Source organism: Triticum urartu, chromosome 2A (assembly GCF_056163025.1).
Source record: "Triticum urartu cultivar PI428250 chromosome 2A, HENAU_Tu73, whole genome shotgun sequence".
Lineage (NCBI taxonomy): Eukaryota > Viridiplantae > Streptophyta > Magnoliopsida > Poales > Poaceae > Triticum > Triticum urartu.
This window is the reverse complement of record NC_141874.1, coordinates 356,394,689-356,538,867: the sequence shown is the minus strand read 5'-3', so window position 1 is coordinate 356,538,867 and position 144,179 is coordinate 356,394,689. Positions and strand designations below refer to the sequence as shown.

General features: G+C 45.8%; 2 protein-coding genes across 2 annotated transcripts; one reads left to right on the top strand and one right to left on the bottom strand.

The window, feature by feature from the left end:
- Positions 1–43,216: 43,216 nt before the first annotated feature.
- Positions 43,217–55,417, top strand: LOC147985098 (uncharacterized). Its single transcript, XM_087541404.1, has 4 exons — positions 43,217–43,811; positions 45,490–46,047; positions 48,610–48,651; positions 55,311–55,417. Exons 1-4 carry the CDS (start codon positions 43,217–43,219, stop codon positions 55,415–55,417), a joined length of 1,302 nt encoding a protein of 433 aa, XP_087397530.1.
- Positions 55,418–57,869: 2,452 nt separating this feature from the next.
- On the bottom strand, positions 57,870–62,927 carry LOC147985097 (uncharacterized). The gene is made up of 2 exons (XM_087541403.1): positions 61,969–62,927; positions 57,870–58,317 (listed from the first exon to the last, which is right to left on the bottom strand). Exons 1-2 carry the CDS (start codon positions 62,925–62,927, stop codon positions 57,870–57,872), a joined length of 1,407 nt encoding a protein of 468 aa, XP_087397529.1.
- Between the last annotated feature and the right edge of the window lie 81,252 nt (positions 62,928–144,179).

The window sequence follows — 144,179 nt, the reverse complement described above, 5'->3', positions numbered from 1 at the left end:
GGGAAAGACAATCCATGGGATCCCAAGTCATCATTGCTCTCTAGAGCTCGTTTTGTCAACTCGTGGAATTGCGAGGTTGACAAGAATTCATGGGTACCTACAGGAAAGAGACACAAACCAAAGAAATTGTGCGCGTGGTAAATGTACACGTCATCCATCATCATGTGTATTTGCACGTGGAAGTTAGCACAAGATAAGCATCGCTCAAACAAATTTGATGCATGGTATAAGAACATGTCATCCATCATGAAAGAATAGTTATTGTGTATGACACGATGGGGATGCAAATTGAGCATACAAGTATAAGGATCATGCAATGGGTGGGAGTGATCACAATCTCCTAAAATGTATGAGGAAACTATGGGGTCTCCTCATGTGCAATATTTGAAACATCATATGGAGAAAATGGGCAACACCCAAAACAATGCATATCCGAAGCAGGATGGTTATGGCATGGCATATGAGATAAATGATGCAAAGGTAGCAAGTCAATATCATCACAAGAGAAACAAATGCCAATAACCATAGGCTTGTCACCTATGCCATACGTGCAAATTGGGTTTATTTTAATAGCATATGCATAGTCACTTTGAAGAGATTGCAAATATGCCATATGATTGATCTCATGCATAGCATATGACAAGTCAAGCGGATTGGCAAACGTGATGTGACCGAGAGAATTAGCACAAGAAATCCTATGTAACATGGCATCACAACTAAAAGACTCCACATGGCAATCATCATACTCATCATAAATGGGTAAATCATCGCATGGGGAAATCATACTAGCATGAAGCATGTCAATAGGGGGATCAACATCATGCAAGCAATCAATGTCATGAATGTCCACTAGTGGGACTAGAGCATCACCTTCACCTATGTTACCTTGTTCATTCAACTCATGTGGTGTAGGTGAGGTGGGAAAGACCAAATGGTGGTCATCTTCATCTTGATGGAACCATGTGGGGGGTGCATCATATTCCACCATGGCCATCGTCTTGTCCAAAGGGAGGACGAAGTCATCGCGAATCGGCGCGTCATCGTAGATGGGACCTAGCACCAAATGAGAAGACACAATAGAGGTAGAGGTCAAGTCATTAGTGTTGAAAGTGGCCTCACATGACCTATCAACTATCTCACTCTCTCTATGTGGTGGTTCACTCACTCCCTCAAAATAGGTGCACTCAATCTCATGTATGGTGGAGTCACTCATCTCGCTCAAGTGGTGGGCGTTGTGGCTCTACTCACATGGGAATTGGGGCAACTCATCATATATGGGGCTAGTGGTGAAGTCACTCTCACTCTCAATATGGTGGCTAAAGTCACTCAAGTCATAACATGTCGCCGTGGTCAAAAGGAAAATCCCATGCTCAACCGTCTCGTTGTCGTCGCCGTGGATGAAGGATGAAGATGGCACATCATCACTCTCGCCTCCTAAGATGGAAGCATCATCCTTGCTCGTCACCATGTCGCTCGCCTCCAAATCTTGGTCCTTGATGGTGTCCGTAGTCGTAGTCGTCGCTGCACCATCTTGAAAAAGAGTCGAAGTAGACTCGGCATCGTCAATGCCACAAAGAGGGATGGCAGTGAAGTCAAACTTGGGAGCATCGTCTTGGAGCTCATCGGGCTTGGACATCATGGTGGTACTAGCCTCATGCTCATTCTCATGGAGCTTGGTCGTCGTGAAGTGAGCTTGGGGTGGAGAAGCTTTGGCCTTCATGAGTTCTTGTTCTGCCTTGAGAGCACCAATGTAGTTGTCGTCGAGGGACTTGTAGTTCTCGAGGAAGATCGTCTTGGAGATGTCGTTGTGCAATCCCATCATGAAGTGGAACTTCATCGAAATGGGGTCATCCACGCCGGCTCGTCGCAAGGCAAGCTTCATCTCCTTGAAGTATGCGTCAATGGGCTTGGATCCCTGGGTGGTGTTCTCCAATTGGAGTAGAAGTTGTTCCGTGTAGGTTGGAGGCACAAACTCTCGCCGCAAAGCTCTCTTCGTCTTGGGCCAACTCATGTCATAGGTCTCCGAAGGTGCGTGAAGCCACCATGTGGACGCGTAGTCGTGGAAGTTCCTTGTGGCGCACTTCACTTGATCTTTGGGATGAACTTGATGTAGCTTGAGGTAGTCGTCCATGAGGTGCTCCCACTCAAGATACTCCTCGGGTTCTTGAGTTCCATAGAAAGGAATCGCATGGTCGATGTCGAGGTCGTAGTAGCTCGTGGAAGTCATGGACTTGATCTTGGGGAGCTTCTCTTGAGATGCTTGTGGGCGAAGATGTCGTATGTTCGTAGGCGAAGATGCCTTGAAGTCGCTTGGCGAAGATGCCAAGGGGGATGGTGAAGTCGTTGAGCGGTTGTTGGTGTTGAGATCTTGACCTTCACATCCTTGTTGGTGATGGTGTCGATGCCGATGTGATCTTGCCGGAGATGGTAGCTCGGAGGCGTGTGGTCTTGAGCGTCTTCTCGAAGATGAGGAAGACCGCTTGTAGGACTTGATGAGGGCCTTGATCTCCTCCATTTGAGCTTGCATCTTGGCGTCGTTGGAGTTGTTTGTGGCATCGAACTCGTCGTTGTTGTTGTAGACCGAAGATGAAATGCCTTTCCTATCCATCACTCCAAGTGAAAAATGTGAGTGGTAGAAAGAGAAGAACGAATACCAAATGTACCTTGACCGAAGTTGAAAGTGGATCAATGATCACTCCAATGTGGACAAGGAAATAGCACAATTGGTACCAATTCTTGTCGGTTTCTCACACCTACACAAATAAGGCTTATGGTGGAGCTCAGTTAAGATAGTGGCACAAAAATTTAATGCAAAATGTTAGCAAGAGTCAATAATGTTGAAAGAGATTCACAAATTCGCAAGTGAAACAAGTAAACCAATAGCAATATGTGGCACACGGAAACACACACACGGATAGATAAATGGGGTCGTGCAACCAAGGATGAGCACAAAATGTGGAATCCACGGAAAACGCTCGTGTTGCACAACTCAAGAGAGACGCTAGCACGATTGCTCAATAGGCGGATACGACACTTGTGCACAACCAATAAGATGCAAAATGGATAACTTTCTATCCCAAGTATGCTATATATGTATGGTTCCCGGTGTTTCTCACAAGGTGATTCAAGATGATCTTATATGCAATGTGGTATGATGCTATGGCTATTGCTTACGAGCTCTTTGTTTCTCTCTTTTTCTTTTCTTAAAATCTTATTCTCTTTTTTTTCTATTGGCCACTTTGGCACAATGCACAAACCAAGATAACAATTGTATATATGCGGGAACAAACTTGTGGCACAAAGGATGATATGATACCAAGATGATACCAATATGGTATGGTATGTATGCAATGTATGGTGTAGATCACTAATGTGCACAAGTAACGTTGCCGGCAATACTCAAATGGCTAGTCTCGATAGGCAAGTGACGCAAAATGGGCTAGGGGTTAACAATGCAATGGCAAGGGAATATACAATGGAGGGATACCGCGATACCAAGATGATATGGAGGTTACCGTCCGTATCGATGATGAGTGGCGGTGATCTTGATGGAGATACCAAGATGATGGAGACTCGTCCCTAAGTAGCCGAAACACCTTAGGAAACGGAAAAACCACAACTCAAAATCTCAAGGACAAAAGTCAAATGGTGGTAGCGGAATGCGGTGGTGTTGCACTAGGCAATGCGGAAGTGGAGGTTATGGTGGTGGACTATACACGGTGTCGGAGTTGAAAGCACGGTCCCTAAGTAGCCGAAACACCTTAGGAGACACAACTCACAACACAAACAAAATTGGGTTAAGTTGAGGTGGCGGAAGTGTATGGTGGGCAAGGTCATGCGGAAGTGGTGGTGGTGGTGGTTGATGAAGAATCGACCGTCCCTAAGTAGCCTAGACACCTTAGGAAACTCAAATCACTCCTCAAGCAACCACTAATGCGATGGGGAACAAAATTGGTTAGGTTGCGGAACGCTATGGTGGTGTAGCGGATGATATGGTGGAGGGCCTAGGCAAACTTGCCAAATTTCAGAAAATTTGGTGGAGTCAAATGATGTTGGTGGTATTTTTGTGGGAAGGGGGATGTCAAGAGATTCAAAACGAGCTAAAGAACGTCAAAATCGGAGTTCGGATGAATTAGTTATGGCCGAAACAAAAATCAGCCGAAGTTGATATCTACAGGTAGCGGATGTCTGGAAAAAACGATCGTCCGGTCGCCGGACGTCCGGTCGGGTCGGCAATCCACTGATTCTGCTCGGGTTAGGGGGTTCCGGTCGTCCGGTAAGGTCGGACGCCCGGTGGTTCCTGCGGCTCCGAACGTCCGGTAAGGTGATGGTCGTCCGGTGTATCGGGGTCAACTCCAGATCCGAGATTCGGGACCCGATTTTGGGCGGAATTTGGGGATTTGGGGGTCAAAATTGATGAGATTTCATGGATGAAAGATGAGGAAACTTGGGGAGATGCTAGATCCACTCAAAACCAAGCAAATCCATGGATCAAAATCAACAAAACTTCCTCAAACCAACAAATCACAAAAAAATTTGGGGCTATTTTTGGTGGGGATTTTCGAATTTAGGACGAAATCAAAAAAAAGGCTAGAAAACGGTGGGGGAGGCTCCAAAATCGTGATCAATGTGGCTCATGATACCAAGATGATGTAGGGTAGGAACCCTATCGCCCGATCTTTCACGAAAGGAGCGGAATCCCGCGAAGAACACGAAGAACACAAAGGGGAAAACGAGAGAAAACACTCAAACCAACATGAATAGATCACACATGTGCTAGATCCTCGAATACATAAAGTAAGATACACGATCCACGATCAACTAGGGACGATACACGGTAACCAGTCTTCTCTGTGAGGAGGTCTTGAATCCACGAGGAGATCTTCCCTTAGAAAGGGGGCTTGAATCCAAAGGGATCTTCTCCGAAGAGGCGTCGGTCTCTCGCAAGGAGGAGATCCCATATGGATGAGCGTAGCTCTATCTCTCAACTGAGCTAAACCAACGCTAACCTTAGAAAGGAGGTGGAGGTGGTCTATTTATATTCTTAGCCACGAAGGGGTAAGTGGGAGAGGGGTACAAGGCCAAAGGCCCGCGGCTGCACACAGGCAGGTACCGGACGACCGGTGGGGGTCGGATGTCCGGTGGCTCAGGACGGTCCGGACGTCCGTCGCGCGTCGGACGTCCGCTGATTCTTGTCGGGACAGGTGGCGTCAGACGTCCGATCGGCGTCGGTCGTCCGATGTTTTTCTTCGGGATCGGTGGCACCGGATTTCCGGTAAGCGTCGGACGTCCGGTGCTTGGGACTTGTCGGACGTCCAGTGTTCATCGGTCATCCGACGGCTGTAGAGGGTCGAACGTCCGGTGGCTTCCGGTCGTCCGGTCGCTGAAAACTCTGTAGTTCCTTCTTCTTCCTTCTTCTCTTCCAGGCTTCCCTCGCGGATGGTGTAGGTGTTCCTTGGCGCTTGCACTCCTCCTCGTCATCCGTGAAGTTCCGACAATACCTATGCACGCACACGAGAGGGGTGTCAAGTAGTATACCATCCTCGAAGGGGTCAAGTGAGCACGTGCAAAGGAGATGATTCACCTTTATGTATGTGAAGTAGATGTCGCACGTGTCACTTGCCAAACGGACTCTTGACATGGTGATGTCCACAGGATGCTCCGCATCATAAAGTCTGACGTGTCTTTGGGCCTCTTAGCGGCCCATGCTCTTCATGGTCCAGTACGAGCCCATTGTCTCTTTCGGTCTCCTAAAGGCCCAAAATACAGTTGGGCCATAAATAGCCCAACCTTAGTATCAGCCTATTAACGGCCCGTGAAGTTGAATTGGCCCACTTATTGCTTGCTTTGATGTCGACCTATTAACGACCCAGGAGGTAACAGGGCCGAGCATTTATTGTTGGCTCATTTCAATTATAGCTGACCAATAGTGCTTTCGGCCTAGTTATGGCCCATTAACTTAATGGGCCCACTAAAGTCCAAACATTTCAGTTGGCCCAATTAGATAACGTCGATTCCGGCCCAACTATAATTTCAGCCCATTAGGACAAGCAATTATGGACAGGACAAAACCGATCAATCAAAGGACTATGAGAATCTTGGCCATGCGAGCCCATTAGGGAAGCCCATTAAGGGCGGTTGGCCGCTTCCTTCATATAGGGCCCATGACTGTTCATGCTAACTAATAATTCCATTGCTTTTTGCCTTCCTAGTGACCAGTTAGCTGGAATGCGAGGCGCGCTAAGCAAACGTACGACATACAAGGAAAAACGTTGCACATCCAACATATATTACAGGAAATTACATCCACTGGGCAATCAAAGATTGATGCCAGTGCAAATAAATGAGTAGAACTTAATGATCTACAACCTCGGCGCGGATGACGCCCATAAGCATGTGAGCAAGTTCTTCCTTCTTTGCTACACTGTCTCTGAAATCATTGATCAGTTGTTGTTGCACAAGAATGTCAACCTCTGATTCCTCCATGATTTCCATGATTTCGTCAGCCAGTAATGCGTTCACAAACATACATTTTTTTCCTTTGGATTTGAGATAGAGGAAACTCAACAAATTCAGATGGCGATTTTGGTACACTTGTATTATTGATAGTGGAGAGTGTCTCGACCACTGCATCATAACATAATTAGGAGGGGAACCGAACAGATTAATCAAGAGTTATTGCCATATTACCTGGCCTAGATTTATTGGAAACAAACAATGGGGTTCCCTTGCTATTTTCAGAGTTTGTCTTATCTTCAACAGCCTGCACCAAATTAACACGCTAGCATTTCTATCATTGGCCAGGTCAGGTAACAGGAAAGCAACATTGACACAACGAACGTTTCGGCAACCAGATCACACCAGCCTACACCAAATTAACACAATATGGCATAGCTATCATCAGCAAGGTAAGGTAATAAGAAAGCAACATTGACACAATGAATGATTGGGCAACCAGAACAACACTACAATTTAGTAATGTGCATGATATGAGATAGTAGACTCATGCAGCTCAGTATGCAAAACTACCAGACAGTTTTCCTTACAAAAATCAACATTGCCGCCTTTAATTATATGTTTTGCTACAAGTAAATTTAGTTTAGATAAAGGTTGGATTCACGCCATTTAAAAAATACATTCTAATGTAAAAATTTAGTGATATACAACATGTACTTACATCAAAATTGGAGCACAGAGAATTCCCGCAAGATAATTTCCTCGAACACGATCCCATTTTAGAAAGTCTTCTATCATTTAAGCTTATTTTCTAAAAGAGAGATGGGTAAGAAACATGTAGAAAATATGATCTGAATGCTATAAAATTTCATGATGTGAGGATATGCACATGCTTGTCAGAATGGAGTTGACATATTATTGCTGGACTGGAGTGGACTAGTTCTTTGGCCACTTGAATCTACTTATTATCAGTAGGAGTTGGGTTTCTCTGTTCTGGAGAAGTATCTATGAACACTGGAGTTGGTTTACTATCTCCTGGTGTTTAGATCTTTTGCAAAGACCTCGTTTGTAACCCTTTAGATTCCAACATAGCCGTCTTCCCCTTGCATGCCTTATATAGAAGAATGGTGCTTCAGTTATAAAACATGCTACGACAGAGAGATGGAATAGGTACTGAAGAATAGAAAGGCATGACATATTGACATGTATTCCCTCCATCCGAAAATAAATGGATGTGTCTAGGCATATTTTAGTTCTAGATAGATCAATTTTTATCCATTTCTACGGCATGTAATCCGGACGGAGGGAGTACGGTGTTAGAGCTAGGGATACGACATGGCAACAGAGTAAAAAACACTAAGGCAACTTATGCATGTATGATTTGGAAACTAAGATGGCATTGCAAGAGACCACTAGAACAACACTTCAATGTAAAAAAACATGGTATGGTAGATAGATGAAGTACATACTGATGAATAAGAATGCATAAGATATTCAGAAGCATGATGTACAAACTAAGTAGATGCCATTGCGATAGAGTAGAATGATAGTACATGAATTTGATGACATGTTACCATGGATGGAACAGGTACTAAAAACATGAAGGGATGGCATATTTACATGCATGATCAGCAGGCTAAGCACATGGCATTGCAACAGAGTAGATGCACTCCAGGACATTGTATGCATGCTATACCCATATCACGAGCCAAGTTAGAGCAAGGACCTTGTAGGCTGAATAGGATTCGGCATCTTTCTGCAAGTCTTCTAAAGAACTACCTTTACATGTTCCATCATATTGGGTATCATTAATGTAAAGTTTGTTGGCCATTAGATTGCTCCGTGAGGTTCTTGTGGATATATCAGTGTGTGCAATTATATCTGACATGCATGGAAGACAACTAGTAGTTAGATTTATGTAATGAGTGCCTGTAGGAGATGACATAAATAGTAGGACTGGGCTTAACTAGCAGGAACATGTCTCAAAAACTAAACGGATAACACAGAAAGCTACAAAATATGTATTGTTTGTACTAGAGATTAACTAGAAGGCACACAAAAGTATTAAAGAACAACATAGGTAATATTAGAAGTGGTATAATCACCAGCCTGCAGGATAACATTGGCTGATGGATGATAACTATGGAACGACGTTACCTAAAGAACAAGTCTCTTACCTGAACTATGGAACAGGGTTAACTCCTGAACAAGACTCTTAAGAGATCAGCATGAATATTGAAATGTGATAATATATTTTCCATGCTTAGATGAATAACAAAGCCATAAATGTTGCGCACAAGTAAGATGAGGGTACAACCTATCTGGCCGCCATCCATAGGAGTGAGCATTATGTGCTGACTTGTCGATGGCCCTGCAGTTGTTGTGGTGGTCCATGTCGGGCACGCACATTCGATGCAAGGAACTGTTGAGTGGGGACTATAGCTCCCTTCTGGTGTATGCTTCCCTTGTTGGAGCAGCTGCAGTGAGAAGGAAGACAGTGTGGCTGAAGATGCAGAAAACGCAAAATGTTAAGAATGACAAATATCTCTGATATGAAGAAATAGCCTAAGAGATCAACTCTAAGGTACGAGAGTGTTCACACATCTGTTGACTGAAAACTAAATTGGGGTCACACGATTTTATTTTATTTTGGTACTATCCGATCTACGCCGGATGGCTTGATGGCCGTCTTGTGCCTCCTGGCTGACAATGTTCAGAATCTTCCCAGAAGAGCCAGCGACCACTGGCAGAGTAGCATGCCTCTGATGTCCCTGGCCGCGAGAGCTCCGACCAAAACCCCACTCCCCGCCCCACCGCACTGCCATGGTTGCGCCGCCCCCGACTTAGGGGTGGGCGTTCAGTTCCCCCGAACCGAACAGTTCAGTGCTTCGGTGTTTCACTTTTCTCTATTCCTAGAAAACACCAACCAGTCAGTCTCTAGCAATAAATAAAACCGAGCCTTCGGTGCACCAATTGATCGGTTCGGTATTCGTTTTTGCACCGAATACACCGAACAACTAGGGCCTTCCTGGGCACAACCACGCTAGGATAATTTGGGCTAAGAGCTTTGATCTGTGTGGGCTACATGACAACACGTATTATGACCGCAGGCAGCAGCAAACAACACCTAGGTTCACTGTAAAAAATGAAATCAGACCAGCATCCAGTACACGTGGACGAGAATTAGTGAGGGAATCAGGGGACCAGCCGGCCAGGCTACGGCACTGTTTGCCACCCATCACATCAAGGCTCCATCAATTCAATTGATTTTCGTTTCGCTGGCAGCATAGAGTCAGAGCATATGAATGGAAATTAATTTATGGAGGAAGCGTGATTAGCTAGCAAAAACTACTCTAGTTAGCAGTGGGCCTCGGTGCTTCAGTCATTTCGGTGCAGCAAGCGCGCATACTGGAATAATCAAAGTAAATTCGGTTACTCAGAATCACTAACCGAGCATAGTATCGAATAAACTGGTTCGGTCGTTTGGTTTGTGGGTTATATGCCCACCCCTACCCCGGCTAGTCCACAAAGACTCGCCCTCATCCATATCTAGTGGCGGCAGTATGTTCAACCCACGCAACTCGAAGATAGCCACCTAAGCACTACTTCCGAGGTGAAAACTTGCGCGCCGCACCCTTACGTTAGACACCAACCAACTGAGAGGCTAGGAGCTCTACCGCCTCGAGGGGTGCTCCTTCCCATTGGGAATCGATTGGCCCAGAAAAAAATTTAGACAACTATCGCCTAAATAAAGTGATTTAAGATTAGTGTACGACCTATCTTCGGCCGGTGAAGTAGGCAGCTCTAGCTGCCAAGTTGGTGAGGCCAACATGATTGCGGTGGCTACCGGTGGAAGGAGAGGAGAGATGTCGCGATGGTCGACGGCTACAGGGAAGCGGCGACGGGGCCCTGGACGCTTCCGACGTTGGAGCCGCTCGGGCACCATGCACAATGGTGAGGGTGAATCTGCTCTGGGACGGTTCATGCAGCCGTCGTCGAGGCAGCTCCGGCAGCACGGAAGAGGCACACGGCCATGCACGACGGCAAACGGACAACGTCTCCAGCGTTGGGGAGAAGGGCAATGGTGTGTTTGGTGAGGTGGGGGCGCCATGGAGGAGGGGCTGAGGTTTCACGGCTGGGGAGAAGGGTGCTTCCGGGGAGAAGGTGATTTGGCGCCCATGATGTATGAATGGGGAATTGGAAGGGGGAACCATGTCTTACAGATGCATTTGTCTGAAATGTGGGTGCGAGTTATAGTTCTACCTCTGCCTTTAGGCTTTTGGGTTCGGTCTGTGTACTAAGGGTCGGGGATAGTAGAGTAACCTTGTGTCTCCCAAATAGTGGGCGCGAATGATTTCGGGCGAGGAGGGCGTATTTTGAAATAGTAGGCACAAGCGATTTCGGGAGAGGAGAGTGTGTTTTGAAATACTCCGTGTGAGCGATTTCGGACGAGGAGGGTGTATGTTGCCGCCCATGGTTTATGAATTATTCGGCACCTGTCATTTCGGCCGAGGAGAGGGCGCGCTTGGATGAAGTTACGAACCTACCCTCGATGTACAACGGGCCAATTGATGCGTGTCCCACATAGGCCGGTAATTTCGTGTCTCCCTTTTATTTGCTCGAGCGAATTCCACCGAGCAAAGAGTGTTTAACGGTTCATTCAAATTTTGGGAGAACGAGCATCCACGGCTACCTTACCAAGTCGATTCGAATCAAATTTGGAAATACTAGCTTGCCCCTACTTTTTTAGATGGTGAGACGATGCTCGGGACTAACGTTTTTTTACATGCTCCTTGCTAATGATTTACTATATGACAAATAGTTGACCCAGCAATTCTGTTTTTATTTTAACTATACCTAAAACACCTAACCCTAAATTTATGTCCTAATTTGAAACCTATATAAATTTCTGTCCGAATTTCAAAACCTAGCTAAATTTATGTCCTAATTTGAAACATAGGGTTCATACTAACTTGGGTTAATCTTGACAGGGTTCATAATATAGCCAAATTAACCTACTAGTTTGATACCTAGCTAAATTCATAACTAATTGCATCACTGCAAAATAAAAATAACTACCTACTGCCCTAACTAAATAGATAACCTAATTAACCTACTGCCCTTACTAAAACGTAAGTAAATTAACCGAAGAACACTAGCTAGAACTCTAATGGCAGAGAGAGAGGAGCGGTGGGTGGCTTACAGAGGGTGCAGGGCAAGGAGGCAGGCCCGACAACAGTCGAGGTTGGGAGGGAAGGAAGTAGAGGAGGGAGGCGTGGCGCGTCCGGGCCAGGGCCAGGCGACGGCGACGGAGGGATGCGGCGTTGTGGTTGGGGCCGAGGCCAAGGGAGGAGGCGCGCGGCATTGGGGTCGGCGCTTGGGCTCCGGCGAAGGCGAGGGAGGCATGCAACATCGGGGTCGGTGCTCAGGCTCCGGTGAGGGCGAGGGCAGGGGCGACGAGGACGAGAAGAGAGTGGGCGAATTGGGGGAGGAAGGAGAGGAGGGAAGCCCACGGAGAGGGTTATGTGAAAATAGCAGTAGCGCTTTCTTGAAAACGTGTTGTAACTAGCAATAGGAATTTTCAAGAAAGCGCTACTACTATATGAAGTAGCTATAGCGCGTTTCTCGAACAACGCTACTGCTACATAACGTAGCTATAGCGCTTTTACTGAACCAACACTCCTGCTATTGTTTTCATTTTTATTTCCCTTTTCTTTTCCTGTTTGTTTCTTATTTTCTTTTCCTTTTCTTTTCTTATTTTTATTTTCTTTTCCTTTTTTTCTTCTTCTCTTTTCCTTTTCTTTTCTTTAAGGTAATCTTTTCTTATTTTTCTTTTCTTTTCTTTTCCCTTTTTTCCCGAGAGCCAAAATGAAGGGAAGGTGATACAATGTATATAACTAAGGCGATATACATTGCATCATTTGACCCATAATGGTTAAGTGTGCTATACAAAATAGGAACATATATATTACATCATTTGACCCATAATGGTTAAGTGTGCAAAATATGAACATATATATTACATCATTTGAACGATAACGGTTTCTCAGCGTCGACGTTTTCGTTTCTGAGTGAGCTTCTTTCCCTTCTTGTTCGTTGACGAATAATTGAGCCCCTCATTATGACTTTTCCTTTTCCATGGAGTACGATCTTTCTTAGGTAATTTAGTTTTGATTCTTCTTTTGACGTATACTTCATCATCATCATCATCTTCCCTCATCGGGTTTCCGAACTGGTCGTGGTCTTCCTCGTTGGTGACTCCATCCATTCCAATGATGTTTCTTTTACCTTTCCTCACGACAACACGGCTGGGATTGCTCGGGTCGGTTATGAAGAAGCATTTTGTCACGTGCTTAGCATGTATCCATGGCTCGTTTTTTGCAATGGCATTCACAGTAGCACTCTTGGCATCGGGTATAGTCATGGTGGTGAAATACTGGTTTTCTCTTTAGACATTCTTAGCCCATATGACATGGAACATCGTCGCGTTGTGTACTCCAGAGTAGTCAAGCTCCTAGATCTCCTTGACCCTTCCGTAAAATCTCTCAGTTGCACCATTGTCGCTGCCTGTCATACATTCCATCGTCACCCCTGAGTTCTAATCATCACTTTCCATATCTTTGGCCTCCGTGTAGAACGTGTATCCGTTGATATTGTATGCCTGATAGGTGACGAGGTTGGGCGAGGGGCCATGTGCTAAGGGGTATATGAGAAATTCGTCCTTAGAGCCCTCTTTCGGGGGATTAGCAAGAATATGCTCTTTGAACCAATGCCGGAAAGTGTAGTTGTGCTCTCTAGTACCTTCGGCGTCCGTCCTACATACCCCCCGGTCATGATACTTCTTTGCGATAGTTTCTTTGTGCAGTGCCATGAAAGGATCTACCTGGTCTAGGTGTTGTAGAACTACCAAGTTTGCTCTGTCAAATCGTTGCATTGATCTGAGTAGGCCACATGCAATTCCCTGCGACCATTGGAGTGACCTTCTCCTTCGATCCTCCCAACATGCTTGTTAACAAGAAAACCAACACCAGGCGGCCGGTCTACGGCATATAGAAAATTCTTGCAGAAAGAGATGCACTCTTGTGTCAGATAGCCCTGGACGATGCTTCCATCCGGACGGGACATGTTACGAATGAATCCTTTGATGATCACATGCATCCTCTCAAATGGCATCATGTTGTGCAGGAATGACGACCCCAAGTGTATTATGTCGTCCATAATATGGACACACAGATGCACCATGGCGTCAAAGAATGCGGGCGGGAAGTACATCTCAAGCTCATTTAGTATCAGAACGATCTATTCCTGTAGCCTTCGGAGCTGCTTCACACTGATCGACTTCTGAGAGATGATGTCGAAAAAGTTGCAGAGACCAATAAGCGTGTCACGGACGTTCTTGTCCATTATCCCTCTAAGGAAGCAGGTAGTATCTGCGCCATCATCACATGACTGTCATGGGACTTCATCCTGCTGAACCTTTTCTTCTTCGTGTCTAGAAATCTTCTATCTTCACACAGTAACCGGAACTAACTTTGATTCGGGTAAGGCACTTGAAGAATTGATCGATCTCAGTCGGACATAAGGTGAAGCAAGAAGGGGGGAAATAATCCTCTTCCTTACATTTTGGCCCTTCTTCTCCCGCGCCTCTATCTCTGTCTCTGTCTCCTCTGACTTTTTACGGGGAGGCATGTGCAGATCTTACCTGATTTTCAAATCTTGCAAGTCTTTTCTTGCCTTTGGCCCATCCTTGGTCTTATCTGGCATGTTCATCAGTTTCGCAAGCAAGCTCTCAAGGACATTCTTACATATATGCATTTGATCAAGGCAATGAGGCGCGTCGAGTTTGTGCCAGTACTCCATGTCCCAAAAAACAGACCTCGTCTTCCATACCTTCAGCAGCGGCTCCGACGCCTTTTTCATCATCTTTCCTGGTGCGGGGCACTATTCCTAGCTTTTCAGAAGCTCATCGATTTCGGCGCCACCCCGCTTACGTGGAGGCAAGGTTGGAAAAAGTGGGAGGCGTAAGCGAGGCGGTTGGCCTTCGCCTAGTGCCTAGGCAGTGCCTAAGCGCCCTAGGCGTGGCCTAGGTGGTAATATAATTTTTACTCGTAGTGTCTTTGTGATTATTATATGGGTGTTGATGTTGGGTTTCGTAGTAATTTCAAAAAATTTCCTACGCACACGCAAGATCATGTGATGCATAGCAACGAGGGGGAGAGTGTTGTCTACGTACCCAACACAGACCGACTGCGGAAGTGCTGACACGACGTAGAGGAAGTAGTCGTACGTCTTCACGATCCAACCGATCAAGCACCGAAACTACGGCACCTCCGAGTTCGAGCACACGTTCAGCTCGATGACGATCCCCGGACTCTGATCCAGCAAAGTGTCAGGGAAGAGTTCCGTCAGCACGACGGCGTGGTGACGATCTTGATGCACTACAGCAGCAGGGCTTCGCCTAAACTCCGCTACAGTATTATCGAGGTATATGGTGGCAGGGGGCACCGCACACGGCTAAGGAATAGATCACGTGGATCAACTTGTGTGTCTAGAGGTGTCCCCTGCCTCCGTATATAAAGGAGCCAAGGGGGAGGGCTGGCCGGCCAAGGAGGGGAGGCGCAGGGGAGTCCTACTCCCTCTGGGAGTAGGATTCCTCCCCCCAATCCTAGTCCAACTAGGATTCCTCGGAGGGGAAGGGAGAGAGGGGTGGCCGGCCACCTCTCCTAGTCCTAATAGGACTAGGGGAAGGGGGGAGGCGCACAGCCCTTGTGGGCAGCCCTTTCACCTTTCCACTAAGGCCCATGAAGGCCCATATGGCTCCCGGGGGGTTCCGGTAACCCTCCCGGTACTCCGGTAAAATCCCGATTTCACCCGGAACACTTCCGATGTCCAAACATAGGCTTCCAATATATCAATCTTTACGTCTCGACCATTTCGAGACTCCTCGTCATGTCCGTGATCACATCCGGGACTCCAAACAACCTTCGGTACATCAAAATGCATAAACTCATAATATAACTGTCATCGTAACCTTAAGCGTGCGGACCCTACGGGTTCGAGAACAATGTAGACATGACCGAGACATGTTTCCGGTCAATAACCAATAGCGGGACCTGGATGCCCATATTGGCTCCTACATATTCTACGAAGATCTTTATCGGTCAGACCGCATAACAACATACGTTGTTCCCTTTGTCATCGGTATGTTACTTGCCCGAGATTCGATCTTCGGTATCCAATACCTAGTTCAATCTCGTTACCGGCAAGTCTCTTTACTCGTTCCGTAATACATCATCTCACAACTAACATATTAGTTGCAGTGCTTTCAAGGCTTATGTGATGTGCATTACCGAGAGGGCCCAGAGATACCTCTCCGACAATCGGAGTGACAAATCCTAATCTCGAAATACGCCAACCCAACATCTACCTTTAGAGACACCTGTAATGCTCCTTTATAATCACCCAGTTACGTTGTGACGTTTGGTAGCACCCAAAGTGTTCCTCCGGCAAACGGGAGTTGCATAATCTCATAGTCATAGGAACATGTATAAGTCATGAAGAAAGCAATAGCAACATACTAAATGATCGGGTGCCAAGCTAATGGAATGGGTCATGTCAATCAGATCATTCAACTAATGATGTGACCTCGTTAATCAAATAACAACTCATTGTTCATGGTTAGGAAACATAACCATCTTTGATTAACGAGCTAGTCAAGTAGAGGCATACTAGTGACACTTTGTTTGTCTATGTATTCACACATGTATTATGTTTCCGGTTAATACAATTCTAGCATGAATAATAAACATTTATCATGATTATAAGGAAATAAATAATAACTTTATTATTGCCTCTAGGGCATATTTCCTTCAGTCTCCCACTTGCACTAGAGTCAATAATCTAGATTACACTGTAATGATTCTAACACCCATGGAGCTTTGGTGCTGATCGTGTTTTGCTCGTGGAAGAAGCTTAGTCAACGGGTCTGCAACATTCAGATCCGTATGTATCTTGCAAATCTCTATGTCTCCCACCCGGACTAGATCCCGGATGGAGTTGAAGCGTCTCTTGATGTGTTTGGTCCTTTTGTGAAATCTGGATTCCTTTGCCAAGGCAATTGCACCAGTATTGTCACAAAAGATTTTCATTGGACCCGATGCATTAGGTATGACACCTAGATCGGATATGAACTCCTTCATCCAGACTCCTTCGTTCGCTGCTTCCGAAGCAGCTATGTACTCCGCTTCACATGTAGATCCCGCTACGACGCTTTGTTTAGAACTGCACCAACTGACAGCTCCACCGTTTAATGTAAACACGTATCCGGTTTGCGATTTAGAATCGTCCGGATCAGTGTCAAAGCTTGCATCAACGTAACCTTTTACGGTGAGCTCTTTGTCACCTCCATATATGAGAAACATATCCTTAGTCCTTTTCAGGTATTTCAGGATGTTCTTGACCGCTGTCCAGTGATCCATTCCTGGATTACTTTGGTACCTCCCTGCTAAACTTATAGCAAGGCACACATCAGGTCTGGTACACAGCATTGCATACATGATAGATCCTATGGCTGATGCATAGGGAACATCTTTCATATTCTCTCTACCTTCTGCAGTGGTCGGGCATTGAGTCTTACTCAATTTCACACCTTGTAACACAGGCAAGAACCCTTTCTTTGCTTGATCCATTTTGAACTTCTTCAAAATTTTGTCAAGGTATGTGCTTTGTGAAAGTCCAATTAAGCGTCTTGATCTATCTCTATAGATCTTAATGCCTAATATGTAAGCAGCTTCACCGAGGTCTTTCATTGAAAAACTTTTATTCAAGTATCCCTTTATGCTATCCAGAAATTCTATATCATTTCCAATTAGCAATATGTCATCCACATATAATATCAGAAATGCTACAGAGCTCCCACTCACTTTCTTGTAAATACAGGCTTCTCCGAAAGTCTGTATAAAACCAAATGCTTTGATCACACTATCAAAACGTTTATTCCAACTCCGAGAGGCTTGCACCAGTCCATAAATGGATCGCTGGAGTTTGCACACTTTGTTAGCTCCCTTTGGATCGACAAAACCTTCCGGTTGCATCATATACAACTCTTCTTCCAGAAATCCATTCAGGAATGCAGTTTTGACATCCATCTGCCAAATTTCATAATCATAAAATGCGGCAATCGCTAACATGATTCGGACGGACTTAAGCATCGCTACGGGTGAGAAGGTCTCATCGTAGTCAATCCCTTGAACTTGTCGAAAACCTTTCGCGACAAGTCGAGCTTTGTAGACAGTAACATTACCATCAGTGTCAGTCTTCTTCTTGAAGATCCATTTATTCTCAATTGCTTGCCGATCATCGGGCAAGTCAACCAAAGTCCATACTTTGTTCTCATACATGGATCCCATCTCAGATTTCATGGCTTCAAGCCACTTTGCGGAATCTGGGCTCACCATCACTTCTTCATAGTTCGTAGGTTCATCATGATCTAGTAGCATGACTTCCAGAACTGGATTACCGTACCACTCTGGTGCGGATCTTACTCTGGTTGATCTACGAGGTTCAGTAGTATCTTGTTCTGAAGTTTCATGATCATTATCATTAACTTCCTCACTTATTGGTGTAGGTGTTGCAGAAACAATTTTCTGTGATGTACTACTTTCCAACAAGGGAGTAGGTACAGTTACCTCGTCAAGTTCTACTTTCCTCCCACTCACTTCTTTCGAGAGAAACTCCTTCTCAAGAAAGTTTCCGAATTTAGCAACAAAAGTCTTGCCTTCGGATCTGTGATAGAAGGTGTATCCAATAGTTTCCTTTGGATATCCTATGAAGACACATTTCTCCGATTTGGGTTCGAGCTTATCTGGTTGAAGTTTTTTTTACATAAGCATCGCAGCCCCAAACTTTAAGAAACGACAACTTTGGTTTCTTGCCAAACCACAGTTCATAAGGCGTCGTCTCAACGGATTTTGATGGTGCCCTATTTAACGTGAATGCGGCCGTCTCTAGAGCATAACCCCAAAATGATAGCGGTAAATCAGTAAGAGACATCATAGATCGTACCATATCTAGTAAAGTACGATTACGACGTTCGGACACACCATTACGTTGTGGTGTTCCGGGTGGTGTGAGTTGCGAAACTATTCCACAGTTTTTCATATGTACACCAAACTCGTAACTCAAATATTCTCCTCCACGATCAGATCGTAGAAACTTTATTTTCTTGTTGTGATGATTTTCAACTTCACTCTGAAATTCTTTGAACTTTTCAAATGTTTCAGACTTATGTTTCATTAAGTAGATATACCCATATCTGCTTAAATCATCTGTGAAGGTGAGAAAATAACGATATCCGCCACGAGCCTCAACATTTATCGGACCACATACATCGGTATGTATGATTTCCAACAAATCTGTTGCTCTCTCCATAGTACCGGAGAACGGTGTTTTAGTCATCTTGCCCATGAGGCACGGTTCGCAAGTACCAAGTGATTCATAATCAAGTGGTTCCAAAAGTCCATCAGTATGGAGTTTCTTCATGCGCTTTACACCGATATGACCTAAACGACAGTGCCACAAATAAGTTGCACTTTCATTATCAACTCTGCATCTTTTGGCTTCAACATTGTGAATATGTGTATTACTACTATCGAGATTCAATAAAAATAGACCACTCTTCAAGGGTGCATGACCATAAAAGATATTACTCATATAAATAGAACAACCATTATTCTCTGATTTAAATGAATAACCGTCTCGCATTAAACAAGATCCAGATATAATGTTCATGCTCAACGCTGGCACCAAATAACAATTATTTAGGTCTAATATTAATCCCGAAGGTAGATGTAGAGGTAGCGTGCCGACCGCGATCACATCGACTTTGGAACCGTTTCCCACGCGCATCGTCACCTCGTCCTTAGCCAATCTTCGCTTAATCCGTAGCCCCTGTTTCGAGTTGCAAATATTAGCAACAGAACCAGTATCAAATACCCAGGTGCTACTGCGAGCATTAGTAAGGTACACATCAATAACATGTATATCACATATACCTTTGTTCACTTTGCCATCCTTCTTATCCGCCAAATACTTGGGGCAGTTCCGCTTCCAGTGACCAGTCTGCTTGCAGTAGAAGCACTCAGTTTCAGGCTTAGGTCCAGACTTGGGTTTCTTCTCTTGAGCAGCAACTGGCTTGCTGTTCTTCTTGAAGTTCCCCTTCTTCTTTCCTTTGCCCTTTTTCTTGAAACTAGTGGTCTTGTTGACCATCAACACTTGATGCTCTTTCTTGATTTCTACCTCCGCAGCTTTCAGCATCGCGAAGAGCTCGGGAATAGTCTTGTTCATCCCTTGCATATTATAGTTCATCACGAAGCTCTTGTAGCTTGGTGGCAGTGATTGGAGAATTTTGTCAATGACGCAATCATCTGGAAGATTAACTCCCAATTGAATCAAGTGATTATTATACCCAGACATTTTGAGTATATGCTCACTGACAGAACTGTTCTCCTCCATCTTGCAGCTATAGAACTTATTGGAGACTTCATATCTCTCAATCCGGGCATTTGCTTGAAATATTAACTTCAACTCCTGGAACATCTCATATGCTCCATGACGTTCAAAACGTCGTTGAAGTCCCGATTCTAAGCCGTAAAGCATGGCACACTGAACTATCGAGTAGTCATCAGCTTTGCTCTGCCAGACGTTCATAACATCTGGCGTTGCTCCAGCAGCAGGCCTGGCACCTAGCGGTGCTTCCAGGACGTAATTCTTCTGTGCAGCAATGAGGATAATCCTCAAGTTACGGACCCAGTCCGTGTAATTGCTACCATCATCTTTCAACTTTGCTTTCTCAAGGAACGCATTAAAATTCAACGGAACAACAGCACGAGCCATCTATCTACAATCAACATAAACAAGCAAGATACTATCAGGTACTAAGTTCATGATAAATTTAAGTTCAATTAATCATATTACTTAAGAACTCCCACTTAGATAGACATCCCTCTAATCCTCTAAGTGATCACGTGATCCAAATCAACTAAACCATGTCCGATCATCACGTGAGATGGAGTAGTTTCATCGGTGAACATCATTATGTTGATCATATCTACTATATGATTCACGCTCGACCTTTCGGTCTCCGTGTTCCGAGGCCATATCTGTATATGCTTGGCTCGTCAAGTATAACCTGAGTATTCCGCGTGTGCAACTGTTTTGCACCCGTTGTATTTGAACGTAGAGCCTATCACACCCGATCATCACGTGGTGTCTCAGCACGAAGAACTTTCGCAACGGTGCATACTCAGGGAGAACACTTCTTGATAATTTAGTGAGAGATCATCTTATAATGCTACCGTCAATCAAAGCAAGATAAGATGCATAAAAAGATAAACATCACATGCAATCAATATAAGTGATATGATATGGCCATCATCATCTTGTGCTTGTGATCTCCATCTCCGAAGCACCGTCATGATCACCATCGTCACCGGCACGACACCTTGATCTCCATCGTAGCATCGTTTGTCGTCTCGCCAATCTTATGCTTCAACGACTATCACTACCGTTTAGTAATAAAGTAAAGCATTACATCGCGATTGCATTGCATACAATAAAGCGACAACCATATGGCTCCTGCCAGTTGCCGATAACTTGGTTACAAAACATGATCATCTCATACAATAAAATTCAGCATCATGCCTTGACCATATCACATCACAACATGCCCTGCAAAAACAAGTTAGACGTCCTCTACTTTGTTGTTGCATGTTTTACGTGGCTGCTACGGGCTTAAGTAAGAACCAATCTCACCTACGCATCAAAACCACAACGATAGTTTGTCAAATAGACTCCGTTTTAACCTTCGCAAGGACCGGGCGTAGCCATACTCGGTTCAACTAAAGTTGGAGAGACAGTCGCCCGCAAGCCATCTATGTGCAAAGCACGTCGAGGGAACCGGTCTCGCGTAAGCGTACGCGTAAGGTTGGTCCGGGTCGTCTCGTCCAACAATACCGCCGAACCAAAGTATGACATGCTGGTAGGCAGTATGACTTGTATCGTCCACAACTCACTTGTGTTCTACTCGTGCATATAACATCAACATAAATAACCTAGGCTCGGATGCCACTGTTGGGTTTCGTAGTAATTTCAAAAAATTTCCTACGCACACGCAAGATCATGTGATGCATAGCAACGAGGGGGAGAGTGTTGTCTACGTACCCAACGCAGACCGACTGCGGAAGCGCTGACACGACGTAGAGGAAGTAGTCGTACGTCTTCACGATCCAACCGATCAAGCACCGAAACTACGGCACCTCCGAGTTCGAGCACACGTTCAGCTCGATGAGGATCCCCGGACTCCGATCCAGCAAAGTGTCAGGGAAGAGTTCCGTCAGCACGATGGCGTGGTGACGATCTTGATGCACTACAGCAGCAGGGCTTCGCCTAAACTCCGCTACAGTATTATCGAGGTATATGGTGGCAGGGGGCACCGCACACGGCTAAGGAATAGATCACGTGGATCAACTTGTGTGTCTAGAGGTGTCCCCTGCCTCCGTATATAAAGGAGCCAAGGGGGAGGGCTGGCCGGCCAAGGAGGGGAGGCGCAGGGGAGTCCTACTCCCTCTGGGAGTAGGATTCCTCCCCCCAATCCTAGTCCAACTAGGATTCCTCGGAGGGGAAGGGAGAGAGGGGTGGCCGGCCACCTCTCCTAGTCCTAATAGGACTAGGGGAAGGGGGGAGGCGCACAGCCCTTGTGGGCAGCCCTTTCACCTTTCCACTAAGGCCCATGAAGGCCCATATGGCTCCAGGGGGGTTCCGGTAACCCTCCCGGTACTCCGGTAAAATCCCGATTTCACCCGGAACACTTCCGATGTCCAAACATAGGCTTCCAATATATCAATCTTTACGTCTCGACCATTTCGAGACTCCTCGTCATGTCCGTGATCACATCCGGGACTCCGAACAACCTTCGGTACATCAAAATGCATAAACTCATAATATAATTGTCATCGTAACCTTAAGCGTGCGGACCCTACGGGTTCGAGAACAATGTAGACATGACCGAGACATGTTTCCGGTCAATAACCAATAGCGGGACCTGGATGCCCATATTGGCTCCTACATATTCTACGAAGATCTTTATCGGTCAGACCGCATAACAACATACGTTGTTCCCTTTGTCATCGGTATGTTACTTGCCCGAGATTCGATCGTCGGTATCCAATACCTAGTTCAATCTCGTTACCGGTAAGTCTCTTTACTCGTTCCGTAATACATCATCTCACAACTAACATATTAGTTGCAGTGCTTTCAAGGCTTATGTGATGTGCATTACCGAGAGGGCCCAGAGATACCTCTCCGACAATCGGAGTGACAAATCCTAATCTCGAAATACGCCAACCCAACATCTACCTTTGGAGACACCTGTAATGCTCCTTTATAATCACCCAGTTACGTTGTGACGTTTGGTAGCACCCAAAGTGTTCCTTCGGCAAACGGGAGTTGCATAATCTCATAGTCATAGGAACATGTATAAGTCATGAAGAAAGCAATAGCAACATACTAAACGATCGGGTGCCAAGCTAATGGAATGGGTCATGTCAATCAGATCATTCAACTAATGATGTGACCTCGTTAATCAAATAACAACTCATTGTTCATGGTTAGGAAACATAACCATCTTTGATTAACGAGCTAGTCAAGTAGAGGCATACTAGTGACACTTTGTTTGTCTATGTATTCACACATGTATTATGTTTCCGGTTAATACAATTCTAGCATGAATAATAAACATTTATCATGATTATAAGGAAATAAATAATAACTTTATTATTGCCTCTAGGGCATATTTCCTTCGGTTGATATTAGTTTAGGGCATATAAATAAGTTAATTACCATCTACTGCCATTGGAATATAACTCGTTTGGCATATTAGTGCAGTATGTGGCATGATTTCTTACTTGGGTAGATAATTCCTAGGCGAGGCGTTTATGCCCTAGGCGAGGCGTTTGGCCAATGCCTAGCGCCTAGGCGTGCCTAAGCACCTCCTAGGCACTGCCTTTTCCAACAGAGCGTGGAGGTCCGTAATGCTCAGCCTCACCATTTAATAGATCTCCAAGGTTAATCCACGGGTCATCCTTCTAAAGCCATCTTCGACGCCCCATGTACCTGATTTTCCCAGATCTGCCATCTTTCCTTGACATTAGCTACTGAGACAACGTATCATCCATGCACCGCGTGCATCCGCAATATCCATGGCACACATGGCTTGTGACATATCCGTAACAAAGATAGTCGTGCACCGTCATGATCAGTGTGACTCTCATATAGAAATACTCGCCTTTGTTGGCGTCCCATGTCTTGGCCGGTGTTTGAAATAACATGTCTAACTCCTCTTGAAGTAGCCCTAGATACAGATTAATATTATTTCCCAGTTGTTTTGGCCCTTGAATCAGCATGCTCATGCGTATGTACTTCGACTTCATGCACAACCAGGGGGGAGGTTGTACATCCATACAAACACGGGCCATGTGCTATGGTTGGTGTTCTTGTTGCCAACCGGATTCATGCCATCGGTACACGCGCCGAGCATGATGTTCCTTGCATCACATGCAAAATACTGATATTCGCCCTTGAACGCTCACCACTGGCTTCAAACCATGACGTGACTCAGCTTCGGATCATCTCGATCGTTGTGCTTTGTCCTCTCCGCATGCCAACGCATGAGCTTTGCTTCCTTGGGATCTACAAAATAATGTTGCAGACGGGGAGTGATCGATAAGTACCATACAACTTTGTCGGGAGATTTCTTCCCAGCTTTCTTGTATCGAGAAGCATTGCGCACCGGACAGCTGGTTTTTCCCGTGTGCTCCTTTTGATAAATTATGCAATCGTTGATGCATGCAAGGTATTTAACGTGCGGCAGATCAATAGGGCACACGATCTTCTTGGCCTCATCCAGACTAGTAGGACATAGATTCCCCGCGGGAAGAACATCCTTTAGGTACTTGAGAAGCTAATCGAGGCTAGTGTCGGTCCATTTTATTTAGCCTTCGTCTTCAGGAGTTCGAGCGTGAAACTCAAGCGGGTCACCTCAGGATCGCAACCATGATACAATGGAGTGTTCGAGTCTACCACCAGTTGCTGCAGCTTGGCCTCCTCTCTAGAAACAGCTCTGTCGGTACTCGTCTCCTTGCGAAGCAGTTCTTGAACATGAGGGTCCCGCACGATTGAACTTAGTACCGACGAAGTCTATGGTGTGGAGTCCACGTTTTCTTCGCCGCCATGTCCCGCCCCTTATCCGTCGCCATGTCCGACCACTTCTCCGTCGCCATGTCCGGCCCCTTCCCCGCCGCCATGTCCGGCCCCTTCTCCGCCGCCATTATCGACCATCTCTTCATCTTGCCCCGTGTCGTCATTGCCTTCCTGTCTGATGAGGACATTAATACCATTGTTACACCCACGGCCCCTACTGTTACATATATTGGACCAATTACTAGAGCTCACGCACACCAATTAAATTATCAGGTACATCCGTTTCTTGGTAATGATTCTAATGTTCATGAGAATATGATGCTGCGTAAACTGGATACATTTGTTTTGCTTACAAATTAAGGGCCTGGCATGGATAAGAGGGATGAACACTGGAGCAAGACCAAGCATGGAGATGATGGCGTGCGCAAGGGGAACAAGAATGGAGTTACAAGTGATGATTTGAGGACTTTGAAGCCACCATAATGACTGTATGAAGCCTTGGACAAAACATACAAGATGCCACTTCATAAATTTCATCCAAAGGCCATTCTAGGTGCTATGTCACCTTATTATTGGGCCAGGCCCATGTAATGTCAAAATACATAAGTATAGGCTGTTTTTAGAGTCCGTATGTGTGGGGAAACAAGCGTTAGGGTTGGTTTTAGACTCCTCCTCCAAGGGCCACGAAATTTCCCCCTCTTCCTCCATATATATAGCCCTTAGGGCGTCGTTTAAACTTTGGGTTTTGTTTAGATTAAAAGTTCGCCATAGCTGCAACTTCGCGTACTTCATTTGTGTTCAATGACCAGACCAAGGCATCACAGAACCCCACCTTGATCAATAAAGCTTTTATATTATATTCGCAATATCCAGATTGCAATCTTAGTTTCTTGCTTGTTGTCCATTTTCTTGCAGGAAATAGACACTCGTGGTCAGGTTGATCGTGCTCCGACATGGTCAATAACCCCTCGGAAGTTGGTTTAGCGATTGCGGAGGCGCGACATCACACACGTTCGTAGTCGGATTGTCAAGGTCGACTCCCACAGAAAACGATAGCTATCTCGTCGAAACATCAGGACACCCTCACCTCTATCAAGTGGTATCAGATTTCCAGGTTGCTCGGTGAGAGTTTACAATTTTTCGTAGTTTAGATCAAGTCTGTTCTTCATACCTACAGTCCACGAAAAAGCCACAAAAGAATTAGGGTTAGTTCATCATATCCGAACCAGTCTGAGCCTTTGCATAATCTTTTTAGGGTTTTTTCTTTGTTGAATTTGTGGTTGCATCATCGTCTCTAGTTACTGGTATTAGCGTCTAGTCCTTTAGAGTTTCGAGTTCTGCTCATAAGTTGTCACGCCGCTGCCGCACCATTATCGTCGCCCCTACCATCTACCACCACCGCTTATCTGCCACCGATCTGTATCCATATACCATCACCAATCCATATCCATATACCACCACCAATCCGTATCCATATACCAACACCGCTACCATATACCACCACCGCTGCCATATCTTACCATCATATATCCACCACCAATCTGAGTTCTTTTCATATTAGGTTTGTTTTCGAGATACATCTATTTTCTGATTCGTGTTTCCTTGCCTGAGTAGGTTTCAGAAAGAAAAAAAAGTCTGGAGACCCCCGGGCAGTTTTTAGGCCAATATTTTGGCAGCCCAAAATATTTTTTCCCTATCCTATTTTTAGGCTTTTCAGAGTCTTTTGAGACACTCGCCATCATAGTGATTTTTTGTCGCGCTTTTTCGACGTCGCTGCCCTAATTTCCGAAAAAAATTGTCAACAAAATTTCGTGCCTATCCTGTTAGTTTGACTTGGGAAGAGTTTTGAGACACTGCCAATATAGTGATTTTTCGCAAAAAAGAGGACCGTAAAAAAAGAGGAGCACAAAAAAGGAAAAAACGAGACCAAAAAAAATAAAAATTCAGAGTGTGCTTTTCCCTTGTTTACGTGTCGCGCTGTGATTTTGTTTGTGTTCTAGGACCAGAACAGTACAGTCGTTGAGCGTTTATTCAACTTTGCATCTCTGAATTGATTATTGCCGACCCTTTTTGCTACCATATTATAAGCCTTCCTTGCTCCACATACATCTACATCGTGCGTTTGACTCTCCCTGGTAATTGCTTTATCCAAGCTTTGGGAGTTTTGACTACAGCGATTGCCGATTACTGCTGCTGGTTAAGAACTGGTAACAATTTGAGATTTGCTTGATGGATTTGTGACACCCACCACCACCACCACTTGATAGTAGTCTGTAGGATCATATTCTTGTGTGTTTCTATTGCTGCTAACCATGGCAGGATCACAAGCCGACGAGGTTGACTGGGAGAATTTGATGAACAAGGAGCCTCATGATAAGTTTCAGCAAATGATGAGTGGATAGGTGCAAGATGTGCTAAACAGATTTGAAGAGGCCATGGAGAAGATAGATGGCATGGAGAAGATGTTCGAAACAAAGCTCGATAACAAGTTTAATGAATTGCTCATGCGTCTTCCCCAACCACCGCCGGTTGCACCTGTCGCACCTCTACAACACCACCACCACCACCACCAACAACAACAACAACGTCACCTTCCAAATCAAATGGGACGAGCACTGCTCGTTCCCCTTGAGCCTGGTCAAAATTCTGGTGCTGTTGTATCTACTGTTGATGTTTCTGTAGCTCCTGCTGCTACTGCAGATGTGGAGGACCATTACGAGGATGAGGTTGATCAAAATTAGAACTACATGCAACCACCAGCACCACCACCACAAGGTCGTCCTCATGCATATCATCGCAACGGTAGGGCTGCACCACCACCCGAGGTATGAGATCATGAACATCTTCCTAAAGTAAAATTAAATATTCCACCATTTGAGGGTAGATATGTTCCTGATATATATCTTACTCGGGAGTTAGAAACTGAACTACATTTTACATGTTTACAATATCCCGAGGAGAGACGTGTTCCTGCTGATGTTTGTGCTTTCACTAGTTTTGCATGTGTTTGGTGGTCTAAACATTGTAGATTGCATCCTATTCCAGGTACTTGGGCTGCTTTGAAAACTGCTATGCGTACTCATTGGGTTCCACCATATTATCAACGTGAATTGCTTAAAAAATTGTAGCGTTTAAGACAAGGAAAAAATTCTATAGAAGAATATTATCAGGAATTACAAACTGGCATGATTAGATGTGGTATTGTTGAGGATAATGAAGCTATTCTTGCATGTTTTATGGGTGGATTAAATAAAGAGATTCAGACCATTCTAAAGTATAAGGAATATAATAATATCACTCATTTATTCCATCTTGCTTGCAAACCTGAACGTGAAGTGCAGGATCAACAGGCATTGGCGCAAACTAACTTTTCCGTAGGTCGACCTTCATCATGGACACCGCGTGCATCCTCTACTTCCACACGTTCTGCTGCACCGGCACCTCCGTCCGCTGCCACCTCCAACCGCGTGTGACGCCCCGAGTCCGATGTGCCAGGTGTCTTCTAGTTATTTGTCGTCGTTGCCATGTCATTTGCTTGCACGTTGCATTTTGCCATGTCATCATGTGCATTGCATCCACATGTTTTTCAAAACATGTATCCGTCCGGGTCTCCCAGTTCTCTCCGTTGTCCGTTTCGGTATCCGACACTCTCACATGCACCCATTGCACCTGTCAGACCTTGTTTCATGACCAGGAGGAAAAGGTTCTCGAAATGGGCCGAGATTTGTCGAGAGGCCTTGGTACATCACTGATAGGCCGCTTGTCAAATTTTGTTCCATTTTGAGGTCGTTTGATGCCCGAACGGTTAAACATGGGCCATGTGCTATGGTTGGTGTTCTGGTTGCCAACCAGATTCATGCCATCGGTACACGCGCCGAGCATGATGTTCCTTGCATCACATGCAAAATACTGACATTCGCCCTTGAACGCTCTCCACTAGCTTCAAACCATGAGGTGCCTTAGCTTGGGATCTTCTCAATCGTTGTGCTTTGTCCTCTCCGCGTGCCAACGCATGAGATTTGCTTCCTTGGGATCTACAAAATAATGTTACAGACGGGGAGTGATTGATAAGTACCATACAACTTTGTGGGGAGATTTCTTCCCGGCTTTCTTCTATCGAGAAGCATGGCACACCGGACAGCTGGTTTTCCCCGCGTGCTCCTTCTGATAAATTATGCAATCGTTGATGCATGCATGGTATCTAACATGCGGCAGATCAAGAGGGCACACGATCTTCTTGGCCTCATCCAGACTAGTAGGACATATATTCCCCGCGGGAAAAACATCCTTTAGGTACTTGAGAAGCTAATAGAGGCTAGTGTCAGTCCATTTCCTTTTGGCCTTTGTCTTTAGGAGTTCGAGCGTGAAACTCAAGTGGGTCACCTTAGGATCGCAACCATGATACAATGGAGTGTTCGAGTCTAGCTGTAGCTTGGCCTCTCTCTAGAAACAGCTCTATCAGTACTCGTCTCCTTGCGAAGCAGTTCTTGAACATGAGGGTCCCGCACAATTGAACTTAGTACCGACGAAGTCTACGGCGTGGAGTCCACGCTTTCTTCGCCGCCATGTCCCGCCCCTTCTCCGTTGCCATGTCCGACCACTTCTCTGCCGCCATGTCTGGCCCCTTCCCCGCCGCCATGTCCGGCCCCTTCTCCACCGCCATGTCTGGCCCCTTCCCCGCCGCCATGTCCGGCCCCTTCTCCACCGCCATTATTGATCATCTCTTCGTCTTGCCCCATGTCGTCATTGCCTGCCTGTCTGATCAGGACATTAATACCATTGTTACACCCACAACCCCTACTGTTACATATATTGGACAAATTACTAGAGCTCACGCACGCCAATTAAATTATCAGGTACTTCCGTTTCTTGGTAATTATTCTAATGTTCATGAGAATATGATGCTTCCTAAATTGGATACATTTGTGTTGCTTACAAATGAAGGGCCTGACATGGATAAGAGGGATGAACACTGGAGCAATAGCAAGCATGGAGATGATGGCGTGCGCAAGGGGAACAACAACGGAGTTACAAGTGATGATTTCAGGACTTCGAAGCCACTATAATCACTGTATGAAGCCTTGGACGAAATATACAAGATGTCACTTCATAAATTTCCTCTAGAGGCCATTCTATGGGCTATGTCACCTTATTATTGGGCCAGGCCCATGTAATTTCAAAATACTTAAGTATAGGCTGTTTTTAGAGTCCGTATGTGTGGGGAAACAAGCGTTAGGGTTGGTTTCAGACTCCTCCTCCAAGGGCCACGAAATTTCCCCCTCTTCCTCCATATATATATATATATCCCTTAGGGCGTCGTTTAAACTTTGGGTTTTGTTTAGATTAAAAGTTCGCCATAGCTGCAACTTCGCGTACTTTGTTTGTGTTCAACGACCAAACCAAGGCGTCACAGAACCCTACCTTGATCAATAAAGCTTTCATCTTATATTCGCAATTGTGACGCCCCAAGACCGGAGCTTCAGACTCCTTCCATGTTTTCCGAGTTTCGTCATGTGAGTTGTTGGTTGGTTGCATTCATCATTGCATCATGTGCATTGCATCATGTCATCATGCCATCATGGCATTAATCTTTGCATCTCAACTCAACTAAAGAAATTGCATAGATCTTTCGATCTATTTAAATCGAGGGATATTAACAATGGTGATTTCTCTTTAGAACATATCCTCCCAATATATTATGGAGCTATAATAAATATTCTAACACACTTGCAAATTATCCCAATGCCTTTGTTCTCTTAATTCTTGGACTCCAACCTTGCCATATATTCATTCATATTATTCCGGTGCTCCACCAAAAGTCCGAACATTTTTGGACCTTCCTTTATCCAAGTCCTAGTTCAAACCCATTTGAATTAAATTCAAATGAGTTTGAATTTACATCTTTCAATCATGCCTTTTTTCTATTTTTCTTGGAACCAGCGCATTTTTGCGAGTCCGGGAAAATCAACATCTCCACAAATTGCTTTCCCTAACCACCCTTCTTCCCTTTCTTTATCTCTAGTGCTATTCTGTCAAAGAAAATTAGAGAGAGGGAGAGGAGAGTCCAGCCGAACTGGGCCTCTCACCGGCCCAACCTTCCCCAGCCAAGTCGGCCAATAGGCCCATCCCCGCAAGCCCACCTACCCCCGCTATAACCCTAGCGCATCTCTCCTCTCTCCCTCGACCCTTTCCTCTGCCGCCTCCTATCGATCCCCACAGCATCCGCGCCCAAAACCTCTCTCCCCCGTCGATCCCTTCTTCCCTCCTGTGTGTGCGCCGTCAGAGAGAGACAGGGAGAGATCAGCGTTGCACCCCTCGTCCCGATCCATGGATCTCCTTGCCGCGAAGCTGCCCCGAGCCGCCTCCGTCAGTCACCTCGCGCTCGCCTCCTTTTCTCTTCCTCACATGCCCGCGACCATGGACCCTCATCATCAAGTTTGCCTGCGTGCTCCCTCCTGCTCCTTTGACTTTGCCTTGCTCTGCGACTGCGCCGCCCGGCGAGCCCATGCTCCAGCACCGCGCTGCTGCACCCTTGTGGCTCGCAGCCGCCATGGATGCGCGCGGCCCCACCTTCCTGTGTCTCCACCTCGCTGCTCTCCGCTAGCCTCCTCCTCGTGCTGATGAACTCCTACCCGAGCCACTCTCTCCGACCAACTCTGCTGCTGACGTCGCCCGGACCTGCTGGCATCCGCCCGGTTCCCAGCGCCGTCGTGCATGTTGCCCAGATCCGCCTCATCCCTGTCACACCCACATCTTGCTCTCCTCTTGAGCGTCCCCTTATGTACTGTACGAGCCAAACTCAGCCATCCCATCGAGCTCCTACACAAGCTGCCCAAGTCCTTGTTCAGAACCGCCCATGTCGTCGCCTCTTTGCACCATGTAGTGTTACCGTGGACGCATGCACCCCCGGATCGGAACCGCAAGCACCAAGTACACCACCCGCAAAACCCGGACTCCGAACGCCAAGTACAACTATAAACCCGAAGAACTCAGATGCATCAAGTTCCCCTACATCCCGTGTACGGCTACGTGTCGACCCTGGATATGGAACTGCAAAACGCAAGTACCCCTTCGAGTTGACGAGACCGATGAGTCCGAAGACCCCAAGTACCACGACGCCCGGAGCCCTCGGATACGTCAAGTTCGACTACACCGCGAGATGAAGTACACCAAGTACCTCTCCGAAAACGAACATGTACCACTACGCCCGGAGGCATGGGATCCGTCAAGTCCAACAATGAATGTGCTCAACTACTCACGACCCCAAACGTCTACGAAAACGGGTACCACTACCATCGACGAGATCGCGAGAACCTCTACCTACGAACCTGGAGCATGTGAGAACCTCTACCGATGAACTCGGAGCGTGTATGACGACCGTTGCCGAAGACCCGGGCCTCTACCGCTTCCCGAACATGAACAACCATTTCCTCTTTGACTCGTGAACCACTACTTCCACTACCATCACCGAGGACCGATAGTACCACTACTTCCACTATGACCGTCCCGAGAACGTCTACTTCCTCTACATTGCACCGTCCCGAACCGCACGCTTCAAAGGTATAACCCCGAGATGACCGTCCGAGAACGAATGCTTGTGATGCGATGTATGAGATGATCGTGGTTGCACCATGTCTGAGTTGTTCTTTGCCAGTTCCTTGTTGCCTTGCCGTCGACATGTGGGAACCCAATATCCGGGAGCACCCCACCTTTCATCGCATGACACGCTCCCGTCACATCTTCTTTTATATTGGTATCTCAATCGAGTTACCAGAACCGGATTGTTGTCGCGGCATCATTTCCATTTCGTCGCCATGGCAACCCTTTATTTCTACCACGGTGACAAATGCTCTCATCACGCTCATGTCAACTTTTAATAAAATTGCATAAAACTTGCAAATGTCATCCGCATCATGATAACAACATCAAGAGTGTTTAAATTATTGTTTGCATTAATTTGCTAAATGCATATGGGCATTCACCGGATTTGTTGTTTGTTATATCCGGCCCCATTTAAATTGTTTAGATGGTATAGTTTTGTTATGCTTCACCTCTTGCCATGTTAACCAACATTTAATATTGTGGAGTACCTAACCGTGAGTGAACTAAATAATTGATGTGATGTTCCGTCAATATGCAAGTCGTTGCATATTGAGATCCACTTAACTTGTAGTTTTGTTTGATGCTCTTTGCCATGCCACACATATTTAAACCGGACAGGCATCATACTTGGTTGCACATCATGCCATGTTTATGTGATGGTTATTTACCATGTTGTTTGCTTCTTTCCGGTTTTTTTTCTTCGGGTTAGTTCCGATAATTTCACATTTGTGAGGATTCATTCGACTATGTCCGTTTGTATTCTTCATGGACTCGTTCTTCTTCCTTGCTGGATCTCAGGCAAGATGACCATACCCTCGAAATCCCTTCTATCTTTGCTTGCTAGTTGCTCCCTCTATTGCTATGCCGCGATACCTACTACTTGCTATATCATGCCTCCCAAATTGCCATGTCAAGCCTCTAACCCACCTTTCCTAGCAAACCGTTGTTTGGCTATGTTACCTCTTTGCTCAGCCCCTCTTATAGCGTTGCTAGTTGCAGGTGAAGATGGAGTTTGTTCCTTGTTGGAACGTGATTATTGTTGGGATATCATTATTATATCTTGTTTACTTTAATGCATCTGTATACTTGGTAAAGGGTGGAAGGCTCGGCCTTATGCCTGGTGTTTTGTTCCACTCTTGCCGCCCTAGTTTCCGTCATATCGGTGTTATGTTCCTTGATTTTGCGTTCCTTACACGGTTGGGTTATAATGGGAACCCCTTGACAGTTCGCCTTTAATAAAACTCCTCCAGCAAGACCCAACCTTGGTTTTACCATTTGCCACCTAAGCCTTTTTCCCTTGGGTTTCGCGGACTCAAGGGTCATCTTTATTTTAACCCCCCGGGCCAGTGCTTCCCTAAGTGTTGGTCCAAACTGGGCAATGTCCGGCGCCCCCTGGGCAACCAGGGTTTATGCCAACCCGACGTCTTGCCCATCTGGTGTGCCCTGAGAATGAGACATGTGCAGCTCCTATCGGGATTTGTCGGCACATTCGGGTGGCTTTGCTGGTTTTGTTTTACCATTGTCGAAATGTCTTGTAACCGGGATTCTGAGTCTGATCGGGTCGTCTTGGGAGAAGGAATATCCTTCGTTGACCGTGAGAGCTTGTGATGGGCTAAGTTGGAACACCCCTGCAGGGTTTGAACTTTCGAAAGCCGTGCCCGCGGTTATGGGCAGATGGGAATTTGTTAATATCCGGTTGTAGATAACTTGACACTTAACTTAATTAAAATGAATCAACCGCGTGTGTAGCCATGATGGTCTCTTCTCGGCGGGGTCCGGGAAGTGAACACGGTTCTTGTGTTATGCTTGAACGTAAGTAGTTTTATGATCACTTCTTGATCACTTGTAGTTTCTCGACCGTGCGTTGCTTCTCTTCTCGCTCTTATTTGCGTATGTTAGCCACCATAAATGCTAGTGCTTGCTGCAGCTCCACCTCACTACCCTTTCCTACCCATAAGCTTAAATAGTCTTGATCTCGCGGGTGTGAGATTGCTGAGTCCTCGTGACTCACAGATACTTTCAAACAGTTGCAGGTGCTGATGATGCCAGTGCAGATGACACAACTGAGCTCAAGTGGGAGCTCGATGAAGATCGTGTTCGTTGTGTTATTTCGTTTTCCTTTCGATCAATAGTGGAGCCCAGTTGGGGCGATCGGGGATCTAGCATTTGGGGTTGTGTTTCTTTATTTTGGTTCCGTAGTCGGACCTTGATTGTATTCTGGATGATATTTGATATATTTATGTATTGCGTGAAGTGGCGATTGTAAGCCGACTCTTTATCCCTTTCTTACTCAGTACATGGGATGTGTAAAGATTACCCCTCTTGCGACATGCCTACCATGCGGTTATGCCTCTAAGTCATGCCCCGACACATGGGAGATATACCCGCATCATGGGTGTTACAAGTTGGTATCAGAGCCTTCCCCGACTTAGGAGCCCCCTGCTTGATCGAATTGCTGATGTTGTTGAGTCTAGAACAAAATGTTTTGAGTCTTAGGATTATATATATCGGAGAGTACGATTCTTTTTACTCCTTAGTCCCTTCGTCGCTCTGGTGAGGCCTCCTGACGTAGAGTTTTGACTCTTCTCTTCTCAAATTTCATGAAATTGTTTTCTAGGATCACGCGGGTATCTTGGAATTGTTCCGATGGTTTTGTGACGAGAACATTGTTCTTTGTGCCTCCTGACATTTAGGGGTTGTGGGAGTGTCCCGGGGAGTTGAGCTCCAAGGTGTTGTCGTCACAACTTTAATGTTGCAGTTCTGGAATACCTAAGTTCGCCGACATCGAAAATCTCTTTTATGCAGTTGTTGGTGAGATAACCTCGACGCCACCCAGTACTGGGGCGGGAGTTCGGGAGTATTGCCATAACTCGTATAACGGATGCTTTTTGAAGGTTGAGGTAAATGATTTCCGAAGGTTTCTTGGTTATGTGTTGAAGGATGGATACAGCTGGATGTAGGAATTGTTAGTTTGGGTGAGATATTATGCTTCCCCTGTATCCCCAACACCTGATTGCATAACCGGAAAGTTTTGGGAGTTTATAAGTGGGAATTCAAGTAGCTCCTAGAATATCTTTCCAACAGACACATGCTATGATATGGGATCTATCATATGTTTGTTTCTGGCTTATTCTGCAAGCCAATCCTTTGTTTTATTTTGGTTTATGGTATTCGAGTTGCTTCAATGTCAAATGTTGATTCCATACCTTTCCTAAGCGATGTTCTCATATTCCTATGTGAACACTAACCCTTCTTATTTATCGAGATTGTCATCTCAATTCTATTTCCAACCGGTGTGTTTCTCTTCAAGATGATCCTATCATTTTTCCCATTCGCAAGATCCAATCTCAATTTTCGTCAACGGTGTTTGTTTCATCCGTCTCCAAGTTGCCTTTGTTTTACCCACCCTCCCACCCCTTTTTCTTCAAGGACTCAGATTTCTGAATCAAGTATCTATTTTATTCATGTGAACTCTCTCCATTCTTTCCCGTCAATATTCTTATCCGGTGATTCTCAGGAAGATACTAACGGAGCTTCAAGTTCACCATTCTTCATTCTTTTCTTCTCTGGTGGATTTAATTCAAGCTTTTTCGATCATATACTTTGCTCGGTTCTAATGTTTTCCCAACCCGGTGCACTTCTTAATCGCTCACCTCTCTCTATTCATATCCGAAGTGCCGAAGATATCTCGAAGATTCGTGTTTCCACTCTGCATTCATTCAAGCTCTTTCAAGGATGATATCTCTTTTGAGCCATTTAATTCAACCGACGCAATCTCTCTTTCAAATCGTTCAACGGTGTATCTTTTGAGTGGGCCCTAACCCACAGGTCTTTTCTCAGGATCTTACCCGACTCTTCTAATTTTCCCGGAGATCCTCAAATTCTTTCAAATATGACGTAAGAATGAATTGTCATCAGTCATATGTATTCCTCCAAGATCTTTTAAATTCTTTTCATTGTTGGCTCAACCTTTCTATTATTCATTCTGGAGTGCCTCAACAATTCATGGTGGTGTTTCTCATCGTCATTCTCAACATTTGAAGACCGGAGAAGAGTTTTCCTCCAAATCTTATCCGTTCTTTCAAAGATTCATGGTTCTAGCCTGTTGCCATCCTCTCATAATTGTTTTCGATTGTGAGAAATTTTTTCACCCATCCGGAGAAATTCAAGAGTCTTTTCAGTTTGATTCTCCGGAGCCCATCATCTCAGAATTATTCATTCCAGCTTTCAGCTCTCCTCCAAATCTTACCGGTGCATCATTCAAATATCCTCTAATCAGTTCATGATCTCCTCGCTCACATGTATATAAATTCCCAGCAAGTATCTTCATTCGTTTTCAAATTTTTCCCGGTGTTTTGTGCCTTTGCTACTTTCATTTTCAAGTCTTACGGTGGTTTGATCAAGATTCTCTTCCATGGTTGTTTCAATCCTACCGGTGGTTCGTTGAAGATTTTCCCAAGTTTGCGCAATATCTCTCTTAATCCTTTCTACGAGAATAAGTAGTATGCCAAATCCGTTGCTTGTCATCAATTTAATTGATAAGGATAAGCATAATGTAATTCTTATTCTTGTTTCATCCAAGTAATTAATTCCTTATTCCGGAGGCTCATCAAGTTCTCGGTTTTCAATTGTTTCATCTTTTCTTTCCCGGAGTTCCAAACTCTCGCAATTATATCACCACGGAGATCCATCTAAATCATTATAAGGCTTCACCTTGTGTTTTCAACTTCTGATGTAGGGTAGAGACCCTAATCGCCCGATCTTTCACGAAAGGAGCGGATCCCGGGGAAAACACGAAGAACACGGGGGAGAATGGAAGGAAAACACAAGAGGAAATCACTAAACCCACACGAATAAGTCACACATGGGCTAGATCCTCGAGTACATAGAACGATACACGAATCCACGGACAACTAGGGACGATACATGGTAACCGGTTCTTCTCCGTGAGGAGGTCTTGATGGGGCCGCCCAAGAGGGGGTCTTGATGTTCTTCTCCACAAGGAGGTCTTGAATCCGCTTGGGGGATCTTCTCCGGTGGAGACTCGAATCTCCGAGGAGAAGGTAACCAAGTGGATGAGCAAAGCTCTCTCACAAATCTGAGCTAAACATTTGCTAACCCTAGAAAGGAGGTGGGAGAGGTCTATTCATAGTCTAAGTGCAAATGGGGGCAAAAGTAGGGGTACATGGGCCTTGGGCCCGAATCTGGATGCAGCCAGGTACCGGACGTCCGCTGGTGACCTAACATCCGGAGTCTCAGGAGCGGCCGGTCGTCTGGTGTCCTCCGGACGTCCGCTGGTTCTGCTCTGTGATGGGGGTGCCGGACGTCTGGAAACATCGGACTTCCGCAGACTTTGGTTAGGTGCATGTGCGCTGGTCTTCCGGTCCGGACCGGGTGTCCGCTCATTTGCTTTGGGTGTCGAGGCACCGGTCGTCCGGTCTGGACCGGACGTCCGCTCACTGGGGCTCGGCTGGTGCTTCAGGCGCCGGACGTCCGGTCCCGGCCGGTCGTCCGGTGGCTGGGACTTTTCCTTCATCCCTCCTTGTTCTCCGTCTTCTTGTCCATCTTCCTCTTCTTCTTGTCCTTGCTCCTTAGCTTCTCCATGGTACCTGAGTATGCACAAAGTGTCCATATGAGGTAGTAGCCATGCTTCATGTGCATCGAAGTGGAACTGTGAGAGGATAGATGTCACCTCGGTTTCAAGAGCTCTTGCACGTGATCGAGTCATGGGTCCACTAGGCACTGGATGAGACGATGGTAGGTCCATGGGGATGACCTTGGGATGCTCCGCATCATATCCCCTCCTTTGGGGAAGATCTGACCTCGGATCGAAATCCTCATCACCATGGTACGGGGAGAGATCTTTGACGTTGAAGATGTCGCTCACGGAGTACTTGTCACGTGGGATGTCGATCTTGTATGCGTTGTTGTTGTAGCGGGCAAGCACCTTGAATGGTCCATCGGCTCATGGTAGTAGCTTGGACTTGTGTTCGTTGGGGAAGCGTTCCTTGCGAAGGTGTAGCCACACAAGGTCTCCAATGTTGAATATCATGTGATTCTTGTTGACGTTGAGCTTGGTCGCGAGTCGTTGTACTTGAAGCTCAATGGTGTGCCTTGTATCTTCATGCATCTTCTTGAGGTGGTTGACTCGGTCACTCGCGTCCATGTTTGTGCGCTCGTGGAGTGGTAGGGGAAGGATGTCCAATGGGGACAAAGGGTTGAAACCATAGACAACCTCGAAGGGGGACTTGCCAGTAGTCGAATGTCTTGCGCGGTTGTAGGTGTACTCGGCGATGGGTAAGCACTCCTCCCACTCCTTGATGTTATTCTTGATTAGTACGCGAAGAAGGGTGGAGAGCGTCCGGTTTGTCACCTCGGTTTGGCCATCGGTTTGTGAATAGAAGCTTTATTCCGAGCTTGGCGCATAAGGTCTTCCAAAAGTAACTCAAGAACTTGATGTCGCGGTCCGAGACGATAGTCTTTGGTACACCATGTAGACACAATATTTCCCTACAAAAGAGACTAACAACATGTGAAGCATCGTCTATCTTGTTACAAGGAATAAAATGTGCCATTTTTGAGAAATGGTCCACAACGACAAATATAGAATCTTTCCCATTGCGAGTCCTAGGCAAACCAAGTACGAAGTCCATGCTAATGTCTTCCCATGGTTGGTATGGAATCAGTAGAGGCGTATAGAGACCATGAGATTGAGCTTTGGACTTAGCTTTGCAGCATGTCGAACATTGGTTGGTGAAGCGATTGACGTCGCGAAACATCTTTGGCCAAAAGTAGCCCTTCGAGAGTGTGGCGAACGTCTTGTCTCGTCCGAAATGTCCCATTAAGCCTCCTCCATGCGATTCCTGCAAAAGCAACAAACGAAGGGACAACTTTGGGATGCAAAGTTTGTTAGCTCTCATAAGATGGCCGTCTTTGATGTAATAGCGTTCCCAAGATGTATTCGACAAACACTTGGCATAAGGAGTGGCAAAGGTTTCATCATGCTCATACAATTCTTTGATATGCTCGAAGCCAATGACATCTAACTCAAGTTGCGTGACTAGCATGCATATGCGGGAAAGAGCATCCGCTACGATGTTTTCTTTACCCTTGATGTACTTGATGACATAGGGAAAAGACTCAATGAATTCACTCCATTTAGCATGACGCTTGTTCAACTTAGTTTGACCCATAATATACTTGAGAGTCTCATGATCGGTATGAATGATAAACTCATGGGGACGAAGGTAATGTTCCCATTCATGTAAAACACGGACTAAAGCATATAGCTCTTTGTCATAGATGGGATAGTTGAGTTGCGCTGCGGAAAGTTTCTCACTAAAGTAAGCTATGTGATGCGGAGCATCCCACGTTCATCCCCATGTACACTCCGACTACTCTCCAAACCCCAAGTGGACATATGACGAGACCTCGAACATACGTCATTGGAGACAAGGTGAACTCACTCCTCTCCGAACCATCACCTTCTACATGTGAGATATGGCTACTACCTCCAACGTGTGTTCTATGCATGATCTGGTACTTGGAGGAAAGCCACGAAGTCACCACATCCAACGAAACAGCTAGCGAGGACGCCAAGTACAAGGACCAAGAGAAGAAGCTGCGCGAAGCTACAGCCACCGGACGACCGGCCCAGCCTGGACGTCCGGCCCCTGAGGACCTGAGCCGAATCTATGGACGACCGGAGCCACCGGACGTCCGACGACTCCCAGCACCCGGACGACCGCCAGACACCGGACGTCCGACACTCTCAAGCGCCCGGACGACCGACGCTGACCGGACGTCCGACACCACCTGTCCAGAGACAAAACGCCGGACGTCCGACATGAACTGGACGACCGGACCCTTGTGAGCCACCGGACGTCCGGTACCTGTTGGACGTCCGACGCATGTGCGCCCGCCCATGTGTTGGGCCGAAGCCACTTACCCTTTCATTCGCCTAGACTATATATACTCCTCCACCTCCTCCTAGTTAGGGTTAGCGTTGTGATAGCTCATTTGAGAGATAGAGCTACGCTCATCCATATCGGATCTACTCCTTGAGAGAGACCGCAGCCCCTCTTCGGAGAAGATCCACCTTGGATTCAAGACCTCCTTGCGGAGAAGATCCCCTTGTGGATTCAAGACCTCCTCACGGAGAAGAACCGGCTACCCTTTGTATCGTCCGTTGTTGACTTTGGATCTTGTATCTCCCTTTGTGTTCATGGATCTAGCGCATGTGTGATCATTCTAGTTGGTTTGAGTGTTCTCTTGTGTTCCCCTCGTGATTTTCCCCTCGTTTCCCTCCTCGTGTTCTTCGCGGGATCCGCTCCTTTCGTGAAAGATCGGGCTATAGGGTTTCTACCCTACATCATCTTGGATCAGAGCCAGCTTGTCTCTTGATATCATCATCTTGGTATCATGAGCCACATTGATCACGATTTCGGAGCCTCCCCCACTGTTTTCTAGCCTTCTTTTGCTTGATTTCGTCCTAAATTCGAAAATCCCCACCAAAAATAGCCCCAATTTTTTTTGTGATTTGTTGGTTTGGTGATATTTTGTTGATTTTGATCCATAGATTTTCTTGGTTTCAAGTGGATCTAGCATCTCCCCAAGTTTACCCATCTTTCATCCACGAAATCCCATCAATTTTGACCCCAAAATCTCCATTTTCCGCCCAAAATCGCGTCCCGGATCTGAAATTTCGCGTTGACCCCGATACACCGGACGTCCGGAGCCGCAGGAACCACCGGACGTCTGACCCTACCGGACGACCGGAACCCCCTAACCCGAGCAGAATCAGCGGATTTCCGACCCGACCGGACGTCCGGCGACCGGACGACCGTTTTTTCCGGACGTCCGCTACCTGTAAAAACTGACTTCGGCTGATTTTTGTTTCGGCCATAACTAATTCATCCGAACTCTGATTTTGACGTTCTTTAGCTCGTTTTGAAGCTCTTGACATCCCCCTTCCCACAAAAATACCACCAAAATCATTTGACTCCATGAAAGTTTCTGAAATTTGGCAAGTTTGCCTAGGCCCTCCACCATATCATCCGCTACACCACCATAGCCTTCCGCAACCTAACCAATTTTGTTCCCCATCGCATTAGTGGTTGCTTGAGGAGTGATTTGAGTCTCCTAAGGTGTCTAGGCTACTTAGGGACGGTTGCTTCTTCATCAACCACCACCACCACTTCCGCATAGCCTTGGCCACTATACACTTCCGCCACCTCAACTTAACCCAATTTTGTTTGTGTTGTGAGTTGTGTCTCCTAAGGTGTTTCGGCTACTTAGGGACCGTGCTTTCAACTCCGACACCGTGTATAGTCCACCATCATAACCTCCACTTCCGCATTGCCTACTGCAACACCACCGCATTCCGCTACCACCATATGACATTTGAGATTTTGAGTTCGCGGTTTTTCCGTTTCCTAAGATGTTTTGGCTACTTAGGGACGAGTCTCCATCATCTTGGTATCTCCATCAAGATCACCGCCACTCATCATCGCCACGGACGGTAACCTCCATATCATCTCGATATCGTGGTATCCCTCCATTGTATATTCCCTTGCCATTGCATTGATAACCCCTAGCCCATTTTGCGTCACTTGCCTATCGAGACTAGCCATTTGAGTATTGCCGGCAACGTTACTTGTGCACATTAGTGATCTACACCATACATTGCATACATACCATATCATATTGGTATCATATCATCTCGTGTGCTTCATGTTTGTTCCCGCATATATACAATTGCTACCTTGGTTTGTGCATTTCGCAAAGTGGCCATACAAAAAAAAGAGAATAAGCTTTTAAGCAAAGAAAAAAAGTGAACAAAGAGCTTGTAAGCAAGTGCCATAGCATCATACCACATTGCATATAAGATCATCTTGGATCATACCACCGGAACATCATACATATATAGCATACTTGGGATAGAAGTTGTTACATTTTGCATCTTATAGGTTGTGCAAAAGTGTCGTATCCGCCTAGTGAGCAATCGTGCTAGCGTCTCTCTTGAGTTGTGCAACACGAGCGTTTTCTGTGGATTCCACAATTTGTGCTCATCCTTGGTTGCACGACCCCATTTATCTATCCGTGTGTGTGTTTCCGTGTGCCACATATTGCTATTGGTCTACTTGTTACACTTCCGAATTTGTGAATCTCTTTCAACATTATTGACTCTTGCTAACATTTTACATCAAATTTTTGTGCCACTATCCTCACCAAGCTCCACCATAAGCCTTACTTGTGTAGGTGTGAGAAACCGACAAGAATTGGTACCAATTGTGCTATTTCCTTGTCCACATTGGAGTGATCATTGACCCACTTTCAACTTCGGTCAAGGTACATTTGGTATTCGTTCTTCTCTTTCTCCACTCATATTGGCTCGAATCTTGTGATGGATAGGCAAGGCATTTCATCTCCGGTCTTCGACAACGATGACGGTGTGAACAACTACATCACCAAAGCGTCAATCTTCGATCTACAACGACAAATGCAAGGCGCACAATCAAGATTGCGAGAGCGCATCGAGAACATCTCCATCGACATTCGTCACTCTGAAGCAAGGAAAAGGGACTACATCGACAAGAAGCTTTCCGCACATAAAGAGGAGCAAGATGCAAGGATGGAGGAGATTAGAACCTTGATCAAGTCTTCTTCCCCTTCGTCATCTTCAAGGCGACGATGTTCAAGCCACAAGTCTTCGGAGCTCCCAAGCTATGCAAGCGCAAGTCGTCCACATCTCCATGGAGACCATCATCACGTTCATAATCCACATCGTCATGAAGGGCAAGTCACCTCCAAGCATCATGTGCACAACGACGACGCACGACATCTACTACGAGCTCAAGTGCGACAATGACACCATCATCATGAAGATTCTCAACAAGCGCAAATGCACAAGTCCCAACAAGCACTACCTCATGCCAAGTCGAAGCTTCATGAGCACAAAAGAAGACCGCGAGATGACCACCACAAAGACGGCGCTGCGGCTACATCAACCACTTCGGCATATTCGCCAAGTGTTCTCAAGGCATCTTCGCCTTTGGACGTACGGCCTCTTCGCCTACTTCCCACGTGTACGCCTACATCGACTTCATCAAGTCCAAGGCGACTACCTACGAGCGAGGGCGACACTTCCATCTTCGGAAGCCCCCCAAGGAAGATGGCCGAGCATGGGAAATTCCCTTCGGTCATGGAGACGAGCTACGAGGTGCCACATCATATGGGCCTCCAACAACAAGACGGTGACAAGAAGGTTGAGCATGGGACTATCCCTTCAACCAAGGCGGCGATAGGAGTTGAACATGGAGACATTTGCACCAACATCTCTCCGACACCCACATATAAAGAGATGCCCCAATTCCCATGTGAGGAGAGCCACCCCACCATGAGTGATATGAGTGACTCCACCATTTGTGACATTGAGAGCATTTCCTATGAGAGGATGAGTGTGACCACCACTAGCCCCACACTTGAGAGCATGCCACACACACTACTAGGGAAAAGCCTAGCAGCAGCGCGGGTTTGGGCCTATTAGCAGCGCGGGGGCCGGCGCTACTAATAAGGCGCTACAGCTAACGTATAGCAGCAGTGCGGGTGCCACCCGCGCTACTACTACGTCCGTTAGTAGTAGCGTGGGTAAAAACCCGCGCTACTACTAACCCACGGATTTTTTTTCGAATTTTTTGCGCGAATTTTCAAATTTCTGAATTATTTTAACCTCTAATCTCTAATCACCCTCATCGCTGCTCAATTTAATCTCTAATCACCCCTCATCATTCCAAATCATCTAACTTCCCGGACGGTCACCCATCCTCTCACTACTCCAGCCTGAGCACGCTTAACTTCCGGGTTCTATTCTCCCTCGATTCCAAGTCTGCACTTGTTGTTTTCCTGACAATAGTAAGATGTCAATCCTATTAACCCTCGGGAGTTTAGCTTGAGCATGAAGTCACACATTTCGCTGTTTGAGTTTAAAACTATTGTTCTAAAAAACAATAATTATTTAGTAACACTAATATTTCTTGAATAAGGAGTTTGACCACATTTTGACCAAAGTTTGACCACAGTTTGACAAGATTTGACCAAAATTCCAAAAAACTGAAATAATTATTTAGTAACACTAATATTCTTGAATAATTATTTAGTAACACTAATACTTCTTGAATAAGTAGTTTGACCACAGTTTGACCAGATTTGACCAAAATTAAAAAAACTGAAATTTGAGCATAACTTTTTTTCCTTTTAGAATTTGAGGATTCTAAAAATTTGCAAACAGGCCATAGGCGGTCCCCATCATATGCGGATTTTCGTGCTGAACATTTTGATATATTATATGTTTTTTTTCTAACATCATATGCAAAAGTCATAGCCGTTTTACATTTTCCCTACACTTTTTGCAAAACATGTCCAAATTTAAGTTTTTAAATTTTCCTAACTAGTAGATGTAGTAACATAACTACATCTCGAAGGATTTTAATTTTTGAAACATTTTGATATATTATACGTTTTTTTGTAACATCGTATGCAAAAGTTATAGCCGTTTTACATTTTCCCTACACTTTTTGCAAAACATGTCCAAATTTAAGTTTTTAAATTTTCCTAACTAGTAGATGTAGTAACATAACTACATCTTGAAGGATTTTAATTTCTGAAGTTTTTATCATTTTCTTTTGCTTTTTACAAAACCAAAAAGGCGATCCACAGGGGGGGGGGTAGAGTTTCAAAATGGGACCTTTAGTAGTAGCGAGGGATTTTGCCCCTCGCTACTACTATGGCATGTCCCGGAGGGGCACGGTTGAGACCTCTTAGTAGTAGCGAGGGGTAAAAACTTAGTAGTAGCGCGGGTTTATAACCCTCGCTACTACTATGGCATGGCCCAGGGGCACGGTAGAGATCGCTTAGTAGTAGCGAGGGGTAAAAACCAGCACTACTGCTATCAACTTAGTAGTAGCGAGGGTTAAAAACCCGCGCTACTACTATGGCATGTCCCGGGGGGCACGGTAGAGACCGCTTAGTAGTAGCGAGGGTAAAAAACCAGCGCTACTGCTATCAACTTAGTAGTAGCGAGGGTTAAAAACCCGCGCTACTGCTACTTAGCAGCAGCGCCTGATTTTAAAGCGCACTGCTGGTAAGATTCTGTGTATAGGCTTTTCCCTAGTAGTGACATCCTATGTGCGGTTGAGAGCCATTTGATTGACTCCACCAACCATATGAGTGAGAGCATCATACCGGGAGTGAGTGAGCCACAACACTTAGTGAGTGAGGTAGTTGACACGACATGTGAGGCCACTTTGATTTCTAACGACTTAACCTCTACTCCTAGTGTGTTTTCTTCTATGGTGCTAGGTCTCCTACATGACGACACGCCTATCCTCGACGAGTCCATACCTCCAATGGAGATGACGATGGCGATGGTGGACGATGATGCACCCCCCACATGGTTCCATCAAGATGAAGATGACAACGAGACGATCTTCAACACCTCACCTACAACACATAAGCGACGCTCCAAAGGTAACATAGGTGATGGTACTTCTCTTGTCCCACTAGTGGACTATCTTGACATCGGTTGCTCCCATGATGTTGACCTACCTATTACCATGCTTCACGCTAGTGAGACTTCTTTATGCCTTGACTTACCTATTTATGATGAATATGATGATGAGCATGTTGAGTTGCCTAGTTGTGATGCTATGCTTCATAGGATATCTTGTGAAAATTCTATTGGTCACTTCATGTTTGACAATCCATTGAACTTGTCATATGCTATGAGTGAGATCTCCCATATAGCCTCATTTCAATCTCAACATAGTAATTATGCATGCCCCATTAAAATACATCCCATTTGCACTTATGGCATAGATGACGAGATGATGGTCATTGGCTTTTGCTTCTCTTGTGATGATATTGCCATGCTTCCTTTACATGATTTGCGCAATTCACCTACTATACCATGCCATCATCACATTGGTCCAAATATGCATTGTTTTGGATGTTGTCAATATTCTCCATGTGATGTTGCTACTCATGCTCATGAGGAGACCCCCATAGTTTCCTCATACATATTAGGAGATCTTGATGCATTTCATACTTTGCATGATTCCCATGATAGTGTACACCATATTCATTCCATGAATAACAATGCTCTAGATATTTCTCATGATGCATTACATCCTTTGAGTCTCCATTATGACATACATCATAACAAACCTCTCATGATGGATGACATGTTTCTATATTGCGCATCTCATTTATTTGAGCATTGGCTATTTTGTGCTAACAAACACACACACGTGCACACCATGATGGATGATGTGTACATCTACCACGCACACACAATTTTACCTTTGTCTTTGCTTTGTGTAGGTACTCACGTATACTCGTCAACCTCTCAATCACAAGAGTTGACGAAACGAGCTCTTGAGAGCAACGATGACTTGGGATCCCGTGGACTATCATTCCCACCATTCCTTTTGCGCAAAGACTACATGCATCTCTTTTACTTGTCTCTCACACGGCTATGGGATATTTACCATTTGTCACCTTATGCTCATTTTACCGTGTTCACTTTGCATGCTATGCTTGCTCCTATGCCTTTGCCATGCCATTGTGACCCTTGCTTGCATCTACCCATGATTCACCATTATGCTACTTCTATGTGTATTTGCATGCTTGATGGAGATCCTTGTTGCTCTTGCCATGTTTATCATGTGCCCCATGCTATTGATGCTATTTTGCTCATATCTTGCTTTCATGCTTGTGCTATGTCATGTGAATTATTCATGCACACTATTTGCACCCATGACATGCTTGCCATGATTTCTTCTCGTATGTTGCATCTTCGCACTACTAGCTTGCTTGAATTGATCACCATGATTTCTTGCTTTGTCACATCACCCATGTTCAACTCTTACTCGCTTTCTTGGGTTAATGACATATATGCTCGTGCCTCTCACTTGATACATCTTGTTCATTGTTGCTTGCCTCCAATTATGCTTATTGATCTTGGAGACTTGGACACCTTACTTGTGATGCATGCTTGCTTGCTTGCGCCTATTCTATTTGGTTGTTCTCACATCATATGCCTCCGTACTATGAAATGCTCCCTTGTCCTTTCTTATGATAAGCATGATGCATCCACTTGTTGGGTATTTTACCGCACGAATGATAGGTTTTTCGCTAACCTCATTTGTTTTTCCAAGTGTTTGTCATGTTCTTTCATGTTGAAGGATTCACAAGACGATACCGTCATGACACAATTTGGTCATGTGAAGGCATACACGATGTGCAACACCAACATTTGCGAGAATCTCCTAAAGGTGAACTCCCTCCCTTTGAGCCATCCTCAAATATGCATATTGGATGGGTCACTCTTTCATTGTTGTTTCCTTCTTCTTGTCTACATGTTACATCTATTAGATGGAGGACCGACATTGGAGATGGAACCCATGGACCTTCAAATTGAGGAGCGCTCGGATTTATTGGATGCACCTTCGAACCTCCACTGATGCCACGACATCGACCATTGGTATACCAACACCTCCATATTTGTTGATTGTGTTCACACATGTCATGCTCGATGGACATATCATACACATGACAAATTTGCATCTTATGCATGGATTGACTCACATCATGATTTCCTTGTTGCATCTTGTATTCCCATGCCATCCATGATATATGAGCTTGTGCATTTCATTAGCAAATTTGTTGTGATATACCTTGATGGCATATTCATACATCATGATCTTATTGCCTACCATCAATTGCATGATCACATACTCATCTTGAGCATCCATTGCCATATTAATGCTATTGATAAACCGTCTCACTATGACATCATTTTGCACCGTGGTTGCATTCATCATATTCTTGCTTTTGCTACCATGAATGTTGTGCATACATTTCCATATCTTTTGGATAAGCTTCATGCACCTTGTCATGATCAATCTTGTTGCACGGACTCATTCTTACATGATGGACACTTTGTGTGCGCTAACCACTGTATTTCCAAGTGTTGCTTGTGTTCGCTCTTTTTGCATGTCTATCACTCCGGCGACACCTGGGACTACTTGGATTGCGCCATGTCTTCAACTTCGTCCAACTACAAGTCCGTCTACGACAACCGTTTCCATGGTGATGAGGATCACGATCCGAGGTCGGATCTTTCCCAAGGGAGGGGAGATGATATGGAGCATCCCACGTTCATCCCCATGTACACTCCGACTACTCTCCAAACCCCAAGTGGACATATGACGAGACCTCGAACATACGCCATTGGACACAGGGTGAACTCGCTCCTCTCCGAACCATCACTTTCTACATGTGAGATATGGCTACTACCTCCAAAGTGTGTTCTATGCATGATCAGGTACTTGGAGGAAAGCCACGAAGTCACCACATCCAACGGAACAGCTAGCGAGGACGCCAAGTACAAGGACCAAGAGAAGAAGCTACGCGAAGCTACAGCCACCGGACGACCGGCCCAGCCCGGACGTCCGGCCCCTAAGGACCCGAGCCGAATCTACGGACGACCGGAGCCACCGGACGTCCGACGACTCCCAGCGCCCGGACGACCGCCAGACACCGGACGTCCGACACTCTCAAGCGCCCGGATGACCGACGTCGACCGGATGTCCGACACCACCTGTCCAGAGCCAAAACGCCGGACGTCCGACATGAACCGGATGACCGGACCCTCGCGAGCCACCGGACGTCCGGTACCTGTCGGACGTCCGACGCCTGTGTGCCCGCCCGTGTGTTGGGCCGAAGCCACTTCGCCTAGACTATATATACTCCTCCACCTCCTCCTAGTTAGGGTTAGCATTGTGATAGCTCATTTGAGAGATAGAGCTACGCTCATCCATATTGGATCTACTCCTTGAGAGAGACCGCGGCCCCTCTTCGGAGAAGATCCACCTTGGATTCAAGACCTCCTTGCGGAGAAGATCCCCTTGTGGATTCAAGACCTCCTCACGAAGAAGAACCGGCTACCCTTTGTATCGTCCGTTGTTGACTTTAGATCTTGCATCTCCCTTTGTGTTCATGGATCTAGCGCATGTGTGATCATTCTTGTTGGTTTGAGTGTTCTCTTGTGTTCCCCTCGTGAATTTTCCCTCATTTCCCTCCTCGTGTTCTTCATGTTCTTCGCGGGATCCGCTCCTTCCGTGAAAGATCGGGCTATAGGGTTTCTACCCTACATCACTATGGGGCGCTTCTCTTGTGTTAACACACCTCCTATGCCATTACCGCTAGCATCGCAATGAATCTCAAAAGGCTTGTCGAAGTTGGGTAAAGCAAGCACTGGAGCATGAGTAAGAAAATTCTTAAGCTCATTGAATGCGGTATCTTGGGATGGTTCCCAAACAAAAGGCGCATTCTTCTTGCTCAAAGCATGTAAAGGTGAAGAAATAGTGCTAAAGTCCTTCACAAAGCGGCGATAGAAACCCGCAAGACCAAGGAAACTATGCACTTGATGCAAGTTAGTTGGTTGCGGCCAAGTCTTAATAGCATTGATCTTGGACTCATCTACATGAACACCCGTAGAAGAAACCACAAAACCCAAGAAAACAAGCTTATCAACACCAAAAAGGCATTTCTCCATATTAGCATAGAGACGCTCTTTCCTAAGGGTTTGCAAAACGGTGCGGACATGGGTGACATGCTCTTTTATAGATTTGCTAAACACAAGAATGTCATCGAAGTAAACCACAACAAATATACCAATGTAAGGGCGAAAGGCATGATTCATAAGGCGCATAAAAGTGCCCGGTGCTTCCGAGAGACCCATAGGCATGACTAACCACTCATACAAACCAAACTTGGTTTTGAAGGCGGTTTTCCATTCATCGCCCTCTTGTATGCGGATTTGATAGTAACCACTCTTAAGATCAATTTTGGAAAATATAGTGGCACCACTAAGCTCATCTAGCATATCATCTTGGCGTGGAATGGGGTACCTGTAGCGAACGGTGATAACATTGATAGGTCTACAATCGGAGCACATGCGAAAGCTACCATCACGTTTTGGCACAAGAATGACCGGTACGACACAAGGGCTCAAGCTTTCACGCACATTACCATGGTTTATGAGATGCTTTACTTGCCTTTGAATTTCTTTGGTTTCATCGGGGTTGACGCGGTATGGAGCTTTGTTCGGAAGTGGTGCTCCATTGATGAGGTCGATGCGGTGCTCAATGCCTCGTAGTGGAGGTAGTCCCGGAGGTAGCTCATCGGGGAAAACATCTTGAAATTCCTGCAAAAGAGAAGACAACGCTAGAGGAAGAGTGTGAGAAGTGTTAGTTTGTGGTGCATTGTCCTTGTACACGAGGACGTAGTGTAGGACACTAGATGGGTTCTCACACACTTCTCTCATCTCACGTTTGGTGGCAAATAGAACTAGGTTCTTGTTTTGGCTCATCGTGGAGGCACTCAATTTGGGCTTGTGGCGCTCACTCTCTTTTTGGTGGCTCACTCTCTCACCATTCTCTCCACGATGGGTGGCTTGCTTATCGGCGATCACTTGGCTTGGAGACATAGGTCGTAACACAAACTCCTTTCCTTGCATCTTGAAGCTATAGTGGTTTGTACGCCCATTGTGGATGACTCCTCTATCAAATTGCCATGGCCGTCCAAGGAGAATATGACAAATGGTCATTGGGATGACGTCGCACTCCAAGGTGTCTTCGTAGGCGCCGATCTTGAAGGAGACTTGCACTCGGTGCTCGACTTGGATGGTACCAGAGTCATGAAGCCATTGCACTTTGTATGGATGTGTATGCTTCGTCTTGGGCAATTGGAGCTTGGAGCAAAGTTCTTCACTTGCGAGATTGTGACAACTCCCTCCATCGATGATGACCTTGACGGATCGTCCATTGATGCCGGCCTTGGTGTGGAATATGTGGCATCGTTGGTCTTCTTCTTGGTGATGTTGTAGAGTCAAGACTTTGGAGACAACAAGTGCGGGACATGAGTCTTCATCACAAAAGACTTGTTCTTCTTCATTGTTCACTTGGCGGTGCATGGCAACTTGCTCAAGGGCTTCCATTTCTCCTTCACTCATGGAATCATAAGTGCCATCGTCGTTGAAGATCATGGTGCGCTTGTTGGTGCACTCATAGGACTTGTGGCCTCGGCCGCCGCAAGTGAAACACTTGAGGGAACTCGACTTGACGGTCTCATCGGTAGGGGTTGATGATGATGAAGCTCTCAGCTTGAAGTTGCTCGTATTAGGACTGATTGTAGTTGGCAAAGCTTTCTTGGAAGTCGACTTGTCGATGTTGGAAGTAGACGGTCTTGTAGTCGGTGTTGGAGTCATTGAAGCTTGGTTATTGGAGAAACCGCAGGACTTGGATGAGAACTTGGCATACTTGAAATCATCTTGCACTTGGCGTTCCGCTTTGGTTGCTTGGTGCACGAGCTCGATGAGATTTGAGTATGGTTGGAAGTCAGCGATCTTCTTGATAGGATGATTGAGTCCATTCAAGAAACTTTCCATTGTTTGCTCATCATCTTCCGTCACATTGGCTCTTATCATTGCAATCTCCATCTCCTTGTAGTATTCTTCAACGCTCTTGGTTCCTTGCTTGAGTTGTTGGAGTTTCTTGAAGAGGTCGCAGTTGTAGTAGGTAGGTACGAAGCGTGCTCTCATGACATCCTTCATTTGTTCCCAAGTAGTGATGGGTGGTTCACCTCTTGCCTCGCGGCGCTCTATGATTTGTTCCCACCAAATGAGGACATAGTCTTGGAACTTAAGGGATGCCATCGCGATGTTTTTCTCTTCTTCATAATTGTGCAAACGGAAGATCTTGTCAACTTTGAATGCCCATGAAAGTTATTCTTTGGGATCGTTGCTTCCGTTGAACTTGGGCATGGCGAACTTGAGCTTGCCGTAGCGTTGTTCTTCATTGTGTTGGGGTCGGGGATGATGACGCCCATGTTGTAGATGATTGTTCAACTTGTGGTGTTCTTGACGCGGAGGGTTGTCAACCTCGTGTTGCTCTTATTGCGGAGGATTCCCATTGTCTTCATGCTCTTGATGAACTTGATGGTCTTGGCAAGCTTGTGGAGGAGCGCGTCGAGCTCGAGGAGCAATTAGACGATGCATGCGAGCTTGAAATCGTCGTTCGTAAATTTCTTCGTGAAGTGCTTCCTCTTCGTCACGGGCTTGTCGGCCTCTGTCGGCAACGGCTCGACTCGCATCACGTAGAGCTTGTTGCGCCTCAAGTGCTTGAGCGTCACGGAGTTGTTGTTCTTGACGTTGAGCCTCGGCATCTTGTGCATTTTGGTGTAGACGCACGCGTTCTTCCACTTCATGTTGGCATTGTTGTTGTCGTTCTCGAGCTAGCGCAAAGGCTTCTTTGGCTTGACGTCGTCGGCGCTCTTGAGAGTCGGTGTCTCGAAGTGGATTGAGGTTTGCTTGACGGTCAGTGTGCGCGGCTCGACGAAGAGTGTTCGATGTCGGTGTACTTGAGCCGGAGAGGGTATAGTCGGAATGGCGACTTGAATGGCTCCTTCTTGAAGTCGAAGTAGTCCCTAGTACGTTGCTCGAAAAGTCGCAAGTCGGCGGCAAGGTTGTCGATGCATTCACTCATAGCTTGTTGCTCTTGATGCAAAGCACGTTGTGCACCAAAGAGGTGACTCTTGGTGACGAAGGAGTTCATGTCGTCGTCTTGCTCCATGAAGAGTGGGTTGGTAGAAGTACTTGGCCTATCCATCATTCCAAGACGAATGTGAGTGGTAGAAAGAGAAGAACGAATACCAAATGTACCTTGACCGAAGTTGAAAGTGAATCGATGATCACTCCAATGTAGGACAAGGAAATTGCCCAATTGGTACGAATTCTCATCGGTTGCTCACACCTACACAAGTAAAAGCTTATGGTGGATCTTGGTTAGGATGGTGGCACAATTTTTAATGTGAATTTAAGTAAGATTCAATAATGTTGGAAAAGATTCGCAAGATGAAGTGTAACAAGTAGACCAAGCATATACGGTACACGGAAACACACGCGCAAATAGATAAGTGGGGTTGTGCAACCAAGGGTGAGCCAAAATGTGGAATCCACAAAAATGCTCTTGTTGCACAACACTAGAGAGACGCTAGCACGATTGCACGATAGGCGGATACAAGAACTTGTGCACGACCTACTTAGCAAAAGTGCAACGACTTCTATCCCAAATATGTTTTATGCAAGGTGTTGCTATGATATGATCCAAGATGATCGAGTATGACAATCTTAATGTTGTATGATGCTATGGTTCTTGCTTAAAAGCTCTTTGCTTATCTTTCCTCTTTGCTTAAAAGCTTGGTTGGCTCTTTGATGTTCGAGCTCTTTTCTCATGCAATGCTTGACGAACCAAGATAGCAAGTGAGTATGCGATGACAACTTTGTGACACAAGAGATGATACCAATATAGGCAACAATGATGTATGTATGTATGCTATGGGAAGTATGATCACTAATGTGCACAAGTCTCGTTGCCGGCAATACTCAATGGCTACTCTTGATGGGTAAGCAATGCAAAGGAGTAAGGCTATGATGGCTATCAATGCAATGGCAAGAGTGATATGTCCAATACCAAGATGAAGTTACCGGTCTTGCTTCTGGTATGGTGTCAAAATGGTGGCACGAATACCAAGTCATAGTCGAGGTGGTCGTTGTTGATGACGCGTCCGTGGCAAAGATGAGCGGCGACGATGTCAATGTCGAACCGTACCTAGATAGCCGAAACACAAAAGGATATGGTACCGCAACTCAAATTCTCAAACCCAAGTGCGAGAAAATCGTCGGAGTAGGTAGCGGGTAAGTGGTGGTATGGGTTGGGATATTGGCAATGTTTGCGGAAGTCGGTGGTGGTGTAGCGGATGATGTGGTGGAAGCCGAAACAAAATTTGAGCGAAATCATTTTCAGAGTAGCGGTCGTCCGGAAATGGACGGGTGTCCGGTCGCCGGACGTCCGGGAGGGTCGGAAATCCGCTAATTTCAGCTCGGTGAAGAGGTTCCGGTCGTCCGGTAATGGTCGGACGTCCGGTGGTTCCTGGGTCGCCGGACATCCGGTAAGTTGCGGTCGTCCGGTGGGTCAGGGTCAACGCGAAATTGCTAGGGTTTCGTGGATTTTGGATGGATTTCGAGGTGGAGATGGTGGGGGAAGGCTAGATCCACTTGCAACACAACAAATTCACGGATCAAAACCAACAAAACATCATCAAAACTCACAAAACACAAGAAAAACTTTTGGGGCTATTTTTGTGGGGATTTTCGGATTAGGACGAAAAACAATAAAATCAAGCTAGAAAAAGAAGAGGGGCTCCGAAATCATGATCAACGTGGCTCTGATACCAAGATGATGTAGGGTAGAGACCCTAATCGCCCGATCTTTCAAGAAAGGAGCGGATCCCGGGGAAAACACGAAGAACACGGGGAAGAATGGAAGGAAAACACAAGAGGAAATCACTAAACCGACACGAATAAGTCACACGTGGGCTATATCCTCGAGTACATAGAACGATACACGAATCCACGAACAACTAGGGACGATACACGGTAACTGGTTCTTCTCCGTGAGGAGGTCTTGATGGGGCTGCCCAAGAGGGGGTCTTGATGTTCTTCTCCACAAGGAGGTCTTGAATCCACTTGGGGGATCTTATCCGGTGGAGGCTCGAATGTCCGAGGAGAAGGTAACCAAGTGGATGAGCAAAGCTCTCTCACAAATCTGAGCTAAACATTTGCTAACCCTAGAAAGGAGGTGGGAGAGGTCTATTTATAGTCTAAGTGCAAATTGGTGCGAAAGTAGGGGTACATGGGCCTCAGGCCTGAATCTGGACGCAACCAGGTACCGGACGCCCGCTGGTGACCGGACGTCCGGAGTCTCAGGAGCGGCCGGTCGTCCGGTGTCCTCCGGACGTCCGCTAGTTCTGCTCTGTGATGGGGGTGCCGGACGTTCGGAAACGTCGGACTTCCGCTGACTTTGCTTCGGGTGCAGGTGTGCCGGTCATCCAGTCCGGACCGGTCATCCGCTCGTTTGCTTCGGATGTCGGGGCACCGGTCGTCCGGTTTGGACCGAACGTCCGCTCGCTGGGGCTCGGCTGATGCTTCAGGCGCTGGACGTCCGGTCCCGGTCGGTCGTCCGGTGGCTGGGACTTTTCCTTCAGCCCTCCTTCTTCTCCGTCTTCTCGTCCATCTTCCTCTTCTTCTTGTCCTTGCTCCTTAGCTTCTCCATGGTACCTGAGTATGCACAAAGTGTCCATATGAGGTAGTAGCCATGCTTCATGTGCATCGAAGTGGAATTGTAAGAGGAGAGATGTCACCTCGGTTTCAAGAGCTCTTGCACGTGATCGAGTCATGGGTCCACTAGGCACTTGATGAGACGATGGTAGGTCCATGGGGATGACCTTGGGATGCTCCGCATCATCTTCTCTTTCCTTTCGTTTGATCATCCTTTCGTTACCGGATTTCTTCATGGAGGCTCTACATGATGGTTCATAAAGGATTTAATTCCTTCTCGAAGTGTTCATCGAGATTCTTTTCAGAGGAGTTCAAGAATTCTTCATCTTGCCTTCCAAAGTGCAATTCTTTCTACCTTATCTTTTGGGATGGTGATATGCCATTCTTGACAATTTCTTTTGAGTTTCACGATTTGCAAGTTGTCAGGAATGAGGTCTTTCAACCCATCACTTTCTTCCTTGGAGTTATCTTGGTATAGATTTCACCTAAAGCCTTCCATTGGGAATGTTGCTCCTTGTGATGATTACCTATGATGCAAGTTCTCTTATCACCTCGGTGGGAGAAGCTTTCTATCTTTTCTAGCTCTCAATCAAATCTTTTTCCCGTGAGTGGCAGGTTGTCACCTCATAATTTTGAGATGTCTTCCATTAGCCCACATCAAGCTTATGATTTCGTTGTTGATAATCCAACAACTCCGTTCAACTTTTCTTCGTCAGCATGCTCTTTCAATTTTATTTGCGAGAGTTGTCATTCTTCTTCTCCGTTCTTTTCTTTCCAACCATCTAGTTTTCCATTCACTTGTTCCGGAGGCATGGTGATGTTGCTCTCTTCACCCATCATCCCATTTTTGTCAAAGGTCATGCTCTTTCCTTTGCCTATCCATTCAACCGGAGTGTCATGTCCTACATTCAAGTTCTTCCCTTTCTGTCAAGTTTTGCCTCCCTTCTCAACCGGAGTGGCATCTGAAAGCTTTCTTACACCTTGTGCCATTTTTTCGATAGTTCTGGAGGCAGTGTGTTGTTCATCTCTTCAAGTATCATCTCATCTTGTCAAGTTCATGTTCAATTCCTTCCATTTTCAGTCGGAGTGCTGCCCAAATTGTATCAATTTTATTCCTTCTTCATCTCATTTTTACCGGAGTGTTTGCATGTACGTCTTGTCCATTGCAACCCTATTCTTATGTCTTTCAACCTACAAGGTTCTAGTAATGTTCCTTGTCCCTCTTTCCTAACGAAGTGTTTTCAACTTCGTTTATCTTCATTGTTTTCTTCCTTTCAATTTGTTGAACCTCGCAAGGTTCTTTGGTCTCACTCGTTTGTCAAAGAAGCAACTTTGTTTTACCTCTTCCTCTTCCGTTTATCTCCGGTGCCATCCTAGATCTCGGGACAAGATCCTCTTGTAGTGGTGGAGTGTTGTGACGCCCCAAGACCGGAGCTTCAGATGCCTTCCATGTTTTCCGAGTTTTGTCATGTGAGTTGTTGGTTTGTTGCATTCATCATTGCATCATGTCATCATGCCATCATGTCATTAATCTTTGCATCTCAACTCAACTAAATAAATCGCATAGATCTTTTGATCTATTTAAAACAAGGGATATTCACAATGGTGATTTATCTTTAGAACATATGCTCCCAATATATTAGGGAGCTATAATAAATATTCTAACACACTTGAAAATTATCCCAATGCCTTTGTTCTCTTAATTCTTGGACTCCAACCTTGCCATATATTCGTTCATCTTATTCCAGTGCTCCACCAAAAGTCCGAACATTTTTGGACCTTCCTTTAACCAAGTCCTAGTTCAAACCCATTTGAATTAAATTCAAATGAGTTTGAATTTACCTCTTTCAATCATGCCTTTTTTCTATTTTTCTTGGAACCAGCGCATTTTTGCGAGTCCGGGAAAATAAACATCTGCCCAAATTCCTTTCCCTAACCCCCCTCTTCCTTTTCTTTATCTCTAGTGCTATTCTGTTAAAGAAAATTAGAGAGAGGGAGAGGAGAGTCCAGCCGAACTGGGCCTCTCACCGGCCCAACCTTCCCCAGCCAAGTCGGCCAAGTCGGCCCATCCCCGCAAGCCCACCTACCCCTGCTATAACCCTAGCGCATCTCTCCTCTCTCCCTCGACCCTTTCCTCTGCCGCCGCCTCCTATCGATCCCCACAGCGTCCGCGCCCGAAACCTCTCTCCCCCATCAATCCCTTCCTCCCTCATGTGCGTGCGCCTTTAGAGAGAGACAGGGAGAGAGTAGCACTGCACCCCTCATCCCGATCCATGGATCTCCTCGCCGCGAAGCTGCCCCGAGCCACCTCCATCAGTCACCTCGCGCTCGCCTCCTTCTTCTCTTCCTCGCGTGCTCGCGACCATGGCCTCTCATCATCAAGTTTGCCTGCATGCTCCCTCCTGCTCCTTCGACCTTGCCTTGTTCTACTACCGCGCCGCCCGGCAAGCCCATGCTCCAGCACCGCGCTGCTGCACCCTTGTGTCTCACGGCCGCCATGGATGCCCGTGGCCCTGCCTTCCTGTGTCTCCACCTTGCTGTTCTCCGCTAGCCTCCTCCTCGTGCTGACAACTCCTTCCCGAGCCGCTCTCTCCGACCAACTCTGCTGCTGACGCCGCCCGGACCTGCTGGCGTCCGCCCGGTTCTCAGCGCCGTCGTGTCTGTTGCCCAGATCCGCCTCGTCCCTGTCACGCCCGCAGCTTGCTCTCCTCCTGAGCGTCCCCTTATGCACTGTACGAGCCAAGCTCGTCCATCCCATCGAGCTCCTACACAAGTTGCCTGATTCCTTGTTCAGAACCGCCCAAGTCATCGCCTCTTTGCACCATGCAGTGTTACCGTGGACGCATGCACCCCCGGATCGGAACCGCAAGCACCAAGTACACCACCCACAAGATCCGGACTCCGAACGCCAAGTACAACTATAAACCTGAATAACTCAGATGCATCAAGTTCCCCTACAACCCGTGAACGGCTACATGTCGACCTTGGATATGGAACTGTAAAACGCAAGTACCCCGTCGAGTTGAGAAGACCGATGAGTCCGAAGACCCCAAGTAGCACGACGCCCGGAGCCCTCGGATACGCCAAGTTCGACTACACCGCGAGATGAAGTACGCCAAGTAACTCTCCAAAAACGAACATGTACCACTACGCCCGGAGGCATCGGATCCGTCAAGTCCAACAACGACTGTGCTCAACTACCCACGACCCCAAACGTCTACGAGAACGGGTACCACTACCGTCGCCGAGATCGCGAGAGCCTCTACCTACGAACCTGGAGCATGTGAGAACCTCTACCGACGAACTCTGAGCGTGTACGACGACCGTTGCCGAAGACCCGGGCCTCTACAGCTTCCCGAACATGAACGCCCATTTCCTCTTCGACTCGTGAACCACTACTTCCACTACCATAACCCCGAGATGACCGTCCGAGAATGAATGCTTGTGATGTGATGTATAAGATGATCATGCATGCACCGTGTCCGAGTTGTTCTTTGCGAGTTCCTCGTTGCCTTGCCGTCGACATGTGGGAATCTGGTATCTGGGAGCACCCCACCGTTCATCGCATGACAGGCTCCCGTCACATCTTCTTTTGCATCGGTATCTCAATCGAGTTACCGGAACCGGATTGTTGTCGCGGCATCATTTCCGTTTCGTCGCCGTGGCACCCCTTTCTTTCTACCACGGTGACAAATGCTCTCATCATGCTCATGTCAACTTTTAATAAAATTGCATAAAACTTGCAAATGTCATCCACATCATGATAACAACATCAAGTGTTTAAATTGTTTTTTGCATTAATTTGCTAAATGCATATGGGGATTCACCGGATTTGTTGTTTGTTATATCCGGCCCCATTTAAATTGTTTATATGGTATAGTTTTCTTAAGCTTCACCTCTTGCCATGTTAACCAACATTTAATATTGTTGAGTACCTAATCGGGAGTGAACTAAATAATTGATGTGGTGTTCCATCAATATGCAAAGAGTTGCATGTTGGTCTCCACTTAACTTGTAGTTTTGTTTGATTCTCTTTGCCATGCCATGCATATTTAAACCGGACAGGCATCATACTGGGTTGTGTATCATGCCATGTTTATGTGATGGTTGTTTACAATGTTGTTTGCTTCTTTCCGGTTTTGCTTCTTCGGGTTAGTTCCGATAACGTCGCTTTTGTGAGGATTCATTCGACTACGTCCGTTTGTATTTTTCATGGACTCGTTCTTCTTCCTTGCGGGATCTCAGGCAAGATGACCATACCCTCGAAATCACTTCTATCTTTGCTTGCTAGTTGCTCGCTCTATTGCTATGTCGTGATACCTACCACTTGCTATATCATGCCTCCGAAATTGCCATGTCAAGCCTCTAACCCACCTTTCCTAGCAAACCATTGTTTGGCTATGTTACCGCTTTGCTCAGACCCTCTTATAGCGTTGCTAGTTTGCTGATCTTCCTAGCGCGTATCTACAAATTTGTTTGCTAAACAAATAACTGACAAAACTGAACTGGCTTATAAGGTACCGAAGAAACCCATGACTAGCAGAGAGCTTGCCCCGTCCAAGCATGGTCATGTGCTATGTGTGCATTTGTGTGCACACCCATAAGACTAGCTGTGCAATTAGGATGACCCTTATTTATTAGAGCTTGGTTAGTTTAGTGCTAAATTAGTCTAACAACAGATGATGTTTGGTCCCCTATTAATTAGATTTGTTTTATTTATTTGTTTATAGGTATAGCATATGACATGCGGGACCCCACCATGTTCTGTTGACAGTTGACCAGGCCCACCAGTCAGTCTCTCTGGCTGTGTACCCAATGGGTGCATCTAGCATTTTGCTATTATTTCCAATTTGTTAATAAATTCAGTAAATGCAATAAAACTTTGAAATTCATATAAAATAAACCATAAGTCAGATGAAAATACTTTATACATGAAAGTTGCTCACAACGACGAGGCGAATCCGAATACACAGCCCGTTCGTCCGCCACACATCCCTAGCAAAGCAAACCCGCAACTTTCCCCCTTCGGTCCGTCCGTCTGAAAACGCGAAACGTCGGGAACACTTACCTGGATGTTTTTCCCCTTTGCCGGTATCACCTATCTATGCGTTAGGTCACCCTAGCACAACGTATTGACGTGTATCGCTTTGTGATACTTTGATTGCTCTATTATTTATTATGTTCCCCCTCCGTTACTTCTTTCCGGTAGACCCCGAGACTGCCGGCGACCCCCAGTTCGACTACGGTGTTGACGACACGTACTTCCTGCCAGAGCAACCAGGCAAGCCTTGATGTAGGGTAGGAACCCTAGGGGCCGATCTTTCACGAAAGGAGCGGATCCCGCGAAGAACAAGAAGAACACGGGGAAGAATGGAGAGAAATCACAAGGGGAAACACTCAAGAACAAGTCCAATCACACATCCACTAGACAATCAAACACACAAGATCCACAAGGTACATGAACAACAAAGGGAAAGATACAAGGTAAGGTTCATATCCTTGAGGAGGTCTTGAAGGGGGCCGCCCAAGAGGGGGTCTTGAATCCGCTTGGAGGATCTTCTCCGGTGGAGGCTCGAATCTCCGTGGAGAAGGTAACCAAGTGGATGAGCAAAGCTCTCACACAAACATGAGCTAAACCTTTGCTAACCCTAGAAAGGAGGTGGAGGAGGTCTATTTATAGTCTAGTGGGCGAAAGGGTAAGTGAGGGGGCGAAACAGGTACATGGGCCTCGGCCCGGAGGCATGCACGCACGCAAGACCGGATGATCCGGATGATCCGGGCGTCGTTCGGATGATCCGGCTTCGCTGAGCAGATTCTGCAAGGTTCGGCCGTCCCGGTGTATGGATTACCCGGATGATCCGGGGGTCGGTCTGGATGATCCGGCTGGGCCCGGATGATCCGGCTCTGCGTCCGGATGTCCGGCTAGTCTTCAGCAGCCGCCGTCTTCTTCTTCTTATCCTTTCTTCCGTCTTCTCTTCCATGCTTCCCTCGCGGATGGTGTAGCCATACACTTGCGCTCGCCTCCTCCTCGACATCCGTGATGTTCCGACAATACCTATGCATGCACACGGAAGGAGTGTCAAGGAGTATACCATCCTCGAGAGGGTCAAGTGAGCACGTGTAAAGGAGATGACTCACCTTTGTGTATGTGAAGTAGATGTCGCACGTGTCACTTGCCAAATGGTCTCTTGACATGGTGATGTCTGTAGGATGCTCTGCATCATCCCCTCCCCCTTGGGAAAGATCCGACCTCGGATCGAAATCCAAATCACCATGGGAAAGAGATCACCAAGTTCTCGTCATATTTAAGCTCGAAATGGGCACTCTCCAATGTCGCACCGTCTTGGGATTCCTTCAAAAGGAGCAAAGACAACAAACAATTGGAAAAACAAATGTGGTTAGAATTAGTGCAAAACCAAGCATTCAAGAGGTGATTCACACAACAAGTGTCGTCATCGAGCATAGCATATGGTGTGACAAAGGATTGTGACATGGCATGTAAGCACATAAATTGAGCACAAAGAAGGACTTCATGGAAACAAGTATGCAAATGGGAGGTAGAGATGCAAATATGTTTGACAATTGAACAAGCATCTACCTCAAGGTCATAGCAATCATGCAAAAAACAATCGACAAATGGTCTATGGTAGGCAAAGGAAGTAGTCACCACACCTAATAAAATGAAGTGTCTAAACACATGAGTCAAGTGTAAGACAATCCAAGCATAATGTGCATAGGGTGTAGTGAAGATAGTATGGCACTCAACACAATAGAAAGAGCAATGGTTCATCATGTGTGAGGTAATCAAGTCAATCATGTGACAAGCAATGGGACATGGCATATGTGAAGAAGTGACATTGTTGCAACCAAACATGTGAGAGGAGCAAGTAATCCAAGAATTGGATGCAACACACAAGGCATATATATCGTGAGGCATGGAAATGTTGAAATGGCAAGCAAGATCTCTAACATGTGCGCAATCAAGTAGTCCAAGATGAACAAGTCTCATGGCGAAAGCAACACAAGTAGTATGATCCATAATATCCATGCTCATGGTTTGGGGGTTCTCGAAAGAGAAGGATATCACCTTGAGAGCATGTCCTTGTGCGTCCTTCACAATGCCAAAGCACAAGCAAGTGCGATTTAGAAGCGTCATGATCAAAGGTGGTTCGCTCTCCAGAGCTCGAATGGTCAACTCACGGGAAGTGGAAGTCGACACAAAGTCCAAGTATCCTACACATGCACAAAACAAAACAAAGAACGTATGCGCATGGTAGATAAACACATCATCCATCATGATGGTTCTCTTCTCTTGCACATAACCATTAGAAGCACAAGTGCATGAATAATATGATGCAACAATGGCAATATGCATGGCACTAGGTATATGGTGCAAGGAGGGAAGACAAGCATGGTTCACAAGAAATATGTCAAAAGCTCCAAATATATGCGAGAATGCTATGGGGGCAAACTCATGAGCAAGAGTAGAATCATTGTTGCACTCAATACATGGCAAATCGTTTAACATGAGAGTGGCAACACATGGAGATATATGACAAGATGCAATAACAATCATGTGCAAAGCATGTAAATGGTTGTCATCAACCGCATGAAAGGAGCAAGTATGAATCATTGGTGATGCAACATAGGCAAGCATAGTAATCAAGTCGTGCAAAGTAGTAGTGCGAAGATGCAACATACTAGAGGAAATCATGGCAATCATGTCATGTGAGCAAATAATAGGCATAGGAAATGCACATGACATATCGCAAGAATGAACACAAAGCAAGATCATAGTATCATCATAGGCATGGGTCACAAATGGAACATTACACATACAAGTATGAGAATCAATCATCATGTGTAATGCGAAGCATGGGTCACAAATGCATGGCAAAGGCATAGTAATGTGCATATCATGCAAAGTGAACATGGCAATATGGGTTTAGAATGTGTAATGGACAATAACCCATAGCCAAGTGAGGGCCATGTAGAAGAAATGCGCGAAGTCGTTGCGCAAAGAGAGTGGTGGGAAAGACAATCCATGGGATCCCAAGTCACCATTGCTCTCTAGAGCTCGTTTTGTCAACTCATGGGCTTGTGAGGTTGACAAGTAAGCATGGGTACCTACACAACAAATACACAAACGAAATAAATTGTGTGTGTGGTAAATGTACACATCATCCATCATGATGTGTATGTGCACGTGTGAGTTAGCACAAGATAAGCATTTCTCAAAGAAATTTGATGCATGGTATAAGAACATGTCATCCATCATGAAAGAATAGTTATTGTGCATGACACGATGGGGATGCAAATTGAGCATACAATTATATGGCACATCAATAGCATGTTTATTCATGGGGAGCATATTGTGCACACAATTATGAGGATCATGCAATGGGTGGAAGTGATCACAATCTCCTAAAATGTATGAGGAAACTATGGGGGTCTCCTCATGTGCAATATTTGAAACATCATATGGAGAAAATGGGCAACACCCAAAACAATGCATATCCGAAGCAAGATGGTTATGGCATGGCATATGAGATAAATGATGCAAAGGTAGCTTGTCAATATCATCACAAGAGAAACAAATGCCAATAACCATAGGCTTGTCATCTATGCCATAAGTGCAAATTGGGTTAATCTTAATGGCATATGCATAGTCACTATGAAGAGATTGCAAATATGACATATGATTGATCTCATGCATAGCATATGACAAGTCAAGCGGATTGGCAAACATGATGTGACCGAGAGAATTATCACAAGAAATCCTATGCAACATGGCATCACACCTAATAGACTCCACATGGCAATCATCATACTCATCATAAATGGGCAAGAAATCATCACATGAGGAAGTCGCGTTAGCATGAATCATGGTACTAGGTGGATCATCATCATGCAAGCAATCATTGTAAAGAATGTCCACTAGTGGGACTAGAGCATCACCGTCACCTATGTTACCATTCTCATTCCACTCATGTGGTGTAGGTGAGGTGGGTTAGACCGAATGGTGGTCAAGATCATCATTGTGATGGAACCATGTGGGGGTGCATCATATTCCACCATGGACATCGTCTTGTCCAAAGGTAGGACGTAGTCGTCGCGAATCGGCGCATCATCATATATGGGACCTATCACCAAATGAGCAGACACAATAGAGGTAGAGGTCAAGTCGTTAGTGTTGAAAGTGGCCTCACATGACCTATCAACTATCCCACTCTCTCTATGTGGTGGTTCACTCACTCCCTCAAAATAGGTGCACTCAAACTCACATATGGTGGAGTCACTCATCTCACTCAAGTGGTGGGGGTTGTGGCTCTCCTCACATGTGAATTGTGGAAACACATATATGGGGCTAGTGGTGAAGTCACTCTCACTCTGAATATGGTGGCACAAGTCACTCAAGTCATCATACGTCGCCGTGGTCAAAGGGAAAATCCCATCCTCAACCATCTCATCGTTGTCGGCGTGGATGAAAGCCGAAGATGGCACATCATCATTCTCGCCTCCTAAGATGGAAGCATAATCCTTGCTCGCCACCGTCACGCTCGCCTCCAAAGCTTGGTCATTGAAGGTCTCCGTAGTTGAACTCGTCGCCGCACCGTCTTGAAAAAGAGTCATGGAGGACTCGGCAACATGAATGCCACAAAGAGGTAACGCGGTGAAGTCGAACTTGGGCGCATCGTCTTGGAGCTCATCGGGCTTGGACATCATGGTGGTACTAGCCTCATGCTCGTTCTCATGGAGCTTGGTCGTCGCGAAGTGAGCTTGGGGTGGAGCAGCTTTGGCCTTCATGAGTTCTTGTTCCTCCTTGAGAGCACCATCGTAGTTGTCGTCGAGGGACTTGTAGTTCTCGAGGAAGATCGTCTTGGAGATGTCATTGTGCAATCCCATCATGAAGTGGAACTTCATCGAAATGGGGTCGTCCACGCTGGCTCGTCGCAAGGCAATCTTCATCTCCTTGAAGTATGCGTCAATGGACTTGGATCCTTGGGTGGTGTTCTCTAATTGGTGTAGAAGTTGTTCCATGTAGGTTGGAGGCACGAACTCTCACCGCATAGCTCACTTCGTCTTGGGCCAAGTCATGTCGTAGGTCTCCGAAGGTGTGTGAAGCCACCATGTTGATGCGTAGTCGTGGAAGTTTCTTGTGGCGCAATTCACTTGATCTTCGGGAGGAACTTGATGTAGCTTGAGGTAGTCGTCCATCAAACGCTCCCACTCGAGATACTCCTCGGGTTCTAGAGTCCCATAGAAAGGAATCTCATGGTCGATGTCGAGGTCGTAGTAGCTCATGGAAGTCGTGGACTTGAGCTTGGGGAGCTTCTCTTGAAGTGCTTGTGGGCGAAGATGACATATGTCCATAGGCGAAGATGCCTTGAAGTCGCTTGGCGAAGATGCCAAGGGAGATGGTGAAGTCGTTGAGCGATTGTTGGTGTTGAGCTCTTGACCTTCACGTTCGTGGTGGTGATGGTGTCGATGCCGATGAAACCTTGCCGGAGATGGTAGCTTGGAAGCATGTGTACTTGAACGTCTTCTCGAAGATGAGGAAGATTGCTTGTAGGACTTGATCAGGGCTTTGATCTCCTCCATTTGAGATTGCATCTTGGCGTCGTTGGAGTTGTTCGTGGCATCGAACTCATCGTTGTTGTTGTAGACCGAAGATGAAATACCTTGCCTATCCATCACAAGACTCGAGTAGAGGTGAGTAGGAAATGAGATGAATAATACCAAGTTACCTTTTCCCAAAGTTGAGGATGTATCTCGTTTCACACAATGTGAGATGAAAGAATAGTGGAATTGGTATTGGACTTGTTCACTCACACCTACAAACTAAAGCTTATGGAGTAGCTCGGTGAGGATAGTGGCACAAATATTTAATGCAAAATGTTAGCAAGAGTCAATAATGTTGAAAGAGATTTACAAATTCGCAAGTGTAACAAGTAGACCAATAGCAATATGTGGCACACGGAAACACACACACAGATAGATAAATGGGGTCATGCAACCAAGGATGAGCACAAAATGTGGAATCCATGGAAAACACTCGTGTCGCACAACTCAAGATAGACGCTAGCACGATTGCTCAATAGGCGGATACGACACTTGTGCACAACCTATAAGATGCAAAGATATATCAACTTTCTATCCCAAGTATGCTATTATGTATGGTTCCCGGTGTTTGATCCAAGATGATCGGATATGACAATCTTATGCAATGTGGTACGATGCTATGGCACTTGCTTACAAGCTCTTTGCTCTTTCTCTTTTGCTTAAAAGCTTATTCTTTTTTTTTGTATGTCCACTTTGCGAAATGCACAAACCAAGATAGTATTTGTGTATATGCGGGAATAAACTTGAGGCTCACAAGATGATATGATACCAATATGATATGGTATGTATGCAATGTATGGTGTAGATCACTACTGTGCACAAGTAACATTGTCGGCAATACTCAAATGGCTAGTCTCGATAGGCAAGTAAAGCAAAATGGGCTAGGGGTTAACAATGCAATTGCAAGGGAATATACAATGGAGGGGTACCACGATACCAAGATGATATGGAGGTTACCGTCCGCGATGATGATGAGTGGCGGTGATCTTGATGGAGATACCAAGATGATGGAGACTTGTCCCTAAGTAGCCGAAACACCTTAGGAAACGGAAAAACCACAACTCAAAATCTCAAGGACAAAAGTCAAATGGTGGTAGCGGAATGCGGTGGTGTTTGCGGAAATGCAATGATGGGTTTTGGGGTAGGCAATTCGGAAGTGGAGGTTATGGTGGTGGACTATACACGGTGTCGGAGTTGAAAGCACGGTCCCTAAGTAGCCTAAACACCTTAGAAGACACAACTCACAACACAAACAAAATTGGGTTAAGTTGAGGTGGCGGAAGTGTATGGTGGGCAAGGTTATGCGGAAGTGGTGGTGGTGGTCGATGAAGAAGCAACCGTCCCCAAGTAGCCGAAACACCTTAGGAGACTCAAGTCACAACTCAAACAACCACATATACAATGGGGATCGAAATGGGTTAGGTTGCGGAAGTCGGTGGTGGTAATGCGGATGATATGGTGGAGGGCCTAGGCAAACTTGCCAAATTTCAGAAAATTTGATGGAGTCAAATTATGTTGGTGGTATTTTTGTGGGAAGGGGGATGTCAAGAGCTTCAAAACGAGCTAAAGAATGTCAAAAACGGAGTTCGGATGAATTAGATATGGCCAAAACAAAAATTTGCCGTGTCAGTTTCAGGGTTAGCCGGACATCCGGGAGTAGGTCCAGCTGATCCTGGTGGATCCGGATGATCCCGGAGCACTTCCGGATGATCCAGGCAGGTCAAACTGCTCGGGATTTTCTCTCGGGGATGAATTTTTGGGCGGAAATTGGATGGTTTCGGGGTCAAAATTGATGAGATTTCGTGGATGGAAGGTGGGGAAACTTGGGGAGATGCTAGATCCACTCGAAACCAAGCAAATCCAAGGATAAAAATCAACAAAACATCATCAAACCAACAAATCACAAAAAAATTTGGGGCTATTTTTGGTGGGGATTTTCGAATTTAGGACGAAATCAAGCAAAAGAAGGCTAGAAAAAGAGGTGTGGGGGCTCCAAATTCATGATCAACCTTGCTCTGATCCAAGATGATGTAGGGTAGGAACCCTAGGGGCCGATCTTTCACGAATGGAGCGGATCCCGCGAAGAACACGAAGAACACGGGGAAGAAAGGAGAGAAATCACAAAGGGAAACACTCAAGAACAAGTCCAATCACACATCCACTAGACAATCAAACACACAAGATCCACAAGGTACATGAACAACAAAGGGAAAGATACAAGGTAAGGTTCATCTCCATGAGGAGGTCTTGAAGGGGGCCGCCCAAGAGGGGGTCTTGAATCCGCTTGGAGGATCTTCTCCGGTGGAGGCTCGAATCTCCGTGGAGAAGGTAACCAAGTGGATGAGTAAAGCTCTCACACAAACATGAGCTAAACCTTTGCTAACCCTAGAAAGGAGGTGGAGGAGGTCTATTTATAGTCTAGTGGGCAAAAGGGTAAGTGAGGGGGCGAAACAGGTACATGGGCCTCGGCCCGGAGGCATGCACGCAGGCAAGGCCAGATGATCAGGATGAGGGTCCGGATGATCCGGGCGTCGTCCGAATGATCTGGGTCCTCGTCCGGATGATCCGGCTTCGCCAAGCAGATTCTTCCCAGTGTATGGATTACCTGGATGATTCGGGGGTCGGTCCAGATGATCCGGCTGGGCCCGGATGATCCGGCTCTGCGTCCGAATGTCCCGCTAGTCTTCAGCAGCCGCCGTCTTCTTCTTCTCCTCCTTTCTTCCGTCTTCTCTTCCACGCTTCCCTCGCAGATGGTGTAGACATACACTTGCCCTCGCACTCCTCCTCGACACCCGTGATGTTCCGACAATACCTACACATGCACACGGAAGGAGTGTCAAGTAATACCATCCTCGAGAGGATCAAGTGAGCATGTGTAAAGGAGATGATTCACCTTTGTGTATGTGAAGTAGATGTCGCACGTGTGACTTGCCAAATGGTCTCTTGACATGGTGATGTCCGTAGGATGCTCCGTATCAAGCCCCCCCCCCTTGATCAACCCGATATCGCCTATTGTTCTCTCTACTGCTTGCATTAGAGTAGTGTAGCATGTTACTGCTTTCCGATAATCCTATTTTGTTGCATAGCCTGTCATTGTTCCTACAGTTATTGATACCTTACCTGCAATCCTAAATGCTTAGTATAGGATGTTAGTTTATCATCAGTGGCCCTGCATTATTGTTTGTCTACCATGCTATAATATCGGGCCGTGATCACTCGGGAGGTGATCACGTGCATATACTTATATACATATTATATGATACTTGTGGTCCGTAAAGTCGGGTCGACTCGTAGAGTACCCGCGAGTGATTCATGGATTGGGTCTAAAGGACGTTTGTCCCGACGGCCCTCTGGGTGGATCTTTGTGGCGGAGCGACAGGGTAGGTTGAGACCACCTAGGAGAGAGGTGGGCCTGGCCCTGGTCGGTGTCCGTGGATATTTCAAAATAAAACGCTTAACGAGATCTAGGTATTTGATCTGAGTTTGCCCACTGGCCTATACGCTCTAACCAACTACGTGGGAACAGTTATGGGCACTCGACGTCGTGGTATCAACCAAAGCATTCGTGTTGTCAGCGACTAAGCGGCGCGCGCCGTGTTGGACTAGAACGCCTGTATAAGGGAGGCTAGGTCTACTCGCCGGCCGCGTACGCAACGTGCAGGTGTGCAATGGGCGATGGGCCCAGACCCCTGCGCCATAGGATTTAGACCGGCGTGTTCACCTCTCTATTGTGCCTACGTAGGGCTGCGACGTGTTGATCTTCCGAGGCCGGGCATGACCCAGAAAAGTGTGTCCGGACAAAGGGGATCGAGCGTGTTGGGAAATGTGGCGCACCCCTGCAGTGAAGTTTGTCTATTCGAATAGCCGTGTCCCTCGGTAAAAGGACGACCCGGAGTGGTACCTTGACCTTATGGAAACTAGAACCAGATACTAAATAGAACACACCCTTCCAAGTGCCAGATAGAACTCGGTGATCGCTCTCTCACAGGGCGACGAGGGGAGGATCACCGGGTAGGATTATGCTATGCGATGATACTTGGTGAACTTACCATCTACTCTCTTCTTCTACTGCAAGATGAAGGTTACCAGAAGCGTAGTCTTCGATAGGACTAGCTACCCCCATCTTATTCTGGCATTCTGCAGTTCAGTCCACATATACTACCCGTTTCATTGATTCCAATGCATATGTAGTGTAGATCCTTGCTTGCGAGTACTTTGGATGAGTACTCACGGTTGCTTTCCTACTTCTTTTTCCCCTTTTCCCTGTTACTGCGATCTTATGATGGAGTCCAGGAGCCAGAGGATCCCGAGGATGATTCTACATGGAGTTCGGCTTCGAGGAGTAGTTAGGAGGTCCCAGGCAGGAGGCCTTGCCTTTTCGATCGTTGCTACTTTTGTGCTAGCCTTCTTAAGGCAAACTTGTTTAACTTATGTCTGTACTCAGATATTGTTGTTTCCGCTGACTCCTTTGTTTTCGTGCTTATGTATTCAAGCCTTCGAGGCCCCTGGCTTGTAATATAAAGCTTGTATTATTTTATTTGTGTCTAGAGTTGTGTTGTGATATCTTCCCGTGAGTCCCTGATCTTGGTCGTACACATTTGCGTGTATGATTAGTGTACGGTCAAATCAGGGGCGTCACAAGTTGGTATCAGAGCCGACTGCCTGTAGGAATCCCCCTTCCACACTCTTTGTCCAAAGTTGAGTCTAGTCAATGAAAACTATTTTACTAACATGGCTGTGCGGCCCATTGGCCCACGTCGCCATTGGGTGGTATTAGGATCTTTTATTCCTCGTCTATACTCTGGGACTCTGATCTCTCTTCTATTCGGGTTAAATGATTTTGCTAACTCTAACTCTAGGTTCTCGTAAATACTTTCTCCCGGAGAGCCCCTTCATTCCAGATGATGGCCTGCTTCACCAGACGATTCCGATGATAATCTCTGTTATTCTCTCGAGACCTGGTGCCCACCACTTTTGCTATTCCCATCCACCGATAAATCCTTATGGATAATTGCTTACACTTGTCGTGCTTACCTTTGTTCCCAGTTGCCCCTGTTATTACTTGATACCCTAAAAATTTCTTCGATAATTAAAGAATCCTTTGTGCTCACCGCTTTGCAGCTCTTTGCCACAGAAATACCCCTACGGATAATCCCTCACACTTATCGAGGATTCATTCATCCCCAGCTGATCATGTGTTTCACAAAATTCTTTGAATGCTATTCGGTCTTTCGAAAATCCTCAGCAGACTTTTGCTCTTGAAATTCTTGCCTGCTTGCATTATGTTTAATTCCATATGCCTAGTAGCCTTCGTTGACATCCCTTGTCCTTGCCATTTTGAGCCTAATGAATTATTGTCTGTGAATGCACGCAATCATTAGTTGACCCTTATAAATTATCCTTCCGGCTTAGATGTAATTTTAAACATGAGCTGGATCTCGTCCAATCAAATTGCCATCGATTGTACCCCTAAGGCTATTCTACTTATCCTTCCCTAATCAGAGGTTTGCTTCTGAACCCTTGTCTTGGAATTCATAATTCCTTTACATTTGAGCTTTGAGTTAGTCAGTTGTTTCTATATTCTAATCTCCTTGCATTCTCTCTTCCTCTGGTTGAGTACCGATGCTCACATCAGATCCTTTGTGGACCACCAGACCCTTTGTCGGAACTTTATCCGACAACGTCCTTCATATTCAATAAGCTTGTGAGCCTTTCCTAGGATACATAAGGCCTTTGGTAAATTGTATCCTCTGCTTTTGTCAACCATGCTCTACTTTCGAGCTTGTATAATTTACTATTGAAGCTTGTGGTATATGTTTCCACGATACCCTGACGGGTTGAACCTATGCCTTCCTCATCTGTGTGAACCCAAAGGTTTTCACGAGTCATATTCTTCTGGTGCTTTGCCAGATAAAATTTCAACACTACAACTTTTCATAAACGAGAAGTGAATGAAAGGTTATGCATTGCAGAAGTGGGAGTCGACCTTGAACTTTGTGTTCATGCCCATGGACCCGATGTGGAACTTATCATGGAAGTTTCTTGTAATAATAATAATCCCCCTATTATAAGTTCATCTTGTATCTATGCTTGGTCCTTTGCAACCGTGGTTCCGATCATATTGTCTCCTTAATACCATATCTCGGACAAATTGGAGTACTTGTCTTCTAGAGATCAATATACCTATCCAACCTCTATTCTGTCCTATCTTCGAGTATACCCTCTGGTATCTCGAGAATATCACGGAACTACATAACCTTTGAGTTCTTCATCAACTATTATTCTCGCCGAATCCAATGGCCCCCCAGGGTTATGTGTTAATAGTCACTCGAGAACACCGATAAGTGAATCGATTCCGCACTCCGATTCAATAACTCTAAGTAATCTTCATTGCTTATGAGTTTAATAACCCTTCAAGTCATTCCTAGCCTTATTGGCTATATCATTATCGTGCTAAATTTTAACTCTGCCACCCGTTCCTTATTACGAGAGCACATCTTTCGACAATAAGCTAAGCTTACATCGACTTTCCTCATCATATCATTTCGCCTTGAACAACAATCTTCATTCCGAGTTTGTGTCGTACCCATGGTTCCAATAAACTTGCGCTTCATCATTCCTTTGACTTGATGCCATCGCTGATCGATTACATCTTCATGAAATCTCTCAACAAATGTGTCGTGATCATCATCAATATTTTGACTCCTTCTAGGATATCAATTGAATTCATGATGATAAGTACCATCCCGACCCTCAATGATTTGTGTTATCATCGACCACTTTATTACCTTCCGTTAAACACAAACTTGTTCGTGTTTCGTGTTATACCTTGAGATCCTTGCTATCCAGCATTTGTTCTTTACCTTGAAGTATTACCATATTTTATGACAAGAATATCGTGAGAATTTCACCACCTCTTAAGAATTCTTGATACAGGTGATACTCCTTGCCATATCCGTTCACTCCTTAGTCCCCGTGTTGTTTCTAACCGGAAAACTGACAATTGAACTATGATGTGCGACTTCAAAACTTCTAGCAACCCTATTGCTTTCAAGTTAATGGTCGATATTTCATTCTTAGACCATTGGTTATCTAATCACCATTCTAACATTGATCATGCTACCTAAGCCCATATTTCGGGTGCACCTTTCAATCAATGTTTAATTGTGTATGTTTTCCTCAAGCATACATCATTGTATCATTGATCCAACAAAAGTTATCTCCTTGTTCACATAATTGTGGAAATCCATCTTATCAGAAATCTTGATGAATTGTCCCTGAGTCCCTCAATCACCTCTTCGTCCTCTCCATGGTTTAATGATGAACTCTTGATTCAAAACTCGCCTCCATAGTTCATTTCCCGAGAATCTTACAATCTCACCTCGTCAACTTGTGTTGCACCTTTTATTTTCAGGCATCCTGAGTCTGAGGTAATTTGACACCAATCGGGTCTGAATCTCGGTCATATATGATGGTTGGGACATATTTCCAAGAGTTATAACATTGGTCTTCATGTCACCCGGTAAGGTGATGTCATGCCTAGCACACCTGGCCGGAGGACCAGCTGTTATAGTTTCCTTTTTAGCAAGGTTAACCATTCTTCCATGAGGAAATTGAATGACTTGTTTAATAAGTTTTTCCTCATGGATCCTTTGTGTATCAAGGTCTGACCTTTGCTTGAAGACCTTGTCAATGCGATCTCGAAGCATGTCGGTGGTACTCCGATTTTCAATAAGAGCATTTGAAGAACAATGCTAAATCTTCTTTGTCCATTATCCAAACACCGTTGTTTGGGTTATGTCATGAAATTCCTCTCCCCTTACCTAAATGGTTTTATACTTTCTATCCTGTCATGGATATCATGCTCTACTTGTCTTTGGGAAGGATATATCCCTGAAACATGTGTTTAAACATATTTTCCTTTCCATTGTGTGTTTAATCTGATGATCACCTTTTCCTTTCCATTGTTTTATTTAACCTTACTGGTGATCAGTATGATCTAAGTAGTAATATTCTCCTGCTTAGGTAAGCACCTCGTTGAACCACTCTGTCAGTAAGACCCTGTTAATATTGTTGATAACATTTTGGTAACCACCGATGGACGAGAAGTTTACCTATTGGTCCACTTCGTTCAACGAGCAGGAAGATGGTTCTCTTCGTCCCTCGCCCTTGGTACCGACGTTGCCGACATAATTGATAGACTATCCTTTGACATGCCTTGTTATCATGGTTGTGCAAAATATCACCACCCTTTCTACTTTTACCGCATGGTGGGCCCATAACCCACAGTTCCAAAGGATCGAAACCTAACTCTCATGTACACCCCTATTGCCAAATTGACTCCTCGCATTTGAATCCGTATGTAATTCACGGGTCACCTTCCTAGAGATGATCTAATCTGGTATCAGACACAACACTTATTCCCATTGGTCTGAACCGCTCTCTCATTCTGTTTTAGGCAACGAATGATTGCCTATCTGCTTGAATCTTCCTATTGCACCTTCTTACTTTAATCTCGATGACTTTCTTGAATGTCAACTCGAGAGATGCCTCTATACCTCATACACTGAGATAGCCCCTAGGTACCTAACATGTGTTAAACTCCATCCTTCCTGAGTTTTTCCACTTAACTTTTTCGTAAGTATGATGGAGATCCTGAAGAAAGGATGCTGGCTTCATCATGATGACCTGAAGCAGAGAAATAAAAACATCAACGTAATAGATCGACCTCTTCGAGAAGGGCAACTAAGACCGAGAACACTCGCTAGAATTTCGTAACCAGAACCCTCCCCCTTTACTCTGCCTCTTAAATCTCGGGACAAAATTTCTTCTAGTGGAGGAGAATTGTGACGCCCGGATATTTAAGCTACAGTGACCTCACACTAATGGTGCCGTGTCATCACGTTTAACTAAGACAATTTCCACTTGATAAAAATCAAAGCCAATTTCAAATTTAAAATAAAGTTAAATACATTATTTCTTCAAACAATAAAACTAAATTGTTCCCAATGTTGAAAATAAACCATAGTTAATTGTGGTGGAGAAAAACTATGTCACTTGTTTGCTTAATTAAAAGTTGTCACCCAAAAACAGTACCTAAAGAGCCCTTTTTAATCCAATTTCTTTTGAACAAAATTCAGATGAAATTATCTTGCCTCAAAACCTTTTTATGGCAGTGCTAAATATTGAAAAGTATTTATGTGGCACCATTAGATATTTTACAAAACTATTTTTGTGGCCTAACAATTTGCAAAACAGTAAAGAATATAGGAAACATAAAAAGAAAGGAAAGGAATTAAAGGAAAACCCTCCCTGTGCACTTACCGAGAGAGAGGCGGAGCCATGGCGTGGAGCTGGCGCGCCCGTCCACGTCACCGATGGGCGCGTGTCAACCATCCGCCGACACCCTTGACCTAGTTAAGCTGGAGCCTGACCCAGTGGACGAACCTGTAACACCCACGATGCGGCTATATCTCCCACGTGTCGGAGCACGACTTAGTGGCATAAACACATTGTAGGCAATGTCGCAAGAGGGGTAATCTTTACACATCCCATGTACTGAATAAGGAAAGAGGTACATAGTTGGCTTACAATCGCCACTTCACATAATACATGAATATAGCATTACATCATCTAGATACAATCAAGGTCCGACTACGGAACCAAAATAAAGAAGACCACCCCTAATGCTACAGATCCCCGATCGCCCCAACTGGGCTCCACTACTGATCAACTGGAAATGGAACAACATAACGAACACGATCTTCATCGAACTCCTCATGAGCTCGGTTGCGTCACCTGCACGATATCATCGGCAGTTGCAAGCTTGTTTTGAAGTAATCTGTGAGTCACAGGGACTCAGCAATCTCACACCCTCGCGATCAAGACTATTTAAGCTTATATGTAGGGAAAAGGTATGAGGTGGGGCTGCAGCAAGCACTAGCATATATGGTGGCTACCTTACGCAAAAGAGAGTGAGAAGAGAAGGCAAAGCACGTTCGAGAATCTATGATCAAGAAGTGATCCTAGACTACTTACGTTCAAGCATAACTCCAACACCGTGTTCACTTCCCGGACCCACCGGAAAGAGACCATCACGGCTACACACGCAGTTGATGCATTTTAATTAAGATAAGTTTCAAGTTTTCTACAACCGGACATTAAGAAATTCCCATCTTCCCATAACCGCGGGCATGGCTTTCGAAAATTCAAAACCCTGTAGGGGTGTCCCAACTTAGCCCATCACAAGCTCTCACGGTCAACGAAGGATATTCCTTCTCCCAGGAAGACCCGATCAGGCTCGGAATCCCGGTTACAAGACATTTCGACAATGGTAAAACAAGACCAGCAAAGCCGCCCGATGTGCCGACAATCCCGATAGGAGCTGCACATATCTCGTTCTTAGGGCAACACCGGATGAGACATCCTACGAGTAAAACCAACCCTCAAGTTTCCCCGAGGTGGCCCCGCAGTCTACTCAGTTCGGACCAACACTTAGAGAAGCACTGGCCCAGGGGGGTTAAAATAAAGATGACCCTTGAGTCTGTAGAACTCAAGGGAAGGTGGTAGGTTGTTAGTGCAAATGGTAAAACCAAGGTTGGGCCTTGCTGGAGGAGTTTTATTCAAGGCGAACTGTCAAGGGGTTCCCATTATAACGCAACCGCGTAAGGAACGCAAAATCAAGGAACATAACACTGGTATGACGGAAACTAGGGCGGCAAGAGTGGAACAAAACACCAGGAATAAGGCCGAGCCTTCCACCCTTTACCAAGTATATAGATGCATTAATTAAATAAGAGATATTGTGATATCCCAACATATAAATCATGTTCCAACAAGGAACAAACTCCTATCTTCACCTGCAACTAGCAACGCTATAAGAGGGGCTGAGCAAAGCGGTAACATAGCCAAACAACGGTTTGCTAGGACAAGGTGGGTTAGAGGTTTGACTTGGCAATATGGGAGGCATGCTAAGCAAGTGGTAGGTATCGTAGCATAGGCATAGCAATAGAGCGAGCATCTAGCAAGCAAAGATAGAAGTGATTTCGAGGGTATGGTCATCTTGCCTACAAAGATCTCCGAGAAGACGAAAGCTTGATCCTCGAAAACGTACTCAACGGGTGCCTCGAACACGAACTCGCCTCATGGCTCTACCCAAGCAAGAACACAAGCAAAGGGAGACAATCAACCACATGCAACGCACAAGCAACATGATGCAAAACATGGCATGATATGCGGGATGCGATATGCAATGCATATGCATGCTTTGGAAAGGAAAGATTGAACCTGGCCTCAACTTGGAAAACCAAGAGTGCCACTGGAAAGAGGAGTTGATTTCGGTCGAAATCGATATAAAGATCACCGGAATCGGATGCACGGTTTGCAAATGGCAAGCAAAACAAATATGGCACCGATCTGCGATTAACAGCACAAGACCATCTAAATGCATCAAGAACAACAAGCTACAACACTCTAACATAGCAACAAAGAACATGGAAGGGATCCACTCAAGATGCTTGACAAAAGATGAACACTAAGCTACGGCTAATTCACTCAATAGCAGGTTCAAACAAGCATGGCACAAGTGCAAAAGATATCAGGTTACAGACTTAGTGAAAATAACATGTCAGGAATTTAACATGAGGTAGCAATGTTTAGAGCATGATAACAACATGCTACAAGAACATATCATGGAAAAGCAAGGCATGGCATGAAGCTACTCAAAGCATACAACAAAAGTCCCTTACTGACCATAAGCCAAAAGGGATCAGAAGATACAATGGCAATCATGTGAACATAGCAATTATCATTAACACATTCAGACTTAGCAGAAAACTAGAACATGGCAAAACAAATATAAAGTAGGCATGTTTACGAGCTCGGCGCACTCACCACAAAGCATTGCATGACAAGCTAAGCATACACCCATCAAGTAGACATGGCATAGAAGCTAAACATGGCAAGAACAACATCATAGCATGCATGGATCAACTACAACAACATCGGCAAAATTGCTTAACATGTAAACAATCTGCCAGGAACATTTTATAGCAAAAGTAGAGATCAATTGAGTCAAGCTAGGGTGCTCAAAAATTGCAAACAAAGACATGGATGGATAGAGCATAACAACATCTACAAAACATCCTTACTGATCATGCTCAAAAGAGGCATGGATCACTCTGTAACAACAAGGAAACATGGCATAAAAATATTATCAGGGCAATGACTTAGAATATTTCTAAGTCCCTGAAAACAGCAACATTACGAGGGCTACTTTCCATGCTTGTGCTAGTCACCACAAAGATCACAAAAATACATGGCATACACCCCTGTAAAGATGGCATGCCATACTTCAAAACTCATGTAGGGCTCAACATCATAGGAGGCACACATCAATCATGGCAAAAATGACAAAAGTACAATTACTGATATGAATCTGAATTTAATATAAACTAGCACTCTTGCAACAGCATTTAGGGCATCAAGATGAACTCAAATGAACTACTCGCCCAAATCAGTGCAATGGAATGAAATGAAGTACTCGTCGAGACGAACAATTTGATATACTACACGCCCAAATCGGAGCAACGGAGATGAAGTTATGATGCAATGAAGTATGCTGAAAATTACGGAGATTAGGGCAAAAAGTCAATCGCTAGGGTTTTTTAGATCCAGATCCGGATCGGTGTGGCACGTGCAACGGGGATCGCCGGAGAGGAAAGCTGCGGTGGCCGTAGTCGGGGAAGGAGTGGAGGAGGCCGGGCGAGGTCGGGGCGGCGCGGGCAGCCGGCGCGGTGGCGGCGGAGATGCGGTGGCCGGCGAGCTCCGGCGAGGCGCTCTGCGGCGGCGCGCATGCGGAAGCAGAGGTCGGCGGCGCGGCGAGGCGTAACGGCGGCCAGTGAGGGAGGCGCATGGCGGCGGAGCTTGGCGAGACGCCGGCGGATAGCGCGCGCGGGCGCCGGTGATGGAGGCGGCGAGCGGTGCACAGGTTCCGGCGGCGGACTCGGGCGCTGAGGCGCGGGCTGAATCGGGCGGACGGCGGCGGTGGTGCGGGCTCGTGCGGGCCCGATACGGGTCCCGCGGGCCGTGCGTGCGGTGGGAGGCGGCGGTGACAAGTGGCGGCGTCTGAGCGGAGGGGAGCGGCGGCGGGGCGACGTGGCATGCTCCGATTGGTCGGAGTGAGGTGGCGGCGGCGAGCGGACATGTCCGGCACGGGAAGAAATGTCTGGCGGCGCGGAGGGAGTTGGATCTAGGGTTTGTCTGCGTGAGAATTTCGGAGGGAGGCACATATTTATAGGTAGAGGGAGGTAGGAGAGTCCAAATGAGGTGCGGTTTTCGGCCACGCGATCGTGATCGAACGACCGAGATGATGGAGGGGGTTTTAGGTGGGTTTTGGGCCACTTTGGAGGGGTGTTGGGCTGCAACACACACGAGGCCTTTACGGTTCCTCGGTTAACCGTTGGAGTATCAAAGAAGTCCAAATGGCACGCAACTGGACAGGCGGTCTACCGGTAGTGAACCAAGGCTGCGTGACAAGTCTCGGTCCAATCCGAAAACGTTTAACACCCGCACATGAAAAGAGGTAGAAAGGGACACCGGATGACATAGGAGCGCCGAAATGCAAAACGGACAACGGGGAAAATGCTCGGATGCATGAGACGAACATGTATGCAAATGCGATGCACATGATGACATGATATGAAATGCATGACACGCAAGCAAAAGACAAGGAGACAACATCGAATAACTGGACGACACCTGGCACATCGGTCATGGGGCTTTACAGAACCCTAGCCCTCGCTATCCCCTCGCTTCCTCACTCTCCCTCAAAATCTCTTCATGCCCGAGCTGCTCGCCATGGTGGCCGTCGTCGTCATGGCCACTGGCCTCCCCGACGCTTTATAATATGTCCAGGGGCTCCTCCATCGTCGTCTCCTTCGCCCGAGACTAAGGTCTCAAGCTAGGAGAGCCCCGTGCGCCGCCATCGACTATCTTCTCCGCGCACGGCCGCCCGCCATTCGCCGTCGATCTCCTACGCCTGTGCCTCCCGGCCTCAGCAAGCTCGTCCAGGGCCTCCCCGGGGTGAGCCTCCGCCCATTCCCCCCTTTTCCCCTCTCCCCAACACCGTTTGCCGCCGCCCCGCGCCGCCCAAGCTCCGGTCGTTGGCCGCGGTCCACGCCCGCGCCTCGTGCCGCGATGCCTTGTACGCGCCCTGCTGCGCCCCCTGGCCGCGTTCGGCCGCGCACTGGCCATCCCCTGGCCGCACCCCTTCACTTTCGTCGTCGTGCATTGCACCCGCAACCGCCCTTGCCTGTGCATGCCCGCTGCCTACTACCTTTACCGTTGTTGCCGTTGAAACTCTGCTGCTGTTGCTTGCTTCCTACTGCTGCTTCTTGTTACTACTACAGATGCATGCTGCTTCTTGTTACTACTATGGATGCATAGCTGCTGCCACCACCGCTATTCCTTAACTGCTGCCGCTGCTGTTTGCTGGTCTTCCTAGCGCATATCTGCAAAGTTGTTTGCTGAACAAATAACTAACGAAACTGAACTGGCTTATAAGGTACCGAAGAAACCCATGACTAGCTGAGAGCTTGCCCCGTCCAAGCATGGTCATGTGCTATGTGTGCGTTTGTGTGCACAACCATAAGACTAGCTGTGCAATTAGGACGACCCTTGTTTATTAGAGCTTGGTTAGTTAGTGGTAAATTAGTCTAACAACAGATGATGTTTGGTCCCCTATTAATTAGATTTGTTTTATTTATTTGTTTATAGGTATAGCATATGACATGCGGGACCCCACCATGTTCTGTTGACAGTTGACCGGTCAACTGTTGACTGTTGAGTCAACAGTTGACCAGGCCCACCAGTCAGTTTCTCTGGCTGTGTACCCAATGGGTGCATCTAGCATTTTCCTATTATTTCCAATTTGCTAATAAATTCACTAAATGCAATAAAACTTTGAAATTCATATGAAATAAACCGTAAGTCAGATGAAAATACTTTATACATGAAAGTTGCTCACAACGACGAGACAAATCCGAATACGTAGCCCGTTCGTCCGCCACACATCCCTAGCATAGCAAACCCGCAACTTTCCCCCTCCGATCTGTCCGTCCGAAAACGTGAAACGTCGGGAATACTTTCCTGGATGTTTTTCCCCTTTGCTGGTATCACCTATCCGTGCGTTAGGTCACCCCTAGCACAACGTATTGACGCGTCTCGCTTTGTGATACTTTGATTGCTGTCCTATTTATTGTGTTCCCCCTCCGTTACTTCTTTCCGATAGTCCCCGAGACTGCCGGCGACCCCCAGTTTGACTACGGTGTTGACGACACGTCCTTCTTGCCAGAGCAACCAGGCAAGCCCCCCCTTGATCAATCCGGTATCGCCTATTCTTCTCTCTACTGCTTGCATTAGAGTAGTGTAGCATGTTACTTCTTTTCGATAATCCTATTCTGTTGCATAGCCTGTTATTGTTGCTAAAGTTATTGATACCTTACCTGCAATCCTAAATGCTTAGTATACGATGCTAGTTTATCATCAGTGGCCCTACATTCTTGTCTGTCTGCCATGCTATACTATCGGGCCGTGATCACTCGGGAGGTGATCACGGGCATATACTTATATACATATTATATGATACTTGTGCTGACTAAAGTCGGGTCGGCTCGTAGAGTACCCACGAGTGATTCACGGATTGGGTCCGAAAGGACATTTGTCCCGACGGCCCTCTAAGTGGATCTTTGTGGCGGCGCGACAGGGTAGGTTGAGACCACCTAGGAGAGAGGTGGGCCTGGTTCTGGTCAGCGTCCGCGGATATTTCAAAATAACACGCTTAACAAGATCTGGGTATTTGATCTAAGTCTGGCGACTGGCCTATACGCACTAACCAACTACGCGGGAACAGTTATGGGCACTCGACGTCGTCGTATCAGCCGAAGCCTTCGTGACGTCAGCGACTGAGCGGCGCGTGCCGGGTTGGACTGGAACGCCTGCTCTTGTATAAGGGAGGCTAGGTCTGCTCGTCGGCCGCGTACGTAACGTGCAGGTGTGCAATGGGCGATGGGCCCAGACCCCTGCGCCATAGGGTTTAGACCGGCGTGTTCACCTCTCTATTGTGCCTACGTAGGGCTGTGACGTGTTGATCTTCCGAGGCCGGGCATGACCCAGAAAAGTGTGTCCGGACAAAGGGGATCGAGCGTGTTGGGAAATGTGGCGCACCCCTGCAGGGAAGTTTATCTATTCGAATAGCCGTGTCCCTCGGTAAAAGGACGACCCAGAGTTGTACCTTGACCTTATGAGAAGTAGAATTGGATAATTAATAAAACACACCCTTCCAAGTGCCAGATAGAACTCGGTGATCGCTCTCTCACAGGGCGACGAGGGGAGGATCACCGGGTAGGATTATGCTATGCGGTGATACTTGGTAAACTTACCATCTACTCTCTTCTTCTGCTGTAAGATGGAGGTTACCAGAAGCGTAGTCTTCGATAGGACTAGCTACCTCCCTCTTATTCTGCCATTCTGCAGTTCAGTCCACATATACTACCCATTTCATTGATACCAATGCATATGTAGTGTAGATCCTTGCTTGCGAGTACTTTGAATGAGTACTCACGATTGCTTTCCTACTTCTTTTTCCCCTTTTCCCGGTTACTGCGATCTTATGATGGAGTCCAGGAGCCAGAGGATCTCGAGGATGATTCTACATGGAGTTCGGCTTCGAGGAGTAGTTAGGAGGTCCCAGGCAGGAGGCCTTGCCTTTTCGATCGTTGCTACTTTTGTGCTAGCCTTCTTAAGGAAAACTTGTTTAACTTATGTCTGTACTCAGATATTGTTGTTTCCACTGACTCCTGCGTTTTCGAGCTTATGTATTCGAGCCTTCGAGGCCCCTAGCTTGTAATATAAAGCTTGTATTATTTTATTTGTGTCTAGAGTTGTGTTGTGATGTATTCCCGTGAGTCCCTGATCTTGGTCGTACATATTTGCGTGTATGATTAGTGTACGGTCAAATCGGGGGCGTCACACCCCAGTTGAGCCTAAGTTTTTGCTTCTTCACATGATGTGTGCTATTCTTGGAATGTCATTTATTTTGTTTTACTTGCTGTTTTAATAAAGTACTTAGATCTGAAAATCTTTAAATAAAATATAGTCCTCGAATAGTTGTGATGTAGGGTAGAACCCTAATCGCCCGATCTTTCACGAAAGGAGCGGATCCCGCGAAGAACACAAGGAACACAAAGAGGGGAACGAGGGAAAACACAAGGGGAAACACGAGAGGAACACTCAAACTAACAAGAACAAGTCACACATGGGCTAGCTCCTTGAGTACATAAAGTAAGATACACGATCCACAATCAACAAGGGACGATACAAAAGGGTAACCTGTTCTTCTCCGTGAGGAGGTCTTGATGTTCTTCCCTAAAGTGGGGTCTTGAATCCGCTTGGGGGATCTTCTTCGGTGGAGGCTCGAATCTTCGAGGAGAAGGTAACCAAGTGGATGAGCAAAGCTCTAACACAAAATATGAGCTAATCCTTTGCTAACCCTAGAAAGTTGTATGGGGTGGAGTATATATAGTCTAGGGGGAGATGGGATACACGGGCCTCAGCCCTTCACTGTACGCAGACAGGGGAGGCCGGATGTCCAGGCTGGTGGAGCCGGATGTCTGGGCTTTCAGGCTACGCGCGGATGTCCGGGCTGGGGGGTGGCGGATGTCCGGGCTGGAGTGGTGGCATTTGTTGCTCTCGGGTTCGGAGGAGCCAGATTTCCGGGCCGGTGGCCGGATGTCCGGGGGCTCGGGAGAGGCTGGATGTCCGGGTTGCCGGGGCCGGATATCCGGGGCCTGTAGCTTCCAGCGGCTGTGATGCGTTAGTGGAAGACGCTCCAGGGGCCGGACGTCCGGGGACTTGGCCGGATGTCCGGGGCCTAGGAGATGCTCTTGGCTCCTTTCGTTGGTTCTCCTAATCCGTGGACTTGGGGACTTGTACATCTTCAGGCGCATCTTCAGGAGGGTCCTCTTGGTGCCTAATCATGCACAACACCTCAGACTTAGGTAGTAGCCATGTCTCATGCATAGAAAGTGGAAGTTCGGAGAGGAGTGAGTTCACCTTATCTTCGATAGCTTTGGCTCGGGCTCGTGTCATTGGTCCAAATGGTGTCATCAGAGGTGTAGGTGCGTCCATGGGGATGATCATGGAATGCTCCGCATCATCTCCTCTCCCTTGGAGAAGATCCGTCCTCGGATCGAAATCCTCATCACCATGGTAGGGCGAGAGATCTTTGATGTTGAAGATGTCACTCATGGAGTACTTGTCACGAGGGATGTCGATCTTGTATGCGTTGTTGTTGTAGCGTGCAAGCACCTTGAATGGTCCATCCATGCGTGGTCGAAGTTTGGACTTGCATTCTTGGGGAAAGCGGTCCTTGCGGAGGTGTAGCCACACGAGGTCTCCAATGTTGAATATCATAGGGTGCTTGTTGACGTTGAGCTTGGTCGCAAGGCATTGTACTTGGCGCTCGATGGTGTTTCTTGTATCTTCATGCACCTTCTTGAGATGGGTCGCTTGTGCACTTGCGTCCAAATTTATGCGCTCTTGGAGTGGTAGAGGGAGAATATCCATTGGTGACAAAGGGTTGAATCCGTAGACGACCTCGAAAGGGGACTTGCCGGTTGTTGAGTGTCTCGCTCGGTTGAACTCGACGATGGGTAGACACTCCTCCCACTCCTTGATGTTTTTCTTGAGGAGTACTCGAAGGAGAGCAGAGAGTGTGCGGTTTGTCACTTACGTTTGGCCCTCGGTTTGAGGATGGTATACCATGGAGAAGAGTAGCTTGATTCCGACCTTGGCGCATAGGGTCTTCCAAAATTAGCTAAGGAACTTGACGTCGCGGTCCGAGACGATAGTCTTTGGCACACCATGGAGACGCAATATTTCCCCACAAAAGAGATTAGCAACATGTGAAGCATCGTCTTTCTTGTTGCAAGGAATAAAATGTGCCATTTTTGAGAAACGGTCCACAACGACAAATATGGAATCTTTCCCATTTCGAGTCCTAGGCAAACCAAGTACAAAGTCCATGCTAATGTCTTCCCATGGTTGGTATGGAATTGGTAGGGCATATAGAGGCCATGAGATTGAGCTTTGGACTTAGCTTTGCGACATGTAGAACATCGGTTGGTAAAATGATTGATGTCCCGAAACATCTTGGGCCAAAAGTAGTTCTTCGAGAGCATGGCGAATGTCTTGTCGCGTCTGAAATGTCCCATTAAGCCTCCTCCATGAGATTCCTGCAAAATCAACAAACGGAGAGAGGACTCAGGAATACAAAGTTTGTTAGCTCTCATAAGATATCCGTCTTTAATGTAAGAGCGTTCCCAAGATGTATTCGACAAACACTTGGCATAAGGAGTAGCAAAAGTTTCATCATGCTCATACAAGTCTTTGAGATGCTCGAAGCTAATGACATCTAACTCAAGTTGCATGACAAGCATGCATATGCGGGAAAGAGCATCCGCTACGATGTTTTCTTTACCCTTGACGTACTTGATGACATAAGGAAAAGACTCAATAAATTCACTCCATTTAGCATGACGCTTGTTCAACTTGATTTGACCCGTAAGATACTTGAGGATCTCATGATCGGTATGAATGATAAACTCATGGGGACGAAGGTAATGTTCCCATTCATGCAAAACACGGACTAAAGCATATAGCTCTTTGTCATAGATGGGGTAATTGAGTTGCGCTCCGGAAAGTTTCTCACTAAAGTAAGCTATGGGGTGCTTCTCTTGCGTTAACACACCCCCTATGCCATTACCAGTAGCATCACAATGAATCTCAAAAGGTTTGTCAAAGTTGGGTAAGGCAAGCACGGGAGCATGAGTAAGCAAGTTCTTAAGCTCATTGAAAGCGGTATCTTGGGATGGTCCCCAAACAAAAGGCGCATTCTTCTTGCTCAAAGCATGCAAAGGCGAAGCAATGGTGCTAAAATCCTTCAGAAAGCGACGGTAGAAACCCGCAAGGCCAAGAAAACTACACACTTGATGCAAGTTGGTTGGTTGCGGCCAAGTCTAAATAGGATTGATCTTGGACTCATCAACATGAACACCCTTAGAAGAAACAACAAAACCCAAGAAAACGAGCTTATCAACACCAAAAAGGCATTTCTCCATATTAGCATAGAGGCGCTCTTTTCTACGAGTTTGCAAAATGGTGCGGACATGGGTGACATGCTCTTTGATAGATTTGCTAAACACAAGAATGTCATCAAAGTAGACCACAACAAATATACCAATGTAAGGGCGAAAGACATGATTCATAAGGCGCATAAATGCCCGGTGCTTTCGAAAGACCCATAGGCATGACTAACCACTCATACAAACCAAACTTGGTTTTGAAGGCGGTTTTCCACTCATCACCCTCTTGTATGCGGATTTGATAGTAACCACTCTTAAGATAAATTTTGGAAAATATAGTGGCACCGCTAAGCTCATCAAGCATATCATCTAGGCGTGGAATGGGATACCTATAGAGAATGGTGATAGCATTGATAGGTCTACAATCGGAGCACATGCAAAAACTACCATCACGTTTTGGCACAAGAATGACTGGAATGGCACAAGGGCTCAAACTTTCACGCACATGTCCATGGTCTATGAGATGCTTTACTTGCCTTTGTATTTCTTTTGTTTCGTCGGGGTTGACACGGTATGGAGCTTTGTTCGGAAGAGGTGCTCCGGGGATGAGGTCGATTCGGTGCTCAATGCCTCATAGAGGAGGTAGACCCGGACGTAGCTCATCGGGGAAAACATCTTGAAATTCCTGCAAAAGAGAAGACAACACTAGAGGAAGAGTGTGAGAAGTGTTAGTTTGTGGTGCATTGTCCTTGCATACGAGGACGAAGTGTAGGACACTAGATGGGTTCTCACACACATCTCTTATCTCACGTTTGGTGGCAAAAAGAACTAGTTCTTGTTTTCGTTCATCATGGAGGCACTCGATTTTGGCTTGTGGCGCTCACTCTCTTTTTGGTGGCTCGCTCTCTCACTATGATCTCCACGATGGGTGGCTTGCTTGTCGGCGATCACTTGACTTGGCGACATTGGACGGAGGACGTACTCCTTGCCCTTCATCTTGAAGATGTAGTGGTTTGTTGGGCCGTTGTGGACGACTCCTCTATCGAATTGCCATGGCCGTCCAAGGAGAAGATGACAAACGGTCATAGGAACGACTTCGCACTCCAAGGTGTCTTCGTAGGCGCCGATTTTGAAGGAGACTTGTACTCAGTGCTCGACTTGGATGGTGTCAGAGTCACTGAGCCATTGCACTTTGTATGGATAAGGATGCTTCATCTTGGGCAATTGGAGCTTGGAGCAAAGTTCTTCACTTGCGAGATTATGACAACTCCCTCCATCGATGATGACTTTGATGGATCGTCCATTGATGCCAGCCTTGGTGTGGAATACGTGGCATCGTTGGTCTTCTTGTTGGTGATGTTGGAGAGTCAAGACTTTGGAGACAACAAGTGCGGGACTTGAGTCTTCATCACAAAAGACTTGTTCTTCTTCATTGTTCACTTGGTGGTGCATGGTGACTTGCTCGAGGGCTTCCATTTCGCCTTCGCTCATGGAGTCATAAGTGCCATCGTCGTTGAAGACCATGGTTCGCTTGTTGGTGCACTCATAGGACTTGTGGCCTCGGCCTCCACGAGTGAAACACTTGAAGGAACTCGTCTTGACGGTCTCATCGGTTGGGGTTGATGATGATGAAGCTCTCGGCTTGAAGTTGCTCGTGGTAGGATGGCTTGTAGTTGACGAAGCTTTGTTGGAAGTCGACTTGTCGATGTTGGAAGTAGAAGGCTTTGTAGTCGGTGTTGGAGTCGTTGAATCTTGGTTGTTTGAGAAGCCGTAGAACTTGGATGAGAACTTGGCATACTTGAAAAATCATCTTGCACTTGGCGTTCCGCTTTGGTAGCTTGGTGCACTAGCTCGATGAGATTTGAGTATGGTTGGAAGTCGGCGATCTTCTTGATGGGATGATTGAGTCCATTCAATAAACGTGCCATTGTTTGCTCATCATCTTCCGTGACATTGGCTCTTATCATTGCAATCTCCATCTCCTTGTAATATTCTTCAACTCTCTTTGTTCCTTGCTTGAGTTGTTGGAGTTTCTTGAAGAGGTCGCGGTTGTAGTAGGTAGGCACGAAGCGTGCTCTCATGACATCCTTCATTTGCGCCCAAGTAGTGATAGGTGGTTCACCTCTTGCCTCTCGGCGCTCTATGATTTGTTCCCACCAAATGAGGACATAGTCTTGGAACTCAAGGGATGCCATCACGATCTTCTTCTCTTCTTCATAATTGTGCAAACGGAAGATCTTGTCAACCTTCAATACCCATGAAAGGTACTCTTCGGGATCGATGCTTCCGTTGAACTTGGGCATGGTGAACTTGAGTTTGCCATAACGTTGCTCTTCATTGTGTTGGGGTGGGGGATGATGACGCCCCTGTTTTTGATGATTGTGCAACTCGTGGTGCTCTTGGTGCGGAGGGTTGTTATCGTGGTCCAGCAGGTGTGCTCTTGGCAGATAGTGGTGGTTGAGCCTGCTTGCTTGTATCACGGCTGGAGGTGGCACCTGATGGAGGTGCTGGTGGAGTGTAAGTAGAGGATGCACGTGGTGTCCATGATGAAGATCGACCTGCAGAAAAGTTAGTTCGCGCCAATGCATGTCGATCATGCACTTCACGTTCAGCTTTACAAGCAAGATGGAATAAATGAGTGATATTAGTATACTCCTTATACTCTAGAATGGTATGAATATCTCTATTTAATCCACCCATAAAACATGCAAGCATAGCTTCATTATCCTCAACAATACCACATCTAATCATGCCAGTTTGTAATTCCTGATAATATTCTTCTACAGAATTTTTCCTTGTCGTAAACGCTGCAAGTTTTGAAGTAATTCACGTTGATAATATGGTGGAACCCAATGAGTATGAATAGTAGTTTTCAAAGCAGCCCAAGTAGCTGGAATAGGATATAATCTACAATGTTTAGACCACCAAACACATGCAAAGCTAGTGAAAGCACAAACAGCAGCAGGAACACGTCTCTCCTCAGGATATTGTAAACATGTAAATTGTTGTTCAGTTTCTAACTCCCAAGTAAGATATATATCAATAACATATCTACCCTCAAATGGTGAAATATTCAATTTTAGTTTAGGAAGATGGTCATGTACCTCAGGTGGTGGTGCAGCCCTACCGTTGCGATGATATGCATGGGGACGACCTGGTGGTGGTGGTGCTGGTGGTTGCACGTAGTTCTGATTTTGGTCAACCTCATCCTCGTAATGGTACTCCACCTCTACAGTAGCAGCAGGAGCGGCAGAAGCATCAACAGCGGCACCAGAATTTTGCCCAGGGTCAATGGGAACGCGCTGTGCTCGTCCCACTTGATTTAGAAAGCGACGTTGTTGTTGTTATTGTTGTTGTTGTAGAGGTGCGTTAGGAGCAGCCGGTGGTGGTGGTGGAAGACGCGCGAGCAATTCATTAAACTTGTTATCGATCTTTGTTTCGAACGTCTTCTCCATCCCATATATCGTCTCCATGGCCTCTTCAAATATGTTTAGCACATCTTGCACCTATCCACTGATCATTTGCTGAAATTTATCATGCAACTCCTTATTCGTCATGTTCTCCCAGTCAGTCTCGTCGGCTTGTGATCTTGCCATGGTTAGCAGCAATAGAAACACACAAGAATATGATCCTACAGACTACTAACAAGAGGTGGTGGTGGATGTCACAAGTCTGTCAAGCAAATCTCAAATTCTTACCAGTTCTTACCCAGCAGCAGGCGGTGATCGGCAACCATCATAGTCAAAACTCTCAAAGCTTGGATAGAGCGATTACCAGGGAGAGTCGAACGCACGACGTAGATGTATGTGGAGCTGGGAAGGCTTATAATATGGTAGCAGAAAGGGTCAGCAATAATCAAATCAGAGATGCAAAGTTGAATAAACGCTCAACGACGGTACTGTGCTGGTCCTAGGCTAGACCGTACTAGAGACGCGAGCCTAGAACACTAACAAAATCACGGCGCTGCACGTAAACAAGGGAGGAGCACGCTCTGAATTTTTTTCTTCTTTTTTTCACTTTTTTTTTGCAATTTTTCCTCTTTTTTTGTTTGTTTTTCTCTGCAACAATTTTTTTCGAAAAAGTCTACAAATGGTCTAAAAACTGTCTAGCCAGAATTTTCCAGACTTAGTTTTTTTTGGAGTTTGGAACTATTTTTCTACTGCGGGTAGCACGGAAACTCGGGAGTCCTAGTCTGTCACGACTTGGAGTATGGCGTGATCTGGAACTCGAAAACAAAGCAACAAATACTGGACTCGGACTAGGACTGGTGGCAGAGATGAATCTGGTGGAATCTCGGACTGGTTGCGGCGATGAATCTGGTGGAAATCAGACTGGTGGCGGATATATGTTGCAGGTGGACTCGAATTGGTGGTGAATATGTGGTTGTGAATATGGCAGTGACGATGAAGTTGGTGTGGTGGTGGTATATGGCAGCAGCGATGATGATAATGCAGTGGTGATATATGGCAGCAGCGATGATGATGATGCGCTGGTGATATATGGCAGCGGCGACGTGACAACCTGTGAACATAACTCAAAACTCTAACGGACTAGACGCTAAGACCAGCAACTTGACACGACGATGCAACCGCAAATTCAACAAAGCAAATACAGAAAATATTACGCAAAGGCTCGGATTGGTTCGGATAGGATGAACTAACCCTAAATTTTTTTTGGCTTTTTCATGGACTATAGGTACGAAGAACAGACTCGATCTAAACTACGAAAAACTACAAAATCTCACCGAGCAACCTGGAAATCTGATACCACTTGATAGAGGCAAAGGTGTCCCGTCTTTCGATGAGATGGTGGCTATCATTTTAGAGGAAGTCGACTTTGACGATCCGCCATAGCAATCGCTAAACCAACTCTGAGGGGTTATTGACCACGCCGGAGCACGATCAACCTGACCACGAGGGCATGTTTCCTGCAAGCAAACGAAGAACAAGCAAGAAACTGAGATTGTAATCTGGATATTGCGAATATAAGATGAAAGTTGTATTGATCAAGGTGGGGTTCTGTGACGTATTGGTCTGGTCGTTGGACACAAACGAAGTACGCGAAGTTGCAGCTATGGCGAACTTTTATTCTAAACAAAACCCAAAGTCTAAATGACGCCCTAAGGGCAGTATATATGGAGGAAGAGGGGGGGGGGGGAATTTCGTGGCCCTTGGAGGAGGGGTCCGAAACCAACCCTAACTCTTGTTTCCCCACACATACGGACTATAAAAACAGCCTATACTTAAGTATTTCGAAAATACATGGGCCTGGCCCAATAATAAGGTGACGCAGCACCTAAAACAGCCTCTGAATGAAATTTATGAAGTGGCATGTTGTATATTTCGTCCAAGGCTTCATGCACTCCTTATGGTGGCTTCAAAGTCCTGAAATCATCACTTGTAACCCCGTTCTTGATCCCCTTGCGCATGCCATCATCTCCATGCTTGAACTTGTTCCAAGGTTCATCTTTCTTGTCCAAGCTAGGCCCTTCATTTGTAAGCAAAACAAATGTATCCAATTTAGGCAGCATCATATTCTCATGAACATTAGAATCGTTACCAAGAAACAAAAGTACCTGATAATTCAATTGGCATGCGCGAGCTCAAGTAATTGGTCCAGTATGCATAGCAGCAGGGGATGTGGGTGTAACAATGGTATCGATGTCCTCATCATCCTCCCCTTCTTGAAATGAAGTCGTCCTCGATGAAAGTTCATCGTCCTCACCCAAATAAGGCTTCAAATCTGCAATGTTAAAAGTGGGACTAACCCCAAAATCTGCAGGCAGCTCAAGTTTATATGCATTATCATTTATTTTCTCTAACACCTTAAAAGGACCATCAGCACGTGGCATTAGCTTTGATTTGCTTAAATTAGGAAATCTATCCTTACGCAAATGTAACCAAACAAGATCTCCAGGTGCAAACACAACATGTTTTCTACGCTTATCTCCAGCAAGTTTATATTTAGCATTCATACGCTCAATGTTTTCCTTAGTTAAATCATGCATTTTTAAAATCAATTTAGCACGTTCTTTAGCATCAAAATTAACCTTCTCCGAAGATGGAAGAGGCAACAAATCAATAGATGCACGAGGTAGGAAACCATACACAATTTCAAAAGGGCACATCTTAGTAGTAGAATGCAATGAACTATTATAAGCAAATTCAATATGAGGCAAGCATTCTTCCCACATTTTCTTGTTATTCTTCAAAACATCCCCAAGCATAGTAGACAATGTTTTATTGACTAGTTCAGTTTGTCCATCAGTCTGGGGGTGACAAGTAGTACTAAAAAGCAGTTTAGTCCCCAACTTAGCCCATAAACATCTCCAAAAGTGGCTAAGAAATTTAGTATCACGATCTGAAACAATAGTATTTGGCACACCATGCAAGCGAATAATTTCACGAAAGAACAAATCAGCAACATTAACCACATCATCGCTTTTATGACATGCTATAAACTGTGCCATTTTCGAGAACCTATCCACGACAACAAATATGCTATCCCTCCCCTTCTTTGTTCGAGGTAATCCTAAAACAAAGTCCATAGATATATCCTCCCAAGGAACACTAGGTATAGGCAAAGGCATATATAAACCATGAGGATTGAGTCGTGACTTAGCATTTTGACATGTAGTGCAGCGAGCAACAAAACGCTCAACATCTCGTCTCATCTTTGGCCAAAAGAAATGTGTAGCAAGTATATCCTCTGTCTTCTTGACGCCAAAGTGTCCCATTAATCCTCCTCCATGCGCCTCCTGCAACAACAAAAGACGAACCGAGCTAGCTGGAATGCATAGCTTATTAGCACGAAACACAAATCCATCGTTAAGAACGAACTTATTCCAAGTTCTCCCTTCCTTACGATTCTGCAATACATCTTTAAATTCAACATCATGCACATATTGATCTTTGATGGTCTCCAAACCAAATATTTTAAAGTCATGTTGTGAAAGCATAGTATAAGGACGAGACAATGCATCAGCAATAACATTTTCTTTACCCTTCTTGTGTTTAATGAAATAAGGGAAAGTCTCAATGAATTCAACCCATTTAGCATGTCTACGGTTCAGTTTTGCTTGACTTTTAATGTGTTTCAAAGATTCATGATCAGAATGTATAACAAATTCCTATGGCCATAAATAATGTTGCCATGTTCCTAAGGTCCGAACAAGAGCATATAATTCTTTATCATAAGTAGAATAGTTCAGACTAGGCCCACTCAATTTTTCAGAAAAGTATGCAACAGGTTTGCCATCTTGTAATAACACACCTCCTAATCCAATTCCACTAGCATCACATTCAAGCTCAAAAGTCTTATTAAAATCAGGAAGTTGGAGTAAAGGAGCATGTGTCAACTTATCTTTCAATACCGTGAAGGCTTCTTCCTGTGCGGTACCCCAAACAAAAGGCACATCCTTCTTTGTAAGCTCGTTGAGAGGCGCAGCAATGGTGCTGAAATCTCTCACAAAACGCCTATAGAAACCAGCGAGGCCAAGGAAACTCCTCACTTGTGTGACCATTTTGGGCTGCGGCCAACTATCAATAGCTTCAATCTTGGCTTTATCAACTTCAATTCCCTGTGGAGTAACAACATAGCCAACAAAAGATACTCGGTCGGTGCAAAAGGTGCACTTTCCAAGGTTACCAAACAAACGTGCATCACGTAGAGCAATAAAAACAGCACGTAAATGTTCCAAATGTTCCTCCAAAGATTTGCTATAAATCAATAGTTCATCAAAGTAAACTACCACAAATCGACCAATGAAAGCACGTAAAACTTCGTTCATTAACCTCATGAAAGTACTAGGTGCATTAGTTAACCCAAAAGGCATGACTAACCACTCATATAATCCAAACTTAGTTTTAAATGTTGTTTTCCATTCATCTCCAAATTTCATACGAATTTGATGGTATCCACTACGCAAATCAAATTTGGAGAATATTGTAGAGCCACTCAATTCATCAAGCATATCATCTAGCCTAGGAATAGGATGACGATAACGAATAGTAATATTATTAACGCCTCTACCATCAACACACATACGTGACGTACCATCCTTTTTCGGCACTAACATGATAGGAACAGCACGAGGACTAAGGGAATCGCATATATAACCTTTGTCGAGCAGTTCTTGTACTTGACGCATAATCTCCTTCGTCTCCTCTGGATTGGTACGGTATGGTGCACGGTTGGGTAAAGATGCATCGGGAATTAAGTCAATTTGATGCTCAATCCCCCGAATAGGCGGTAATCCCGGTGGCACGTCTTGTGGAAAGACGTCAGCGAACTCCTGCAAAATGTTAGTGACAGCAGGAGGCAAAGAGGAAGGCATGTCCTCGAATGAAAATAATGCCACTTTGCACACAAAAGCATAGCAAACAGATTTGCTAAAATCTAAGTCATCAATATCAGATTTGGTGGCAAGTAAACATGCACTTTTCAATTTAATTTCAGAAGCAACACTAGATGGTTTATTATTAGGCTGCCTTTGTTGCTCAAATTCTTTTGCCACAATCTAATTTTCACTTTTATTTTTCTCCTGTTTTGCCTTATTAGCTCTATTAATATCATCTTTCAAAATGGAATCAGGACTCATAGGAAGCAAAGTAATATTTTTATCCTTATGAACAAGAGTATACTGATTGTTTCTACCATGGTGTATAGAATTTTTATCAAATTGCCATGGTCTACCAAGTAATAAGGAACATGCTTGCATAGGTACCACATCACAATCAACATAATCAGCATATGTAGAGATACTAAAATGCACACGAACAGTACGTGTTACCTTAACCTTGCCGCTGTTGTTGAACCATTGGATGTAGTAAGGATGTGGATGTGGTCTTGTGGTGAGAGATTGCTTCTCCACCATCTCCATGCTAGCCAAGGTATTGCAGCTCCCTCCATATATGATGACATGAACAGAACGTTCCTTCACAACTCCCTTTGTATGGAACATATTATGCCTCTGATTTTTCTCAGCTTGTGTAACATGCACACTCAAAACACGTTTAGCAACGAAATATTCATACAGCAGCCATGTATTGCGTCTCATGATCAGAATCCTCTCCACCGTGTTCTTCATGTGTAATAAGAGCCAAATTCTCCTCATCATAGTCACTAACGGACTCATACCCACCATCCTCAGTAGCAATCATCACACGCTGAGATTGGCATTCTCTCGCAAAATGTCCTCTTCCCTTACAACGACGACAAACAATATCACTTGTGTGCCCTGTTGATGCCATGGAAGAAGAAGAGCTCTGCGCAGGTCCGGCAGGTGTGCTCTTGGCAGATAGTGGTGGTTGTGCCTGCTATCTTGTATCACGGCTGGAGGTGGCACCTGATGGAGGTGCTGGTGGAGTGGAAGTAGAGGATGCACGTGGTGTCCATGATGAAGATCGACCTGCAGAAAAGTTAGTTCGTGCCAATGCATGTCGGTCCTGCACTTCACGTTCAGCTTTACAAGCAAGATGGAATAAACGAGTGATATTAGTATACTCCTTATACTCTAGAATGGTCTGAATCTCTCTATTTAATCCACCCATAAAACGTGCAAGCATAGCTTCATTCTCCTCAACAATACCACATCAAATCATGCCAGTTTGTAATTCCTGATAATATTCTTCTACAGAATTTTTCCTTGTCTTAAACGCTGCAATTTTTTGAAGTAATTCATGTTGATAATATGGTGGAACCCATCGAGTACGCATAGCAGTTTTCAAAGCAGCCCAAGTAGCTGGAATATGATATAATCTACAATGTTCAGACCACCAAACACATGCAAAGCTAGTGAAAGCACAAACAGCAGCCGGAACACGTCTCTCCTCAAGATATTGTAAACATGTAAATCGTTGTTCAGTTTCTAACTCCCAAGTAAGATATATATCAGGAACATATCTACTCTCAAATGGTGAAATATTCAATTTTAGTTTAGGAAGATGGTCATGTACCTCAGGTGGTGGTGCAGCCCTACCGTTGCGATGATATGCATGAGGACGACCTGCTGGTGGTGGTGCTGGTGGTTGCACGTAGTTCTGATTTTGGTCAACCTCATCCTCGTAATGGTCCTCCACCTCTGCAGTAGCAGCAGGAGCGGCAGAAGCATCAACAGCGGCACCAGAATTGTGCCAGGGTCAATGGGAACGCGCTGTGCTCGTCCCACTTGATTTGGCAAGCGACGTTGTTGTTGTTGTTGTAGAGGTGCGTTAGGGGCAGCCGGTGGTGGTGGTGGAAGACGCGCGAGCAATTCATTAAACTTGTTATCGAGCTTTGTTTCGAACGTCTTCTCCATGCCATCTATCTTCTCCATGGCCTCTTCAAATCTGTTTAGCACAACTTGCACCTGTCCACTCATCATTTGCTGAAATTTGTCATGCAACTCCTTATTTGTCATGTTCTCCCAGTCAGTCTCGTCGACTTGTGATCCTGCCATGGTTAGCAGCAATAGAAACACACAAGAATATGATCCTACAGACTACTAACAAGAGGTGGTGGTGGATGTCACAAATCCGTCAAGAAAATCTCAAATTCTTACCAGTTCTTACCCAGCAGCAGGCGGCGATCGGCAACCGTCATAGTCAAAACTCTTAAAGCATGGATAGAGCGATTACCAGGGAGAGTCAAATGCACGGCATAGATGTATGTGGAGCTGGGAAGGCTTATAATATGGTAGCAAAAAGGGTCAGCAATAATCAATTCAGAGATGCAAAGTTGAGTAAACTCTCAATGACGGTACTGTGCTGGTCCTAGGCTAGACCGTGCTAGAGACGCGAGCCTAGAGCACTAACAAAAATCACGGCGCTGCATGTAAACAAAGGAAAAGCACACTCTGGATCTTTTTTTCGCTCTTTTTTTGGCGCCCCTCTTTTTTTTGCGAAAAATCACTATAATGGCGAGTTTCTCAAAACTCTTCCCTCGTCAAACTGACAAGATGGGCACGAAATTTTTTTTAGACTTTTTTTTTTTCAAAATCAGGGCAGCGACGATGAAAAAGTGCAACAAAAATCACTATGATGGCACGTGGCTCAAAAGACTCAAAAAAACCTAAAAATAGGATAGGGAAAAATATTTTTGCCTGTGAAAATTTTGGCCTAAAATTTTTGGCACTCCTCTTTTTTTTCGAAACCTACTCAGGCAAGGAAATACGAATCGGAAATTAGACGGACCTCGAAAACAAACCTAATACGAAAGGAACTTGGATTGGTGGTGGGTATATGATGGTAGGATATGGCAGCGGTGGTGGTATATGGATACAGATTGGTGATGGTATATGGAGACGGATTGGTGGTGGTATATGGAAGGGGCGATGATGATGGTGCGGCGGCAGCATGACAACTTATGACCAGAACTCGAAACTCTAAAAGACTAGACTCTAAGACCAGCAACTAGACGCGACGATGCAACCGCAAATTCAACAAAGCAAAATACTGAAAAGATTATGCAAATGCTCAGATTGGTTCGGATATGATGAACAAACCCTAATTTTTGTTGGCTTTTTTTTCATGGGCTGTAGGTATGAAGAACAGACTCGATCTAAACTACGAAAAACTATAAAATCTCACCGAGAAACCTGGAAATCTGATACCACTTGATAGAGGCGAGGGTGTCTCGATATTTCAATGAGATGGTGGCTATCGTTTCTGTGGGAGTCGACCTTGACGATCCGACTACGAACGTGCGAGACGTCACGCCTTAGAAATCGCTAAACCAACTTCCGAGGGGTTATTGACCACGCTAGAGCATGATCAACCTGACCATGAGGGTCTGTTTCCTGCGAGCAAATGAAGAACAAGAAAGAAACTGAGATTGCAATATGGATATTGCGAATATAAGATGAAAGCTTTATTGATCAAGGTGGGGTTCTGTGACGTCTTGGTCTGGTCGTTGGACACAAACGAAGTACGCAAAGTTGCAGCTATGGAGAAATTTTAATCTAAACAAAACCAAAGTCTAAACGACGCCCTAAGGGCTATATATATGGAGGAAGAGGGGGGATTTCGTGGCCCTTGGAGGAGGGGTCCGAAACCAACCCTAACTCTTGTTTCTCCACACATACGGACTCTAAAAGCAGCCTATACTTAAGTATTTCGAAAATACATGGGCCTGGCCCAATAATAAGGTGACACAGCACCTAAAATAGCCTCTGAACGAAATTTATGAAGTGGCATCTTGTATATTACGTCCAAGGCTTCATGCACTCCTTATGGTGGCTTCAAAGTCCTGAAATCATCACTTGTAACTCCGTTCTTGATCCCCTTGCGCATGCCATCATCTCCATGCTTGAACTTGTTCCAAGGTTCATCTTTCTTGTCCAAGCTAGGCCCTTCATTTGTAAGCAAAACAAATGTATCCAATTTAAGCAGCATCATATTCTCATGAACATTAGAATCGTTACCAAGAAATGAAAGTACCTGATAATTCAATTGGCGTGCGCGAGCTCTAGTAATTGGTCCAGTATGTATAATAGCAGGGGATGTGGGTGTAACAATGGTATCGATGTCCTCATCAGTGGCACAAAAATTTGATGCAATTGTAAGTGAGCTTCAATAATGTTGGAAAAGATTCACAAGATGCAATGTAACAAGTACACCAAGCATATAAGGTCCACGGAAATACACACGCAAAAAGATAAGTGGGGTTGTGCAACCAAGGGTGAGCCAAAATGTGGAATCCACAAAAATGCTTTTGTTGCACAACACTAGAGAGACGCTAGCACGATTGCACAATAGGTGGATACAAGAACTTGTGCACAACCTACTTAGCAAAAATGCAACGACTTCTATCCCAAATATGTTCTATGCAAGGTGTTGCTATGATATGATCCAAGATGATAGAGTATGACAATCTTAATGTTGTAAGATGCTATGGTTCTTGCTTAAAAGCTCTTTGCTTATATTTTCTCTTTGCTTAAAAGCTTGTTTGGCTCTTTGATGTTTGAGCTCTTTTCTCATGCAATGCTTGATGAACCAAGATAGCAAATGAGTATGCGATGACAACTTTGTGACACAAGAGATGATACCAATATATGCAACAATGATGTATGTATGCTATGGGAAGTATGATCACTAATGTGCACAAGTCTTGTTGCCGACTATACTCAATGGCTAGTCTTGATGGGTAAGCGACGCAAAGGAGTAAGGCTATGATGGCTATCAATGTAATGGCAAGAGTGATATGTCCAATACCAAGATGAGGTTACCGGTCTTGCTTCCAGTATGGTGTCAAAATGGTGGCATGAATACCAAGGTGTAGTCGAGGTGGTCGTTGTTGATGACGATGTAGGACACGTCCGTGGCGAAGATGAGCGGCGGTGACATCGATGTCAAACCGTACCTAGATAGCTGAAACAAAAAAAGATACGGACCACAACTCAAATTCTCAAACCTCGAAGTAGCAATTGAATCGGAGAGGGAAACGGTCCAAAAATGGTTGGGTTATGCAGAAGTGGTGGAGGTATGCGGAAGTGTATATGGTATATCGAGGGCACCGGAACAAAATTTGGTGGAAATTGGGCGGAAAACGGGGCGGTGGACGGAGATGTTGCTGCCAGGGGTCGGATGTCCGGGTGGAAGGCCGGATGTCCGGGTGCCGGATGTCCGGGCTTGACGGGCCAGATATCCGGGCTCTAGATCCGGGGACGAGTGGATGAACACCGCGTGGAGAGGTTAAATCCGAGCGAAATTCGGAGGAATTTGTTAGTGGAAATTGGGGGAAAATGGATGGGAAGCTAGATCCACTCAAAACAAAGCAAATCCACGGATCCAAACCAACAAAATCTCAACACACCAAGAAATCACAAAAAAAATTGGGGGCTATTTTTGGTGGGGATTTTCTTGATTAGGATGAAAAATAACAAAATTAGGCTAGAAACACAATGGGGAGGCTCCGAAATCGTGATCAACGTGGCTCTGATACCAAGATGATGTAGGGTAGAACCCTAATCGCCCGATCTTTCACGAAAGGAGCGGATCCTACGAAGAACACGAGGAACACAAAGAGGGGAACGAGGGAAAACACAAGGGGAAACACGAGAGGAACACTCAAACTAACAAGAATAAGTCACACATGGGCTAGATCCTCGAGTACATAAAGTAAGATACACGATCCACGATCAACTAGGGATGATACAAAAGGGTAACCGGTTCTTCTCCGTGAGGAGGTCTTGATGTTCTTCCCTAAAGAGGGGTCTTGAATCCGCTTGGGGGATCTTCTCCGATGGAGGCTCGAATCTCCAAGGAGAAGGTAACCAAGTGGATGAGCAAAGCTATCACACAAAGTATGAGCTAATCCTTTGCTAACCCAAGAAAGTTGTACGGGGTGGAGTATATATAGTCTAGGGGGAGAAGGGATACACGGGCCTCGGCCCTTCACTGTACGCAGACAGGGGAGGCCGGATGTCCGGGCTTTCAGGAGATGCCGGATGTCCGGGCTGGGGGGCCGGAAGTCTGGGCTGGAGTGGTGGCATTTGTTGCTTCGTGTTCGGAGGATCCGGATTTCCGGGTCAGTGGTCGGATGTCCGGGGGCTCGGGAGAGGCCGGATGTCCGGGTTGCCGGGGCCGGATGTCCGGGGCGTGTAGCTTCCGGCGGCTGTGCTGCTGTAGTGGAAGACGCTCCAGGGGCCGGACATCCGGGGCCTGGGAGATGCTTGGCTCCTTCCGTTGGTTCTCCTCATCCGTGGACTTGGGGACTTGTACATCTTCATGCGCATCTTCGGGAGGGTCCACTTGGTGCCTAATCATGCACAACACCTCGGACTTTAGGTAGTAGACATGTCTCACGCATAGAAAGTGGAAGTTCGGAGAGGAGTGAGTTCACCTTATCTTCGATAGCTTTGGCTCGGGCTCGTGTCATTGGTCCAAATGGTGTCGTTGGAGGTGTAGGTGCGTCCGTGGGGATGATCATGGGATACTCCGCATCAAGTTGCCAGGGAGGCTAAGTAAGCGGCATTTACATCCCGTCAACGAAGCTCTTTTCGGAATTACTCTCGTGCTTCACTTATATCCTATGAGTAAATTGTTGAATGAATTGAATATCATGAAGTTGAAATCATATCATGCCTAATGGTAGCTTCACATTGGGTTTAGAAAGTGAAGTCTTTTGAGGCTTGACAATCACAATATAAGGAAGAGAACTTTCACATGCAAATACCCTATCATGGAAATCTTTTGCGATTGTGGGCCCCCATCGAAATATTGTATGCCACAATTGTTGACGTTGGACAAGGAAGACAACGTAATGGTTTATGTTTGTTCATATTCACATAGAAGTTATATTGTCATAGATCCTTCAACATGTGGTGCTTGCCCCCATCTTTGCTATCCAAAAATTCCGCACCAAGTAGAGATACTACTTGTGCATCCAAAAACCCTTAAACCCAAATCTCATTTTCAAGAGTCCACCATACCTACCTATATGTGGTATTCTTTTGCCGTTCTAAGCAAATTTGTATGTGCCATCTCTAATTTTCAAAATAAATTTCTCTTTTGTGTGCTCGTACAGCTCGCGAGGCAGTGAGGGGTGGACAATATTTTCCATGCTAGATGTGTTATTCTCACGATGAGTGTTTATTCACTTGTCATTGCACGAGAGTAAGGCAAAGGTATTAGGGATGCCCAGTCCTGAAATGAAAAATGAATTTACTTTATGTTGTGAAATAGTAAATTCCTTATGAAGTGTTGGTATGGAGGGCACCCGTGGATATGGTTAGCCATGGAAAGTGAAAGTATGGTGGAAAAAGGAATAAACTTTATTTTCTTTTTGAGAACTGCCTATGATATATCAAGCATGGAAAGTCTTGGGAGCTCTAAGTCGTTTTTGTTGGTGGGAAAAGTATGCCTCTCAAAATGTTTTTATCTCTCAATTTTCGCTTTGAGCTCTGGCACGTCTACAAATCCCTACTTCCCTCTGCGAAGGGCCTATCTTTTACTTTTCAGTATTTACTTTTATGCAAGAGTCAAAGTTTTTCTCTCTATTCCTTTTCATTTTTCTCTTTTGGCAAGCATAATGTGGTGAGGAAAGATCTAGGCGCATATGTCCAGTTGAATATGAGTAGCATGAGTTATTATTGTTGACATCACCTTGAGGTGAATACGTTGGGAGGAGAAATTATAAGCCCCTATCTTTCTATGTGTCCGGTTGAAATGTTTTGCTCATGTGTACAATGTGAGTGTTAGCAATCATATAAGACTATATGATGGTTGAGTATGTGGACTTAAACTCCGTTGAATATGTTGAATTGCAATTGCTTGGTGACTAAGAACATAGGTTGTTGGGTTTCAAGAGAATTCATTGTTTGAACCTTAACACGTGAATTGGTTGCCACTATAACATGAGTAGTTTCATAAGAAAGAATTGTTGTTATGATGCTAGGAAAAGTGATTGAAATTATCATTAATCAAACCTATGCACTTTGCTAGCATTTACACTTCATAAATTATTTCTTTTATCATTTACCTACTCGAGGACGAGTAGGAATTAAGCTTGGGGATGCTGATACGTCTCCAATGTGACTATAATTTATGAAGTATTCACGCCAATATATTATCATTCTTGGATGTTTTACAATCATTTTATAGCAACTTTATATCATTTTTTGGGACTAACCTATTGACCTAGTGCCAAGTGCAAGTTGCTGTTTTTTGCTTGTTTTTTACATCGCAGAAAATCAATATCAAACGGAGTCCAAACACCGCGAAACTTTTTGGAGATTTTTTTGGACCAGAACGAACCCGATGGGCCAGAGCTGCACCTGGGGGCGGTGCCCCGAGGGGGGGACAACCTACCAGGGCACACCAGGGACCCCTGGCGCGCCCAGGTGGGTTGTGCCCACCTCGGTGGCCTTCCGCACCCCCTCTTTTCACTATAAATTCCCAAATATTACGAAACCCATCAGGGTTAACCTAGATCAGAAGTTTTGCCGCCGTAGAGCTTCGTAGCCACCTAAAACCAATCTAGACCCGTTCCGGCACCCTGCCGGACGGGGGAATCATCTTCGGTGGCCATCTTCATCATCCCGGAGGCCACCACGCTGAGGAGGGAGTAGTTCACCCTCGGGGCTGAGGGTTTGTACCAATAGCTATGTGTTTAATCTCTCTCTCTCTCTCTCATGTTCTTGAGATGTCACGATCTTGATGTATCGCGGGCTATGTTAATGTAGTCAGATCATATGGTGTTTTCCCCTCTCTATCTTGTTGTGATGAATTGAGTTTTTCCCTTTGAGATTTCGTGGTTATCAGATTGAATAGTTTTATGGATTTGAGAACACTTGATATATGTCTTGCAATTGAATACTCATGGTGACAATGGGGTATCCTATTGATTTGCTTGATATATGTTTTGGCATTCAACTTGCGGATTCCTGCGGTGACATTGGGGTAATCTATGCATAGGGGTTGATGCACGTTCTTGTCCTTGTTTCTCCGGTAGAAATCTTGGGGCACTCTTGTAGTTCTTTGTGTGGATTGAGTATTATGAACATGAATATGCTTTGGTGTTATTCCAGTACAAACTCTAGGATAGATCGAATGGAAAAAATAGCTTTGCGTTATTTTAGTACGAACTCTTGAATAAATCGAATGGAAAGAATAGCTTTGAGGTGGTTTAGTACCCTGTAAACAATTCCTATCTTTTGTTCTCGGCTAACAGGAACTCGGGAGTGATTCTTTATTGTACTTTGAGGGATAATCATATGATCCAACTATGTTAGCACTTTTGAGAGATTGCACTAGCGAAAGTACGGACCCTAGGCCTCATTTTCAAGCATTGCAATACCGTTTTTGTGCTCGTTTACTATTTTTTTATCTTGCTGTTTTTATTTATTCAGATTATAAAAATATATTTCTACCATCCATATTACACTGTTATCACCATCTGTTCACCGAACTAGTGCACCTATACAATTTTCCATTGTATTGGGTGTGTTGGGGACACAAGAGATTTGTTGTATTTGGTTGCAGGGTCGTTTGAGAGAGACCATCTTCATCCTACAGCTCTCACGGGTTGATAAACCTTAGGTCATCCACTTGAGGGAAAATTGCTACTGTCCTACAAAACTCCACGCTTGGGGGCCCAACACGTGTCTACAAGAATAAATTTGCGTAGTAGACATCAGCGGTTCACTCGGATGAACTATTTGTGTTGAGACAAAAGAAGAAAAACAATTAAATATAACAAGATGTGTGTGATACGCGACAAACAGGTCTATAATCAGAAATGTGTGTGAAGACCGATAATAACACAGACGATTGCTGCTAATAAGACGTAGGTGATATGCTCTGTCTACACAACATCTATTGGCCATTGGGCGACGTGCGGTCATCCGGGTACGCAATAAGGATGCGAAGAGGCATCCTATATCAAGGACTAGTTGTTCCACCAATAGCTCATCTGATGCGGAGCATCCTACGGGACATCACCATGTCAAGAGTCCGTTTGGCAAGTGACACGTGCGACCTCGACTTCACATACACAAAGGTGAATCATATCCTTTACACATGCTCACTTGACCCCTTCGAGGATGGTATACTACTTGACACTTCTCCCGTGTGCATGCATAGGTATTGTCGGAACGTTGCGAACGACGTGGAGGAGTGCAAGCGCCAAGGAACACCTACACCATCCGCGAGGGAAGCGTGGAAACGAAGACGCAAGAAGAAGAGATGTCGAAGAAGCTCGAGCCACCGGATGACCGGTCGGGTCCGGACGTCTGGCGCCTGAAGATCCACCGGACGACCGGTCCAGACCGGACGACCGGTGTCCCTGCACCCGAGCCAAACGAGCGGACGTCCGACGCCACCGGACGACCGGCGACCGGACGACCGGTCCAGACCGGAAATCCGCTACACCAGCATCCGAGCCAGAACGAGCGGACGACCGGCCCCTACCGGACGTCTGGCCGCCCACGAGCCGCCGGACGACCGGTCCCCAGCGGACGTCCGGTACCGGGCTGTTTCCAGTTGCGGGCTGAGGCCCATGTACCCCTTCACTTACCCCTTCGTGGCCCTAGACTATATATACTCCTCCACCTCCACCATTTGAAGGTTAGCATTGGTTTAACTCATTTGAGAGATAGAGTTACGCTCATCCATATCGGATCTCCTCCTTGCGAGAGACCGCGGCCTCTTTGGAGAAGATCCCTTTGGATTCAAGCCCCCTTTCTAAGGGAAGATCCCCTTGTGGATTCAAGACCTCCTCACGGAGAAGAACTGGTTACCTCTTGTATCGTCCGTTGTTGACTTTGGATCTTGTATCTCTCTTTGTGTTTCGAGGATCTAGCACATGTGTGATCATACTTGTTGGTTTGAGTGTTCTCTTGTGCCCCCTCGTGATTTTCCCCTCGTTTCCTTCCTCGTGTTCTTCGCATTCTTCGCGGGATCTGCTCCTTTCGTGAAAGATTGGGCCACTAGGGTTCTACCCTACATCATCTTGGTATCATGGCCACGTTGATCACGATTTCGGAGCCTCGCCCACCGTTTTCTATCCTTCTTCTGCTTGATTTCGTCCTAAATTCGAAAATCCCCACATAACCCCAATTTTTTTTGTGATTTGTTGGTTTGATGATGTTTTGTTGATTTTGATCCATGGATTTGCTTGGTTTCTAGTGGATCTAGCATCTCCCCAAGTTTCCCCATCTTTCATCCACGAAATCTCATCAATTTTGACCCCAAAATCTCCATTTTCCGCCCAAAATCGCGTCCCGGATTTGAAATTTCGGGTTGACCCCGACCACCGGACGACCGTCACTTTACCGGATGTCCGGAGCCACAGGAACCACCGGACGTCCGACCTTACCGGACGACCGGAACCCCCTAACCCGAGCAGAATCAGCGGTTTCCGACCCGACCGGACGTCCGGCGACCGGATGACCGTTTTTTTTTCGGACGTCCGCTACCTGTAGATATCAACTTCGGCTGGTTTTTGTTTCGGCCATAACTAATTCATCCGGAGTCCGATTTTCGCGTTCTTTAGCTCGTTGGAAAGCTCTTGACATCGTCCTTCCCACAAAAATACCACCAACATCATTTGACTCCATAAACTTTTCTGAAATTTGGCAAGTTTGCCTAGGGCTTCCACCACATCATCCGCTACACCACCACCGACTTCCGCAACCTAACCAATTTTGTTCCCCATTGCATTAGTGGTTGCTTGAGGAGTGATTTGAGTCTCCTAAGGTGTCTAGGCTACTTAGGGACGGTCGCTTCTTCATCAACCACCACCACCACTTCCGCATAACCTTGCCCACCATACACTTCCGCCACCTCAACTTAAACCAATTTTGTTTGTGTTGTGAGTTGTGTCTCCTAAGGTGTTTCGGCTACTTAGGGACCGTGCTTTCAACTCCGACACCGTGTATAGTCCACCACCACTTCCGCATTGCCTAGTGCAACACCACCACTTCCCGCTACCACCATTTGACGTTTGAGATTTTGAGTTAGCGGTTTTTCCGTTTCCTATGGTGTTTTGACTACTTAGGGACGAGTCTCCATCATCTTTGTATCTCCATCAAGATCACCGCCACTCATCATCGACACGGACGGTAACCTCCATATCATCTTGGTATCGTGGTACCCCTCCATTATACATTCCCCTTGCAATTGCATTGTTAACCCCTAGCCCATTTTGCGTTACTTGCCTATCGAGACTAGCCATTTGAGTATTGCCGGCAACGTTACGTGTGCACATTAGTGATCCATCCTTCCACTGCATACATACCATATCATATTGGTATCATCATATCATCCCTTGTGCCTCAAGATTGTTCCCACATATACACAATTGCTATCTTGGTTTGTGCATTTCGGAAAGTGGCCATACAAAAAAAAGAGAACTTGCTTTTAAGCAAAAGAGTGAACAAAGAGCTTGTAAGAAAGTGCCATAGCATCATCCCACATTACACATAAGATTGTCATATCCGATCATCTTGGATCATACCACCGGAACATCATACACATAGCATACTTGGGATAGAAAGTTATACATTTCGCATCTTATAGGTTTTGCACAAGTGTCGTATCCGCCTATCGAGAAATCATGCTAGCGTCTCTCTTGAGTTGTGCAACACGAGCGTTTTCCGTGGATTCCACATTTTGTGCTCATCCTTGGTTGCACGACCCCATTTATCTATCCGTGTGCGTGTTTCCGTGTGCCACATATTGCTATTGGTCTACTTGTTACACTTGCGAATTTGTGAATCTCTTTCAACATTATTGACTCTTGCTAACATTTTACATCAAATTTTTGTGCCACTATCCTCACCGAGCTCCACCATAAGCCTTACTTGTGTAGGTGTGAGAAACTGACAAGAATTGGTACCAATTGTGCTATTTCCTTGTCCACATTGGAGTGATCATTGATCCACTTTCAACTTCGGTCAAGGTACATTTGGTATTCGTTCTTCTCTTTCTCCACTCATATTGGCTCGAATCTTGTGATGGATAGGCAAGGCATTTCATCTCCGGTCTTCCACAACAACGACGGCGTGTACAACTACATCAACAACGAGCTTTCCGCACAAAAGGAGGAGCCAGATGCAAGGATGGAAGAGATTCGGACCTTGTTGATCATCCGTTCTTCCACTTCATCATCCTCAGGGCGGCGACGTTCAAGTCACAAGTTTTCGGAGCGCAAAAAGGATGCAAGCGCAAGTCGTCCTCGTCCACATCTCCATGGCGACCACCATCATGTTCGTGATCCACCTCGTCATGAAGGGCAAGTCACCTCCAAGCAACATGTGCACGACGACGACGAACGGCATCTACATCGAGCTCAAGAACGACAACGACAACATCATCATGAAGATGCTCGAGATGCGCCTACCTACAAGTCGCAACAAGCCCTACTTCACGCCAAGTCCAAACTTCATGACCACAAGATAAGACCGCGAGACAAGCACCACCAAGACGGAGCTACGGCTACACCAACCACTTTGGCATCTTCGCCAAGCGACTTCAAGGCATCTTCGCCTTCGGATATGTGGCATCTTCGCCAACAAACACCTCAAGACTACGCTCAAGAGAAGCTCCCCAAGCTCAAGTCCACGACTTCCACGAGCTACTACGACCTCGACATCGACCACACGATTCCTTTCTATGGGACTCAAGAACCCGAGGAGTATATCGAGTGGGAGCGTTTGATGGACGACTACCTCAAGATACATCAAGTCCCTCCCGAAGATCAAGTGAAGTGCGCCACAAGGAACTTCCACGACTACGCGTCCACATGGTGGCTTCACACACCTTCGGAGAGCTACGACATGAGTTGGCCCAAGACGAAGAGAGCTTTGCGGCGAGAGTTTGTGCCTCCAACCTACACGGAACAACTTCAACGCCAATTGTAGAAAACCATCCAAGGATCCAAATCCATCGACGAGTACTTCAAGGAGTTGAAGATTGCCTTGCGACGAGCCGGTGTGGATGACCCCATTTTGATGAATTTCCACTTCATGATGGGATTGCACAACGACATCTCCAAGACGATCTTCCTCGAGAACTATAAGTCCCTTGACGACAACTACATTGGTGCTCTCAAGGCGGAACAAGAACTCATGAAGGCCAAGGCTTCTCGACCCCAAGCTCACTTCGCGACGACCAAGCTCCATGAGAACGAGCATGAGGATAGTACCACCAAGATGTCCAAGCCCGACGAGCTCCAAGACGATGCTCCCAAGATCGACTTCACCGAAATTCCTCTTTGTGGCATTGATGATGCCGAGTCCTCCATGACTCTTTTCCAAGACGGTGCAGCGATGAGTACGACTGCGGAGACCCTCAAGGACCAAGCTTTGGAGGCGAGAGACAAGGTGGCGAGCAAGGATGATGCTTCCATCTTAGGAGGCGAGAGTGATGATGTGCCATCTTCGGCCTTCATACACGGTGACGGCAATGAGATGGTTGAGCATGGGATTTTCCCTTCGACCACGGCGACGTATGATGACTTGAGTGACTTTTGCCACCATATTGAGAGTGAGATTGACTTCATCACTAGCCCCATATATGATGTTTTTCCACAATTCCCATGTGAGGAGAGCCACAACCCCCACCTATTGAGTGAGATGAGTGACTCCACCATATGTGAGTTTGACCGCACCTATTTTGAGGGAGTGAGTGAACCACCACATAGAGACAGAGTGACAGTTGATAGTTCATGTGAGGCCTCTTCGACTTCTAACAACTTAACCTCTACCTCTATTGTGTCTTCTCATTTGGTGTTAGGTCCCATCTATGATGACGCGCCGATTCGCGATGACTTCGTCCTCCCTTTGGACAAGACGATGGCCATGGTGGAATATGATGCACCCCCCACATGGTTCCATCAAGATGAAGATGACCACCATTTGGTCGTTCCCACCTCACCTACACCATTTGAGTGGAATGAAAATGGTAACATAGGTGACGGTGATGCTCTAGTCCCACCAGTGGACATTCTTGACATTGATTGCTTTCATGATGTTGATCCCCCTATTGACATGTTTCATGCTAGTATGATTTCCCCATGCGTTGATTTACCCATTTATGATGAGTATGATGATTGCCATGTGGAGTCTCTTAGTTGTGATGCCATGTTACATATGATTTCTTGTGCTAATTCTCTCGGTCACATCATGTTTGCCAATCCGCTTGACTTGTCATATGCTATGCATGAGATCAATCATATGTCATATTTGCAATCTCTTCATAGTGACTATGCATATGCTATTAAAATGAACCCAATTTGCACATATGGCATAGATGACAAGCCTATGGTTATTGGCATTTGTTTCTCTTGTGATGATATTGACATGCTACCTTTGCATCATTTATCTCATATGCCATGCCATAACCACCTAGCTTCGGATATGCATTGTTTTTGATGTTGTCCATTTTCTCCATATGATGTTTCCAACATTGCTCATGAGGAGACCCCCATAGTTTCCTCATACATGTTTGGAGATTTTGATCACTCCCATCCATTGCATGATCCCAATAATTATGTGCACAATATGCTTCCCATGAATAAACATGCTATTGATGTGCCATATACTTGTATGCTCAATTTGCATCCCCATCATGTTATACACAATAACTATTCTTTCATGATGGATGGCATGTTCTTATACCATGCATCAAATTTCTTTGAGCGATGCTTATCTTGTGCTAACTCACACGTACACATACACATCATGATGGATGATGTGTACATTTACCACGCGCACAATTTCTTTGTTTTGTGTCTCTTTTGTGTAGGTACCCATGAATTCTTGTCAACCTCGCAATCCCACGAGTTGACAAAACGAGCTCTAGAGAGCAATGATGACTTGGGATCCCATGGATTGCATTTCCCGCCGCTCTCTTCACGTGAAGTCTTCGCACATTTCTTCTACATGACCCTCACTTGGCTATGGGTTATTGTCCACTACATTTTCTGTGCCCATCTTGCCATGTTCACTTTTCATGTTATGCTCATTACTATGCTTTTGCCATGCATTCGTGACCCATGCTTTGCATTACACATGATGATTGATTCTCATACTTGTATGTGTATTTGCAAGCTTGGTGGAGATATTGCTTGTTATTGCCATGTTTGCTTTGTGCCCCATGCATATGATGATACTTTCATTTCACTTTGTGTTCAAGCTTGCGATATGTCATGTGCATTGTCTATGTCTATTATTTGCTCACATGACATGATTGCCATGATTTCCTCTAGTATGTTGCATCTTCGTACTACTAGCTTGCATGACTCGATTACTATGCTTGACTGGATTGCCTCACACATGATGAACAATTGCTCTTTCTATTGTGTTGAGTGCCACACGATATTCACTACACCCAATTCACATTATGCTTGGATTGTCTTGCACTTGACACATGTGTTTAGACACTTCATTTTATTTGGTGTTTTGAATGATCCCTATGCCTACCATAGACCTTTCATTGAGCAATTTGTGAATGCTTTCTATGAACTGGAGGTAGATGCTTCTTCACTTGTCCAACATATTTGCATCAATACCTCACATTTACATGCTTCTCCCCATGATATCCTTGATTATGGTCAATTTATGCACTTATATGCCATGTCAAAACCCTTTGTCACACCATATGCTTTGCATGATGACGACACTTGTTTGGTGAATCGCCTCTTGAATGCTTGGTTTTGCACTAACGCTAACCAAATTCATTTTTCCAAGTGTTTGTTGTCTTTGCTTATTTTGAAGGAATCCCAAGATGGTGCGACATTGGAGAGTGCCCACTTCAAGCTTGAAGATGACGACTAGTTGGTGAACGTCCACTCCTACACGGCGAAGCCATCTCTTTCCCATGGTGATTTGGTTTTCGATCCGAGGTCGGATCTTTCCCAAGGGAGGGGAGATGATGCAGAGCATCCTACGGACATCACCATGTCAAGAGTCCGTTTGGCAAGTGACAGATGCGACCTCTACTTCACATACACAAAGGTGAATCATATCCTTTACACGTGCTCACTTGACCCCTTCGAGGATGGTATACTACTTGACACTTCTCCTGTGTGCATGCATAGGTATTGTTGGAACGCTGCGGACGACGTGGAGGAGTGCAAGCGCCAAGGAACACCTACACCATCCGTGAGGGAAGCGTGGAAACGAAGACACAAGAAGAAGAGCTGTCGAAGAAGCTCGAGCCACCGGATGACCGGTCAGGTCCGGACGTCCGGCGCCTGAGGATCCACCGGACGACCGGTGTCCCTGCACCCGAGCCAAACGAGCAGACGTCTGACGCCACCGGACGACCGGCGACCGGATGACCGGTCCAGACCGGAAATCTGCTACACCAGCATCCGAGCCAAAATGAGCGGACGACCGGCCCCTAACGGATGTCCGGCCGCCCACGAGCCACCGGACGACCGGTCCCCAGCAGACGTCCGGTACCTGGCTGTTTCCAGTTGCGGGCTGAGGCCCATGTACCCCTTCACTTACCCCTTCGTGGCCCTAGACTATATATACTCCTCCACCTCCACCATTTGAAGGTTAGCATTGGTTTAGCTCATTTGAGAGATAGAGCTACGCTCATCCATATCGGATCTCCTCCTTGCGAGAGACCGCGGCCTCTTCAGAGAAGATCCCTTTGGATTCAAGCCCCCTTTCTAAGGGAAGATCCCCTTGTGGATTCAAGACCTCCTCACGGAGAAGAACCGGTTACCTCTTGTATCGTCCATTGTTGACTTTGGATCTTGTATCTCTCTTTGTGTTTCAAGGATCTAGCACATGTGTGATCATACTTGTTGGTTTGAGTGTTCTCTTGTGTCCCCCTCATGATTTCCCCCTCGTTTCCTTCCTCGTGTTCTTCGTGTTCTTCGCGGGATCCGCTCCTTTCATGAAAGATCGGGCCACTAGGGTTCTACCCTACACCATCATCTAAGGGCATCTTCAACAGTTTGTATGTTAGCTTGTTCGTAAAATATGCCATGTCATCAACCAACACCTTAACATACAACAACTCCAATGGGTTGTATCTAGTTTGCCCAATAGGATGTGAAATAATAAATAAGATGCTCTCTCATTCTACATTGGAGTTTGTGCAAGGGGTGTTGGTTCATGTACATACAACCTTCCTGATGCGGAGCATCCTTCCATCATCCCCATGGACTCTACACCGACACATCAAGCCCCACGTGGACCTATGACAATAGCGAGAACACGTGCTTTGGAAACCGAGGTGAACTCCTTCCTACTTAGCTTGCATATGGATACGAATGGAACATTGTTGCTACCTCACCAAGATATGCTATGTCTCATTAGGTACGAAGAGGAACACCACCAAGAGGCTCGGGAGCACCCCCCAAGGAGAAGAGGAACCACCCCAAGGCCACGCGGACCAAGACGGAGTGCAACACCAGCAAAACTGGAAGTCCTAGGTGACCCCGTGCGCACGGGCCCCCGAGACCCCATGCCCACGGGCTATCCAGGAAGTTGGCGCTGGAGCACCCCGTGCGCACGGGCCCAACTTACCCCATGCGCACGGCCTCCCAGGATGGACGACTGAGATCCCCAAACCGAGCCCCTCTTCATCTCTCTCGACCCTAAGACTATATAAACCGTACCTAGGGCTATGTTTAGGGTTAGCAAAGTATGAGCAAAGTATGAGGTGAGATATTTGTGAGCTTTGCTCCTTCTACCTTCCCATTTGTGGAATCAAGGCCTCTCTTGGGAAGAATCCTAGTGGATTTCAAGACCTCCTTTAGGAGAAGACTAACTTCAAGACCTCATCTCCTAGGAGTGGGAAGAACTTTGCCATTGTATCTTTCCTTTGATTGTGTTTCTGACTTGTGGATCTTATGTTCCTATCCTAGTGGATGTGTGATTGGGGAATTGTTTGAGTGTTTTCCTCTGTGTGTTCTTGAGAGTTAGCCCTTTTCCCCCTCCAAGTGTGAAAAGATCCCCCTCTAGGATTTCATCCTATATCATTTTGGTATCATGAGCAAGGTTGATTCACATCTTGGAGCCCCATCCCCCCAGTTTCTAGCTTGATTTTGTTGTTTTTCGTCCAAATTCGAAAATCCCCACAAAAATAGCCCAAAAAAATTTTCTTGCAATTTGTTAGATCTTGTGAGATTTGGTTGTTTTGATCCACGAATTTGGAGTTTGGCAAGTGGATCTACCCATCTTCCTTCTTCCCCACCATCCAAATCCTCGAAATTGTCCTTATCTTGGCAAATCCCCTCGGATCCAGAGTTGTTCATCTGCTCCCAGCACACCCCGTGCACACGGGCCCTCAAGACCCCGTGCACACGGGACCCCATGCACACGGGCCTCACTTACCCCGTGCGCACGGACCATCTAGAAACTTTCGGCCATCTTTTGTTTACACCATTTTGTTTCCATACCAACACTCGTGTTCTTCCGCACATTTCTCGTGGTTGTTTGAGTTTCGGACCGCGGTTTCTCTTGTGTCCTAAGGTGTTTCGGCTACTTAGGCACATTTGGACATCATCATCACCGCCACTCGATCAACAACTTGTACACCACACCGGCTTCAACAACTACATTCTTACCGTACGATCGGACGGTAACCTCGACGACATCTCACCCTTGCTTTACATTGATAACTCGAGCCATTTCGCATAGCTTACCCATCAAGACTAGCAAGTTGAGAATTGCCGGGCCACGCTATTGTGCACCATAGTGATCTCGTCACCATCTAGTGCCATAAGTCTCTCCCGTGCATATCTTACATACTTGTCTCATATCATACTTGGCTCTCGCTTCACAAAAAAACAAGAAAAGCTTTTAAGCAAAAGAGGAGCAACAAAGAGCTTGTAAGCAATAGCATCGAGCCATTTTGCATATCATCTTCGACACCTCATACATAGCATAGTTGGGATTGAAGACGGCACGTTTCTCTTATAGGTTGGTGCACACGCGTATCTAGCCCATTTGAGCAATCGAGCTAGCATCTCTCTAGTATTCGCACAACAAGAGCATTTTCCGTGGTTGCACATTTTGAGCTCACCCCTTGGTTGTGCGGATCCCATCTATCTTCCGTGCGTGTGTTCCTAGTGATATCATTGGGTTTGATCTATTTGTTTTTACTTGCATTTTTGTGAATCTTCTCAACCTTATCGATATCTTGACTAACATTTGCTTGAAATTTTTGCCACCATCCTAACCGAGCTCCTCCATAAGCCTTTTACTTGTAGGTGTGAGAAACAATTCCCGGTACCAATTCCCCTATTATAGCATCGTGAGATCGTACTTGTTACATCCACAATCTTCAGAAAAGGTAACTTTGGTTTTGTTCTCTCATTTTTCCTACTCACCACCACTATCTCATGATGGATAGGCCAAGTACTTCTATCAACCCACTCTTCATGGAGCAAGACGACGACATGAACTCCTTCATCACCAAGAGTCACCTCTTTGGTGCACAACGTGCTTTGCATCAAGAGCAACAAGCTATGAGTGATCGCATCGACAACCTTGCCGCCGACTTGTGACTTTCCTAGCAACGTACAAGGGACTGCTTCGACCACAAGCTCGACGATCACAAGCAAGAGAATGACGCAAGGATGGACGAAATTCGTGCTTTGTTGCTCAACCGCTCATCTTCCACTTCAATAAGGAGCCGTTCAAGCCGCCACTCCGACTTCGCCCTCTCTGGCTCAAGTACACCGACATCGAACACTCTTCGTCGAGCCGCGCGCACCGACCGTCAAGCAAGCCTCAATCCACTTCGACACTGACTCTCAAGAGCGCCGACAACGTCAAACTCAAGAGGCCTTTGCGCTAGCACGAGAACGGCAACAACAACGCCAACATGAAGAGGAAGAACGTGCGCGTCTAAACCAACTTGCACAAGATGCTGAGACACAACGTCAAGAACAAAAACCCCGTGACGCTCAAGCACTAGCGGCGCAACAAGCTCTACGCGATTCGATTCGAGCCGTTGCCGACCGAAGCCGTCAAGGCCGTGAACAAGATGAAGCACTTCACGAAGAAATTCAAGAACAACGATTTCAAGCTTGCGCGCATTGTCAAGTTCCGCCTCGAGCTCGCGAAGCTCCCCCACAAGCTCGCCAACACCATTAAGTTCATTAAGAGCATGAAGACAATGGATGATGAGGACATCAATACCATTGTTAAACCCACAGCCCCTGCTGCTATACATACTGGACCAATTACTAGAGCTCGTGCACGCCAATTGAATTATCAGGTACTTTCGTTTCTTGGTAACGATTCTAATGTTCATGAGAATATGATGCTGCCTAAATTGGATACATTTGTTTTGCTTACAAATGAAGGGCCTAGCTTGGACAAGAAAGATGAACCTTGGAGCAAGTTCAAGCATGGAGATGATGGCATGCGCAAGGGGAACAAGAACGGAGTTACAAGTGATGATTCCAGGACTCTGAAGCCACCATAATGAGTGCATGAAGCATGGGACGAAATATACAAGATGCCACTTCATAAATTTCGACCAGAGGCTATTCTAGGTGCTGCGTCACCTTATTATTTGGCAAGGCCCATGTAATTTCGAAGTACTTAAGTATAGGCTGTTTTTAGAGTCCGTATATGTGGGGAAACAAGAGTTAGGGTTGGTTTCGGACCCCTCCACCAAGGGCCACGTAATTCCCCCCCTCTCCTCCATATATACAGCCCTTAGGGCATCGTTTAGACTTTGGGTTTTGTTTAGATTAAAAGTTTACCATAGCTGCAACTTCGCGTACTTCGTTTGTCTCCAACGACCAGACCAAGACGTCACAGAACCCCACCTTGATCAATAAAGCTTTCATCTTATATTCGCAGTATCCATATTGCAATCTCAGTTTCTTGCTTGTTCTTCATTTGCTCGTAGGAAACAGACCCTCGTGGTCAGGTTGATCGTGCTCCGGCGTGGTCAATAACCCCTCGGAAGTTGGTTTAGCGATTGCTAAGGCGCGACGTCTCGCACGTTCGTAGTCGGATCGTCAAGGTCGACTCCCACAGAAATGATAGCCACCATCTCATAGAAACATCGGGACACCTTTGCCCCTATCAAGTGGTATCAGATTTTCAGGTTGCTCGGTGAGATTTTCCAGTTTTTCATAGTTTAGATCGAGTCTGTTCTTCATACCTATAGTCCATGAAAAAACCCAAAAAAAATTAGGGTTAGTTCATCATATCCGAACCAATCTGAGCCTTTGCATAGTCTTTTCAGTATTTTGCTTTGTTGAATTTGCGATTGCATCGTCATGTCTAGTTGCTGGTCTTAGAGTCTAGTCTTTTAGAGTTTCGAGTTCTGGTCATAAGTTGTCACGCTGCCGCCGCACCATCATCTTTGCTCCTTCCATCTACCACCACCGCTTATCCGCCATCGATCCGTATCCATATACCACCACCAATCCGTCTCCATATACCACCACCGCTGCCATATCCTACCATCATATATCCACTACCAATTCGAGTTCCTTTCATATTAGGTTTGTTTTCGAGGTCCGTCTAATTTCTGATTCGTCTTTCCTTGCCTGAGTAGGTCTCAGAAAAAAAAGTCTGGAGACCCCCGGGTAGTTTTTAGGCCAAAATTTTCACAGGCAAAATTTTCCCCTATCCAATTTTTAGGCTTTTCTGAGTCTTTTGAGCCACGTGCCATCATAGTGATTTTTTGTCGCACTTTTTCGTCGTCGCTGCCTTGATTTCCAAAAAAAAGTCAAAAAAAATTTCATGCCCATCCTATCAGTTTGACGAGGGAAGAGTTTTGAGACACTCGCCATTATGGTGATTTTTCGCAAAAAAAGAGGAGCGCAAAAAAGAGGAGCGGAAAAAAAGGGAAAAAAGTTCCAGAGTGTGCTTTTCCCTTGTTTACATGCAGCGCCGTGATTTTGTTAGTGTTCTAGGCTCGCATCTCTAGCACGGTCTAGCCTAGGACCAGCACTGTACCGTCGTTGAGCGTTTATTCAACTTTGCCTCTCTGAATTGATTATTGCTGACCCTTTTTGCTACCATATTATAAGCCTTCCCAGCTCCACATACATCTACTCATGTGCTTGACTCTCCATGGTAATCGCTCTATCCAAGCTTTGGGAGTTTTGACTACGACGGTTGCCGATCACCGCCTGCTGCTGGGTAAGAACTGGTAAGAATTTGAGATTTTCTTGATGGATTTGTGACATCCACCACCACCTCTTGTTAGCAGTCTATAGGATCATATTCTTGTGTGTTTCTATTGCTGCTAACCATGGCAGGATCACAAGCCGACGAGACTGACTGGGAGAACCTGACGAATAAGGAGTTGCATGATAAATTTCAGCAAATGATGAGTGGACAGGTGCAAGATGTGCTAAACAGATTTGAAGAGGCCATGGAGAAGATAGATGGCATGGAGAAGATGTTCGAAACAAAGCTCGATAACAGGTTTAATGAATTGCTCGCGGGTCTTCCACCACCACCACCGGCTGCCCCGAACGCACCTCTACAACAACAACATCGCTTTCAAAATCAAGTGGGACGAGCACAGCGCATTCCCATTGACCCTGGGCAAAATTCTGGTGCCACTGTTGATGCTTCTGCCGCTCCTGCTGCTACTGCAGAGGTGGAGGACCATTACGAGGACGAGGTTGACCAAAATCAGAACTACGTGCAACCACCAGCACCACCACCACCAGGTCATCCTCATGCATATCATCGCAACGGTAGGGCTGCACCACCACCTGAGGTACATGACCATCTTCCTAAACTAAAATTGAATATTTCACCATTTGAGGGTAGATATGTTCCTGATATATATCTTACTTGGGAGTTAGAAACTAAACAATGATTTACATGTTTACAATATCTTGAGGAGAGACGTGTTCCTGCTGCTGTTTGTGCTTTCACTAGCTTTGCATGTGTTTGGTGGTCTGAACATTGTAGATTATATCCTATTCCATCTACTTGGGCTGCTTTGAAAACTGCTATGCGTACTCGTTGGGTTCCACCATATTATCAACGTGAATTACTTCAAAAATTGCAGCATTTAAGACAAGGAAAAAATTTCTGTAGAAGAATATTATCAGGAATTACAAACTGGCATGATTAGATGTGGTATTGTTGAGGAGAATGAAGCTATGCTTGAACGTTTTATGGGTGGATTAAATAGAGAGATTCAGACCATTCTAGAGTATAAGGAGTATACTAATATCACTCGTTTAGTCCATCTAGCTTGTAAAGCTGAACGTGAAGTGCTGGATCGACAGGCATTGGCGTGAACTAACTTTTCTTCATCATGGACACCACGTGCATCCTCTACTTCCACTCCACTCGCACCTCCATCAGGTGACACCTCCAGCCGTGATACAAGAAAGCAGGCACAACCACCACTATCTGCCAAGAGCACACCTGCCGGACCTGCGCAGAGCTCTTCTTCTTCCATGGCATCAACAGGGCACACAAGTGATATTATTTATCGTCGTTGTAAGGGAAGAGGACATTTTGCGAGAGAATGCCAATCTCAGCGTGTGATGATTGCTACTGAGGATGGTGGGTATGAGTCCGCTAGTGACTATGATGAGGAGACTTTGGCACTTATTACACACGAAGAACACGGTGGAGAGGATTCTGATCATGAAACGCAATACATGGCTGCTGAAGATGCTGACAGGTATGAATGTTTAGTTGCTCAACGTGTTTTGAGTGTGCAGGTTACACAAGCTGAGCAAAATCAGAGGCATAATTTGTTCCATACAAAGGGTGTTGTGAAGGAATGTTCTGTTCGCGTCATCATAGATGGAGGGAGCTGCAATAACTTGGCTAGCATGGAGATGGTGGAGAAGCTATCTCTCACCACAAGACCACATCCACATCCTTACTACATCCAATGGTTCAACAACAGCGGCAAGGTTAAGGTAACACGTACTGTTCGTGTGCATTTTAGTATCTCTACATATGCTGATTATGTTGATTGTGATGTGGTACCTATGCAAGCATGTTCCTTATTACTTGGTAGACCATGGCAATTTGATAAAAATTCTGTACACCATGGTAGAAACTATCAGTATATTGTTGTTCATAAGGATAAAAATATTACTTTGCTTCCTATGACTCCTGAATCCATTTTCAAAGATGATATTAATAGAGATAATAAAGCAAAACAGGAGAAAAATAAGAGTGAAAATCAGATTGTGGCAAAATAATTTGAGCAACAAATGAAACCTAATAATAAACCATCTAGTGTTGCATCTCAAATTAAATTGAAAAGTGCATGTTTACTTGCAACAAAATCTGATATTGATAATCTAGATTTCACCAAATCTGTTTGCTATGCTTTTGTGTGAAAAGAGGCATTATTTTCATTCGAGGATGTGCCTTCCTCTTTGCCTCCTGCTGTCACTAACATTTTGCAGGAGTTCGCTGACGTCTTTCCAGAAGACGTGCCACCGGGATTACCACCTATTCGAGGGATTGAGCATCAAATTGACTTAATTCCCGGTGCATCAGTACCCAACCGTGCACTATACCGTATCAATCCAGAGGAGACGAAGGAGATTATGCGTCAAGTACAAGAACTGCTCGACAAAGGTTATATACGCGAATCCCTTAGTCCTTGTGCTGTTCCTACCATTTTAGTGCCGAAAAAGGATGGTACGTCGCGTATGTGTGTTGATTATAGAGGCATTAATAATATTACTATTCATTATCATCATCCTATTCCTAGGATAGATGATATGCTTGATGAATTGAGTGGCTCTACAATATTCTCCAAAGTTGATTTGCGTAGTGGATACCATCAAATTCGTATGAAATTAGGAGATGAATGGAAAACATCATTTAAAACTAAGTTTGGATTATATGAGTGGTTAGTCATGCCTTTTGGGTTAACTAATGCACCTAGTACTTTCATGAGGTTAATGAACGAAGTTTTACGTGCTTCCATTGGATGATTTGTGGTATTTTACTTTGATGACATATTGATTTATAGCAATTCTTTGGAGGAACATTTGGAACATTTACGTGCTGTTTTTATTGCTCTACGTGATGCACGTTTGTTTGGTAACCTTGGAAAGTGCACCTTTTGCACCGACCGAGTATCTTTTGTTGGCTATGTTGTTATTCCATAGGGAATTGAAGTTGATAAAGCCAAGATTGAATCTATTGAGAGTTGGCCGCAGCCCAAAACGGTCACACAAGTGAGGAGTTTCCTTGGCCTCGCTGGTTTCTATAGGCGTTTTGTGAGAGATTTTAGCACCATTGCTGCACCTCTCAACGAGCTTACAAAGAAGGATGTGCCTTTTGTTTGGGGTACCGCACAGGAAGAAGCCTTCACGGTATTGAAAGATAAGTTGACACATGCTCCTTTACTCCAACTTCCTGATTTTAATAAGACTTTTGAGCTTGAATGTGATGCTAGTGGAATTGGATTAGGAGGTGTGTTATTACAGGATGGCAAACCTGTTGCATACTTTTCTGAAAAATTGAGTGGGCCTAGTCTGAACTATTCTACTTATGACAAAGAATTATTGATAGAGGCGAGGGTGTCCCGATCTTTCGATGAGATGATAACTATCAATTTGTTGGAGACGACTTTGACGATCCGACTACAAACGTGCACGACGTTGCCCCTTAGCAATCACTAAACCAATCTTCTGAGGTTACTGGCAATGCCGGAAGCACGGTCAGCCTGACCACAAAGGCCTATTCCTGCAAGCAATCGAAGAACGAGCAAGAATATGATAAATCAATCTGAATATTGAAAATATATATGAAGTATTGATAATGGTGGGGATCTGTAAGCGGTCTTGGTCTGGTCGTTGGACACAAACGAAGTACACGACGTTGCAATGGCTAACTTTTAAGTAAACAAATCTCAAGGAAAAAGCTACAGATGGATCTACTTATATAGGAGCAAGGGGTGGCGGCCAAGGAGGTGGGAGGACGTCCCAAGGTAGCTTAAAACTAACCCTAGGTCGTACAAGGCGTATGGGCCCAAGTGGAGGTGATGCAACACCTTTGGGCTTGTAGTTTGACTCGGATTCTGGTGCAACGTCAGATTGTTTCGTCCATAACTCAATGCTCCGGACGAATTTGAAGGTGAACCCAATTGGGTTGGAAAGAGCACGAAATCTAGTTTCCAACAAAAAAAGAATCACCCAATTCGGAGTTCGTATGAAAAAGTTGCTGGCGTTTTGAGTCAGGTATGTCTGTGCAGTCTGAATCTGAATCCAGAACGTGAGAGACTTGGACTCTATCTTCTCTTGGCCCAAAAGTGACGTGAGAGGACTTTTTGAACAGAACCTAAACTTCTCCTTTTCCCTTATCTTCATATGTGTATTGTACAAATTTCACATACACCTGCAATTAGACAAAACACAAAAGTGTGTGAAGTATTTTTGGTCTGGATAACATAAATAGATTATTGAATAGTTTGCATTAGAAATCACCTAACAAATATGCATGTATGCAATAGTTTTGGTCGTATCCAAGGTTGTCATGTCCTCATCAATTATATGCTCTTGTTCGGACCTTAGAAACATGGCAACATTATTTATGGCCCAAGGAATTTGTTATACATTCTGATCATGAATCTTTGAAACACGTTAAAAGTGAAGCAAAACTAAACCGTAGACATGCTAAATGGGTTGAATTCATTGAGACTTTTCCTTATGTCATTACACACAAGAAGGGTAAAGAAAATGTTATTGCTGATGCATTGTCTCGTCGTTATACTATGCTTTCACAACTTGACTTTAAAATATTTGGTTTGGAGACCATCAAAGATCAATATGTGCATGATGCTGAATTTAAAGATGTATTGCAGAATTTTAAGGAAGGGAGAACTTGGAACAAGTTCGTTCTTAACGATGGATTTGTGTTTCGTGCTAACAAGCTATGCATTCCAGCTAGCTCTGTTCGTCTTTTGTTGTTGTAGGAGGCGCATGGAGGAGGATTAATGGGACACTTTTGCGTCAAGAAGACGGAGGATATACTTGCTACACATTTCTTTTGGCCAAAGATGAGACGGGATGTTGAGCGTTTTGTTGCTCGCTGCACTACATGTCAAAAAGCTAAGTCATGACTCAATCCTCAAGGTTTATATATGCCTTTGCCTGTACCTAGTGTTCCTTGGGAGGTTATATCTATGGACTTTGTTTTAGGTTTACCTCGAACAAAGAAGGGGAGGGATAGCATATTTGTTGTCGTGGATAGGTTCTCGAAAATGACACACTTTATACCATGTCATAAAAGCGATGATGCTGTTAATGTTACTGATTTGTTCTTTCGTGAAATTATTCGTTTGCATGGTGTGCAAAATACTATTGTTTCAGATCGTGATACTAAATTTCTTAGCCACTTTTGGAGATGTTTATGGGCTAAGTTGGGGACTAAACTATTTTTTAGTACTACTTGTCACCCCCAAACTGATGGACAAACTGAAGTAGTCAATAGAACATTGTCTACTATGCTTAGGGCTGTTTTGAAGAATAACAAGAAAAATGTGGGAAGAATGCTTGTCTCATATTGAATTTGCTTATAATCGTTCATTGCATTATACAACTAAGATGTGCCCTTTTGAAATTGTGTATGGTTTCCTACCTCGTGCACCTATTGATTTATTGCCTCTTCCACCTTCGGAGAAGGTTAATTTTGATGCTAAAGAACGTGCTGAATTGATTTTAAAAATGCATGAGTTAACTAAGGAAAACATTGAGCGTATGAATGCTAAATATAAACTTGCTGGAGATAAGGGTAGAAAACATGTTGTGTTTTCACTGGGAGATCTTGTTTGGTTACATTTGCGTAAGGATAGATTTCCTAATTTGCGCAAATCAAAGCTAATGCCACGTGCTGATGGTCCTTTTAAGGTGTTAGAGAAAATAAATGATAATGCATATAAACTTGAGCTGCCTGCAGATTTTGGGGTTAGTCCCACTTTTAACATTGCAGATTTGAAGCCTCATTTGGGTGAGGACGATGAACTTTCGTCGAGGACGACTTCATTTCAAGAAGGGGAGGATGATGACGACATCAATACCATTGTTACACCCACAGCCCCTACTGCTATACATACTGGACCAATTACTAGAGCTCGCGCACGCCGATTGAATTATCAGGTTCTTTCGTTTCATGGTAATGATTCTAATGTTCATGAGAATATGATGCTGCCTAAATTGGATACATTTGTTTTGCTTACAAATGAAGGTCCTAGCTTGGACAAGAAAGATGAACCTTGGAGCAAGTTCAAGCATGGAGATGATGGCATGCGCAAGGACAACAAGAACGGAGTTACAAGTGATGATTCCAGAACTCTGAAGCCACCATAATGAGTGCATGAAGCATGCGATGAAATATACAAGATGCCACGTCATAAATTTCGTCCAGAGGCTATTCTAGGTGCTGCGTCACCTTATTATTGGGCCAGGCCCATGTATTTTTGAAGTACTTAAGTATAGGCTATTTTTAGAGTCCGTATGTGTGGGGAAACAAGATATAGGGTTGGTTTCGGACCCCTCCACCAAGGGCCACAAAATTCCCCCTCTCTCCTCCATATATAAAGCCCTTAGGGCATCGTTTAGACTTTGGGTTTTGTTTAGATTAAAAGTTCGCCATAGCTGCAAGTTCGCGTACTTCATTTGTGTCCAACGACCAGACCAAGACGTCACAGAACCCCACCTTGATCAATAAAGCTTTCATCTTATATTTGCAGTATCCAGATTGTAATCTCAGTTTCTTTCTTGTTCTTCGTTTGCTCGCCGGAAACAGACCCTCGTGGTCAGGTTGCTCGTGCTCCGGCGTGGTCAATAACCCCTCAGAAGTTGGTTTAGCGATTGCTAAGGCACGACGTCTCGCATGTTCGTAGTCGGATCGTCAATGTCGACTCCCACAGAAACGATAGCCACCATCTCATCGAAACATCGGGACACCTTTGCCCCTATCAATGGAAATCCTCCACGACAAGAACAACATGAGGTTGACAATCCTCCGCGTCAAGTGCACCACGAGTTGAACAATTATCGACAACATGGGCGTCATCATCCCTGACCCCAATACAATGAAGAGCAACGCTATGGCAAGCTCAAGTTCACCATGCCCAAGTTAAACGAAAGCAACGATCCCGAATAATATCTTTCATGGGCATTGAAAGCTGACAAGATCTTCCGTTTGCACAATTATGAAGAAGAGAAGAAGATCGTGATGGCATCCCTTGAGTTCCAAGACTATGTCCTTATTTGGTGGGAACAAGTCATTGAGCGCTGAGAGGCAAGGGGTGATCCACCCATCACTACTTGGGCGCAAATGAAGGATGTCATGAGAGCACGCTTCGTTCCTACCTACTACAACCGCGACCTCTTCAAGAAACTCCAACAACTCAAACAAGGAACCAAGAGCGTTGAAGAATATTACAAGGAGATGGAGATTGCAATGATAAGAGCCAATGTCACAGAAGATGATGAGAAACAATGGCACGCTTCTTGAATGGCCTCAACCATCCCATCAAGAAGATCGTCGACTTCCAACCATACTCAAATCTCATCGAGCTTGTGCACCAAGCAACCAAAGCGGAACGCCAAGTGCAAGATGATTTCAAGTATGCCATGTTCTCGTCCAAGACCTACGGCTCCTCTTATCAAGCTCCCACGACTTCGGCAACTCCTACCTCAACTAGAGCATCACCAAGTACCGGTGACAAGTCAAGTTACAAGAAGATTTTGACAAGTGCAAGTTGTCCTCCTAGTACAAGCAACTTCAAGCCGAAAGCTTCATCAACATCTACTCCAACCGATGAGACCATCAAGACAAGTTCCGTCAAATGTTTCACATGCGGAGGACGAGGCCACAAGTCCTTCGAGTGCACAAACAAGCGCACCATGATCCTCAACGACGACGGAACCTACGACTCCATGAGTGAAGGAGAAATGGAAGCCCTTGAGCAAGTGACCATGCACCGACAAGTGAACAACGAAGACGAAGATGATCAAGTCTTTTGTGATGAAGATTCAAGTCCTCCTCTTGTTGTCTCCAAGGTCTTAACTCTTCAACATCAACAAGACGAAGATCAAAGATGCCATATCTTCCAAACAAAGGCCGGCATCAACGGACGGTCCGTCAAGGTCATCATCGATGGAGGTAGTTGCCACAACTTAGAAAGTGAAGACCTATGCTCCAAACTCCAATTGGTCAAGACGAAGCACCCTCACCCCTACAAGGTTCAATGGCTAAGTGACACCGGCACCATACAAGTCGAGCATCGAGTACAAGTCTCTTTCAAGATCGGCGCCTATGAAGACACTTTGGAGTGTGATGTCCTTCCGATGACCGTTTGCCACCTTCTTCTTGGGCGGCTGATGTAGGGTAGAGACCCTAATCGCCCGATCTTTCATGAAAGGAGCGGATCCCGGGAAAAACACGAAGAACACAAGGATGAACGGACGGGAAACACAAGAGTAAATCACTAAACCGACACGAATAAGTCACACATGGGCTAGATCCTCGAGTACATAGAACGATACACGAATCCACGGACAACTACGGACGATACAAAGTAACCGGTTCTTCTCCGTGAGGAGGTCTTGAATCCACAAGGGGATCTTCCCTTAGAAAGGGGCCTTGAATCCAAAGGGATCTTCTGCGAAGAGGCCGCGGTCTCTCACGAGGAGTAGATCCGATGAGGAAGAGCGAAGCTCTATCTCTGAGTATGAGCTAAACCAATGCTAACCATAGCTAGGATGAATGGGGGGTCTATTTATAGTCTGAGTGCAAATGGGGGCGAAGTGAAGGGGTACATGTGCCTCAGGCCCGAACTCTATGCGCAGACAGGTATCGGATGTCCGCTGGGGACCAGTCGTCCGGTGTCTCAGGAGCTGCCGGACGTCCGGTGTCCTCCGGTCGTCCGCTGGTTCCGCTCTGTGATGGGGGTGCCGGACATCCGGAGGCTCCGGACTTCCGCTGACTTCGGCTCGGGTGCGGTCGCGCCGGTCGTCCGGTCGGGGCCGGACGTCCGCTCATTGGCCTCGGGTGCAGGGGCACTAGTCGTCCGGTCCGGACCGGACATCCGTTGGCTGGGGCTCGGCTGACGCTTCAGGCGCCGGACGTCCGGTCCCGGCCGGTCGTCCGGTGGCTGGGACTTTTCCTGTAGCCCTTCTTCTTCTCCGGCTTCTCGTCCATCTTCCTCTTCTTCTTGTCCTTGCTCCTTAGCTTCTCCATTGTACCTGAGTATGCACAAGGTATTCATATGAGGTAGTAGCCATGCTTCATGTGCATCAAAGTGGAATTGTGAGAGGAGAGATGTCACCTCGGTTTCAAGGGCTCTTGCACGTGATCGAGTCATGGGTCCGGTAGGCACTTGATGAGACGATGGTAGGTCCATGGTGTTGGAAATATGCCCTAGAGGCAATAATAAAAGCATTATTATTATATTTCTTTGTTCATGATAATTGTCTTTATTCATGCTATAACTGTATTATCCGGAAATCGTAATACACGTGTGAATACATAGACCATAATATGTCCCTAGTAAGCCTCTAGTTGACTAGCTCGTTGATCAACAGATAGTCATGGTTTCCTGGCTATGGACATTGGATGTCATTGATAACGGGATCACATCATTAGGAGAATGATGTGATGGACAAGACCCAATCCTAAGCATAGCACAAAGATCGTATAGTTCGTTTGCTAGAGCTTTTCCAATGTCAAGTATCTTTTCCTTTGACCATGAGATCGTGTAACTCCCGGATACCGTACGAGTGCTTTGGGTGTACCAAACGTCACAACGTAACTGGGTGACTATAAAGGTGCACTTCAGGTATCTCCGAAAGTGTCTGTTGGGTTGACACGGATCGAGACTGGGATTTGTCACTCCATATGACGGAGAGGTATCACTGGGCCCACTCGGTAATGCATCATCATAATGAGCTCAAAGTGACCAAGTGTCTGGTCATGGGATCATGCATTACGGTACGAGTAAAGTGACTTGCCGGTAACGAGATTGAACAAGGTATTGGGATACAGACGATCGAATCTCGGGCAAGTAACATACCGATTGACAAAGGGAATTGCATACGGGGTTGCTTAAATCCTCGACATCGTGGTTCATCCGATGAGATCATCGTGGAGCATGTGGGAGCCAACATGGGTATCCAGATCCCGCTGTTGGTTATTGACCGGAGAGTCATCTCGGTCATGTCTGCTTGTCTCCCGAACCCGTAGGGTCTACACACTTAAGGTTCGGTGACGCTAGGGTTGTGAAGATATGTATATGCAGTAACCGGAATGTTGTTCGGAGTCCCGGATGAGATCCCGGACGTCACGAGGAGTTCCGGAATGGTCCGGAGGTAAAGAATTATATATAGGAAGTGCTGTTTCGGCCATCGGGACAAGTTTCGGGGTTATCGGTATTGTACCGGGACCACCGGAGGGGTCCCGGGGGCCCACCGGGTGGGGCCACCTGTCCCGGGGGGCCACATGGGCTGTAAGGGGTGCGCCTTGGCCTAGATGGGCCAAGGGCACCAGCCCCATAAACCCATGCGCCTAGGGTTCCACTTGAGGGAAGAGTCCCAATGGTGGAAGGCACCTCTAGGTGCCTTTGGGGGGAGGGAAACCTCCCCTTGGCTGCCGCACCTAGGAGATTGGATCTCCTAGGCTGGCGCACCACCCCCTTGGCCCTCCTATATATAATGGGGGAGAGGAGGGACTTGATACACCAGCCCCTGGCGCCTCCCTCTCTCCCGGTTACGTCTCTCTCTCGTAGTATAGGCGAAGCCCTGCTACTGTGACGCCCTGCATCCACCACCACGCCGTCGTGCTGCTGGATCTTCATCAACCTCTCCTTCCCCCTTGCTGGATCAAGAAGGAGGAGACGTCTCCCGTCTGTACGTGTGTTGAACGCGGATGCATCGTCCGTTCGGTGCTAAGATCTTCGGTGATTCGAATCACGTCGAGTTCGACTACCTCATCCCCGTTCTTTGAACGCTTCCGCTCGCGATCTACAAGGTATGTAGATGCATCTAATCACTCGTTGCTAGATGAACTCCTAGATGGATCTTGGTGAAACCGTAGAATTTTTTTTGTTTTCTGCTACGTTCCCCAATAGTGGCATCATGAGCTAGGTCTATGCGTAGTTTTCTTGCACGAGTAGAACACAATTTGTTGTGGGCGTAGATGTTGTCAACTTTCTTGCCGCTACTAGTCTTATCTTGCTTCAACGGTATTTTGGGATGAAGCGGCCCGGACCAACCTTACACGTACGCTTACGTGAGACTGGTTCGACCGACTAACATGCACAAGTTGCATAAGGTGGCTGGCGGGTGTCTGTCTCTCCTACTTTAGTTGGAGCGGATTCGATGAACAGGGTCCTTATGAAGGGTAAATAGAAGTTGACAAATCACGTTGTGGCTTTCACGTAGGTAAGAAAACCTTCTTGTTAGAGCCCTACTTCAGCCACGTAAAACCTGCAACAACAAGTAGAGGACGTCTAACTTGTTTTTGCAGCAAGTGCTTTGTGATATGATATGGCCAAAGTTGTGATGAATGATGAATGATCTATATGTGATGTATGAGATGTTCATGCTATTGTAATAGGAATCACAACTTACATGTCGATGAGTATGACGGTGACAGGATGATCACGGAGCCCCAAGATGGAGATCAAAGGAGCTATGTGATATTGGCCATATCATGTCACTATTATTATTTGATTGCATGTGATGTTTATCATGTTTTGCATCTTGTTTGCTTAGAATGACGGTAGTAAATAAGATGATCCCTCATAATAATTTCAAGAAAGTGTTCCCCCTAACTGTGCACCGTTGCTACAGTTCGTCGTTTCGAAGCACCACGTGATGATCGGGTGTGATAGATCCTTACGTTCACATACAACGGGTGTAAGACAGATTTACACACGCAATACACTTAGGTTGACTTGACGAGCCTAGCATGTGCATAGACATGGCCTCGGAACACAGAAGACCGAAAGGTCGAGCATGAGTCGTATAGAAGATACGATCAACATGAAGATGTTCACCGACGTTGACTAGTCCGTCTCACGTGATGATCGGACACGGCCTAGCCAACTCGGATCATGTTATACTTAGATGACTAGAAGAGGGATGTCTATCTAAGTGGGAGTTCATTATAATTTGATTAGATGAACTTAATTGTCATGAACTTAGTCTAAAATATTTACAATATGTCTTGTAGATCAAATGGCCAACGTAGTCCTCAACTTCAACGCGTTCCTAGAGAAAACCAAGCTGAAAGACGATGGAAGCAACTATACGGACTGGGTCCGGAACCTGAGGATCATCCTCATAGCTGCCAAGAAAGATTATGTCCTACAAGCACCGCTAGGTGATCCACCCGTCCCACAGAACCAAGACGTTATGAACGCTTGGCAGACACGTGCCGATGACTACTCCCTCGTTCAGTGCGGCATGCTTTACAGCCTAGAGCCCGGGCTCCAAAAGCGTTTTGAGAGACATGGAGCATATGAGATGTTCGAAGAGCTGAAAATGGTTTTCCAAGCTCATGCCCGGGTCGAGAGATATGAAGTCTCCGACAAATTCTTCAGCTGTAAGATGGTGGAAAATAGTTCTGTCAGTGAGCACATACTCACTATGTCTGGGTTACATAACCGCTTGACTCAGCTGGGAGTTAATCTCCTGGATGATGCGGTCATTGACAGAATCCTCCAGTCGCTTCCACCAAGCTACAAGAGCTTTGTGATGAACTTCAATATGCAGGGGATGGAAAAGACCATTCCTGAAGTATTTGCAATGCTAAAATCAGCAGAGGTAGAAGTCAAGAAGGAACATCAAGTGTTGATGGTCAATAAAACCACTAAGTTCAAGAAGGGCAAGGGTAAAAAGAACTTTGAGAAGGACGGCAAGGAAGCTGCCGTGCCCGGCAAGCAAGCTTCTGGGAAGAAGAAGTCAAAATATGGACCCAAGCCTGAGACGGAGTGCTTTTATTGCAAAGGGAAGGGTCACTGGAAGCGGAACTGCCCCAAATACTTAGCGGACAAGAAGGCCGGCAAAACAAAAGGTATATGTGATATACATGTAATTGATGTGTACCTTACCAGTACTCGTGGTAACTCCTGGGTATTTGATACCGGTGCCGTTGCTCATATTTGTAACTCACAGCAGGAGCTGCAGAATAAACAGAGACTGGCGAAGGACGAGGTGACGATGCGCATCGGGAATGGTTCCAAGGTCGATGTGATCGCCGTCGGCACGCTACCTCTAAATTTACCTACGGGATTAGTTATAAACCTCAATAATTGTTATTTAGTGCCAAGTTTGAGCATGAACATTGTATCAGGATCTCGTTTAATGCGAGATGGCTACTCATTTAAATCTGAGAATAATGGTTGTTCTATTTATATGAGAGATATGTTTTATGGTCATGCTCCGATGGTCAATGGTTTATTCTTAATGAATCTCGAACGTAATATTACACATATTCATAGTGTGAATACCAAAAGATGTAAAGTTGATAACGATAGTCCCACATACTTGTGGCACTGCCGCCATGGTCACATAGGTGTCAAACGCATGAAGAAGCTCCATGCAGATGGACTTTTAGAGTCTCTTGATTATGAATCATTTGACACGTGCGAATCATGCCTCATGGGTAAAATGACCAAGACTCCGTTCTCAGGAACAATGGAGCGAGCAACCAACTTATTGGAAATCATACATACTGATGTGTGCGGTCCAATGAGTGTTGAGGCTCGCGGTGGCTATCGTTATGTTCTCATCCTCACTGATGACTTAAGTAGATATGGGTATGTCTAATGAAACACAAGTCTAAAACCTTTGAAAAGTTCAAGGATTTCAGAGTGAAGTTGAGAATCAACGTGACAGGAAAATCAAGTTTCTACGATCAGATCGTGGAGGAGAATACTTGAGTCACGAATTTGGCACACACTTAAGAAAATGTGGAATAGTTTCACAACTCACGCCGCCTGGAACACCTCAGCGTAATGGTGTGTCCGAACGTTGTAATCGCACTCTATTAGATATGGTGCGATCTATGATGTCTCTTGCCGATTTACCACTATCTTTTTGGGGCTATGCTTTAGAGACTGCCGCATTCACTTTAAATAGGGCACCGTCGAAATCCGTTGAGACGACACCGTTTGAATTATGGTTTGGGAAGAAACCTAAGCTGTCGTTTCTAAAAGTTTGGGGATGCGATGCTTATGTCAGGAAACTTCAACCTGAAAAGATCGAACCCAAATCGGAAAAATGCGTCTTCATAGGATACCCTAAAGAAACCATTGGGTATATCTTCTACCTCAGATCCGAAGGCAAGATCTTTGTTGCCAAGAATGGATCCTTTCTAGAGAAAGAGTTTCTCTCGAAAGAAGTAAGTGGGAGGAAAGTAGAACTTGATGAAGTATTACCTCTTGAACCGGAAAATGGCGCAACTCAAGAAAATGTTCCTGAGGCGCCTGCACCGACTAGAGAGGAAGTTATTGATGATGATCAAGATACTTCTGATCAAGCTCCTACTGAAATTCGAAGGTCCACAAGGACACGTTCCGCACCAGAGTGGTACGGCAACCCTGTCTTGGAAATCATGTTGTTAGACAACAGTGAACCTTCGTACTATGAAGAAGCGATGGCGGGCCCAGATTCCGACAAATGGCTAGAAGCCATGAAATCCGAGATAGGATCCATGTATGAAAACGAAGTATGGACTTTGACTGACTTGCCCGTTGAACGGCGAGCCATAGAAAATAAATGGATCTTTAAGAAGAAGACAGACGTGGATGGTAATGTGACCATCTATAAAGCTCGGCTTGTCGCTAAGGGTTATCGACAAGTTCAAGGAATTGACTACGATGAGACTTTCTCACCGGTAGCGAAGCTAAAGTCCGTCCGAATCATGTTAGCAATTGCCGCATTCTACGATTATGAGATATGGCAAATGGACGTCAAAACGGCATTCCTTAATGGTTTCCTTAAGGAAGAGTTGTATATGATGCAGCCGAAAGGTTTTGTCGATCCTAAGAATGCTGACAAGGTGTGCAAGCTCCAACGCTCGATTTATGGGCTGGTGCAAGCATCTCGGAGTTGGAACATTCGCTTTGATGAGATGATCAAAGCGTTTGGGTTTACGCAGACTTATGGAGAAGCCTGCGTTTACAAGAAAGTGAGTGGGAGCTCTGTAGCATTTCTCATACTATATGTAGATGACATACTTTTGATGGGAAGTGATATAGAACTCTTGGACAGCATCAAGGCCTACTTGAATAAAAGTTTTTCAATGAAGGACCTTGGAGAAGCTGCTTATATATTAGGCATCAAGGTCTATAGAGATAGATCAAGACGCCTCATAGGTCTTTCACAAAGCACATACCTTGATAAGATTTTGAAGAAGTTCAAAATGGATCAGTCCAAGAAAGGGTTCTTGCCTGTTTTGCAAGGTGTGAGATTGAGCTCGGCTTAATGCCCGACCATGGCAAAAGATAAAGAATAGATGAGTGTCATCCCCTATGCTTCAGCCATAGGATCTATTATGTATGCCATGCTGTGTACCAGACCTGATGTAAACCTTGCCGTAAGTTTGGTAGGAAGGTACCAAAGTAATCCCGGCAAGGAACACTGGACAGCGGTCAAGAATATCCTGAAGTACCTGAAAAGGACAAAGGACATGTTTCTCGTTTATGGAGGTGACGAAGAGCTCGTCGTAAAGGGTTACGTCGACGCTAGCTTCGACACAGATCTGGATGACTCTAAGTCACAAACCGGATACGTGTATATGTTGAATGGAGGAGCAGTGAGCTGGTGCAGCTGCAAGCAGAGCGTTGTGGCGGGATCTACATGTGAAGCGGAGTACATGGCAGCCTCGGAGGCAGCACATGAAGCAATATGGGTGAAGGAGTTCATCACCGACCTAGGAATCATACCCAATGCGTCGGGGCCAATAAACTCTTTTGTGACAACACTGGAGCTATTGCACTTGCCAAGGAGCCCAGGTTTCACAAGAAGACAAGGCACATCAAGTGTCGCTTCAACTCCATTCGTGAAAATGTTCAAAATGGAGACATAGAGATTTGTAAAGTACATATGGACCTGAATGTAGTAGATCCATTGACTAAACCTCTCCCTAGGGCACAACATGATCAACACCAGAATTCCATGGGTGTTCGATTCATCACATTGTAACTAGATTATTGACTCTAGTGCAAGTGGGAGACTGTTGGAAATATGCCCTAGAGGCAATAATAAAAGCATTATTATTATATTTCTTTGTTCATGATAATTGTCTTTATTCATGCTATAACTGTATTATCCGGAAATCGTAATACACGTGTGAATACATAGACCATAATATGTCCCTAGTAAGCCTCTAGTTGACTAGCTCGTTGATCAACAGATAGTCATGGTTTCCTGGCTATGGACATTGGATGTCATTGATAACGGGATCACATCATTAGGAGAATGATGTGATGGACAAGACCCAATCCTAAGCATAGCACAAAGATCGTGTAGTTCGTTTGCTAGAGCTTTTCCAATGTCAAGTATCTTTTCCTTTGACCATGAGATCGTGTAACTCCCGGATACCGTAGAAGTGCTTTGGGTGTACCAAACGTCACAACGTAACTGGGTGACTATAAAGGTGCACTACAGGTATCTCCGAAAGTGTCTGTTGGGTTGACACGGATCGAGACTGGGATTTGTCACTCCATATGACGGAGAGGTATCACTGGGCCCACTCGGTAATGCATCATCATAATGAGCTCAAAGTGACCAAGTGTCTGGTCACGGGATCATGCATTACGGTACGAGTAAAGTGACTTGCCGGTAACGAGATTGAACAAGGTATTGGGATACAGACGATCGAATCTCGGGCAAGTAACATACCGATTGACAAAGGGAATTGCATACGGGGTTGCTTAAATCCTCGACATCGTGGTTCATCCGATGAGATCATCGTGGAGCATGTGGGAGCCAACATGGGTATCCAGATCCCGCTGTTGGTTATTGACCGGAGAGTCATCTCGGTCATGTCTGCTTGTCTCCCGAACCCGTAGGGTCTACCCACTTAAGGTTCGGTGATGCTAGGGTTGTGAAGATATGTATATGCAGTAACCCGAATGTTGTTCGGAGTCCCGGATGAGATCCCGGACGTCACGAGGAGTTCCGGAATGGTCCGGAGGTAAAGAATTATATATAGGAAGTGCTGTTTCGGCCATCGGGACAAGTTTCGGGGTTATCGGTATTGTACCGGGACCACCGGAGGGGTCCCGGGGGCCCACCGGGTGGGGCCACCTGTCCCGGGGGGCCACATGGGCTGTAAGGGGTGCGCCTTGGCCTAGATGGACCAAGGGCACCAGCCCCATAAGCCCATGCGCCTAGGGTTCCACTTGAGGGAAGAGTCCCAATGGTGGAAGGCACCTCTAGGTGCCTTTGGGGGGAGGGAAACCTCCCCTTGGCTGCCGCACCTAGGAGATTGGACCTCCTAGGCTGGCGCACCACCCCCTTGTCCCTCCTATATATAGTGGGGGAGAGGAGGGACTTGATACACCAGCCCCTGGCGCCTCCCTCTCTCCCCGTTACGTCTCTCTCTCTCGTAGTATAGGCGAAGCCCTGCTACTGTGACGCCCTGCATCCACCACCACGCCGTCGTGCTGCTGGATCTTCATCAACCTCTCCTTCCCCCTTGCTGGATCAAGAAGGAGGAGACGTCTCCCGTCTGTACGTGTGTTGAACGCGGAGGCATCGTCCGTTCGGTGCTAAGATCTTCGGTGATTCGAATCACGTCGAGTTCGACTACCTCATCCCCGTTCTTTGAACGCTTCCGCTCGCGATCTACAAGGTATGTAGATGCATCTAATCACTCGTTGCTAGATGAACTCCTAGATGGATCTTGGTGAAACCGTAGAAATTTTTTTGTTTTCTGCTACGTTCCCCAACACATGGGGATGACCTTGGGATGCTCCACATCATCGGAAATGGCAATTTGACCGAGGTGTCATTCACAATGGGCGTACCAATCACTATAGCTTCAAAATGAAAGGGAGAGAGTTTGTACTACGTCCCATGTCTCCAAGCCAAGTGCTCGCCGACAAGCAAAACACCCATCGTGCAGAGAATAGTGAGAGAGTGAGCCACCAAAAAGAGAGTGAGCGCCACAAGCCCAAATTGAGTGCCTCCACGATGTGCGACAAGAAAAACTTAGTCCTATTTGCCACCAAACGTGAGATGAGAGAAGTGTGTGAGAACCCATCAAGTGTCCTACACTATGTCCTATTGTGCAAGGATGAGGCACCAAAAACTAACACCTCTCAGAATCTACCTTTGGTGTTATCTTCTCTATTGCAGGAATTTCAAGATGTTTTCCCCAATGAGCTACCTCCGGGACTACCTCCACTACGAGGCATTGAGCACCGCATCGACCTCATCCCCGGAGCACCGCTTCCGAACAAAGCTCCCTACCGCGTCAACCCCGAAGAAACCAAAGGAATTCAAAGGGAAATATTACGTCTTCATGGAATGCCAAGGACAATTGTCTCGGACTACGACGTCAAGTTCTTGAGTTACTTTTGGAAGACCTTATGCGCCAAGCTCGGAATCAAGTTACTCTTCTCCATGGTGTACCACCCTCAAACCGACGGCCAAACGGAGGTGACGAACCGTACACTCTCCACTCTACTATGAGTCTTGATCAAGAAGCACATCAAGGAGTGGGAGGAGTGTCTACCAATAGCCGAGTTCGCCTACAACCATGCAAGACATTCAACTACTAGCAAGTCCCCTTTCGAGGTCATCTATGGATTCAACCCATTGTCCCCATTGGACATTCTTCCTCTACCACTACAAGAGCGCATCAACATGGACGCGAGCGACCAAGTGAACCACCTCAAGAAGATGCATGAAGATACATGGCACACCATAGAGCGCCAAGTACAACGACTCGCGACCAAGCGCAATGCCAACAAGTCCCCAATGGTGTTCCAACCGGGTGACCTAGTTTGGGTACATCTCCGCAAGGATCGTTTCCCAAGGAGCGCAAGTCCAAGCTACTTCCAAGAGTCGATGGCCCATTCAAGGTACCCGCACGCTACAACGACAACACCTACAAGGTCGACATACCACGAGACAAATGCAATGTGAGCGACACATTCAACGTCAAAGACTTGGCCAAATACCATGGTGATGAAGATCACGATCCGTGGACGGATCTCTCCCAAGGGGGGGGGGAGATGATGCGGAGCATCCTTCCATCATCCCAATGGACTCTATACCGACACATCAAGCCCCCCGTGGACCTATGACTAGAGCGAGAACACGTGCTTTGGAAACCGAGGTGAACTCCTTCCTACTTAGCTTGCATATGGATACGAATGGAACATTGTTGCTACCTCACCAAGATATGCTATGTCTCACTAGGTACGAAGAGGAACACCACCAAGAGGCTCAGGAGCACCCCCGAGGAGAAGAGGAACCACCCCAAGGCCACGCAGACCAAGATGGAGTGCAACACCAGCAAAACTAGAAGTCCTAGGTGACCCCGTGCGCACGGGCCCCCAAGACCCCGTGCCCATGGGCTATCCAGGAAGTTGGCGCTGGAGCACCCCGTGCGCACGGGCCTGTACCGTGCCCATGGGACCCCCGTGCACACGTGCCCAACTTACCCCATGCGCACGGGCCTCCCAGGATGGACGGCTAAGATCCCCAAACCGAGCCCCTCTTCATCTCTCTCGACCCCAAGACTATATAAACCGTACCTAGGGCTATGTTTAGGGTTAGCAAAGTATGAGCAAAGTATGAGATGAGGTATTTGTGAGATTTGCTCCTTCTACCTTCCCATTTGTGGTATCAAGGCCCCTCTTGGGAAGAATCCTAGTGGATTTCAAGACCTCCTCTAGGAGAAGACTATCTTCAAGACCTCATCTCCTAGGAGTGGGAAGAACTTTGCCATTGTATCTTTCCTTTGATTGTGTTTGTGACTTGTGGATCTTATGTTGCTATCCTAGTGGATGTGTAATTGGGGAATTGTTTGAGTGTTTTCCTCTTTGTGTTCTTGAGAGTTAGCCCTTTTCCCCCTCCAAGTGTGAAAATATTCCCCTCTAGGATTTCATCCTATATCACTTCCTCTCTTCCCTCATTTATTAGATGACACATCATCAAAAATCCTATTTGGCAAAGTTTACCAACAACTATCTTACAACCATTAGGGATTCCCTAAGAGAACTCTCAAGTTAACTATGCTCAGGCTGGAGCAGCCATCAGATGGGTGACTGTATGGGAAGTTGTTGTGATGTTAAATTAACTAATGAGATCGGTCATAGAGGTCAAATTAAATGACCTCTATGATCCATCCCATCAGTTAAATTAACCTCGAGGTCCTTGTTTTTTTAACACATGTTAAAGAAGGTCTACCACATCACTTTTTGACAATGTGCGGTACATGGCATACAGATCCATCTGACCTGTTTGTGATGGAATAAGCCGTGTGTGTTGTGGGAAAATGCTTGCTAGTATACAGCCGTTTGCAATTGATGAATTCATTACCGACGGGTTCCCTAGTGTGGTCCGTGTTCATCTGATCATCATCTACTTCTTGTGCTAGCTCGATGTTCCTTATATGTTAAATTTCCATTAATTGATGGCGTTTTATGAACACGCCACCGTTTCCCGCCATTTCCTCACCTGTTCCCCGCCACCAAGTGATATTGCGCATAAACCTAGGTGGCGCGCGACGCACGGAAGCAACAAGTGCAGCCTGTAGCACATCCACCTTTCCCAAGCATGCCAGCCCACCAAAGCGCCGCCTCGGCCATCAACCTCATTGACGAGGAAAATGAGCAGGCGCCATGACCTGTCGAGGCGGAGGCGCTCCTCGGCAACGCGATGGATGACGCCATGATGCGCATCATCGCCAGGGTTGAGCAGACCCTTGGCGCATGGCACTTTAGCACCGCGGATCAAGATAGGCATGTCTGCGGCCCACTCGATGCCAACGCGCTGGTCAGTAGGCTCGACCGCCTCCTTGGCCCAAGTGTCCACCTGGGCGCAGTAGAGGAGCATGGCCGTCGTATCCTCGAGCTTGTGATCTCCGATGAAATAGCCAACTTGGAGCTCGAGATTGCGCTCCAGATGTACAACGAGCGTGTCGACCGCCTGGACGAACGCCTGCATGGGTTCAGGCAAAGCCAAGATCTAGCATAGGCAAGGGCTGCTAGTCATGGTCTCATGGACGCGTTTTATTTTGTTGAGTCGTTTCGATGTGGATAGCTATGTATTCACAACAATCATAGTATTGCTTTGTTTATTGCTCTGTTTCAATGTGTGTACTCTGTTTTCTGTTCTTATATGTTCTGTTTCAATGTGTGTACTCTGTTTTCTGTTCTTATATGTTCTGTTTCAATGTGTGTATATACACTTTCCATTCTATATATGTGGATGATAACAACTAGACTCAAATTAGTATACAAAAAACAGATAGAAAATGGAATTCATAATATATATATATATTAATTGTTCATTAGTTCATCATAGAATATATATAATATCATCACATATACGTGATGATACTTAACTACTACGTACAATGCATAAAATTGAAAATGAACAATACTAAAACTAATAATCCCTCCTGGGGCCAGTATTCCGGCAGCCCCTCGCCAGCAGCTCCCTGGTGCGCGGCATCTTCCCAGTGCAGAGGTAGTACTCCGCCTCCTCCGCCTCGCAGCGCTTGACATACCGATCTGCCTCTTGCTGGAGGACGAGCGCTAATGATCTTGCCATTTCATTGGGCGCCCATCGGAGCTCCTCGTCGGTGGCACGCTAGAGCTTATCAACCCACCTCCATGCAGCGATGAGGCACCCAGCGCCTTTGACCTTCCTCGCTAAGTACCCGTCTGTGTACACCTCCTCCGCACGATGACGCGGCTGCCCCCAAAGCTCAGCCGCTCCTTTTTCCAGGCGGCATCACGTGCTGCACATGCCGCCTGGTACCTGGCTTCCTCCTCCTCCATCTCCTTCTTGAACGCCACTTGCCTGGCTTTCTCAGCCAGCGGCAGCGACTTTCATAGACAAAGATTATACTAGCCCCAAAACCAATCCAAAGTTGGGGGGTCCGGCGCAACCTCGTCTGGCGGCGCATAGGGGTCCTCATCGCTGCTATTCGAGTGAGCATCCTCGGGGGGCGGCGACTCCTCATCGGCGTGTGGGTAGACCGGCGACGCCATGGCAGAGATTTGAGAGAGAGAGAGATAGAGAGAGTGAGAGTGATAGAGAGAGACAGCGAGGGGAGGATGTAGATTCGAATGCAAGCGGGACGACGTGAGCAAGGTAGTATTTATTGGCGGACGGAATCTAGATCGACGGGAATAGTACACACGCTAGTCGCCGGTATTTACGAGTACTGTAGTTTGAATTACACATGATTCCCGTAGCAAATTCCGTGTGTGATCTTAATACCTGACGGTTTCCAATACATAACCATGTTGATTAATGACCCCCGCCACTCACCTACCAAACTTCGAGCCACAAAATAGAACGCCAATCGTGTGGGGGCCGGTTGTCTTGCCAGATCTTTACATTATTTTTTGAACACCAGATATTTTACATCGTCTGATGATTTTCACACACAACTACACAAAAATATGATTTTTCAAACCGTTATGGTTAGCCATTGCATGTAGATGTAGTTCAAATTTGAATTATGGTCATTAAGGCTAGAAAATCACTTAAATGTCTTTAAAAGGTCAATTAACCCCTAGAATTTTCCAATTTTTCACATGACAGTTGTAGTAGTGCACGTTAAACGTAGAAATTTGTTTAAGGCCGTAAGAGGAAACTATCTCCCGTTCGTCATAAAACATGCATTGTTCCATGAGGAGGTCTTGATGGGGCCGCCCAAGAGGGGGTCTTGATGTTGTTCTCCACAAGGAGGTCTTGAATCCGCTTGGGGGATCTTCTCCGATGGAGGCTCGAATCTCGGAGGAGAAGGTAACCAAGTGGATGAGCAAAGCTCTCTCACAAATATGAGCTAAACATTTTCTAACCCTAGAAAGGAGGTGGGAGAGGTCTATGTATAGGCTAAGTGCAAATGGGGGCAAAAGTAGGGGTACATGGGCCTCGGGCCTGAATCTGGACGCAGCCAGGTACCGGACGTCCGCTGGTGACCGTTCGTCCGGTGTCTCAGGAGCGGCCGGTCGTCCGGTGTCCTCCGGACGTCCGCTGGTTCTGCTCTGTGATGGGGGTGCCGGACATCCGGAAACGTCGGACTTCCGCTGATGTTGCTTCGGATGCCGTTGCGCCGGTCGTCCGGTCCGGACCAGACGTCCACTCGTTTGCTTCGGGTGCAGGGGCACCGGTCGTCCGGTCTGGACCGGACGTCCGCTCGCTGGGGCTCGGCTGATGCTTCAGGCGCCGGACGTCCGGTCTCGGCCGGTCGTCCGGTGGATGGGACTTTTCCTTCAGCCCTCCTTCTTCTCCTTCTTCTCGTCCATCTTCCTCTTCTTCTTGTCCTTGCTCCTTAGCTTCTCCATGGTACCTAAGTATGCACAAAGTATCCATATGAGATACTATCCATGCTTCATGTGCATCGAAGTGGAATTGTGAGAGGAGAGATGTCACCTCGCTTTCAAGAACTCTTGCACGTGATCGAGTCATGGGTCCACTAGGCACTTTAGGAGACGATGGTAGGTCCATGAGGATGACCTTGAGATGCTCTGCATCAGTTTCTTGCTTGTTCTTCATTTGCCTGTAGGAAACAGACCTTCATGGTCAGGTTGATCGTGCTCCGGCGTGGTCAATAACCTCCCGGAGTTGGTTTAGCGATTGCTAAGGCGCGACGTCCTCGCATGTTTGTAGTCAGATCGTCAAAGTCGACTTCCTCCAAAACGATAACCACCATCTCATCGAAAGACGGGACACCTTTGCCTCTATCATCTTCTTTCTTTATCATATTAATTCATTCGTTGTTTCAGTCCTACCGGTGGCTCGTTGAAGACCTTCCCAAGCTTGCACCATATCTAGCTTAATCCTTTCTACGAGATTAAGTAGTATGCCAAATCTGTTGCTTGTCATCAATTTAATTGATGAAGGATAATCATAATGTAATTCTTATTCTTGTTTCATCCAAGTGATTAATTCCTTATTCCGGAGGTTCATCAAATTCTTGGTTTCTAGTGTTTCATCTTTTATTTTCCCGGAGTTCCAAGCTCTCATCATCACGAAGATCCAGCTAATCATTGCAAGGCTTCAACCTTATTCTTTTCATCCTTCATTTCGTTTGATCATTCTTTTATTACCGGAGTTCTTCATTGAGGCTCTACATGATGGTTCAACAAGGATTTAATTCCTTCTCGAAGTGTTCTTCAAGATTCTTTTTAGAGGAGTTCAATCATTCTTCATCTTGCATTCCGAAGTGCAATTCTTTCTACCTTACCTTTTGAGGTGGTGTTATGTCATTCTTGATAATTTCCCTTCGTGTTTCATGTTTCACAAGTTATCAAGAATTGGGTATTTTAAATCCATCAATCTCTTCGTTGGAGTTATCTTGGGTTATATTTCACCTAAAGCCTTCCGTAAGGAATGTTGCTTATTGTGGTGTCTATCAATGATCCAAGTTTTTCTCCTATCCTCTCGGCGAAAGGAGTAGTCATCTCCTTGTTCATATCAATCCAATCTGTCGTTTTCGTTCGTGGCAGAATTTCACCTCAAGATTTCAAGATGTTTTCCATAACCCCACTACAAGTTATTCGTTTCGTTGCTGGTTTTCCAACAACTGCGTTATAACCTTCTTGGAAGGGTACTCTCCAAGCTCATTTGTGGCAAAAGTTGGCATTTTCTTCTCCATTCTTTCATTCCAATGATCTATCTTCTATTCTCTCTTTCGGAGGCATTGTGATGTTGCTCTCTTCACTCATCGTCTCGAAATTTGAGGTTCGTGTTCTTTTCGTGCTTATCCATTTATCCTGAGTGTTGTGTCCTCTGCTCAAGTTCTTTTCACCATATCAAGTCTTGCATCTCTTTTCAACCGGAGTGCCGTCCGAATTTGTTCTTCCTCGTTCCTCTTTTCTAACGGAGTGTTTTAAACTTTTTTCATCTTTGTTGTATTTTTTTCTTGAAGATGGTTTAACCTTTCAAGGTTCTATGGTTTCACTTGTTTGTCAAAGAAGCAACTTAGTTTTACCTCTTATCTTCCTCTTTCTTTTTTTCCTCCGGTGCCATCCTAGATCCCGGGACGAGATCCTCTTGTAGTGGTGGAGTGTTGTAACACCCCGGATGTAACTTTCCATATTCGTAACTCTGACTCTTGCCTTTTCCGGAGATGCGATATGTTTTTCCCTCCGTGGTTGGGTTTTGTTCTCATTTTGCATTTTGTTCATGTCATGCATTTCATACCATGTCATCATGTGCATCGCATTTGCATATGTGTTTGTCTCATGCGTCCGAGCTTTTTCCCCATTGTCCGTTTTGCAATCTGACACTCCTACATCCTCCGGCGCCCCCTTTTGTCTCTTTTCGTGAGCGGGTGTTAAACTTTCTCGGAATGGACCGAGATTTGCCAAGCGGCCTTGGTACACCACCAGTAGACCGCCTGTCAAGTTTTGTGCCATTTGGAGTCCGTTTGATACTCCAAGGGTTAACCGGGTAACCATGAAGGTCTCGTGTGTGTTGCAGCCCAACACCCCTCCAAAATGGCCCAATAACCCATCCAAACCTCTCCCATGTCCTCCGTCGTCGGATCACGATCGCGTGGCCGAAAACTACACCTCATTTTGTGATGTAGGGTAGAGACCCTAATCGCCCGATCTTTCACGAAAGGAGCGGATCCCGCGAAAATCACGAAGAACATGGGGAAGAACGGAGAGAAATCACAATGAGAAACACGAGAGGAAACACTAAACCAACACGAATAATTCACACATGGGCTAGATCCTCGAGTACATAAGGAAAGATACACGATCCACAGACAACTAAGGACGATACAAGGGTAGCCGGTCTTATCCGTGAGGAGGTCTTGAGTTCTTCCCTAAAAAGGGGTCTTGAATCCGCTTGGGGGATCTTCTCCGGTGGAGGCTCGAATCTCCGTAGAGAAGATTACCAAGTGGATGAGCAAAGCTCTCTCACAAACATGAGCTAAACATTTGCTAACCCTGAAAATAACGAAGGGGCGAATGGGTAAGTGAGGGGACGAAACGGGTAAACGGGCCTCGGCCCAAGTCACGCACGCAAGCGGTGGCCGGATGATCCGGGCTTCGGGGGTCCAGATAATCCGGGTTGGCGTCCGGATGATCCGGCTGTGTTGGAGCAGCTGCGGGAGGGCCGGATGTCCGGGACCTGGTATGGATGTCCGGGCGTGGCCGGATGATCCAGGCCTGGGTCCGGATGCCCCAGCTCCAAGATGATGCCTCGGGTGTCGTTGGGCACATTATCCGGATCGTCCGGGCTGGGGTTCGTATCATCCAGGATGAGGCCGGATCGTCCGGACG

Excerpts from the sequence above, each read along its gene's own strand:
- LOC147985098 (XM_087541404.1), top strand. The coding sequence starts at position 43,217 with ATGCACAAGTCCCAACAAGCACTACCTCATGCCAAGTCGAAGCTTCAT. Across the intron at positions 43,812-45,489 it reads CACACTTGAGAGCATGCCAC|ACATCCTATGTGCGGTTGAG; the intron begins ACACACTACTAG and ends TCCCTAGTAGTG. Across the intron at positions 48,652-55,310 it reads CGAACCATCACTTTCTACAT|GTGTGCCGGTCATCCAGTCC; the intron begins GTGAGATATGGC and ends CTTCGGGTGCAG.
- LOC147985097 (XM_087541403.1), bottom strand. The coding sequence starts at position 62,927 with ATGCATATTGCCATTGTTGCATCATATTATTCATGCACTTGTGCTTCT. Across the intron at positions 58,318-61,968 it reads AATCACCTCTTGAATGCTTG|GAGCTCGATGGGATGGACGA; the intron begins GTTTTGCACTAA and ends CAACTTGTGTAG.